Source organism: Alligator mississippiensis, chromosome 3, assembly GCF_030867095.1.
Source record: "Alligator mississippiensis isolate rAllMis1 chromosome 3, rAllMis1, whole genome shotgun sequence".
NCBI classification, from domain to species: Eukaryota; Metazoa; Chordata; order Crocodylia; family Alligatoridae; genus Alligator; species Alligator mississippiensis.
This window is the reverse complement of record NC_081826.1, coordinates 71,507,527-71,611,652: the sequence shown is the minus strand read 5'-3', so window position 1 is coordinate 71,611,652 and position 104,126 is coordinate 71,507,527. Positions and strand designations below refer to the sequence as shown.

Below are 104,126 nucleotides of genomic sequence, written 5' to 3'. Positions count from 1 at the left end.
CCTTTAGTCTTGAAAGTGCTTCTAAAGCAGAGTTACTGTCTGTTTGTTTAGTAATGTTTCCAACAGAGAATTTACACCTTGCTCTACTCTGTGCTGGTCATCAAGTTTATTTCTGGGTATATACAATTAACACATTTAATGCCCTGCTTATGACATGTAACCCTTTGGGAGGTCACAAAACAAAACAAAACAAAAAACACTTAAGATACCAAATTTGTATTTGACAGAGACATGCTATCATACACATTTTTTAAAAGAACAATGTTCTTAAAATCAAACAAGTGTTACCCTGCAGTTATCAGTTTATTTTCCTTCTCGTAAGGAGGTTTCTCTTATAGTAAGGATTCTCCCACACATCCTACAAATGTATTTACTCAAATCTAAGACAAGATTCTCCCTCCCTCAAACAACACAGAAAGAGCATGGGGGGAGAGAGAGAGAAACCCTCTTCCTATGTTCAAGTAATGATCCAGGGCAGACAGCAGCTCAGCTCAGCTGAAGCTTGGGCCCTGGCTTAGGCAGAAGCCAGAGCTGAACTGCTGCCTGGTCAGGGTGGTTCATGCAGTGGTGGAGGCAGCAGGAGGAACACAGGAGAGACCCACAGTGAGGAGGGATTCATGGGGGAGACTCCATGGGGTAGGGAGCACAGGGCAGACCCCACAGCCTGCCCTCCTTTCCTTCCACCCTCCCTGCAAGGAGTCCCCAAGGGCCCCAGCTCCGGCCTAGCCCAGAGCTTCTGCTGCTTCTTCCCCAACTGGGCTGGGGTCCAGGGACAGGGCTTTTGCCATTTCACCTGAAGTCAGAGCTGCTCCAAAGATAAGTAGCAAGGGGTGTGTGTGGAGGGGTAGGCAGCAGGGGGGTGTGCGGGCCGGGAGCGGTCCGTGGCCCGTCTTTGCGCACGCAGGCTGTGGCCAGCAGCCCGGGCACGCAGGGTCGGAGAAGACTGTGGGCGAGCTAGAATTAGTCACGGACGCGTAGTGGTTGATTCAAGATTGTTTACTTACATCAAAGATGGTCGTGGTGTAGGCTGGACAGTTTTCCAGGCACAACTCTGCTTAAATCCTCGTTTGAGGATTACGACAAGTTCGCTCTCTCCCACGGAGTTGTTGAAGCTCCGTGGGTCCGTCTCTTTTTCTCGCAGGAAGGGATGTTGCACAAATGGCTAGTTTCGTGCCCCTGGAGGCTTTTCCAATATACCTCAAGGAGAGAGTCACACACACACTCAGGCTGGATCCATCTCGAGTTTATTTGTTTGCAAACAGATCGACAAGGGAGTTCAATGCTCAAAGCCGAGTCGACCCCTAGCCACGCCCAAAGTTACATTTTTATACCTCTCATAAACAAGATTCCATTGTGGCAATCTGTGATTTGCTACAGTTTTCTGCAAAGTTTTTAGTACATGCGTAGTCCTAAAACAAGCAAGTAACAAGGGTTGCAAAGTTTATGTGCAAAGCAGGCAGTAACTAATCTTTGTGTTCCCACAGGAATCAGCCTTATCGCGAACCGAGCATTTGTTTGGACTGTTCTTTATTATGCTACTGATTATCTAGTGCAGGAAGAAAGAAGAGGAAAAGAAACAATTTGCAGTTCTCAGCTGTGAAGCCTTTTGTGTAGTGAGATCATGAGACATTTTTGCCACAGGGATACGTCTATGAATCTATAGGCGACGGGGAGAGGCCAGAGGCTGGTCAGGCCCCTGTTGCCTTTTAAGAAATGTGTTGGGTCCGTAAGGATCTGCAGCGCTTAGAGATCTTCACACAGCGTGAAGTCTCCTCCTCCTGGTGTTCGTGGAGTCCTCCAACTTGGGCTGAAACCACTCAAGCTCTTTATACGGCTAGCAAGCCAATCGCTAGCCGCCACGTATGCATAATTTAATGTGAACCAATAATGTGGCTTGAATTTCAATACAAATGGCGGGAACTCTTTGCACCGAGCTTTTCCTAGATGCAAAAAGAAATGCACCATGCAAAGAAAGCTACAAATTGGCGGGAATTCTCCTTTGCACCGGGGTTCTCTTCTGCAGCAGAAAACTCCATCGTGCAAAGAAGCTGTAATTTAGCAGGAAAATAATTTAGCAGTGCTGAAGCACACACAAAACACAAAATCACAATTTTGGGTTGTGACAGGGGGCAGACATAAGGCAACAGGGGCAGGCATAGGGGGGCAAGTGTGGGAGAGGCAGGGTGGCAGGTGCCAGTGCATGGGCAGGGGTCTGGCCCCTGGCCCCCTGCCACAGCAGTGGGAAGGACACATTTAAAGCATCCCTCCAATAATTAGATTCTGTCATGGATTATTATAACAAATTTGTATAGCAGCCCACGTAGCAGCATACAGGACCTGTGGACTCATGTTCCCGAAGCTGTCCATCTCCGTGTGTTCTCATTAGGATATACAATTCTCCCAGAAACAAATCTGGCAGAAGGTAGGGCAGGATCATGCCTTAGAGACTAACTTTCAGGGAGGCCCAAGCTTTTGTAGGTGACAGCCAACTTTATCAGATGCTAGACTTGCTCCCGGGGAAGGGTGCATGGCAGCATCTGCAACCACAGGAGCAGGTGGCAGCTTAGAGCCTATCTTCTGCCTGACTTCAGACTAACATAGCTAGTGACCTCTTAAAACAAAATCTAAAGAGGCAAAAGACTCCTTTGGTGCGAAATCATCTCCCTGCTTATTTGGTTCCTTTAACTGAGCAATCCGTAAGGTCTTCTTTTGACGCTCAGAGCGGGTGCTTCCATCTCCCCAGCACATCCCGACAGGGTGCAGCACCGCTGTTGCTCCCCGTTTCAGACCATGCTGCAGGGCTTTAAACAAGTCTGACTCAATCCCTGCTCAACAGCACCTCCCTCCCCTCGCACGGCCCCACCTGCCCTGGGGAGGGCTCCTGCCCCACTCCAGCCAGGCGACGCGACTGCTCCCCGGGAGCTCTCACCTGCCTCCCGCGCAGCAACGCCGGTGCCGGGCTGAGGCGGGCGCGGCCCTGCCCCAGCCCCAATGCAGCCTGTGGGGGCCCGCAGCGCCGCGCGTAGCGCCCTGGACTGGGCGTCTCCACGCTGCAGCGCCCGGGACCCGCCGGCCGGGTTGGGCCGGACCTCGGCGCCGCTCCCGGAGCTGGGCAGCCGCGGGCTCGGAGAAAACCAGGGCAGCCAGAACAATTGAGTGAAACACATGGCGGCGCCGGCTTTGAACCGCGATTGTCCGCTGTGCGAGGCCCCTCTACGCGGCGCTCCTTGGGACGAGCACTGACGAGTCACGGACACAAGAACTCGCGCCTCGTCGGCTCCACGGGCTGCGGCTGAGCCCAGCTCTGCCCCATGAAACGGTGTCTTTAGCAAAGGTGCCGTCTAGCGAGGCACCTGCTCCGTACTTTAAACTTGAGATTCCCCCCGCGTCGTTGTCTGGGGGCGTTAAGGAGCAGGGCTGTTAACAGTATGCCTCATTTCTCACCTGAATTTGCCTCCTGTAAATCCCAGTCACTGGGTCTTATTGTACCTCAGGGTTTAGTAGCAGGTAGTTTACTTTACTGAAGTACAGGCAGTCCTCGGACTTAGGACACAGCCGGTTCCTGAAAACCAGGTCTGAAGTCGAAACGTTGTAAATGGAAACCAATCTTCTCATAAGAAACAATGTTATAAGTGGGGGATTGGTTCCTGAACCAAGGCTGGATACCCTATTTTCACTAAAAATACCCCAGAATTTTGTACTCGATCAATTATAGAGGAGTAATATAGCTACATTGATGTATTTATATTGTAAATAGCAATCGTTGATTTGGAAAGACTTCTTTGAGGTGACTTTGTTGGACTTTTTGAAGGGCTCTTGGCTGGAGTCTTCTCAGGAGTCTTGTCTGCAGGTTTTTCTGGAGTCTTGTCTGCTTTCTTAAAGAAAGTGTCCAAGGAAGTTTGGACAGCTGTTCTCCAAGGAGAGGAGTGACGCAGTGAACTTGTTCACTGGCATGGCGTCGCATCGGATCAAGCATTGTAAAGTCAAAACTGCCATCATAAAGTTGAAACAGGGTGTCAATTTATAAATGCTGTAAGTTTGAAATATTGCAACTTAAAACATATGGTAAAATAATCCACTCACCTCTCCCTCTTTGTGACAGTGCTTTGTCAGCCTCGCTAAGGCATGTTTCTAGGCCACAAATCACTTCGTGGTTCTCCCCCACTTTCTCTGTTTTTTAATACCCCTTTTTAAAAACAGGTTCCACAGACTAATTGCAGTGTTCCAGTATCGGTCTTCCTATTGTTGTAAACAGTGATTTCAAATATTATTATACACCCACACTATACATTATATTATATATTATTATATTTACACACACACACACACTCCCTGGAGGAGAGAGAAAGTCTGTGTTTACATCACCTCTCTACTGTCTGCTTCTACTCACACATCCAAGATGTACATCTTTCCTTCTAGTCCCAGCATTGTGCTGGGACTAAGTTGAGCTGCTTTCTGTCACTACTTTCTGCCAGTCTTAGTTGACTTGCCGAGAACAATCTGGAAGCAAATATAAAATTGAAGACAGTGATTCTCAGCCAGGATGCCCCCTGTAAAGGGTACCCCTGGGGTGTGAGGAGACAGGCTAAACAGTGACAAGGCTGAGTCTATATTTATTTGCTTTATCTCCCACCCCTGCTGGCCAGCCTGCCTCCAAGGATGTAAGTATTGGTGCCACTCAGTCATAGGCAGAGGAAGAAACTATCATTTGGGGGGGGTGAGTGTGTGCACGCTTTCACACGCACGCCCACCCCCAGCAGGTAAATCTATCATGGGGAAGGGGTGTGGGAGGTCAAATCAAGGCCCCCACAGTGAGGGAGGGAGTGGAGCAGCAGCAGGGGCAAATAGAGCCCAGGGCAGGTCATGGGAGAGTCAAAACCTGGGTGACTCATCCAGGGGCACAGAGGGGCTTCCACCACTGCACAAACCCCAGCAGAGGTCTGGGAGGCATGTGCCCCCTGGATCTGTGTGCGAGGCAGAGGCGGCTGCTGCTGCACACTGGGCTCTGTGCCCCACTTTCCAGGAGCAGCTCAACACCATATGCCTGCTGTGCACAGACTGCGCCGCACCCCCTTCCCATCCGGCAGCTGCAGGCACGTGACATTGGGCTGCTCCTGGACAGTGGCAACAGGGTGCAGAGCTTAGTGTGCAGCAGCAGCTGCCTCTGCCTCACACAGATTCAGAGGGCATGTGTCCCTTGGGCCTCTGACACAGTGTGCACAGTAGTGGGAGCCCTCGCCACGCACGCCCCTGGATAAGCCATCTGAGCTTCGACCCTCCCACAACCTGCCCTGGCCTCAGGGCCCCATTTACACCAGCCACTGCCCCTGTCCCACTCCCTCCCTCACCACAGGAGGCCTTGATCTGCCCCACCCCCACACCCTTTCCCCACACCAGACTTACCTGCCGTGGTGGGCATTCCTCTATATGCTCCTGGGCTGCTGCAGCTCCATGTCTGCATCTGTGCACACCCCTCCCCTCCTGCTGCAGCTGGCCACAGCCCAAGCCCAAGCTGCCTTACACCCCTACCCACCGCCTTGCATTTGGGAGGCTACGTAATAGGCCTCAGCTTCCCCATGATCTTCCTGTGCTCTCTAGAGGTCAGCTAGGACATCTTAGGCACACTAGCTTCTTGACTGGTGAGCTCCCTTGGTTTCACCTGCCATATCTTTGTTGTTGTTCACTGTTAGTTTGAGAGGCTGCCCTTATAGTTGCCACAGTTGCACCTTCAATGCTACCCTCTCCCCTTGCTAATCAGCAGGCTGCACCCTTCTTGTCCTCTCAGTGCCTAGAGTTAGTAACCCAGCTAATAGGTGTCTGCTGGCCTCCCAGGTTTGCTATAATCAATTAGTGCCCTGGGTCCTGATTAAGCCCAAACCAGCCTAGGTCCTCCATTAGTTCCAGGGCCCTCCCACACCCTCAAGCAATCCTATCGCCTTAAACATCTGGTCCCAGTTTTAGGAGGCATAATAAGCTCACAAGTAGTTCTGGGGCCTTGTAAATGGGTCACTCACACAGCTTCCTCATCAAGGCCAATCAGCTCCAGTTCAGGTTTCTAATCAGTGTGCTTTGCACAGACAACTTTGTCCAAAGCCTGTGGTTTTTCTTCAGACCAAGAGAAGTGCAGCCCAGGCTTTCTGCTTCTCCCTCAGCACACCAACTTCCTCTCTTCTCTTCCATGTGCCCTGAAACTCTTGACCCTCTCTGTAGCTCCATCTTCATTTACTGTTTGTCAGTTGCAGCTGACACCTAGCCTTCCAGCCAGGCAGACTCCTAAATGCTGACTTCCTGCAGCTGGATCTCAGCCCACTCAGTGCCTTCTTACAGGCCTTAACAAACTGACCCAACAGTCTCAGGGATAGACCACTGTACAATTAAGATGTCACCAGCCTTGACACCCACTTGCCTGGTTACCTTGTAATAACCTCCCCTGCACAGTACATCCGACCATCTCCCTCTCCAGTGATTCAAGGTCCTGGTAACCCAAATTTGTTCTTTCCCACACACAAGACTAGGTGCTCCCAACCCAGTACTGACAAAAGTAATAGCTCCAACCATACAACTTTACTTCACAGTAAAGGGCCTCTTCCTGTAGCTTGCCCCTTTTGCTGCTGGATCTGCACCCTCAGCCTGTTCCCATGGAGCACAGTCCATTGGAAGGACTTCTTTTTGCCTCTGTGGTCTGGCCTAGACTGCCCACTCTGCTTAGGAGTGGGGTTTACATAGCTCTGGGCTTTTACTGCTCCAGGCCATAGAAGTCAAGCTCTTAAAAGAGCCTTTCCACTTCTACTGACCTTTCTTTCCAAGTTGTTACACGTTCCTATTAATTATTTCTCCACTACCTAATTTAAGATCTGTCAGACAATTTTTAAACTATTTAACATGCCTTATTGATATTTACAGGGCTAACTTTTTAATCAGCATATCATCTGATATCAAACAGAATGCCTCACAGATACCTAAACATTATGTAGTTAATCATTTTATCAGTCAAATGTCTCAAAAAGTGCAATCAGACTTGACAAGAATTATGTTCTATATGGCCATATAGGATGATAGGAAAGTGTTTGGTCATGAAATGGAATTCAGGACTAGTGTTAAAGGATTGACATGACAACTCATTCAAGGAATGACAGAAAAACTTTATTTAGTACAAGTATTCACTATTAAATGAGCCTAAAGCAAAACAAAGTCCAGTATTTAGCTGTAAAGTGATAATTTCTCACCAATACAGGCAAAAGAAGTGGTCTATTTCTTGTCGGCTTCTTGAGGTGTGGATCTGGTCACCCGAACATCAGCTGAGTGCAGCAGCAGTTCTTGTCAGAAGGATCTTTCATTCTTGATGCATGCACACAGTTAGCTGTTTCATTCTTCTTTTATCATTCTTCTTTTATACCCTTTAGCTCTTCAAATCTTCAAAGCATTCTTGTAGCTGTATAAATCAAGAAAGTCCCAAGCAGTAATTATCAGGAAAATCCTATCAATCAGATTGTTCATTACTGGTGATCAGAAAATCCACATTTTGATTGAATTACCTTCCTCAGTAACAAGAGATTATCCATTTCTACTAAGTTGGAACATATCAAGAAATTGATTAACAACCAGAAAAAACACAAGGTTTTTGAGCAGTTGTCTGGGGAAGATCAAGGGAACCACTGAGGCCACCCAAACAGGAGGAACACTAATATCTCTGAAAACTCTGATTTAAATGACTTGTCTGCCGTCACAAAGGAACTCTGTGGCCAAACTGGAATAGAATCACATTCCCTAAGGTGATCTATAATTGCATTACATAGAAACCATCCTTTGTCTCTCTGCAGTGCCCTATCTACTTCATTCTGAACTTTCTAACTTCTGAAATAGATAAGATAGGGTTCTATAGAAAAGTCTTCATTATGCAGCCTTGATTTACCCCAGAGTGGCTTCAGAGTGGTACTGAATAAGATAATGGCCCTGTGGGGGGAGGAAGCAATAATATGTAATGATGCAGTTAAAGACTACCATAAAGCATGTCCAAGGAGAGGCTTCATCCTAGCATTCCAGGCTTGACTTTGAAATTTTAGTGCTATATTAGCATTTGTGTGTATGTGTTTCATTCTAAAGGTTAAAAAAGATCTATCACATGATGCACTGGATTTACCAGCAGGGCAGGAACATTTACAACTACTGCACATATTTCTGTCTCTAGCAGAGTACTAATAAAAGTAGTAGATTGTCATTCTTTTTGTTCCAGCATGAGAAAGATGACACACCTTTTGCCAGTGGGTTTTGTAAAGATATGCACCCTTTAAGAGGCTTGTGCAAATGTAATCATGTTGGTTGAATAGAATTGGTTATAAGCTGGGGCTCCAAGCAGTCATACAATTGAGATGTCTCCCAGTTACATCGCTCTCCTTTAGTTTAGTACACTAATAATGTTATTCTATTCCTGAAAGCCTGACTATAGCTCCTCTACTGAACTCATAAATAACACAGATTTCACAGATATTTGCTGATAGCAAAGGAATGGTGAAATGGAGGAATTTGGGGTTCCATTCTAGCTACTGAAGGTGCATGCTTCAAAGATATTATCCCTTCTGTTCTGTCCTGTCTCTTCCTTCCAGGATCTTTATCCTAGTTTCCTCTCCTTGGTCTCCTGTCTGAATCCTTTTCTTCTTACTAGCTCCCAGTACTAGCTTTTTTCATAGAAATCCTAGAAAAGTAGAATTGGAAGGAACTTCCAGAGTTCATCTAATCCAAAACCCTGCCTGAGGATCATCCCTATCCAAACCATCCTACATAAATCTATTGTCCAACATATTAGCAAAACTACAGTCAACCCTGACACAACCACAAGACATAACAACCTAATCTGCCACAGGTAAAGCAGAGAAACCACACAAGCCCTGGTGCTGCAAAGTTTGTTAAAATGTACTCAAGAGATCCAAGGAAGAGGGCCATGCCCCACATTAGAGGAGGGCAAAACCTCCCACAGTCCATACCAACCTAACCATGGGGGTAAAATTATTTCCTGCCCCAAATATGGAGACCCTCTAGCCAGGAATCTCTGGGTTTTACTCATAGCAGGTACATTGGCACACCCCAGTCAAAATTCCCAGGCTTGGCTTCAGCCAACAACCAATGCTTCCGAGGAAGGCAAAAAAAACCCCAAACAAACTCCAACCCCTCCTCCCCCCAAAAAAACACTGACACGTGTAACAACAGGAAGGGGAAAAATCCTTTCTATCCCCATGTGGCAGCCCAGAACCATAGAAAATATTGATAGCATGCCATAGGCATAGTTATTCCTAGATCATCCCTAACCAAGGTTTATCCAACTTCTTGAACACCTCCAGTAATGGGGTTTCCACAATTTCCCTAGGCAGTCTTTTCCGTTGCTTCACCATTCTAACAGTGAAGACATTTTCCCTGATATCCAACCTAAACCTGCTTTCCTATAAATTCTAGCTATGATCTGTCCTACCCTGCAGTAAAAGAGAATAGCATCCAGCATCCAATTCTTCTTTGTGGCAGCCTTCAAGTTTGACGACTGTTATCATGTCCCCTCTTAAGCGCCTTTTCCATAAACTAAACATGCCTATTTTCTTCAACCTCTTCTCATATGACTTGCCTTCCACCCGCTTTTTCATTTTTGTTGCCCACCTCTGGATCCTCTCTAACTTCTCTACATCTTTTTAATATGTGGAGCCCAGAACTTCACACAGTACTTTAGATGAGGCCTACCCAGTGCTAAGTGAAGAGGCACTATCACCTCCCTTGTCTTGTACCTAATGCTTCTACTGATTCATCCCAAAACCACGTTCACCTTTTGTGCATCTGCATCACATTGTAGACTCATACTGAATCTGTGATCTGCTAAATATCCCAGATCTTTCACCATATTGCTGCCATTGAGCTAAAGATACCATTTTATATTTGTATTTTGTATTACTGTTCCTGAGGTATAGCACTTTGCATTTGTCAGCACTGAACTTTATCCCATTAGCTCCAGGCCAGCTTTCTAGTCTGCAGAGTTCCTTCTGAATTGTGCAGTCCTTCCCAGTTTCATGTCATCTACAGATTTACTCAAGCAGCTCTCTATTCTAGCATCCACCTAATTGAAAAATATGCTGAACAGCATAGGGCCCAAGACAAACCTCTCTGGGTCTCCGCTTGAAACAGGGGTGTCCAACCTTTTTGAATGTGGGGCTGGATCATGAACTTTTTATCACCCAGTGGGCCAGCGAGCCATATTCAAAGACCTCACAGGAAGCAGTGAAATTCAGCAGGTGAAATTCTATGGCCTGTGTTACACCAGACATCAGACTGGATGAGACAGAATCTTACAAGGATACCACAGAACTTCCCATCGCTTTCACCTTTAATGGGATCCTTTCGAGTTATAAGAACAAAGCTTCTAATGGATGCACAGGAGGAGCCGGGTGAGGGCCATGATGCTGCAGCCTGCATGTGCCAGGCTCTACAGGTGGAGCAGCCATGGGGCAGGGACCCAAGCCACCCAAGCCCCCGCCCCAGGCTCTGCCATGCATGCCTTGCAAGCCCGCCCAGAGGCTCCCAGCCCAGAGCTAGCAAAAAAAAAAAAAGGGGGCTTCCTCTGCCGGGGAGAGAGGAGGAGGAGGTGGAGGAAGCGGAGGCGGTGCAACAAGCCCAGGCTGGCGCCGTGCGCTCACATGGGGATCTGCGAGCTGGGCACAGGGCAGCGCCCAGGCAGCCCCCAGCTGCAACTTCTCCACCTGCCTCCAGGAAGATGAACCACGCAGGTGAGTGTGGATCAGGGCAGGCGCGGGGGCCCTGGGATGATGCCTCCTTCTCCCCAGCCACAGCCCCAAGGGGCAGAGCCAGGTGCAAGCGGTGATTTAGCGTGGGGGAAGTTGACTGGGGAAGGTTTCGTGCCAGCTCCCCTCACCCTGCATGTGCCTGGCTGGGCTCCGCTCGCCGCCCATGGTGCTGGCCAGTGCAAACTCTGCCCAGGACGGCCCCGCGCTGCACAGATGACCCGCACTTTTGCTACTGGCTACTCCTCTTCCCACACACACCGCGTCGACAATGTCAAGCTGACACAGTGCGGGTGGGAACCTTGTCCCTTCCCCAGCCCTTCAGCAGCCATTAGGAAGCTGCTGAGGGGCTGGGGGAGGGACAAGGGGTGGGAACAAAAGTAAACAACGTTTACTTCCATTTCCTGTTGTAGCACCGCAGGCCACAGAAAATGGCTTGGCGGGCTGCATGGCAGCCCGTGGGCCGCATGTTGGACAAGCCTGGCTTGAAACCTCATGTCAACTTGACATGGATCAATTTATAATTACCCTTCACTTGCAGCTATTGAGTCAGTTGTCTATCCACCTTATAGTAAATTTGTCTAGCCCACATTTCTACAATTGATGAGACGCTCACGTGGAACTTTGTCAAAAGCCTTGCTGAAGTGCAGACACACAATATCCACAACATCCCTTTCATCAACCTGAGTAGTTATTTTGTCAAAAAAAGAAGATCAAGTGTGTCTGGCACCAGCACCTGATCTAATCTTCATCCCACATTACCCATTCGCAGATCCTTGTCACTTAGCTTAGTTCTCTCCTCACATCTCAGCTACCTTCCAGATATGATTGCTCTCAACCGCCTTTCCTTGGTTCCTGCCAATTATAGATCCCAGCTCCAAAATACTGCAGGGAAGAGCAAGACCTAGAGCTATTTAAATAAAAGGGGCATTTATACAAGTGCTCCAGGAGTGGCGGGGGGGGGGGGGGGGCGTGTTTTAATAAGAACAGCTCTGAGAGCCACTCTAATTAAAGCACCTGGAGTGTCTCATGTATTAGCACCGAATGAGCTTCCGTTAAAGCACTCCCGCTGCCCTTTTTCAGTGTGGGAACACTGATACACAAGACTCTGGAGTCTGCTAGAGCATGATAGTTACCATGCTCCAGCAGACTCGACTAATCCAACCCCAGGCCCCACATCTCTGTGGGTAATAAGAACAAAGAAGGAGCCCAGATTCATGGTGAGATTTGAGTGGGGCCTGGGGCAGCACCCAGACTCACTGAGAGCTCTGAGGCAGCACATAGGAGCCAGGAATGGGGCTCCAGGGGGTGAGGCCCTGAGCCTTCAGTGATCTATATAAGAAGCTCCTGGGGTGAAGGAATTGGGGATTGTTGAGGCCCACTGTAGGGCAGGGGATAAGCTTGGGGATACTGAGAAGCCCAGTGTGGAAATGGGGCTTGGAGCCCAGAGTCAGGAACAATGGAGAGTCCAGTGAGAATGCACTGGAACTACGAGCTTCAGTGGGGAGTGAGAGTCCCGTGTGAGACTCTGGAGCTCAGGTCTCAGTGTGTGACACTGGAAGAACATGGATGCTATCTGCAAGGCATAGGACATGGTACAGGGATGGCCGGAGCCATGCGTATAGGCCCTTGGCATCAGGGCAAGTAAATGGGCAACCTCCCACCTGACTGACATCTCTTAATCATTATCATCAAGGCATGGCAGGAAAGGAAGGTGGACAGTTAGCCCAGAGGTAAGTGGGTGGGCCAACTGACTGGCCCTGAGACACCCACTTGTTACTGTAGAGTGCAAGGGATTTCCCAATAACTGGTCCACAAACTTGCAAATTACTGCTCCATCGTTTGTTTGGATGTTTCTGTCAAAATTTACTGGTAGGTGGACACTTAAACAGTTCTCAATGGCATATATGTTTAGATAAGACAGTTTGCCATATTCTTTGAGCTAAACTGCTAGGATTTTAATAAGCAGTTCTTACTAATCAACTCATACCCTAAACTGAAGAACTAATTTAACACACTATTTCCTAGATGGTCACAGGGGTAGATCCAAGGAAGTACTGGGTACAACTGTGCAGTTGTCCCCCTTCCCACCCTCTCCCCTACCCCCAGGTTGTGCAGTGAATGCACAGTGAGCCCTTTGAACTCACCAGTGTGGCTTCTGCCAGAGCCACTGCTTTGGCATGGATCCAGAACCCAGGGAGTAAATGCCATCTCCACTTCCCCCACCCCCTTTTCCTCTACTGCTGAACTGCTACTACTTCCACCCCCACCCTCCCACACACACATCTTTTCCCTCTGCTGAATTCGGGGAAGGGTAAGTGGCAGTATTCGCCACCAAGGGTCCAGATATATTCCATACCTACAGCTCTAACAAAAGCCACACCAAAGAGCTGGTGAGCAAAGAGAGTGCACACCTTTGTGTCACTGCATTGTCGTCCCCCCTCACCCCCTCCCACCTCAACTCCCCTCTTGGCTCTGCCCAGGGATAAGCATGACATGCAAAGCATATGTCTAAACCCTTAAGAACTCTCTTTCAGCTCATAATTTTCCAGCTATGGCTGCTGTAGACTTCTACTCTCAATCCAGTTCTCTGTCTCACATGATATTTCCTTCATACCCATTCCAAATGTACCATCACAATTTCATATTTCCCAGTTGTCCATATAATTATTTTATTTATGAGCACTAATTAATTATCAAATTTCTCATCACTTCTCCCCACCTCCTCAAAATATCCTTTTCCTTCAGCCTCCCCACAAAATACATCTACTTCTCTCATGATTACAGTGAAGTATCTGCTCCCATCCCCTTCCCGTCTTCAAAGTCTCCCTCTGTTGTAGTGGTCTGCAATCATTTCAGGCTGCAGAGTAGGCAGGCCTTAGTTCTCTAGGTTCTCATGGAAGATGTAAGCTGGAGTCCATGAGAGCCATGCCATTTTCAGGTGGGATTGCACTTACTTTATTAACCAAGTACTCTCCACAGTGAAGCAAAAGGTCCACTCATGCCTGTCCTAAGTATCTGAAATGTCTACCAAACATCCCATCTTCTCCTTACCTAGCTGTGAAAACCCAAGCTTCCACACCCATAGGCCTAACATGTAGTTATGAAACACTAACACATAACTAACTAGGGTCATGAACAAGCTCAGATTGGAAATCGCTGAACTCCTAACTGCAGTATACAACCTATCACAAAAAACAGCCTAGTACAAGAAGATTGGATGGTTGCCAGCATGATTCCAACATTTAAAAAGGGCTCTAGAGGGATACAGGGAACTACAGGCTGGTGAGTTAAACTTCTGCTCCTGGAAAACTGGTTGAAACAATAATAAAAAAAAATTGTTCAACATGTGGATGAACGTAACTTGCTGGGGAGAAATCAACATGGCTTTGTCAAAGGGAAATCATGCCTCATCAACCTACTAGAGTTTTCTGAGAGCATCATTAAGGTGGATTAGGGTGATCCAGTTGAAATGGTATATTTGGACTTCCAAAAAACCTTTGAGAAGGTTCCCCATCAGAGGCTGTTAATTAAGTTAGGTAATCATGGGACTACAGGGGATGTCCAGTAGAAACTGGCTTAAAGATAGAAAGCAAAAAGTGAGTATAAATGGTCAGTTTTCAGGATGGAAGGAAATAAAAAGCAAGGTCCCCCAGTGATCTGTGTTGGGACCAGTGCTATTTAATGTATACATTAATGATTTGAAAAAGGGGGTGAATAGCAAGGTGGCCAAATTTGTGGGTGACACTAAATTATCAAAGTGGTGAACTGTGAGGAACTACAGAAGGATTTGGCACTATTGAGCAAATGATATGAAAGTTACTGTTGATAAGTGTAAAGTGATGCACATGAGCAAAAATAACCCTAAATTATACCCACACTATGATGGCCTCTACATTAGCTGTTACTACACAAGAAAGAGTCATTGCATATGGGCAAAGTACTACAGGTACCCATAGGCTTACTTCATCCAGAATTAATACATTTTACCTTTCTTAAAACTGCAGCAAATTTCAGCATAGGTGCTCCATAAATATCTTTTTAAACAGCACCTTTATACCTAATTACGTATGGTACAAATTATGTTTTTTTGTTTTTAAGGAAAACAAATTATGTCCTAGGTCAAATTAGCCAGATTGGGTCCAAATCCATTTGAATCATCCAAGAACCATATGTGGACCTGCTACCGGCAAGCATCCTCCACCGTAGCCTGGGGCTTCAGATACTTCATAGATTTCATAGACATTAGGGCTGGAAGGGACCTTGGAAGATCATCGAGTCCAGCCCCCTGCCCAAAGGGCAGGAAGTCAGCTGGGGTCATAGGATCCCAGCAAGATAAGCATCCAGTTTGCTCTTGAAGGTGTTCAATGAAGGCGCTTGAACTACCTCCGGTGGCAGGCTGTTCCAGACCTTGGGGGCTCGGACAGTAAAGAAATTCTTCCTTATGTCCAGCCTGAAACAGTCTTGTAGCAGTTTATGACCATTCTACCTAGTCGTCATCCCTAGGGGCGCTCTGGTGAACAAACGTTCCCCCAGATACTGGTGGTCACCCCTGATAAACTTATAGGTGGTCATCAGATCACCCCTGAGCCTGTGCTTTTCCAGGCTAAAGAGCCCCAGGGCTCTCAGCCTGTCATCGTAGGGTCTGCTTCCCTGACCTCTGATCATGCGCGTGGCTCTTCTCTGGACTCTCTCAAGTTTCTCCACATCCTTTTTGAATTGTGGAGCCCAAAACTGGACACAGTACTCCAGCTGCGGCCTCACCAAGGCCGAGTACAAGGGGAGAATGACGTCCCGGGATTTGCTTGAGAAGCATCTATGGATGCAAGCCAGCATTTTGGTCGCTTTACTAGCCACAGCATCACATTGCAGGCTCATGTTCATCTTGTGGTCAATGATGACCCCCAAGTCTCTTTCTTGCATAGTGCTAGCCAACATAGCACTGCCGAGCCTATAAGGATGCTGCGGGTTTTTCTTCCCAAGGTGGAGAACCTTGCATTTATCGGCGTTGAACACCATCAGATGCTCGTCCGCCCACTTGCTGAGCCTGTCCAGGTCAGCCTGGATCACCCGCCTGTCTTCTGGTGTGGATGCTTTGCCCCAAAGTTTGGTGTCAAATACTTCCACATTTTTGGCAGGCCTCCTACGTGTAGGCCAAAGTGGCTGGGAAGCAGTAGTGGGCAAGCATCCAGGAGGGAAAGCAGGGAAATCACAGGGGAGTGGTGGTGGTGGCGGGTGTGAACACAGAGCCCAAGCCAGTGTCCTAGGGGGTGGCGGACACCCAGGGTGTAGAGCCTGGATGTGGGGTCTGTGAGCCTCATGCGATGCAGCCAGGCACAGTCATCAAGAGCCACACATGATTGAGCCAGTGGCCCAGCCCGTCTCTCTCTCTCTCTATCCCCCTCCCACCCCACCCACCATAACCCCACACCCTCCAACAGCCCCACCGCAACCACAAGCCCCACACCCATCCACACCCACCATACTCACACCCCACCCCACAACCACAGCCTGCCACATACACCTCCTTACCGCCCACACACAATACAGTATATAGTAGGACTGTATTTTGAACTGTTATGCAATCACCTCTAGATACACTTTCCAAACATATAAATCAGTACAAAAGTTTTAAATAAAATTAAAATAAGTTATGGTAGATGTCTTAATTTTTTTTGCATACAATTTGGAGTTTTTTCCAGTTTCAAGATTGCAGCACCCTCCCTCCCAAAAGGAGTACTTCCAGGGCATGGGGAGGGACCTCCGGTGGCAAAGGTCAGGGGTTAGGCATCTGGTCCCAATATGGTGACTGAGAGCAGGGCAACTATCAAGGGGCGGGGCTAACCATGCAGCCCTTGACAGCTCACCAAAATTTGGTAAGCAGCCTCCCACCCAAAATAATTGCCCACCCCTGAGGTAGAAGGATCTCCAAAGCAATTAGAGTGGTCAGAGATACACTGTCCCACATCCAAGAGAGGGAAACAAACACAGTTATAGCAAACCTAGATTTAGAAAAAGTATGACAGAGTGGATCATGATTATATATTTGAAGTGCTAGGAAAAATGGGGTTCCTAGAGAAATGTATATGTTGGATAAGGTTGGAGGTTGGAGAAGTGGAGAGTCAAGTCCAAATTAATGGGCATCTAAGCGGGGCTTTTGAAATCCATACAGGGTAAGACAGGGGTGCTTCCTGTCACCACTATTGTTTGTGTGTGGCATTGAACCATTAGCACAAAGAATAAGAAATGACAAGGTCATTAGCGAAGTAAAGATAATAGGAGGGGAAGTGGTAAAATGCATATTATACATGGATGATACAAATGTAGTAGTTTGAGACAGACTTTCAATGGAAAGGGTGCTAAAGCATACATCAAGGTAAAAACTAAATAGATCAAAAAGCACCATAATGGGAGTGTTGAAGTGGAGGGACATGAAGAAGTTGGGCTTTCAAATAAGAGAGAGAAATCAGAGTTCTAGGGATCCTATAGATGCCAAAGAGAAAGGTAATATAGCATGAGGAAAGGTGATGGCAAAGCTACAGCAAATACTATAGTTATGGTCCAGAAGGACACTGTCCTTTGCCAGAGAAGTGGCAGTGGTTAAGCCTGTGTTACTGCCAATTATTCTATATATGGGAATTGTATTCCCACCAACATGGTGGCAGATGGCAAAAACACAGAGGTTAATATGTGTGTTCTTCTGGAATGCCAAAAGAGAAAGGTTGGCTATATCTGAACTGTACAAAACAAGAGAGATGCGGTGGATGGGAGCTTCCAGATTTGGGATTATTCGTTTATGCAAAATATGTAAACACATGATGCAAAGTGGTAACAAAGGGAGAGGGGAAAGCTGTGCATATCATCCAATTTCATGTAGCTGCAATTTGGAAGAAAGGTGGGGTATATCAGACCTCTTTGAAGAGTACATGGGCATGGCAACCACTGATTCATTACATCAGGATGGAAGGTTTCACACAGAGGTCTAAAATAGGGAAGGTATGGCTGGGGATCCTTGATGACTGTGAAACTCAAGCTAAGCTGGTCCTACTCACAAAAGTTGAAATACAAAATATTTATGCTAACTGCATAGTGCAAGAGGATGTGAGTTCACAGCTAGGCCATTTGAGAAGAAATAAAGCTCCTGCTTGCACTAAACACCTATGACTTAGTGGGGCTAACGGAAACCTGGTGGGATTCATCCCATGACTGGGCAGTACATATTGAGGGCTATAGATTGTACAGAAAGGACAGGTCGGGGAAGAAAGGGGGGGGGTTGCACTTTATGTCAGTGAGCAATATACATCAACCCTCATCAAGACAGAATCCAAGGTTGAGGAAGTAGAAGGATTGTGGGTTAGGCTACATGGGGGGCAAGGAGAAAGGGATTTGGTGGTAGGGGTCTGCTACAGACCCCCACACCAAGGGGAAGAAATAGATGCGGGGCTCCTGAGGCAACTCTCGGAGACCATAAAAGCTAAAGAGGCGGTAGTCATGGGGGACCTAAACTACCCGGACATCTGCTGGGAGACGCAGACAGCAAGGTTCCATCACTCACGCAGGTTTCTAACTTGTGTACAGGACCGCCACCTGACACAGGAGGTACACGGTCCCACTAGGGGGAATGCCATACTGGATCTAGTATTGGCAACAGGGGATGACATGGTAGGGGACCTCCAGATCGGTAGCCATTTGGGAGACAGTGATCACCTAATGATAGAATTCAACATAAGACGTCAAGTGGGTAAGGTAACTAGTAGGGTGGAAGTGCTAGACTTTAGAAAAGCTGATCTCAGTGAACTCAGGCAATTAGTCAAGGACGCACTGCAGAGTAGGAGTTTTGAAGGGATGGGAGCCCAAGAAGGGTGGCTGTGCCTTAAGGAAACGATCCTTCGGGCACAAAGCAAGACGATCCCCGAGCGAGGCAAAAAAGGGAAAGGGGCCAGGAGGCTTCCATGGCTGACCAGAGAAATCCAGGGCAGCCTAAGGGCCAAAAGGGGAGCACATAAAAAGTGGAAACAAGGTGAGATCACTAAAGATGAATATACCTCCTCTGCTCGTGCTTGTAGGGAGGCAGTTAGACGGGCCAAAGCTACCATGGAGCTGAGGATGGCAACCCAAGTAAAAGACAACAAGAAATTGTTTTTTTAGATATATAGGGAGTAAAAGGAAGGCCCAGGGAGGAATAGGACCCCTGCTAAATGGGCAGAAACATTTGGTGACAGACAGGGGGGACAAGGCTGAACTCCTCAACGAGTTCTTTGCCTCAGCGTTCCTAAGTGAGGGACATGACAAGTCTCTCACTGGGGTTGTAGAGAGGCAGCAGCAAGGTGCCAGACTTCCATACGTAGATCCTGAGATGGTGCAGAGTCACTTGGAAGAACTGGATGCCTTTAAGTCGGCAGGCCTGGATGAGCTCCATCTGAGGGTACTGAAGGCACTGGTCGACATCATTGCAGAGCCACTGGTGGGAATATTCGAACACTCGTGGCGCACGGGCCAAGTCCCGGAGGACTGGAAAAGGGCTAATGTGGTCCCCATTTTCAAAAAGGGGAGGAAGGAGGACCCGGGCAACTATAGGCCAGTCAGTCTCACCTCCATCCTTGGTAAAGTCTTTGAAAAAATTATCAAGGCTCACATTTGTGAGAGCCCAGCAGGACAAATTATGCTGAGGGGAAACCAGCACGGGTTCGTGGCAGGCAGATCGTGCCTGACCAATCTAGTCTCTTTTTATGACCAGGATACAAAATGCCTGGACACAGAAGGAGGGGTGGATGTCGTATACTTAGACTTCAGGAAGGCCTTCGATACGGTATCCCACCCCATACTGGTGAACAAGTTAAGAGGCTGTGACGTGGATGACTACACAGTCCAGTGGGTGGCGAATTGGCTAGAGGGCCGCACCCAGAGAGTCGTGGTGGATGGGTCGGTCTCGACCTGGAAGGGTGTGGGCAGTGGGGTCCCGCAGGGCTCGGTCCTTGGACTGATACTCTTTAATGTCTTCATCAGTGACGTGGACGAGGGAGTCAAATGTACTTTGTCCAAGTTTGCAGATGACACAAAGCTATGGGGAGAAGTGGACATGCCGGAGGGCAGGGAACAGCTGCAGGCAGACCTGGATAGATTGGACAAGTGGGCAGAAAACAACAGGATGCAGTTCAACAAGGAGAAATGCAAAGTGCTGCACCTAGGGAGGAAAAATGTCCAGCACACCTACAGCCTAGGGAATGACCTGCTGGGTGGCACAGAGGTGGAAAGGGATCTTGGAGTCCTAGTGGACTCCAAAATGAACATGAGCCGGCAGTGTGACGAAGCCATCAAAAAAGCCAATGGCACTTTATCGTGCATCAGCAGATGCATGACGAATAGGTCCAAGGAGGTGATACTTCCCCTCTATCGGGCGCTGGTCAGATCTATCGGGCACTGGTCAGACCGCAGTTGGAGTACTGCGTGCAATTCTGGGCGCCACAATTCAAGAGGGATGCGGATAACCTGGAGAGGGTCCAGAGAAGGGCAACTCGTATGGTCAAGGGCCTGCAGACCAAGCCCTACGAGGAGAGACTAGAGAAACTGGACCTTTTCAGCTTCCGCAAGAGAAGGTTGAGAGGCGACCTTGTGGCTGCCTTTAAGTTCATCACGGGGTCACAGAAGGGAATTGGTGAGTATTTTTTCACCAAGGCGCCCCTGGGGGTTACAAGAAACAATGGCCACAAGCTAGCAGAGAGCAGATTTAGATTGGACATTAGGAAGAACTTCTTCACAGTTCGAGTGGCCAAGGTCTGGAACAGGCTCCCAAGGGAGGTGGTGCTCTCCCCTACCCTGGGGGTCTTCAAGAGGAGGTTAGATGAGTATCTAGCTGGGGTCATCTAGACCCAGCACTCTTTCCTGTTTATGCAGGGGGTCGGACTCGATGATCTATTGAGGTCCCTTCCGACCCTAACATCTATGAATGAGGTATCACTTCCAGCTTATCTTACTATATTCATGATGATTTTAAGCAGGCTCCTAGTTGTCTGGTATGTAACTGTGTAAAATGTCTATCCTTGTTTAATTAGTGTGGTAAATATTTCTATTTATGTATTTATGTGCAGGAAGAGTCGTTCTCCGTATGTGATAGGTGTCTCCTGATTTACTCTTGTTTTGCTGCTTCCTCCTGATTTATTTTTGTTTTGCTTTAGTGGTTCCCTTGATCTTCCAAGGACGACTCCTCAAAAACCTTGTGTTTTCCTAGTTGTTGATCACATTCTTGATATGTTCTACACTTAGTAGTAATTCATTCAAATTGGAACTTTCTGATAACCAATAATGATCAGTTTGATTAACAGGATTTTCCTGCCAATTACTGCTTAGGACTCCTTCTTGATTTATGCAATTACAAGAATGTTTTGAAGATGATGAGCTAAAGGGTGTAAGAATAAAACAGCTAACAGTGCATGCTTCAGGAATGAAAGATCCTTCTGATAAGAACTGCTGCAGCACCCAGCTTTTTTCTAGGTAAGAGGATCCACACCTGGAGAAGCTGCCAAGAAAACAGACCACCTCTGTTGTCTGTTTGGTGAGAAATTATCACCTTATAGCTATACACTGGATTTTCCTTTAGCTTGGGCTCATTTAATCTTGAATACTTGTAGTAAATAAAGCCTTTCTGTCATTTATCGAACAAGGTGTCATATCAATCTTTTAATATTAGTCCAGAATCCCATTTTATTACTTAATAGTCCTGAAGGATCTTAAGAAATTGATGAAAGTGGTAAGAGAGAGAAACAGGATGGTGCCGGTGGGAAATTTCACAGAAGGACAAGTGAAGAAAGTGTGGGGAGCGGTGGTGGTTAATGGTTGTAAGAAATATCTTGCCAGAGAGAGATTCAACACAGATGGAGCTTAAGAAGCTCATCAGGGTGCCCAAGGAAGAGATACAAGGAACAAGAAATGGTGGGATATGTGTTTTGGGAGTTCACATATGCAAAGTGTGTGTGGAAAAGGGTCCAGTGCTTTCTGAGTATCAACAAAATAAGCCTGATGTTAGCATGAGAGGTGGAACTATATGGACTCATACCAAAGGACTTTATTAGCATGTGTTAAGACTAGTTTATGGAAAGTAAGAAACCTCTGGGTTTTTAAGGGGGTGGCTTTCACTGAAAGAAAGTGCCTGAAGCTGGGGCTGTATGAACTGAAATACTATATTGATCAGGACAAGGAAGAGATCAGAGAAGAGGAGGAGGAAAAGTAGAGGAAAAAAGAACTGGACACACTTGTTTCACAGAAGCTACAGAGGACTAATGGGAGGGGCAGAAAGATTCAGTTTTTCATGGGGTACTATATGAAGAGAAAGTTCTGTAAGGGGTTTTTGTGGGAGGTTGATGTATGTTGCTATATAAAGGGTTTAACTATATGTAGTTGTATGTTTTTGGATGTGTAGTTGTTTTTGTGATATGAAGTTTTGGTAAAATAAGAATGTTCAATATGTGAAGTGAAGCTTTGTAAATGTAGGGTGGTAAGTGTGCTTTTAATAAAATTTCTAATTAATAAAAAAAGGTCCCATCAGTATGTTTGCCCAATATGGGCCATGTGTTCTATAGCCATCCTCAATGTTGGCTGCATTTAATCAACTTAATAGTTGGATTCCATTAGTGAACACATGCTACTTTTGGCAGCAGTTTAATGATGGACAACATTATTTAATGAGGTTTCCGTGTATGCAAATAGAAGGCAAGGAGCTTTTTCCCCATGCTGAATGGGGGCGGGGGGGACCTTTTCTTAATACAATATTTTCTATAGGGAGTCATCATCACAAAGCTTTAGTTTTTAGCCATGTTCTACTTTCAGATAGGAAAGATATAGCCCATTTCAGGAAAAATGGAGATACAGAAATATTTAAAATAAAGCAACTTACTGAATGTCTGCTTTGTGTATTTTTAATCTCTTTCAAGGGGGAAAATTGCAATTTTTAAAGCAATAAAAGTGAACCTACATATAATTTTAAAATTGTAACTTAATTTTAAATAGTTTTGTAAATGTTTTTGAATAACATATGTAACTTTTTTAATTAAAAAAAAATAGTTGTCTTTCTGATGTTTACCAAATCATTCCAGCAGAGCAGTTAGTATACTTCCAGGTATTTTTTGGTGTCTGTTTCTAAGAGTTTCTATGGCAATCTTTGCCTGTTCAAAAATTAAAACAGAAGGAAAAACAATGATGAGCTAGTTTTAACTTTATATTTTTTTCCAAAGTTTATAAATGTCTGCGGAAAACATTGAGGTTTGGGGACCTTCTCACAAGATCCCACAACATCCACTCTGAGGAACAGTCTGATTTCCAGATGCCAATAATAACCAGACTAAATTGATATATTAGTGAGTAATGTTGAAATGTCAGCTGACTTAAGACTAGTTTCATATTAATTTAAACTTTTGTTCAGATGAATATCTTGATTCATGTGATTGGTTTCATTGGCCATGAGACCACATAGAGGAGTACAATTTTCAACTGATATTTGCAGGTTTAAGCCCTTAAACTAAGTTTGACTTGATATAATTTTACAGTCTTTAAGTCTAAAAACTAAGTCTCCAAAACAAATGTGTCGCAGGGCACCTCGGTGCCTGCTCCTAGGGAGTAGGAACTGCAGGGGAGAGAGAGCCCTGGCAGGACACAAGGAGCCCAGATGAGGGTTGCCAGGGCAATGAGCACAGCGGCAGTTTGCATGGCCAAGCTAAGGAGAGCCAGCTGTCTGTAGGAGGCAGGGCCTGGCCCTTATAAAGCCCAGGGCTAAGGCCAGGCTGGCAGTTCCCTGCCAGCAGCCAGAGGGGCAGGGGCTCGGGCTCCTGGAGCTAGTATGCGAGCATCACAGGAACTGCTCTAGCTGGGTGGAGGATGGCAGCTCGTAGAGGTTGGAGCACCATGGTTTAGCCAGGCGGCTTGGAGTTAAGTTGTTACAGCCAGAGGGCATGTGTTTAAGTTATAGCCAAGAGGCTTGAGTTTGTTTGGCTCTGTTATTACACTGGAGGTTTGGGTGAGGCTGTAGGGGTTGGAGGAGGCCTCATAGGGACCCCAGAGGTGTGGGGGCCCCAGCGCCTGAGTGAGGGTACAGTACCTTAAGGGGGAACCCCAGTGGTATGGGGACCCCGGTGCCAGTGAAGGCGCAGCGCCAGTGAAGGTACAACTTGAGCGCCACTGAAGGCGCAGCTTGTGGCGAGTAGCGCAACCAGTGGGTTGCGGGTGGGGAACATGGACCCCAGGTTGTGTGTGGGGTACGTAGACCCCAGCCCCAGAGAGGGGCAGCTTTGAGACGCCCCAGTGAGGGCACAACGAGCCCCAGAGAGGGGGCGATACTATTGAGGAGCCCAGCGCGGGCATGTAAGGTCCCAGAGAAGGGGGACTATTGAGAAGCCCAAGGTGGGCACAGCGAGCCCCGAAGAGGGAGAGCGCCATATTGAGAAGCCCAAGACGGGCGTAGCGAGCATGGCCGTAGGCTAGTGCGGCAACAGCCCTCAAGCAGAGGCAGAGTGCTGTGGTTGTCCCCGAGGAGAGGGGATAGCAGTGCGGTGAGCCTGGATTAGAGAGGGTAGCCGTGCGGTTGGCCTAAAGGACCGGAGACCCGCTAGAGGGTCCCTGAGCGGGACAACACTTTGAGAGAAGGCCCAGAGTGGGCTTGACGAGAGTCCCAGGGCGGGGCTGGGTATTAGAGAGAGCCCAGAGTGGGCTAGACTACCAGGGAGGCCCAGGGGTGGGCTAGATCATAGAGGAGGCCCGGGAGAACGGGCGTGTTATGTTGACAGTCCAACGTCTGGTACATCAGCGAGGCTTGGGGCGTGGTATTAGGGGTTGGTAGGAGCCACACGTAGCCCATAAGGCTAGGGTGCCTGGGGAGCACCCATCATACCCGGAGACCCCCGGGGGGTCCAGGAACACAGGGGGACAGAGGTCCCAGCTTACCGTGCCCAGGGAGTCGTAAGGCAGCCTCCCAACCTTATCTAACAGCAAAGACATGGTGGGCAAGAATTTGAGGGTGCCCTTGGGCCGACTTGGCACGGTGAGGGGGCCGTAAGGAGATTGCGGCCCTCCTGAAGGACACTGCCTTGACAAAATGCATTATTTGCAGTGCTTACCTCCTTGTACTGGGTCTTGGCAGGGGAGCAGCCAGGCAGGGATGAGTCGGAGCCTGTGTTTATCTACTTATCACCTGTCACTTTGCAGGGATCTTATGGCACCCCAGGGTGCCATGGTGCCTTCGTTGCAAATCACTAACCTAGAACCATCTGTACCTGACTTACCTTCAGAGCAATGACTAACATGGACAAATGAGCCTAATTCCTTTTCTTATAAATAAGAGAAAGAGCTGGTGGCAGGGTGTTCTCTACAAGGGCTCTAGGACTTGCTCCTCATGAGTCCAAGACAGCAAAATTGGTGACCTTCCAGGCTCACTGTGAAAACCAGATTACGCTGGATGGGAATCTTTGGACAGGACTGAAGATCTGCAAAAGATGAAGTTATGAAAAGGAACTCTTTTGAAGGAAACTAGCTGGCCGAGTTCCTCTCTGAATAGTGGCTTTAAGGCTGCTCTGGATTTATTGTAGCAATAACTGTATATTAAGTTACCCAGAGCCCTCCATGATAATTTCTAAATATTGTTGAAACTAAATAAGTAATTAATTATTGTAGATTCTTTAAAACTATTTAACAAGTGAAAACAAGGTTTATAGCTAGCATCAGGTCATTAGTCAGCTCTCCACAGACCAATGGTAAGTGGACCACAGAGCACAGTTTGGAAACAATCAGGTTTTTTTAGGCTGTTCTTAGCCCATCATAAAATAAAAGCCACTGAGGCAGAGGGGCAAGTTGGATTATTATGACATTAAAACCTTTGAGGATTAGAACTGAGAGATTAGAGTGATCATCTTGTGAGAAATGAGCACCCCAGATAATTGGATATTTTTGTCTTTAATTGATTTTTTTGGTGTGCGTTAATTCTGATACATACTTGTTGTTTAGTTTCTCCTATATATTTTCCCATGGTAACAGCATAAGGAGGTAATTGGGTAGCACCTGCAAGGAGTTACATGACCAGAAGGGGGCAGGGTTTGGGATCATATAAACTCAGGGTTGGAGATAGCAAAGCACTTTCTCTCAGGCAACTGTCGGAGAAGGAGCTTTTACATGTGAAAGCTGCCTGAGAACTGGGGCTGCCTACTTTGCAATTCAAGTGCTGCAAGAATCCAGAAGCCTCTCAGGTACCTCAGGCTAGGGGCATTCTGCCTAAAGTTTGGAAGTTTGTTCCCTTAAAGGAACATAGTACTATTGTTATTGATAATGTTTAAGTTATAACCTAGGGTCTTATGCTTGTGTTTTTGTTTACACCAGAGGACCAGGATGAGGCTATAAGGAGAGGTTTGGAGGCTTCATTAATGCCTGGAAGAAAAGGTCCCAGAATTTGGGTAGAGTTAGTGACACACAGTGAGATGCCCTAAGGGTGTGGATACAGGGGTGCAGGGAGCCCTAGCAACAGAGGTGCATGGATACAGGTGTGCAGAGTCTAGCACCAGCAAGGCATAGATACAGGGGCATAAAGCCTTGGGTCAAAAGGGCTCAGAAGTGATAGATGGCAGGAACACCTGCGAGGCTTGGGACAGGATAAAGGAGAGGCTGGAACTGTGTGTAAACCTCAGACAGCGGGATATTAAATGAGCAGCTTCTCACCTAGAAATAGCTTATTCATTACATCAAAGGTGTGTGCCACATGAGATACCTGTCTGGGCAGTTTGCCCACCTGAGCAGGCCATTGTGACGACCTACCTCAAGAAACAAGCAAATTCTCCCTATGCCTGAAGAAGGGTGTTTGTGCCCAAAAGCTTGCAAAAAACATTTTCTCCGACTATTTAGTTGGTCTAATGAAAGATCAGATCTACCCAAAGAACCTTGTCTGCCTATGTCCTCAGACCAACACAGCTACATCCCTTTAATGCCACTGTATTTTCAAGAGCTTCAAATATGCAGCATTTCAGTTGTTTACAGACGTACAGCCTCAACTGCAGCCAAATATACAGCCTCCCTCCTTTGAATCGATTCAAAGAGCTTAGGAGATTCAGGCAGTTCCCGCTTGCTGCCACAGGGAGCTGGACCCAGACTCCACGCTGGTAAGTGGGGGGGGGCCATGAGGGACCCCCACCAGGCCCCATCCCATGCCTGCTCCCCCAGATGCTCTGAGCACCTCCCAAATCCCTGCCCACTCTTCCAGCTCCCCCCCCATGGCTGCCCCACCCGGCCCCAGCTCCTGGCTCTTTTGGGGGGGGGGGGGGGGAAGAATAAGAAAAAAGCCTCCACTCACCAGCTGCTGCAGTGGCCTCAGGGCTTCTGGAGGTTCATGGCAGAGCCCCCCATGCAGCAAAGGGCAGTGGGAGCAGCAGAGATCGCCCCCCACAAAGTTCAGGGCTTTTTTTTTTTTTTTTTTTAACAGCCGGGAGCAGGGGCGTGGCATGAGGGATGGAGAGGCTGCCTCTCTACCTCCAGAGGCAGCATGGAAAATCACTCATTGCAGCCCACCCTACTCTTCCCCCTGCCCACTCAATGGTGAAGCAGGTATGAAGAAGATACAGAGCTGCAGGACCAAGCAGCCTTCAGTAGATTGAAGGTTGTCACCAAGTGCTCTTTTCTGCACTCAGTCCTGGTCTCCCAGGGACTGCTTAGTCCTGTAACTCTGATTTAAAAATTCCAAATTGAAATATTCAAATTTTAAATATTTCAACCCCCATGCCCATTTACAGTAAAAGTAATTTCACCTGTTATCTGAAAAAGTAAGTGATCAACTACTGAGTAGTAGAGTCTGCCTGTTTTGTAGCTACAAGTTATGCACAAAGAGCATATAATCTATGGGAACAGGCTCATGGTCATAAATAATAAGTGCTGGTCCTGCTGGTATTTTTTTTCCATGCCATGAATTTCATAACTGTACTAATGTCATGAGTATAGTCAGTCAGTAATACAGAAGTCCTTCGACTTCAGGAAAGCTGACTTTGACAAGCTAAGGAAGCTTGCCAGAGAGGCCCTAAAAGGCCACAACCCAATGGAGAGGGGAGTTCAGGACAAGTGGTTGCTCCTTAAGGGAGCAATCCTGGATGCGCAAGCGAAGTCCATCCTGTCTCGGAGGAAAGGCAGCACAAGGGCACAGCAGCCTCCTTGGCTCTCCAGGGAACTGGTGGACCTCCTGCATCTTAAAAGGAAGACCTACAAAGGATGGAGGACTGGAACCGCCACCAAGGAGGAATACTCTGCTCTGGTCCAGACTTGCAGAGAGCAAATCAGGAAAGCCAAGGCTGCAATGGAACTCCAGCTAGCTACAAATATCAAGGAAAATAAAAAGTCCTTTTTCAGATATGTGGGGAGCCGAAGTAAAAGCAAGGGCAACATTGGACCCCTGCTAAACCAGATAGGGCAACTGACGCCTAGGAAAAAGCAAACTTGCTAAATGGGTACTTTGTGTCAGTTTTTCACCAGTCCCATGGAATGCCCCTGCCCACTTTGGGTCAGAGAGGCCCAGGTGAGGGAGATTCCTTGCCCTCCATCAAAGCTGGCCTCGTGAAGGAACACCTTGACAGGCTGGATACCTTCAAGTCAGCCAGCCCTAATGGGTTACGCCCAAGGGTACTTGGGGGAGCTGGCGAACATCATAGCTCAGCACCTGGCACGGATCTTTGAGAGCTCTTGGTGCTCTGGTGTAGTGCCCAATGATAGGCACGACATTTTCTTGAAGATTGGAAGAGGGCCAAGGACAAAAGTGGATCCGGCAAACTACAAGTCCATCAACCTGACCTCTCTCCTGGGGAAGGTCTTGGAAAAGATTATCAAGGAGGCCATCCTTAACAGACTAGCTGAAGGCAATATTCTGAGGGATACCCAGCATGGGTTTGTTGCGGGTAGGTCTTGCTTGACCAATCTCATTTCCTTTTATGACTAGGTGACTTATCACCTGGACAAGGGGGAAGAGATCAACGTTATATACCTCAACTTTAAAAAAGCCTTCGATCTGGTATCCCACGATCACCTCTTGGCTAAACTGGCTAATTGTGGCCTTGATGTCACCACGATCTGCTGGCTGGGGAACTGGCTCCACGGTAGGACCCAGAGGGTGGTGGTTGATGGGAGCCAATCACCTTGGTGCGCTGTGACCAATGGGGTCCCACAAGGCTCTGTCCTAGGGCCTATACTATTCAATATCTTCATCAGTTATGTGGACATCGGTGTCAGAAGCAGACTGGCCAAATTTGCCAACAACACCAAACTCTAGGGTAAAGCATCCACACCTGAGGACAGGAGGGTGATCCAGGCAGATCTGGACAGACTCATGAAATGGGCGGATGAGAACCTGATGGTGTTCAACACCAAAAAATGCAAGGTTCTCCAACTTGGGAGGAAAAACCTGCAGCATGCTTATAGGCTCAGTAGTGCTACCCTGGTTAGCACTACAGATGAAAGGGACTTGGGGGTCATGATTGACCACAAGATGAACATGAGCCTTCAGTGTGGTGCTGTGGCTAGTAAAGTGAGCAAAACGCTGGCTTGCATCCAGAGATGCTTCTCAAGCAAATCCCAGGACATCATTCTCCCACTGTACTCGGCCTTGGTGAGGCCACAGCTGGAGCACTGTGTCCAGTTTTGGGCTCCACAATTCAAAAAGGATGTGGAGAAGCTTGAGAGAGTGCAGAGGAGAGCCACACACATGATCAGAGGTCAGGAAAACAGACCTTATGATGAGAGGCTGAGAGCCATGGGGCTATTCAGCTTGGAAAAGCGCAGGCTCGGGGGTGATCTGGTGGCCACCTATAAGTTTATCAGGGGTGCTCATCAGGATCTGGGGGAACGTCTGTTCACCAGAGCCCCGCAAGGGATGACAAGATCGAATGGTCAAACTCCACTGTGACCAATTCAGGCTGGATATAAGTGTCACGGCGGGGTCCTCGCGGAGGGCCATGATCTCCTCGAGGTCCCTCGCTCCGTGTCAGGCCGGCCCAAGGCACCCTCTAGTTCTCGCCCGCCATGTCTTGCTGGAATATGATTGGGAGGCTGCCTATGACTCCCTGGGCACGGCTACTCGGGACCTCTGTCCCTGCGGTTCTTCCGGACCCCCTGGGGGTCTCCCGATATGGTGGGTGTTCCCCGGACACCCTAGCCTTATGGGCTATGCGTGGCTCCTACCAGCCCCTAATACCATGCCCCAAGCCTCGCAGATGTAATGGACGTTGTTAGGTCTGCACGCCCGCTTCCCAGGCCTCCTCTATAGTGTAGCCCACTCTGGGCTCTCTCTCGCACCCAGCCTCTCACTGAGACTCTCGTCCACTCTGGGACTTCCCTGCTGGTGCGGTCCCGCTCAGGGACTCTCTAGTGGGCCTCGGCCCTTCCCTGGCCAACCGCACAGATGCCCTCTCTGACCCCGGCTCACCGCGCTGCTACTCCCTGTCTTCTCGGGGCAACCGCAGCGCCCTGCCTCGGTCTGAGGGGTGTTGCCACACTAGCCTGCGGCCGGGCTCGCTATGCCCGTCTCGGGCTCCTCAATATGGCCCCTCTCGGGCTGCTCAGTAATTGCCCCGCTCTAGGGCTGCTCAGTAATTGCCCCGCTCTAGGGCTGCTAATGTGGCGCTCCCCCTCTTTGGGTCTCGCCGCGCCCATGCTAGGGCTTCTCAATCATGCAGTATGGCGCTCCCCCTCTTTGGGGCTTGCCGTGCCCACCCTGGGCTTCTCAATGAAATCGCCCCTCGCTCTGGGGCCTATGTACCCCACATGCGATCCGGGGACTATGTCCCCCCCGTCTGCAACCTACTGGTTGCGCCCGCGACCCACTGGCCGCGCTCCTCGCCCTCCTGGCACTGTAAAATTAATGCACCCTCTTGGCGCTAGCCTGCACCCTTACTGGCGCTAGGGCACCCCACACTCTCTGGGGCCCCTATGACTGAGGTCAATGCTCCTCTCTGAGCTCAACTGAGCCCACAACTCCGCCCTGTAAATCTCAGGGCCTAGCGTGCCCTCACTGGTGCCAGGGTCTCTCACTCCCCTGTGAGTCCCCGATGAGGCCTCCTCCAACCCCTACAGCCTCACCCAAACCTCCGGGTGTAATAACACAACATCAAACAAACTCAAGCCTCCTGGCTGTAACACAAACCTAAAGCCCCCTGGCTAAACCCTAGTGCCCATCCTCTCAGGGCTATCATGAGCTGTACTTGCAAGTCATGCTCCTTTCCACATCCTCACTCCCAGAGCTCCTGCCTTCCAGGCTGCTGGCAGAGAACTGCTAGCCTGGCTTCGGCCCTGGGCTTTATAAGGGCCAGGCCCTGCCCCCTTCTGGCCAGCTGGCTCCCCTTAGTTGCTCCGGCAACCCGCAGCTGTGCTCACTTGGTTCTGCCAGGGCTCTCTCCCTGGCAGTTTCTCCTCTCTAGGAGCAGGCACTAAGGTGCCCTGCAACAATAAGAAAGAACTTCTTCACTGTCCAAGACTCCAAGGTTTGGAATAGACTGCAGCCGGAGGCAGTTCAAGGACCCACTTTGAATGCCTTCAAGACACATTTGGATGCTTATCTTGCTGGGATCTTCTGATCCCTGCTGACTTCCTGCCCCTGGGCCAGAGGGCTGGACTCAATGATCCTCCCAGGTCCCTTCCAGCCCAAATGTCTATGAAATCGAGTACAAAACATAACAGTTTCAGTATTAACTTTGCACAACTCAGGCTGTGATTTAACAAGCTCCTTATTAAAAGCAGAGAAGATGTTATAGAAGCAACCACAAGGGATTAATTTTAGTATGTCCAATGGGGAGTCAAAAACTATTATAGCAATTTAATCTTAGTTCTGGCAATCCAGTGTGCCTATATTTTAAGGGAAAGAAATTGCAACTTCACATTAACTTTATCATTATACCATAAGTTTGCCAGAGATATTCAATATAGGTGCTATCTTAAGTCATTTTAATCTTATTGTTATGACTTAAAAGGAATACATGTAAAACTTTGTGGTTTTTTAAATGGCATTTAACCAATGGAAAAGTTTACTCTCTTAATTCATGGGGCTTTTGTTTGTTGTATTTAAATAGCTATAAACAACCAATTAAAAGAAGCACCAAATAAGATGAGTTACTCTTATGCTAGTGATATGTGTACCTCTGAATACTAAAAATATTTACAAATTACATAGCAACATGGAAGACTATTTGAATGTTTGTTTGTTTTTAAATTTGACTAAAAAATGTAAAGCCATTTCTCAATGAAGTCTGTTTTAAATTTTAGAATAGTAGCAAAACCGTATAAAATCATCAACCAGAAAAATAATAAAAATAGTGTTTTACATTGTCCACTCTACCAACAGACTCTAATAATTTTACTTGACTTAATACTGACAACAGAAATATTTACAATAAGGATGTCAGGTTATTTCTTCCTTCTTCCACATGGTGGATGATAATTCAAAGAATAGGTATGGAGACCAGAAACATCTGGAAGGCCATAAATTACACTGTAGAACCACAAGAAGATCATTTTGATGACTTTTTTTTTTTTTTCCTCTTGTTGTTTCTCAGGGGTGTATGTCAGGGGTTTTGAACCCAAAAGCTTCCTTAATAATTTTTCAGCTACTTGGGTTGGTCTAATAAAAGATATCAGATTCACCCAAGGAAACTTGTCTGCCTCTTGTTGTTTCTCAGCCACTTTATAAGGCCTGAAAGAGCTAGAATCGGGGAAGTCTGAAACACCGAAGAGGAATTCAGTACCTGTATTATCTAGCCATCGCAAAGCAAAGAATACAAAACTAAGAAAAGGATTAACATCACTCAGGTTCCACTGGCTTTCAAAAACTCGGTGATTTCATTGGTCATGTGTGCTCATGTAAGTGTGATGTAAGCATAAACCAATCAAAATACAGATCAGCCTCAGTCAATTAAAGACAAGATATTAGAAAGAATGCTGTTGCTAGATCAGGCTATAAAATTTCAGTGACTAAGTGTGATACAATCAACAGACCAGATGCTAGTCCTGAAAAGTAAAGTGGACGTGAGTTCACAAGAAAACCACTTAACAAACCAACTCCATCAGAAAGACTTGTGGAATTATTTTCCATTGCCTTCTGCTACACTATCTCACTAGATTTAATATTAAGTGCAGTCAAGAGCAGTTTTATTGTATTGTACCCTTTTTAAAAAAGGCATTAATCTTTGCTCTAAATTGCCCGTAGTATTAACAAAAATCTAACTGCTCCAAATTATCTCTTCTTATTATTATACTTCTTTGGTGCAGTCATAGGATCATAGGAAAGTAGGTCTGGAAGGAACCTCACTAGGTCATGTAGTCTAATCCCCTGACTAAAACTATCCCAGCAACGTGCAGTACCTTTGCATTAGGATGGTTCTTATTGTCAAACTTAGTCCTGGAAAAAAACTTGAGCCTATTCAGACTTAATCCAATACCTCTGAAATCAAATAAGGAATGCCATTTACATTAAATGGGCACTAGATCATTCTGATAGTGGGAAATTTACCTGAGTATACAAGGTCTTCCCTATAGTTAATCCAAGAGTGGAACTAATGTAACATGCTGTAGACCAGGCCATAGTTCATTACCCTGCCTCTTACAGCGAGCAGTAGCATACATTCACAACTCTGCAATGCATCATACTGGGACAAAAAGTTTGTTCTAACCACACAAAATTTGATTTGTGCCCTAAAGCCCAAAAGTTTATGTCCTCAATACATTTTTAACTTAAAATAATCATGTGTATTTACGTTCTAATATAAATGAATAATCCTATTTGTTTCAGCAATATGCTATCAGTTATTTACCTGATATAACAGGACTGGCCCTGATGGCAGCTCTGAGAGACTACCCTAATCCTAAAACACTCCCATTCTTTGGTGAATTCCCCCAATATTTTGTCTGCTGTACCTTGATGTAGGGCATGGGAAGCTACCCCAGGGTCCTAGAGTGAACCTGGTAATAATGACCTTTGCCTAACTGGATTTTTCTTATCTGGACTCCCAGGCTACTAAGACCCCATCTGACTCATTCCCTACAGGCATCTATCTTGCCTTACAGGCTCTGCTCTTGCCTTAAGACACTATTTCCCTTTAGGACCATTAATCATGGCCTCCAGCCTCCACTACCACCATATCCACACCTCACGGGTCTGATTCTAATTCTGTTCCTTCGCTCAGGGATCAGCCCCCTCGGCCTCAGCCCCACCTCTGCCTCCACCCTTTAGGCCCCTGGCCCTTATATGGCTCAAAGCACAGAGTGCCCCTCAGGCACCCCCTGTGGCCTCCACCCTAAAGAGGGCCCCCATAACAATGGCCCAAACCTCCAGTAAAAGAAAACATAAACCTAGACCTGCTGATCTTCACCTTAAACTTACCTTGGGTCTCCAGGCCCCACTCCACTGCTGCCTTCTCAGCCTATAGGGTAGGGGTAGGCAATGCTTTTGGCCAGAGTGCCAAAAAAAATGCAATATCTACCCTGTAAGGTGCCGGCATGCCAGAAAAACAAAACTGGGGTGGGGGGATACATGGCAGGATGCACTGTATATTAATATAGTTAATAATCATAAATGTTGCCTTTTTAATAGTAAATACCAGGTTTTTGAAAAATTCTAAACCTGATGACAATAAATAAAACCTCATATACTACCTTTGTTGTTGTATATTCTTATTTTGTTGAGCATGTTGTGATGAAAGAAAAGAAAGGGAAAAAAGGAGAAAAGAGAGAGAGAGAACCAAACATATACGTACCCATGAGCGCACACAGAGCCACATGCATTCAGAGAACTAGACACACGCAAGCAGACACGCATACAGAACAGACACGTGTGCACCCGTGAAGACATGCACACAGAACCAAACACACACATGCAGACAGAAATGCACAGATGTACATGCACACAAGCAGACGCACCCAACCACAGACACACACAGAACCAGACACAAATACATGTGTGCACATGCATGTGAGTATTTGGATGGTTCATAAGCAGCCTCCTGGGCTGTAGGGCAAAGTCTGACTCCATGATGCCCTGGGACCACCACAGTGCCTGTGCTTCCCCGGGTAGCCAGTCCCTGGGCTGTATCATGGGCTGCCGAGGCCCCAGCCTGGAGCCTGCCCATCAGCCAGCTTCAGGGGCAGTGCTAGGAGGAGCTTGGGGGGCTATAGCCACCCAAAATTTACCTTAGGCTCCCCCCATAGCCACCCTCCCTCCCAGTGCCACTGCTGCCCGACTATCCCATGCAGCTGAGCCTGCAAATGCACAGCACTTCCAGCAGAGGCAGCATCAGTTTCTTGCTGGTAGGCGTCTGGGTCAAGACTGGGCTGGGAGCGAGCAGGAGTGCAGTGAGCTCAGCTGCACAGGGCTGGCAGATGGCAGTGGCAGCCCTGGGAGGAGTGGAGCCTCCCAGCCTGGCCCAGCCCAGCCCTAACCTAGCCCTGTCCCTCTCCCCCACCGCCCCCCGGGAAGTGGCTGGTGCTGCCCCTGCCCTGGAGCCCTGAAATCAGCTCCAGGCTGGCAGGTGCACGCGTGCCTCACAGTGGACAGCAGGGGAAGGGCTGGGGTTGTGCTGCTTCAAGCCACTCCCCTGCTGTCCACTTTGACATGCATGTGCAGCCCCCAGCATCAGGGCCTCCAGCCTCCCAGCCGCCTACTGGGAGCAGCCCAGGCTCTGTGGCTGGCAGCAGCTGCCCAGAGCCCAGGCCAGCAGTGGCATGCCCAACAAAATGGCCTCACATGCCATGCTTTGGCATGCGTGCCAGGAGTTGCTGACCCCAGCCCTAAAGTACCTTCCCAGGCCAGCAGCCTATCCTAAGAGTGCCTCTCTTTCCTGAGGTAAGGGCCAGACTGCCCCCTCTGCCTCAGCAGCCCAGGTTTTTAATCCCCACTTCTTACCATCATGTATTCCTCTGACCAGTCATAGATGTGCTTTGTTCCCTTAGCTTAGTGAACAGCTCACTTCATCTGCTACAGTCTGCCCTTATACTCATCTTGAACTCTACCCTACCATACTATTCTCTTGCAGCTAGCTCCTGAGTAGCTATCTTGTCAGCTCTGTAGGGCTCAGGTAAGGTGTGCGCTCAAGATGAGGGCAGAGAAGGCACTTCAGGGATGTCCTCAAAGCCAACTTAAAAAAATGCAACATCATTGTCAATTCATGGGAGACTATCGCCCAGGACTGCCCCAAATAGAGGAAGAGTCTGCTGCAGGGATCTTAGTACTTTGAATCCTCACAACAACAACAACAAGAGAAGAAAAAGTGTGTGTGAAATAAATGGCATGTCACAGACCAAATAAAAAATCCAATGCCACCCATGCCACACAGAAACACATGTCCAAGCTGCAGCATCTTGATCCGGATAGGCCTCACCAGCCATCTTTGGACACAAAGATGAGACAGTCATGGAAGACAGTCATCCTTGACTGTGAGGGATTAACAAAGGAGACCTTATCAGCTTTTCCCTGGTTGCTTATGCTCCTGCAGCTAGCCCTTGTCTAGCTTCCTCTACCTGTCAGCAGGCTTGGCCTGCAGCACTTGCCTCTTGCAGTAGCAGGAGCCCTTGCTCCCTGGCATACCTGGCGTAATGATACATTACCTGGAGTAATGATACATTGTGTAAAAATAATTCCTTTTAGTTATTTTTTTTAATTAAGAATCTCTCCCTTCTAGCATTATGGGAACAAGCGACTAGGAGAACACAACTTACCTTCTCTATTCTAGTCATTATCGTATACACCTATTTTAGTCATGTCATCCCCTAAGAGTCTCCTTTCTGGACTACAGTCATAATAACCTTTTTAATCTTTCATCCTATAGATATTTTTCCCAGTGTTTCTAATTATCTGCAGTGTCTGTCCTTGGACTTACTGTGATTCTGCTTATATCTGATTTCAGAAGAAGCAGAAACCAGAATTCTTATATAATAAAGGGCTTTGTCTGTCTGTCTGTCTATCTACCTGTAATGCTCTTGGAGCACTCTGATTGGTTTGTGAAACAACCAATCGGAATGCAGAGCGCTGCCATAGTGGCAAGGACGGAGGGAACAGAGAGGGCAGGTGAGGCCAGCAAGGCTGGCTTCACCTCCCCCCCCGCCCTCCCATCTCTGCCATCATGGCAGTGCTCCACTGCCTCACAGGAGCAGGGCTGGGGGGCAGTGGTGCAGGGTGCTGGCGGAGGGATGGAGGAGACAGCTCCTGGGAGACGGGACAGGGTGTTGGCGCTCTGTCCCTGCCCACCTCCCCCCATCATTCTTGACATGCAATTGGCTAGTTTAATATAATATTAAAGAGGAGACCATGCCATCTATTCTATGTTGTGCGTTTTCATTGAACAGTTTACAGCAACACCTAATCTTTTCCCTGGTTGTTGATAATTATTTTAGAAATGGTAGACAGGAGTCATTCAAATCCTTCCTTCCTTTTGCAGGGATTCTCTATACCAGACTCACAGGAGACAGTGCTCCCAAAACTGTAACAATGTGGACAGGAGGGAGAGAAGGTACAAGTAAATGAAGGTGACAAAAGGAGAAGCGGGAGCAGAAAGGATCTGATCAGACAAGTGGATCCTTTGGTTTCATACATTTATAACAAATCTTTATTATTTTTGTACAAATGATAATTTACAAATATCCACTGGTCATTATGCATTTATGAAGTGGCAAACCTTACAGAAACTTTCCCCATGATGGGAGGATGAAATCAAAGAATAAAATAAACTATAAGTTCAGGGATGCTGGGGGGAAAACAAAGATTCTGAAAATAAATGCAATACTAAAGGCAAAATCCCTTATGTTTTTAGTTACAGTAAAAATATTTGTGTGTTTGTTTGTTTGTTTTATTTTCTTGGAACTGGAGACAATACTTTGCTAACAGGAGGAGTACGCCAAATCTCATTAAAAAGCATTCTTTCAGTTATTCATTTCCTGCTTGGCCAAGAACTCCAAAAGACTTCCAATATTACCTGCTGAGGTGTAAGAAGAAGAATCAGTCTTTGAAGTTCTAGGATGTGTATGGGCCTGAAGTGTTTTTAGATTGTTATCATTTCAGTAAACCTTAGTTGATGGATCTTTAATTTATGCAACCCAACTCCTTTCCAATGATGCTAGAATAGGAAAAAAATGTTCTTTGAACCCCTCCCAAAATAAGGCTTTTGGAAAGCAGGATGCTGAGAAAGAAGGAGTTCTGATGTATTCAAGATGGAATTGATAAGCTGCATTCATTCACAGCCAAATTATCACTGAGAAGCATGGCCTAAGTCACTGAGGGTGAACTTTTAGCATTTATATAAAAGAAAGAGAAGATGAAAAGATAATCTAATAAGAGAGCCCAAAGCTCCCAGGAAGAACTCATGTGAAGCTGTTGCTGCTTCAAAGAAAGCAGAAATGTCTCTTTCCTAGAGGTAATTCCAGCAAAGTGTCAGCAGAGGGTGCAGTCAATTCACAGAAATAAATCTTCCAGAGGACTCTGTGTAGCTGTCTTGGAACAATGGGAACACAAAGGACAACGCAGCTGTCATGACAAGAGTAGGAGATGCCTGCATGCAAGATATGCTGTTCCTCAAAGAGGTTCTTATTTTAAAAGGGAACTACAGGAATTTAAAGATAATGGGAAAAGAGACGCATTAAACAAGACGACAAAATAAAACATGTAATACTGCATCAGATTTTAAATACATTAGGAAATAGCTAACAGCACCTTTTCCTGTCAGAAAATTTGTTGAAATTTGAAAAATCCATGGGAAACTATAAAATAAAGAAGATGGAAGTTTGCCTGGTTTCCACCTAAAAATATTGTGGTCTTCCACTTCAAAAAGAAATAAAAGTTTATTGGGGGGGGGGGTGGCGCCTAGGGTTTTCTTTTGTTTCAAATTGGGATAAAAAGTTTTTCTAAATTCAAAATATTTCTCTCAGACATGGAAGTCCATTTCCTGGATGGCTCTAATAAAAATTAGAGAATGTGTGTGTCACTGTAAATCTTCAAAATCTATAGAATTAGAAGAACGGTGACTATCAAGGATATGACAGAAATCATTTTAATAGAAATGCAATCTTCTAATAAAAAATGTAGTCCTCATATGTAAGCAATACATGGAGAAGATATGCTAAGGAAATGCCAAACACAAATCTAAGCTGATAACAAACAATTAGAGTAATAAGTGAGCTTTCAATTATGTAATTTTAGAGTGTACTTGCATCTACCAGCTATTTAGTTGCGGATTTAGGATCTTAAATATTTCTTTGTTGTTAAAGACATGTGCTTTAATCTGAAAGAGCGCTCATGTTTCAAAATATCTTTTAAAGCATAAATTCAAATAGGAAATAAATTAAAAATGGCAATAAGACTTTCCTATCAGTTGGTAAAAATCTAAATTACAAATTAATTCTTGTGCGACTCATATCTCAAATCCATTTAAGATTGTTGGGCAATTCATTATTGAGACCAGAACAGTCAGCACTTGGTAAAAGAGATATCCTGAGGGTGACCTTGTGGTTGATGCACAAGTTTCAGACACACACTGCGTCTGGGTGGACCTAGGTAGATACAAGATGTCTTAACAATCTATTAAGCAAAGGTCTTACATTAGATCTTTGGTGAATCTCCAGATCTACATATTACTCAGATCTAGGACTGATCAAAAAATCTGGAGGTAAACTTGTTGCAGTCGTAGTTGGCTTCAGTGGACTCAGTTCATTGCACAACTTACCCTAATTTTCAAATTTGTTTAGATGAAAAGTGATTGACTCGAAAGGAGGATGTCCAAAATTTGTTGACTGAATCAACTTGTATTAACCAATTTTTCCAAATATGGAAACAGCTAGATACCAAGCCTTCTGAAAAAGCCTACAACTAATGCCAGACATCAGTGGTTGGTAACCTATGACCACAGGCTCAATCTAGCCCAGAGAACTGTTGAAACGGGCCAATGGAGCCATTTGGTGGATTCGGAGGAGTAGGGAGGCCTTCGGAAACTTGTTGCAGTAGGGGCCTTTGTCCACCCTATGCTGCACTGCACCATGCAACAGCCAGGTAGACAGGCACTTGGCGCATGCCACACCATGGATGAGTGGTAAAAAAAAAACATTAGTGGCAGCAGCAGCAGTGGGTGGGTTTTAGCACCAGTCCACCTTTGACCCAAGCTGGGTCATCTGGCCTTTCACTGGAAAATGTTGCTGACCCCTGCCATATTGTGAGTGGACATCCCTGAATTGATCAAAAGACAACACACTTTGGCTTGGCTTCCTGCCCCTGTGTTTGTTGTCGCCTGCCATGACTTGATGGGAGTTAGAATTAGGACTCACAGGTGGGTAGCTTCTGATCTTAATTAGTGCCAAAAACATGATGCTCCCCTTTGGCTTAGCCAGTCCCTCAGCTGCCAGGACACTAACTCTCCCACTGAGACAACACACTGGTGTAACCAGAGCAAACCTTCTGGGGTTGGGGTTCTCACTCCACAGATCTCCCCTCCTTCCACAAAAAGGAGAAACTGAAAATTGGATCACTAATTGCTGGGTACCATAGCTTTTAATTTACTCCTTTTTTCCCCATCAGATCTTTAAGACTGACTAAATTACTTATACAGTCCAAAATGTCCTATCCTGATGTTTATCATCAAAAAGTCTCTAACCAATATTGGGTATCTATCCCAGAGAGTTTCCAGCAGGCTTCACTCACAGTGTTCCAGGCTGAACCACCCTCTGCTTCTCTTGGGAGATGCTGCCCCCTTTCACTCCCGTGCCTCCACACAGGAATCTGCTCCATTGCTCGAGCTTCCTCTTTGCCACGGTTCCTTTCCCCTGCTGGGGGAAGAAAATAATCATGTCCAGCTTCTCTTATACAAGTTCCTTAATTAGCAATTTACAAGTTTTCCACTCTCCAACTTGGTGAGCGCTCCCAGCACCAGCAGAATGACATCATCTCTTCGGGTAGTCCCACCGCCCATCTGGTAAGTTTCTCGCTCTCCGTCCTCCTCCGTAACAGGGCCGCCAGCTCCTTGTTACACATATATTTCTTAAACCCTGGAAGCTGATGAACGGCTGAAAAGAATGAACTGTATATAGGTAGTACTGTTCTCCCTCTCAAAATTTTAAATGTTTTCTGTGGCTCAGGTAGATGACCACACACAAACAGACATCTTGTAGGTCAAGTGCAGTATATCAGTTGTTCAGCTATAATGACAATAATAGAGATACAGGATTCCACCCTGGACTTTCTGGTGAAAGTCTTCAATTTTCAGGCAGGGCCTGAGACCACCATCTCATTTGAGAAAGAGAAAGTAATGACTATCCTTTTCCTGTGTAATAGAAGGATTTCTTGATTGCTGTGAAATCAGGCATGTATGGAACAGATTTTAATCCCACCCATAGTAATTTGTGGTAAATGATACAATATTTGGCACAGGTTGTCCAGTGACAAAGATGAACTGTGACTTGGAATATGTTGCTCATCCTTCTGCAACATGTCGCCTGACTTAGCCACAGTGATGAGAGGTTGAATCATTTGGGGAAGGACCTAGAATAACCTTTTTGCGAGACTGAGAATATGGAGGCTAAGAATACAGGCATAAACAGTTTTATGGAGCATGGGATTCATCAAGTACCTAAGCCTGTGGGGAACCCAGATCCATGGTCCAGGCTGTAACAAAGGGGCCAAAACTGTATAGTTAGAGTCATACCTCTAATTCAATGGTACTCAACCTTTTGGCCCCATGGGCCAGACAAGTGGTGCACGGCCAGTCTGGGACTGGGTTAAGCCCTGTGCTGCCTCTACCCAGACTTGCATGCCTGGATCTAGTCCCATGTGCTAAGAACAAACCTTAAAGCCTCATGCAACCTGTGCCCAGCAGGACTGGGCCCTGTACCATCCCATTCCCTATGTGCTGTGATCAGGCCCTGCTCTGCCCCCAGGCACTGGGATTGGGCCCCATGATGCCCTGCATGCCTGATCTAGCACATAGGGCACAATGTCCACACAGGGCTCCCCATGGGTTTGAAAATTTGGCAGTAAGGGAATGGCTACTGCCTCCCCCGCTTCCAAAATTTTGGGCCCATAGGGAATCCCTCGAGCCAGACCTGGCCCAGGGGCTGGGGGTTGAGCGTGCCTGGTTTAATCCAAAAAAATATCCCTGTTTGTAGTCCAGGTCAGAAGGAAGGTCATTCAGACACCTCTGGTGGTCAGACCATTGCCTTCAAAAGGTTAAGATCTTTATTTTTCTAATGTCCCGTTTGGGGTGATGGACCAGCCAAACTAGCCCAACCCTAAAGCCTCACAGAACTAGCAAGATTCTAAAACTTTCTGAGGGGCATTTCCATGACCCTCCTTAAAAGACTATGGCATAGTAGAGATGGCAGCGGACTAGCTTCTCCATTGCCATTGCCAGTCAAGGGCCATTACTGGTGAGAGTTGTCAACGCTTCCCTTTCTGATGGCCAGGTCCTGGATGTCCTTAATTTTGTGATTGTCCAGCCTACTCAGTAAGCCATTACTTTATGCTGACTCTCCAGCCAGCTATCATCGTGTCTCCAAGCTCCCTTTTTGAGGGAAGGTCATTGAATGGGTGGTTGCCCAACAGCTCCAGATACATGTAGATGTGATCATATCCCTGGATATAGCACAGAGACTGTGCTTTTGGCCTTGGCTGATGATCTTTGCCTGGTGATCAAGTGGGAAATTATGCCTTGCTGATCTTGCTTGATCTTTCAGTAGCCCTTCAGTTGGCCACAACATGCTCATCAAGCATTTATATGATCTGCTAGATATTCACAAAGCCAGTCTTAATTGGTTCTACTCTATCCTAGTACGTGATCCCAGAGGGTGGTGAACTCATTGTCCCTGCTGGAGTCCTGTTGCCACTCCCCATCAACACATATATGAAGCTACTAGGTGAGATCATGCAGACATTAGGAGTTAGGAGCCATCAGTATGCTAATGACCCCCAGCTCTATTTTTCTTATCTAACCTAGGGCTTTGCAGTCTCTGTCCTTTCCCAGTGCCTGGCTGCAATTGAGATTAGATGCGAGTAAACCAATTGAAGCTGGATCCAGACAAGACAGAGGTGATTGTGGTGGACAGGTTGCATGACCTGTGGGGAGGACTAGGATACCTAACATTGTGAGGGTTCAGCCCCCCATGTCACTCAGGTTTATAGCCTAGGGGTATTTTTTGATCTTCGTCTGTGCTTTTATCTCCAAGTGGCAGCAGTGGCTAGGAGTGCCTTCTACCAACTCCATCTGGTAGGAAAGTTGTAAATCTTTTATTTCAGTTTCAGATCTGGCTAAAATCATTGATTCCTTCAAAACCTAGAGGCTAGACTACTGCAATGCACTGTATGGGGGGCTAATCTTTATGATGATCTGCGAGCTGCTACTGGTGCAGAACATGGTGGCCCACTTTCTGAAAGGGGTTGGGTCACCAGGAGCATATAACTCCAGGACTCCAGAGTCTGCAGTGGCTCCCAATAGCTTTTCAGGTACAATTCAACATGCTAATTTTAACTTAAATGGCTTGGGACCTGCATACCTAAAGGACTGCCTTCTGTATGCTGCATCATGATTCCTATGGTTAACCATGAGCCTCCACGTTTATTTGACAAAAACATGTGGGAAGTCATTCTCTGCCATTGCTCCTCAGCTCTGGAATTCCCCCTTGAGTCCTGCCAGAGCCCAAGCCTGGACATCTTTTGGAATTGCTGTAAGATTTGCTCCTATTTGAGCAGGTGTTTGGCAGACAAGGCTAAGCTGGGATATTGTTTAGGGGATGTTTTCTCTAGAGGTTATTTTAATACTCCATTGCAGGAATAGGCAACCTTTTCTTGAAGACCCACATCTACTGGCCAGATCCAGTGGTTTCATGAGCCAGATCCAGTGGTTTCATGAGCCAGATCTGGTCCACAGACGATAAGTTTCTGACCCCTGGTCAATTGGTATTTTGTTATTTTGTTTCTCCGGTTTTGTTCTCTCATTCATTTTTTATAAGTTATCTTGCCCTCTTGTGTAAACTGTCCTGAGCCTTTGTCAGGAAGGGTGGCATATAATCTAATAATTAAATAAACTAAATAATAAATAAAATAAATGTTTAGAGTCACCATTTTGAAGTCATTTTAGAAGCCAAAATTCTACCTGAAATTATTGAAAATAGTGTATGAGAAGGTATATACCAATTCTGTTCATTGTATCTCTCTTCCACTCCACTAATTTTCATTCCTGTTTTCCTCCAAATTATCCAGCTCTCCCTCCCTCCCGTAATTGTTTCCTGATATATTCATGGCTACAGAGTAGTAAAGTCCCAGGCGTGGGGGAATTTCTGGCTGATGGCAGCAAAAGTCCAGAGAAATGATGGTGAAAACCTAACTGCAGCTGGAACTTTGTCTTGTTTATATACTGAACTCACATGATGCTGTTCAGTTTGCCACAAGAGTACCCAGGGACTTGGCTACAGAATACATACATACTGCCTGTGACTGACAATTGCTAAAAACCAGAAGAAGCTATAACATGTTAGTATTTAGAAACCTGTTTAGAAGACTAGAAAAAGAAGGGAAAACAAATATGGGTACATTTATTTTACCTGAGATAGAAATGATAGACAGGTTTGCAGCGCTGCACACTAACTTGTTTAGAGAGACATACTTAAGTCCAGGCAAGCCAACTTCCTCTCTATAATCAAAGTCAGGAGTTTTAGATGTTTTCTTAGCAATCTGTTTCTAGGGGCAACCAACATGGGTTCATCAGAGGCAGGTCCTGTCAGACCAACCTGGTGGCCTTCTATGACCAGGTCACAAAATCCTTAGATGCAGGTGTCATGGTGGACATAGTCTTTCTGGATTTAGGAAGGCCTTCGACACTGTCTCTCACCCCATTGTCATTAAAAAACTAGGAGACTGTGGCGTCAATACCTACACAGTCAGATGGGCACTAACTGGCTGGAGGGCCACACCCAGAGAGTGGTAGTGGATGGGTCTTATTTGACCTGGAGGGATGTGGGCAGTGGGGTTCCCCAGGGCTTGGTCCTCGGGCCTGCACTGTTCAACATCTTCATCAGCGACTTGGACGAGGGGGTAAAAAGCACCCTGTTCAAATTCGCAAATGACACTAAGATGTGGGGGGAAGTGGGCATGCTAGAAGGGAGGAATAGGCTGCAATTGGACCTAGACAGGTTACAGGGGTGGGCAGATGAGAACAGGATGGGTTTCAACACTGACAAGTGCAAGGTACTGCACCTGGGGAGGAAGAACCAGCAGCATACCTACAGGCTGGGGAACTCCCTTCTCATCAGTGCAGAGGCAGAAAAGGATCTTGGAGTCATTATTGATGCCAAAATGAACATGGGCTGACAGTGTGGGGATGCAGTCAGGAAGACCAACCATACCTTGTCATGCATCCACACCATTATACTGTCATCTGTTTTCCTTCCACTTTTTGCTTACAACTAGGTAAAAACAGACACACCTGTATAACTGTAGCTGCTAAGGAACTTTTTTACCAAGCTGAATGGGAGGAAATTAAAATGTAGGGCTGCCTATAAACATGCTTGTTCACATTCTAATTAGAATGCATTAAAGCAGACTTGATTAACTGAGTCTGCTTTGTGTTCTAATTAGAGTGCTCCACTGTTGCCTCACCGCCACATGTATTAAACTTGCCTCCATGTTTCAAAATGCCCGCGTGGGCACTTTAACTAAACCTCGTTGAATGAGCTTTGGTTAAAGCACCCCCACAGCCATTTTGAAATGTGGAGAGGCTTAATACATGTGACAGTGAGCCCTTTAAAATTATGTGACAGTGAGCCCTTTAAATTAGAGCAGCTGCAGGGAAACCACTCTAATTAATTCCCCTTCCCCCCCCCCCCCCCCCCCCCCCACCTCCAAGCATATATACAGGCAGCCTAGAAGGCTGTCAGCTCCGGTTCTTACTTGGGCTGACCCAATGTTGACATGTCAAGGCCTAGTCTTCACTCAAGAGTAACAGTGAAATGGAAAGACTTCCACTGAACTTCAAAATCTGGAAATGTTCTTCTCTTCTACCATGCATCACACCATATACATCTAAACTCAGCCTAATACCAGTAAGAAATATACCCACATTTCCTTAGAATGGAACGTTAAAACATCTTGTATTACAAACAGTGGCTACATTTTATGCGATACAGACAGGCCTGCATGAAAAAACTGAGTCCCAAACCACAATTTGTAAGAGATTTTCCTCTAAAAGCATTAGTCCAGTCTTTCACCCAAATTTTTGTGTGAGCCTTTTATTAAAGTTACAATGTTACAATGTTTGATTAAAGGTTAATTGCTGATTGTCACTGAAGATAGCAAGACAAATAAAAAACCAGTCTGTGAAACAGAAAAATGCTTGCTTAATCTCAAGGAGATAGAATTATAGAAAATTATGGGTTGGAAGGGACCTCAGGACCAAAGTAGGATCATCCCCACCCAGATCAACCCAGCCAATGCTTTGGCGAGCCAGGTCTAAAAATCTCCAAGGATGGTGAGTCCACCACCTCTCTAGGTAACCCATTCCAGTGCTTCACTACCCTCCTAGTGGGAAAGCTTTTCCTAATATCCAACCTAAACCTCCTGTGCTGCAACTTGAAGCCATGGCTCCTTGTCCTGTCATCTGCCACCACTAAGAATAGGTTAGCTCCATCCTCTTTCGAACCTCCCTTCAGGTAGTTGAAGGCTGCTATCAAATCCCCCCTCAGTCTTCTTTCTGAAGACTAAATAAACCCAGTTCCCTCAGCCTCTCTTTGGAAGCCATGTGCCCCAGCCCCTGAACCATTTTCATCTCTGCTGGACTCTCCAACTTGTCCGCATCCTTTCTGTAGTGAGGGACCCAAAACTGGACACAGATGTTGCTCTTTCGTACATGAATGACCTCGTGTACATGAATGAGCAATGGGCTCAAGTTGCACGAAGGGAGGTCTAAGTTGGATATTAGAAGTTTTTTTTCTTTTTAGGAGGCTGTTGAAGCACTGGAGCAGGTTACCCAGGGAGGTGGTGGAATCTCCATCCTCGGAGCTTTTTAAGGCCCGGCTTGACGAAGCCCTGGCTGGCATAATCTAGTTAAGGATGGTCCTGCCTTGAGGAGGGGGTTGGACTAGATGTGACATCCTGAGGTCCCTTCCAACCCTCGCTTTCTATGATACTATGGCCAACCATGAGTGACTTTTGAGATATTTCACTTATAACTGCTGTTGTTTTTACGTGGGAAGGCAGATGACCTAAGGACCCGTCAGTGGTTGCATTTGCACATAAGCGTAAGTAGTTTATCGTGCTGAGGTTATTAGAATAATTCAGCATTTAGTTCAAAACGGTGAAAAAACCCATGGAAGAGGTTCTGGGGGCGCTGGCAGCCGTGCTGGTCTGAGGACATGGGCAGACAAGGTTCTTCGGGCCAATCCGATAATTTTTATTAAACCAACTAAAATGGTTGGAGAAATTCTTCTTTGCTAGCTTTCTTTTTTTGACACCCGAAAGCTTGCACATAAGACTTCTTTCCCAACTGTTTTACTTGGTCTAATACAAGATACCAGATTAAACCCAAGAACCTTGTCTGCCCATGAAACTGGTTCAGTGTTGATTAATTTACGGAAGTTTGTTAATCATTCCCAAACGATGCCATGAGGTGCTGACCTAAAGCGAGGACGTCGCTTCTCCTTCTCCGCCAGCGGCCCCCGGGGCTGCGGTGACCCCCGTACGCGCCTAGCGGAGCCGGCGGACCGCCGAGACCCACCAACCGCTTCGAGGCAGGCGCATGCGCACCACAAGACCGCACCGCAGAAAGAGGCCGGGCAGTATTGAGCGGGGCGCGCCGTGATCACTTCCGGCGGAAGGAACGCGTGCGACGCGCGTGCGGTGGGGGCAGAGCGGCGCGGGGACAGTGTGAGCGCCGCGCTGCTCGCGCGCGACATGCGGAGCCTGGTGGTGGCCGAGCTGGTGCTGCAGGCGGGGGCGGGGGACTGCATCCTGTGCCGGTGCTCGCGGGCCTTCGTCGAGTGAGTATGGCCCCTGCCGGGCCTGGCGCCAGGCGGCCCCGTCGTTTCACAGCGGGTAGCGCTGCTCTCCCCGGTCTCTGCGCCGGGCCCAGGGGCGGAGGCGGCGGGTGTTTGTCCACGGCCGCCGGGTGCCCGGGACAGGGGTCTGTGAGCCAAGGGGGCCCCCGGAGCCGAGGCTGCCTCAGTGCCGCGCTGGGGAGCACCGAGGCTCTCGGAGAGCGATGCTGCAGTAGCCGCCCTGGGAGTGCGTGCATATGTCCACGGGGTCCCCCACAGTGCAACTGGGTTTTGTGCATCCTGTGCAGTGCACAGCCCAATTCTGGGCATGCACTGGGCACGAGCACTTTGCCCGCCCTGTTGTGAGGCTCCACCAAGTCCCGGGACCTCCTGGTTAGCCTCCTTCTGGCCCTAGCCAAGCTGGCAATATGCCTCCCCAGGAAGGAGACTGCCACCAGGGAAACCCCCAGGGACTTCCTGGCCGCTTTCCTGTCCTGTCCCTGTTCTAGTCATGTCTCTGGATAGAGTCTCACTAGACAGTGTCCTCTGGCTCCTTGGATTCGTTTGAGGGCCAGTGGGTGCTGTCCGGTGCTCGGCTCGGTGTCCCCCCTTGGTGCACTTGGTTTGAACCTGTGACCCCTACTCCTGCCCCTGTTTTGTCTTTCAGTTGTCCCAAGCAATCAGGGATGTGCCCTTAGTGCCCCTGCTCACCAAGGGGGCTTATAGCTGTACTTGATGGGCTCTGGTGCATGTGCTACAGTGGTATATCAGAAGGGGCTAACAAGTGTTTCAGTACAGGATCAAAAAAGTTCACTGTGCTGAGCAGGAGCCTGTGCAAGCTGGTCAGTAGGGAAACACTGAGGGCAGGGCATGTCCTGAAGCCTGCCCCTTTCTGGAACAGGTGTCTCCTCCCACTCTGGATTTGCAGCCCAGAAGCTATGGGGTTAGGTGCTGATGCCTCTTCTCAAGAATGGCTTTGGTGTCTCATTTAAAAAAGAGCAGGAAGAGATGGTGCTGTACCCCCTTTTATATGATGACTCAGTGGTTAGAACATGCTCCCCGGGTCTGGGAGACCCAGGATTCATTTCCTTCCCTTCTAGGGATATGTTTGATTCCGTTAAAGCTGAATGTCCATCTTGTAGACCAGGTTTTCTGTCTCTTTTTGGCCATGTACCTTTTTACCTGCAGAATATTTCTGCTCCTGTCCCCAGCGTCAGCATGTGGCAGTGCTCTTATTCACCATGCATTGGCCAGTCAGAAGCTTATTCAAATTCAGCCATATGTCCCCTAGCAAAGTGCTGCATATCCTATTTTGAAAACTGCTATGTTAGTCCATAGGCATTTCTGTGCCTGGAAACTTCTCAACCCTTCTGGTTGAAGCTCCTTTCACACTGTACTAAGAATGAAAGGCCTCTGGTTGCGAAGGAGAGAGCATTTCTGGCCAAGAGTTTGCTCACTCATGTGGAAGAGAGGCATCCTGGGTTCCAGTCTGCTGCATGGATTGCTCATCTGAGGCACCACTGACTTAATGCATTTTTATCTAACTCATCCAGCCCCATAGGCCAGTTCCTGAGTGTGGGGCCAGCTTGCAGGTCATATCCAGAGCATGTAGATGTCATCTGTCTCATGGGGCGGGAATTTGGCAGTGGCAGTATTAATTGCTGAAACTTCTGGAGTTACGACAGCCACCACTCTTCCTGCTGCTAAATTTTTGCCTCTGTAAGCAGTCCTGTGGACCAGATGATATAGCTGCATACTTCAGATTCAGCCTACACTGTTCTCCAGGGGTCTGGAAATTTGTCAGCAAGACGAGCAGCAGCAACATTAATTGTTGTAGCACTGGGAGCTGTAGCAGTTGATGCTGCCACCACTCTAATTTGGGCTGGAAGGCCACTTAGGGAGTTTTGGTGAGGTGTCCCAGGCTGGGCGGGGAGGGCGGGGTGTGCTAACCTGGTGCAGCGTGGGGAACACCCCACGGGCAGGTCACAAGTATGGATGGGATGGGGCCTCAGGCAGGCAGGGAGCAACATCCAGGAGCAGAATGGCGGGCAGGGCCAGGGCCATGATCACAGGGCTGTGACACTGTAGGGCGAGGGCCTGGGCCCAGGGGAGATCTGCAATCTGCTCCCCACATGTCTTTGCCTGTGGAACTGCCACCTGTTGCAGGGACATGTGGGGAGTGGTTTGTGGCTCTGCCCCAGGCCCTGGCCCCCTGCTGTCACCATCCTGCAATCCCAGCTCTGGCCCTTCCTGCCTGCTCCGCTCCTGAACACTGCTCCCTGTCCACCTGCAGGCCCATCCCATCTACCTACCCTGCTCTTGGGGTCTTGGGACATTCTCCTTGGAGACTTCGCTTACCTGCTCTGTCCAGCAGCCCCAGCAGTTGGTGCAGGCTAGACAGGCAGGGGTGCACAAGCCACAGGACCTGGTCTGGTGTCAACAGGGATACTGGCAGCAACCACCAGATGGGCCTGCTGCACACCTGGGGCAGAACCAGCCAAATGCACCATCACCTGGGCTGCCCCCTGCGTCTGGGCTGGGTAGGACTGAGGGACCTGCCACAGGCTGGATAAAATCCTTTGGTGGTCTGTATCTAGCCCATGAGCCATTTTTTGCCCACCCTTGCTCTAAACACCCACATTTCTGGATCTGTGGGGAGCCCTATGGGCCACATAACACAGTTGTGCAGGCCAGATCCAGCCTGCGGGTCCTAATTTGGTTGCCCCCGGGATAAGGTCTGGAACCTAAGTTCCCCTCACTTTGGTAAGTGCCCTACTTTCTACAGAGTTCTGCTCCATGTTGTGCTCTCTCTTTCTTCTGGCTAAGTACATTTTTAAGTCACTTAGAGGCAGTAGAACAGCTTCAGCTTTGAAGACTGAGACTTTCCCTGTTCAAAGTACTCTACTAGTCACAGAACACCTCCTAGGATGTGTTGGCTTGTTCTTTCCTTTGAGAACTGAACCTGGGTCTCACACATCTTGGGTGAGTGCTGTGACCACTGAGTTATCATCTAACTGGAAGGTTACAGCTGCAATCAATGCAGTTATGCCTTCTGTTTTATACAGGGCCCAATCCAGTGTATATGGCCTAGAAGTGCCTAGCAGGTGAAGGTGACAGGCAAAGGAATGTATAGTTTGTAGATCTCAGTTGTAGATGCTTAGCCTATTAGCTGTGTCATCACTGAGGCACTTTAGGACATGTGTACAAACACAGCTTTTGGCCTTTTTGGTAGAATAAAAACAGTGGTGACTTGCAGGGTCTTGGCACCTGTAAAGTTAAGTAGTACCTGAATAGTATTCAGGATATATAAAGCACCACATTTTAGCTCTTCATACAACTTGTATTTTCTGCTCATCTTCTTCATACAGGTATATTCTGTTATTCATCAGTCTCTGGTATGTTGCTTTCTCTTTTTGTTTTCTTGTTTTTCTATTTGTGTGTGTGTGTGTATTATGTATTTATTGATAACAATGTGCTTCAGTGCTTCCATTTTTTCCATTTGTTTTACAGGGATCGAAAACTATATAAACTAGGATTAAAGGGATTTTATGTCAAAGATGTCAATGACAGTACAGGTAAGGTTTAACTCGTAGTTAGACAATTTAGGGATAGATCTTATTTTGGCTACTTGAATTGGTTGATAATATTTGCATAATTACAATTACATTGGTCATTCAGGATCTGGGTGTGCTGAATAACACTAGTCCATAATTGAATCCTTATTTCTGATTTAAGATTCCTTATTTTTTTCTAAAAGTAGCTGATTTTCTTTTTCTATGATTTTACATTGAAATAATTATACTGTATGTTTTGACTATTTCAGCCTCCCCTCCCCCTGCTGCTTGACTCCTCTCATTTGAATTCCTAATCAGGCAGATTCCATCCAGCTCAAGGAGTTAATAGGCATGGTGGGTGTCATGGGAGGATAGATTAAAAAATAAAGGCACTAAGGAGGGCTGTGAGCTTCTAAAGAGCACAGTATTGAAGGCGTAACAAGAAACTGTCCAAATACAATAGAAGCACAAGAATGGTAAGAGACCAATATGGCTGCACAAGGAGCTTCTAAAATGCCTCAGATGCAAACAGAAAACATACGGGCAATGGGAGAGTGCTCAGGTCACCAAAGAAGCATACCAGGAAATAACAAGAACCTGCAGGGACAAAATCTGGAAGGCAAAGATAAATAATAAGATGCAACTGGCATAGGAGGTTAAGGACAACAAGAAGATGTTCTAGAAATATGCTGGCCAGAAAAGGAGGACCAAGGAAGTTGTGGGTCCTCTTAACAAGCTAGGGGGGACTCCTAACTGAAGATGCAAAGAAGGAAGATCTATTTAACACTATTTTGCTTCAGTCTTCACAAAAAAAAAAAAAATAAAGCTGCAGCCAGACACCTAATAGGGATCATCTGGATAAGGAGGGGACAAGATGAGGGAGGAGATAAAAGAGACGGTCAAAGAGCTTTTGTTTGGCCTGGAAGAATTCAAGTCAGCAGGGCTGGATGAACTTCATCCCAGTGTCCTGAAGGAACTGACAGAGATCATGGAGCCTGTGGCAGTGATCTTCAAGAAGTCATGGCAAATGGGCCAGGTACCAGAGGACTGAAAAAGGCAAAAAGAAGGTTCCCGGGAACTACAGAGCCTCATCTCAATACCCAGGAAGTTATTGGAGCATATCCTAAGGAAGGCCATTTGCAAGCATCTGGAGGATGACAAGCTGATCACACGCAGCCAGCATGGATTTATAGAAAACAAATTGCCAAGCAAACCTGATCTCCTCTTAGAAAGTAACTACTTGAGTAGATGAAGGGATTGCAGTGGATGTAGTGTATCTGGACTTCAGCAAGGCTTTAGACAAAGTCCCGCACAACCCTCTCATGAACTAATTGAAGAAATGTGGGCTGGATAAAAGTACTACAGGATGGAAAGATAACTGGATCAATAGCCATAAGCAAAGGGTAATTATTAATGGGTTCATGTCAGAGCAGAGTAGCAGGAGGTTTCGAGTAGAATATCATAGGGGTCTGTCCTGGACCAGTGCTGCTCATTGTGTTTATTAACAACTTGAATTCTGGAATTGAGAGCTTCTTGAGCAAGTTTGCAGATAATGTGAAACTGAGGAGGATTGCAAACGGTGGAGAATGCGAGGACTGTTCAGAAGGATCCTGACAGGTTGGAAAGTTGAGCTAGAGCTAACAGATGAAGTTGAACACAGACAAATGCAAGGTGTTACACTTTGAGAGGAATAATCAAAAACAAATATAAAATGGATGACACTTGGTTGGATGGCAGCACTGTAAGAACGGATTTGTGAGTCATGGTAGATTATAAACTAAGTATGAGTCTTGTGATGCAGCTGCACAAAAGGTGAATGCAGTTTTGTCCTGCATCAATAGAAACATCAATTGACATTAGAGGTGATCGTGCCTTTTTACTTGGCACTGGTTTGGCCTCATCTGGAGTGCTGCATGTGGTTCTGGGCTCCACATTTTAAAAAGGATGTGGAAAAGTTAGAGTCCAGAGGCGGGTGACAAAGATGATAAAAGGGCTTGGAAAGCAAGTCATAAAGAGAGGCTGAAGGAGCTGGGCATGTTCAGCTTGCAGAAAAGGAGCTTAAGAGTGGACATAATAGCAGTGTTCAAATACCTGAAGGGCTACCATGAAAAAGAGGGAAAGCACCTTGTCTCCCTTGTTGCAGTGAGGCAGGTGTGGACCACTGGCTTGAAGTTACAGCAAAGTAAATTTAGTTTTGATATCCGGAAACACTTCTTTGGTAAAGAGACGGCCTAGGGAAGTTGTAGACTCTCCATCACTGGAGGCGTTCAAGAAGAGGTTGGACAGCCACTGGTCAGGAATGATCTAGGCTTAGTTATGCCTGTGTTCTGTTTCCCATGTGTCTGGGCTTTGCTTGTTTCCCCCTCCTCTCCTCCCCGTTCTGCTACATGTCAGGATGTTTTTAAACCTTCCTCAGAGGCATTGGGTGTTGGCTACAGCCAAGGCTGGGGACTTTGACTGGGGTGTGTCAGTGCTTCTGGTGGGACATGAGCTGGAGCTTCCTGATAAGATAGTCTTGCCCCTTTGTTCAGGGTCAGACTGATCACCATATTTGGGGTCAAGAAGGAATTTGACCTCATGGTTAGATTGGTACCAGCTATTGGCGGGGGGGGTTGCCTTCTGGTAGGGGAGGGTTGGGGTTAGGGTTTCATAGAAGCAGGATGTTGGCTGCTGTGGTTCCTCTGGTTTACTTGTGGCAGGTTGAGGTGTTCGGTCTGTGGTGTGTCAGGGTTGATGGTAGTCTTATGTAATGAGTTTAGATTATGGGAAGTATAGGATAGTTGGGATAGGGATGATCCTGCCTTAAATGGGGGGTTGGACTAGGTGACCTCTAGAGGTCCCTTTCAGCTTTACTTCTCTCTGACTTTATGCCCCCGTTAATGAGTCCCTTGAAATTAAGCCTTCCATACAGGCTGAAGGCAGGACGGGTTGGCAACATAAAGATTAACTGGTTTAGGAAATCATGAGTTCTTGTAGGCAACTACTCCAGCGGCTAGGCTGAGAAAGAGAGGAGGAGCAAGAAAATGTTATGAAAAGGCTTGTGAGATAAGATGATAAGGCAGAATGGTAAAAGTGTCAGAAATTGAGATGCCCATTTTTGTTTTATGCACATAACTATGTTTCGGTATACTCACTAATTAATACCTAGAAAGCACATTTTAGTAAAAGACTTGGTGTTCCTTGTTAACTCCGTTATAAATATATCCTGAGCTACATATGCTTTATTAAATATCCATGAACCAGTTTTCTCTACAGAATCACAAATTCAGTATTTAATAAACCATACTAATATGGAGTGCCACTTTGCTCAATTATTTTTGTAACATTATGCATATCTGTAATTGTCAACCTTTTAAATAAATAAGGAGTGAGAGAAAAACAAACGATGACTTGGGTACTAAGCAAGACTTGTTAGATTATTTATTGGCATTTTCGGTATACTGTGTCTTGTAATATTATATGAGCTTTGTTGACCCTCTCATAATACACTGATAAAGCAACTAGCCCTTTCCCCTGAATTTTAGTGTTATATTTGCATGTCATAAGAAGTCCTATGAAGCATTTTCTTCCTTTGCTGTCTCTCTTAATATTTTGTTTACACATTTGCACGGGTTTTATTTCATAACTTAATATAACTTGTTACTTTTTCCTCTCCTATTAGCTGAGGAAGAAAAAGGGGAGGAGGATAATCATCCCAGTGTGACAGAAGGTTCAAATAGCAATCATGCCTTGGGCCCAGATGAGGCTGAACTCGACTCAGAGGCTGAACTAATGAGGCGTATGGGGCTACCACTTCAGTTTGGTGGACAGTCAGCTCTCAAGGAATTTGTGGTAAAACCCATTTTACTTCTGTTTCTTGGTATTTCAACCTGAGCTTTGTGTCTGCCGTGTAGATATGCCATAAACCTAATTTAATCCTGTGTGGTTTGTCTCCTCACAGGTAAAGGGAGGGTCAGTATAGAGCAACTTGCAGGATCAGGTCCTGATTCATTTATCAAATGAACCAGATTGTGAATAAATAGAACAAAAGCCATGTGTTTTAAAAACCATGCTGCACACATGACCACACAAACAAGTGGCTTCAAGCCCAAAGAGCATCCTAGCTTTGAATTAAACTGTACATGGTATTGCAAAAGTACTTGGATGCAAAACAAACTACATTTTTAAACAGGGCAGTGATAAGAGTAAGCGGTGCTTTACATGTTAATACAAAGTCTCGTAGGACAGCTGTAAGAGAAGTATTATGATTGAAAGATTGGCACTGATTGTGACAACAAATTTTTTGGTCCAGCTTGTGTTTCTGAAGTGGCTGCAAGTAATGTGAAGAAATAGGTTTGATTAAAAGCTGTCGCATGTATTGGGATTTGGGGTTGGGTTTTTTTCCCCAGACTTGTGATAGAAAAGTTTGGATCATAAATATAAGTAATTCCTGAGATGTTTCCAAAAATAGAAGCTCAGTTAGGTAACAGTTGGATGTTAAGAAAATATAAATAAGCCTTTGTACAAACATTCATTATCTCCTGGGACAGTTGCTGCTCTCCTAGGAGAAACATCACACGTACAAATGTTCAGGCTTTTTCTCCCAGAGTAAAAATAACTGTACCAGGAGAAAAATAACCTGGGAGCAACCAAGGTTAAATCATTCCCAAGAGAGTTGCTCATAGGAGAGCGAATGTCTATACAAATGGCTACTGCCAGAAGAGAGCATAGTCCTTCAGCACCTTCCCCACTCCTCCTCCACCCCCGGAGTCAGTGTGTTGGTTACTGGATCTGCTGCTCCAGCAGGGAGCAGAACACCCCCTTCACAATCCCCATCTTGTGCTGCAGGGAAACGCAGGATGACCTTGAGCAGTCCAAGACGGCCAATCAGGGCCCTATATACTGCTGCCATCTATCTCCAGGCAGGCTAAGGGAGCTTGTACACCACGCTGAGATGGGTGGGGGAGACGTCTGTGCACCTCACCCGCACAATTTCAGCACGACAAACTCCCCATTCTTCAGGGCCTTGTCATTCAAATGTCTACACACAGCTCTGGGTAAGTTTCTCTACCAGGAGAATAAATCTGGAAGAATTCTTCCAGATCATTTGAATGTGTGTACACAGCCTTGCAAGCTTTCTTTAGCAGTGTTTGGATGACGGCATTATAATTCAAGCCATTTCTAGCTGAACTTCTCATTTAAAAACTTGAACATCAATTGTCCCAATCATCTTGAAAGTTCAATCATAAATTCAAGTGAATTTTGAAGCTCCTTTTTCAACATAAGGAAACTTAACATCTGCAGCTGACAAGTGTTTCTGAGAATGAATTTAATAAAGGAATGTAATGATGCTTAATTTTTCATTGGTGTAGTGTTTGATCATGGTAAGCTGTGCTTAGCATAACACAAGCTTGTTCTGTTTACCCTTTACTGACAAGTTTTAGTAGTTTGGCAGATTTAGATCAGGTAACTCGCCACTGGGACAAGAGGGAGAAGGTCGACATTGTATACCTAGACTTTTAAAAAGCCTTTGATCTGGTATCTCAAGATGTTCTCACGGGGAAAATTGAAGGATTGTGGGCTTAAATGCTTGACAGTCAGGTGGATAGGAAGCTGGCTGCAGGGTAGGACCCAGAGAGTTCTCATGAATGGAACTGTCATCCTGGTGAGAAGTGGCCAATGGTGTCCTTCAGCGGACCAGTGCTTGGTCCAGTGCTTTTCAACATCTTTATCAATGATTTGGATGTGAGGGTAAAGATCTCACTGGCCAAATTCTCAGACAACACCAAGTTAGGGAGAACGTGGTCTCACTTGAAGATAGGCTGCAGATGCAGGCGGACCTAGACAAGTTAAGAAGTTGGGCAGATTGGAACCAGATGAAGTTCAACATTGAGAAGTGTCAAGTGCCCCATCTGAGGACAAACAGTCCCCAGCATACTTACACACTCGGTGGTGGCAAACTGACTAGCACCGTGACTGAAAGGAATCTAGGGGTAATAACAGAACATGGTCTAGGGGTAATAACAGAACATGAGCTGCCAGTGCAGTACTGTAGCCAGCAGGGCAAACGGTACTCTGGTGTGCATCGACCGATGCGTCTCAAGCAAAACCAAGGAAGTGATTCTACCACTTTACTAGGCATTGGTGAGACTGCAGCTGGAGTATGACATCCAGTTCTGGGTGCTGCACTTCAACAAGGCATGGAGAAGCTTGAGAGAGTCCAGAGAAGGCCACACCTGTATAATCAGAGATTTGCAAGGCAAGCCATACCAGGAAAAGCTGAGGGACTTGGGACTCTTCAGCCTAAAAAAGAGAAGACTGACAGGGGAGTTGGTAGCAGCTTCCCACTACATCAGGGGAATACATCAAGGGCTCAGCAAACAACTGTTCACCAAGGCACTCTTGGGGAAAAACCAGGAGTAATAGCCACAAGCTCCTGGAAGACTGTTTCAGGCTTAACGTTAGGAAAAACTTCAGTCAGAGTGCCCAGACTATGGAATAAACTTCCTCCAGAGGTGGTGCAACAGCCTACCCTGGATATCTTCAAGAGGAGACTGGATAGTCACCTAGCTGGGATCACCTGACCCCAGTTGTCTTTCCTGCCTCATGCAGCGGGGCTGGACCCAATGATCTTGCGAGGTCCCTTCCAGCCCCTTACAATCTATGAATCTAGACCAAGACTTGCTGTCGGATATTAACAAAATGGATATTTCATCTCTTATGATTCTTAAGATAGAAGGCAGGGTAGATACCTTTATAGACTAACTGAATGATATATAGAGAGAGAGAGAGCGAGCGAGCGAACACAAGCTTTCTTTCACAAACCCAAATTCACTTCATCAGATGCTGTGAAAGGACGGTATAGAGCAGAGTATGAAATGGAATGATTAATTAGAATACAATAGGTGGGAAAGCAGCACGGAGGGGAAGGGGCAAGGGGAGGAGTGAGGGGGATTGCTGAGGGAGGCGTACAAAGAACCCATAGGAACAAAGGGTTCACAAAAGCCAATCCAGGTAATGAGAACTGTAGTCCCTGCATAAACCATACTTAGCAGTCCAGTTTGTAGATAATTTCTTGTTCTGTAGCTCCTTGTTCAAACTATTTTTCAAAATGTTTCTGCCTGAGAACAGCAATCCCAAGGTCAGCAATGGCCTGTCTAGGGAGGTTGAAGTGTTCTCCTACAAGCCTTTGTCTTTCTGCAACTGATGTCAGGTTGTTATTCATTCATTCTTAAATGTAGAGAGCACCCTGTCTATCTGATGTACAGTCTTATTCGATAGCAGACAGGCATTTTAAGCAGGTGATGGCATATATGGCAGGGGAAAGCACCTTGGATCTTGTGCTCCTTGTTATTTAGTCCAGCAATGTGGCCTGTATTGAGGTAGTGGATTGGGTCCATTGCATAACCTGGTGCCTCTGTGAGGATGGCAGTTAGTCTGTTGCTTGAGAGGTGCCATTTGATGCTCAGGGTGCTATCTGTAAGACAGGGTTGGCTTCAATGGCTAGCGTGATGTAGCCATCCTTTTCCAGGTGGAATTGGAGGTAATTCATGATCTGCCTAAGGTGTTCATGCTGGAGGGAAATGGGTAACAACCAGAAGGATCCTGTTGTCATTATCCCTTGTGACAGGATCTGCCTGTGGCACATAGTTGTGGCCACTCCAACCCTGTCCTGGCCCACTGATCTCTTGGCCCACTGTCCTATGCTCTCCTGTCATGCCTTGATGTCTAAATAATAAATATGGGACGCTGTCCTCAGATACCAGAGTAAGTTTTGAGTCCTTTATTCTGCCTTCTTCATCCCTGAGAAGCCATGTTCCGGCCCCAATCCATGCCTGAGCAAAGCGTTATTCCTTTGTCCTTCTTCTTGGCTCTGGGTCCTCCTCACTATCCTTCTTCTCTCTAGGTCTGCCAACCCTGTCTCAGTGTCACAGGTCCTGAACCCTTGCGCTATGCCTAGCAGGCATCACTTGTGCCCTGCTAGCATCAGTGGCCCTCTTGTCCCTAATCTTGTCTCTACAATCCCTAATCATTTTAGGTGCTGTGATTGTGGCTTCCAGACTCCCTCACAACCATACCCATGCCTCACTCATCCTTATCAACAAACTACCTTGGGGCTTCCAGCCCCATCTGAGCCAATCAGCCCATGTCTGCCTCTTTACAACCTACACTTGCTACCTGTCTCTCCTGGCAAGAGACTTACAGCTTTGCAGCTAGCCTCTCTGTAGCACTGCACCCACCCACTTCTAATAGCAGGGGTAGAGGTCCTCTGCTATACCAGGGTTGATATTGTAGCAGGTCAAAGTATGGTCTGAGTCTGGCTTTGTTGATTTTGAGTGGCTACAGTTTTGGCCTTGTATTGTAACTGTAGGAGTCTGCTCCAGATCCTTGAGGTGTTCATCGAGTTCAGAGCAGATTCTGTCGTGCCTTAGAGCTTGGCTGTAGACAATGGATCTAGTGGTAAGCGTGGGATGAAAACTGGTGGTGTGAAGGCAGCTGTGGTGGTTGGTTTCTGATACTAAGTGTTGGGGATATGGCCACTGCAAACCTTCACTGTAGTGTCTAGGAAATGAATCTGTTGCGTTATGTATCCCAAAGTTGGTTAGATGGAGGGGTGTGAGTTGTTAAAGTTTCCTTCCCATGTGTCCATATCATCGATGTACCTGAGGTATACCAGGGGGATGAGGGCAACTGTAGAGGAAACTAACTTCTTGGTCTGTCATAAATATGTTGGCATATTGGGGAATTGTATGTGTGCCTATGGCAGTGCCATTCAGTTATAGGTGTAGGGAGGCCACAAACCTGAAATCGTAGTTTGCGTGTTCAAGACTAGCTGAACTGAATGGAGCTGCATTTGTTTACTCCAGTTTCAAGTTTTGCAGTCCCATTACTCTACTCTATTTCTATCACCCTTCCCCATATTAATTGGTTCCTTGTACTGTCTTCTCGATTAAATAATTCTAGTAAAGTGGGTGTGGGTGCATGTGTGGAACTGTCTGCCAGCCAGCCAGCCAGCCAGCAGTGAGTACATATTTGCCAGGAGGTGATTTCTTTCCTTGCCCTCCCCCTTCAGCTTCAGGTTGTGTGTCATAAAGAAGAAATATATTTATTAGGTCTGTCAGAAAAGATTATGGGGTTAGTGTAGTAACAGAAATGGTCTTGAAGGCATTCCTGAATTTTTAATTTATAATATGATATTTTTTCTTTTAAATTTGAGGGTACAGAAAATTGCAGAAAGAGAAGCAAGATGAAGAAGAAGAAAATGTCAAAGAAACAATTACATCAAAAACACTTGTATGAAATCATGCAGGAAACTTGGGCAGAAGATTGTGAAGACCTTAACCAGTCTGTTTCAGATGATCCAGCTTTAGCCACAGAGCAAACTGAGGAGATAAACAAGCGCAAGATTCTGACTGAAGAAAACTGTAAAACCACAGGTTCCCCTGATAGTGATGCTTCAGCCAGTGAACTTAAAGAGAAATGGGAAAAGTACTGGAGTGAGTATGGAGAAGGCCTTTTGTGGCAAAGTTGGCTAGAGAAGCACAAAGAACTAGAGTTGTTAGATGCTACACCTGTAGCTGAGCCTTGGAACTCTCCTGACACAAAGGAAAAGTGGGAGCAGCATTATACGGAACAATACTGGTATTACGGGGAACAGTTTAATTACTGGACAAGTCAAGGCTGGAGTGTTGACAGGTCATGTACTGATGGCACAGAAACTCGTGTGGAAATAGATCCACAAGAAGCAGTGGACTTTGTTAGCACAGATGCTGAATGCAGTCAAGTTCTAGACTCGTCTCTTCCCTCTGATCCTCCCTGCAAGCTTAACTGTGAAGAAAACCCTAGTTCATGTAACGAGTCCCATAATGAAATACTTTCTGGGATAAATAAAATAAATCTAAATTCAGAAGTGAAGCAAAGCAAATCAGTAATTTACAATGGCCATCAAAATCTGAATTCAGCTAGCAATGAAAAGCAGTGTCCTTGTGGTTCCAGCCAGAGAGAACCGAGTGATGGAGGAACCAAGAAAAGAAGTGCATCTTCTGAAAATAAAAGTACAAACCAGTCAGGTCAGTATAGATTGATTTTAGTAATATTCCTCTAAACGGATGTATATAACACAAGAGCTGACCTTGGCTCTGTCTTCATTACTCAGTTTATGAATGGAGAATGATATTTTGTAGAATAATTGACTACTTACCAGTAATTCTTTTTTCTTTTCCCCTTATTTAATTAACTAGGAGCCTCATATCATTCCTCTTAGATCTTTATACTGAAAGTGTCAGTTCTTAGGGTAAAAGGCATATCTTCGTAACTCTCCTGAATGAACTAGAAAAATGGTGATATAGTGGTGAAATAATAACATTATTTTATTTCTTTAATAAATAATAACATTATTTTATTTCTTTGATATAAATGAAAGGAATAAGTGAAAGAATTTTCAGGGTGATTTTTATTGGACCAACTGCATGGTTGGGATTAAGTTAGACAAGTTTTGAATGTGTGGCATTCTTCATTAGGCCTCAGGGAAGAAGCAGGCATTTACAGATGTTTTCTTTCTGATCAAAAAAAAAAGTTATACCTGAAAATCTAATTTTTACAAAAGTAATAACACCTGCCTGCCTTTTAGTTTCTGCCTGATAAGCTGTTTATTAATCATAAATTATTAAGTAGAGCTTGTAGTGTTGTGCAAGCCACAGTTAATGACTAGGATAAGTACCAATTTATTCTTAAATATTGTCAAGGACAAAGACACTATTTATCCCTGTAAATACTAGGAGTGTTTGCTTGCTACCCTCTTCTACTTTTTGCAGCTCACCCTTAGTTTCTGCACTAGAGTCATGCTGGGGGTAGAAGAGGGCAAGGAATAACACTACTTTTAGAAGGTGTGATTGTCTTGCATTGCTTCAAGTTCTGCAACCTGCATCCCTGCATTGCCAGTGCAGGCTTGCTATCTGTCATTAAGAGGAAGCAGAGTATTACAATCCTAACTAACTTGCAGATAAAAAGGAAGGGAAAGCAATTTGTACTATATAGAAACTTTTCATTTTCAGGGACAGTTTGGACACACCAAAATTACTGTTGTCCATCATAGTAAAGACCCTATACAACAAAGCAGCAATGCTGAAAATTTGTATTAATATATTTGTGACTCAGGATGAATAGAAGTAAAGCTGTATGTGCTTGGTTCTAGAGTATTATTTGTCAGAATAACACTGGAAAAATGAAAGGAAAAATGAAACATAAAGATCCCAAAACATTTTTGAAAACTAGACACGAGACTGTTAGATAAGCAAAAACAATGCAGTCTGTATGCATCTTTAGATTCACAGGACTCGCTTAGACCAAATTCTAGTAATGAAGGACATTTTCACAAGAGTCATGAGAATGAAGATGATGAAGAGGAAGAAGAGCCTCCTGAACATAAACATGCCAAAGTCAAAAGGAGGTAAGTAATACTTTAGATGGCTTTTTTTTTTTTTTTTTTTAAACTTCTGAAACCTGTTTCCATGTTGTCTTTGTATTTGAACATCTCCTAGGAAAGTGAGACCCTGAATCTCACTGGGGCTTCTGGGGATTATGTAAGTCTGGTTGCTTCCTTTAATGCCATACTAGGCAGGTTGGAGCTTCTGTCTCGGGTGGAAGTTTCTTCTCTACCTTATTCCATAAAAAATATTACATTGGGGCTATTATATTGAATGGAACATACTTGTTTGTGTAAATGCAGTTGACATAAAAATCTGTAACTTTATTGGCCTGGAATAAGGGATGGGAACGATATTACATAATCTGTTACTTGTTTAGTTGCTGAACCTGGATTGGTAAATAACCTTTTAGGAACTATTTGTCTTGAATTATCTGTGTTTCAATACCAGCAACATGCATAGCACTTTACAAAGCCTGTAATAGGCAGTTCTTCTTAAATTCCTCAAAAGCTGAAAGATTTTGTGAAGCCAGAGCCAGAATTTAACTTGCCCTGCTGGTAATTGAATTAGTTTTGCCAAATTTATAAAGTTTGTTTGCAACAAAGTAATGAAAAATGGGCAAAGGCAGTAGTTGGAGAAATGTCTCACATTTCCAATATGTCCGTTTTGGATGAGATCTTCGTATGTTGAGCTGCTCTGGGAAGTTATTCTAAGAGGGCATGCTGATCATCCCTGTGGCACAGGAATGAAAAGTGCTTGCACTGTTTGGTAGGAAAAACTAGTTTTCCCAATTTGTGTGAATTGGTCATGTTTATTTTGTGATTGGCATAATTATGTATATGGGAATGCCATTGTATATGTAGTCTATGGCTGGGTATATTAAACTATCTTAATTGTTTGGGTTTCTTACTGACACGGTCGTAAAAATTTTTGTAAGAGTGAAGGCTATGAAATCTGCCAGTGCTAATTAGAACTTTTCATTCTTAGGAAAGAAGAGAGAGTGCTTTTCTTTCTGATATTGTCCACGTTTCTTATAGCCATGAATTGGATGCAGACGAAAACCCTGTGGCCGATCCTGAGGAAACATGTTATCTGCTAGGACTCAAACATGGTACCGGAGAAAAGTACGTCTTACAAACAAATTCATTATTAACAAAAAATTCACATCTTCACAGAAAATTGGCTCCTTTTTACATGTTAGCTGCCTTGGCTGAGGCACTTTAACTAAAGATCATTAAATAAACTTTAGTTAAAGCGCCCTGTGGCCATTGGTAAACATGCAGTGGCTTAATACACATGACGCTGTGGTTTTTTAATTAGAGTGGCTCTCCAGGGAATGCCTAATTAAAATGCCCCCAACCCCAAGCATGTGTGTAGGCAGCCTTTATTTTCAATTATATGGATTATAACTTTGGCAGTGCATGGTATTGATTAGGTTTCACCTAGTGTAGAGTTGATTGTAAGTTGCTCCAAGAATTCTGTAAGGTATCACTAATGTACATTGAAACACACATTTGTGTTATTACTGAGTAAGGCTCTGCCATTTACTAGTTGCTCAAATACATACAACCCTGAATATAAGGCAGTCCCCACCCCCCACATTAATTAGATTCTGTATATGGAAAATGTATAAATTAGTTATCATGTTCTAAGTATCTAATTATTGGAGGTTTGCCTTGTCGCCCCTCCCACTGCTATACCAGGGAAAATAAATCTGGGGGGTCAGCCCTTTGTTGTCTGCCTCCCCCCAAACTTCTTCCCTTTGTTTCCCCCATCTCCTTACTGTCAGACACTGCTCTCCCTGAGCACATGGAAGTGAGGGACAAATATGAAAACACTGACTTTGAAATAAACATACCTGTAGTAATTTACATGTAGTACCTATCTATCTAGTTCATCCAGAAATGATGCATTTTACCTTTTTGAAACTGCTGCAAGTTTTAGCACAGGTACTCCATAAACACACTTTTTAAGAAGCACGCTTTTAAATCTGCTGGGGCTCAGCTCAATGAACTGTATGGTAAATCAAGAGCCTTTTGGCTTCGGATTAATACATGCATAGTTTGTGATATATATAACTGGGCCTCAGCAGATTCAACATCATTTCAAGCCATGGCAGCCCCACAGGTCAACACTGCTCAGTGTGTGTGTGTACTCCAGATACCCCCAACAAAGAATTGGCATGCTAATTACCACCCCCCCCCCCCAGCCATAACTAAAACATGGTGTTCTTGTCATGAGTTCTGGGATCCTTCAAAAATGTATATATAGATGAGGCACAGGCCCCCTGATCTAGCTCCACGTCAGGGAGGTTGGGGCCACACTAATAATATGTGATAAGCTGAGAGAGGGGGTGACAGGGATTCTGGGTGAACTATTTAGGAAAGTTAAAATGTATTCTCTGTAGTAGCTCACCATGACTTGGAAAAGAATCAGTGCTGAGGAGGACTATGTTGAATTGGCATTAACTTATATCTTATTCACAGGGGCTACATTAACCTGTCCTTGTGGTAGGTCCCCATCAGTGTTTCAAATATTACATGCAAAGGAATGATGAGGAGGAAGATGAGAGTAAAAGGAAGGAGATGTGGTGGAAAGATAAATGGAAATATGTATTCAGTTGAGTAGTACCTGATATGGTGGCGTGAGAGAGGGGAAGATAGGAATAGTTGTGGGATGAGATAATGTTGTTGTTGTAAACTGTTAACAGGCAAGAAGGAGTTAATGTTATGAGGCTTTGTAGAATAATATAATGTTTCACATCTGTAAATATGTGTAAGAGGTTTTAGTTTTTTTTAATAAAATGTTGAGGGGGGGGGCGAGGAAAGCTTCCCATCAGTATGCTTCCTTGCCCAACATAGGCCATGTGTTTTATAGTCCAGGCTTAGTGTTGGCTGCATGTAATCAACTTCATAGTTGGTTTCCATAACTGAGCACATGTTTTCCTTTTTTTTGGCAGCAGTTTAATGATAGTTTTTAACTTCCTTACTGGCCGCCCAGCATGTTGAGCAACTCCTGCTGGGGGAGCAGGTGGAAAGCAGCTGGAGCTGGATCTCCACGCTCTGAGCAAAAGCTGCCTGGTTAAAGCTACCCCCTTCCCCCCCGCCACTACTGGGAGTGCCACAGCAGGACAGGAGTGGGAGGGAGAGGAGCAGTAGCTGCTGGAGGCGAGGGGAAGGTGCATGCTGGCTGGGCTCAGCAGAGCTGTTCTGCTTCCCTCACTCCAGCTGCGGCTCCTGCTTCTCCCACAGCACGCACCTCTGGGTGAGTGGGTGGAAGCTTTAGCCTGGCAGCTTCTGTCCAGTCCCTGCAGGTGTGGCTCCAGCTCTGGCTGTTTTCCACCTACCAGGCATAATGAGCAGCCCCTGCAGGGGGGCAGTGGGGGGTGGAAAGCAGCCAGAGCTCCATGCAGCTCCATGGGCAGAAGCTGTGGGGCTAAAGCTTCTACCTACCCACCCAGAGCTGTCTAGCAGCAGTGGCAACAGCTGAGGACAAGAGAGGCAGAAGAGCCACCGGCTCTAGCCAGTGTACAGCCTGTGGTGCGGCTGCAGCCAGCAAGTGCTGCATAGGACAGGGGTGCGGTGGGGACTGCAAAGCCCCTGTGGCAGGCGGCTGCTGGGCTCTAGGCCTGCCAGTGCCTCCAAGCCAGCCCAAGCAGCACGTTGCTCAGCCAGCTGGGGTCCCCATGTCCAAGAGGGGAGGCAGGAGTTTAATCCCCCTCTGCCCCCTTTCAGCAGTGGGGTACAAGCCTAGCAAGGCTTCTTCCCCCACCCCCCCTGCATAGCCTGGCTGGGGTCCATGCAGGCCAGGGCAGGGTTTTAAATCTCTCCACAATCAAACTTAGCAGCCTGCCAGTGCCTGGCCATGCCCCCAGGTCACCTTTTCTCCTGCCTTGCAGCTGCTGAGCAAGAGAAGGGAGGGTTCGCTCTAGTGCCCCCCAGCTTCTAGCCTGAGCCACTGCAGACATGTGCCTGCATTTCCGGAATTAAAAATGGATGTTTGTTCACTTGCAAATCAGTTCAATCTATGCAGGTTAGACGAACCTGCAAATATTGAATCAATTCAGGCTCGGGTTTTTTGAATGTCTGTCCCTAGCTCTCCGTATGCTGCTGTTAACAAGGATGTCATCTCTCGAGACACAAATCCACAGTCTGAGAACTGAAACTAATTATCACAGAGATGCTTAATGGGATCATCTAGACTGAGCCCTAAGTCCCATTGAGTAGAGTGGTTTTCTTTACTAATCTATAGAGGAGCCTCTAGGAACCCATAAGATTGGGCCCACAATATAGTCCATGGCCTGCTGTGACCTATTTATAAAACTTTTCTAAAAAGGTGACATGAATAGATTGTCTCAAATAGTATATAATTAGAAGTTGTAATCCCTATTCCATGATGATATCTTTGAGCTTTAACTTATCTTAAATTAAAACTATCTTTATATAGGTTTGTTTCATTAAAAAAGCATCTTAAAAAAATCTGATTCAAATAAAAACATCTGATTTTATTTTTACTTTTTTAAATTGTTGATTTTTATCCACCCTGCTGCTCATATATTAATACCAGTTCTGCGTCTTGTTGTCTTTCTCCAGAAATTTGCACTATAATTAAATCTTTCCCTATACAAAATAAGCCATGTTGAAGTTAAACAATGGCTCACTTAATCAATTTGTTTGAACTGCAGGTATGGGGGAATTGAAGACTTTAACCACAGAAAGGTGCGGTACCTGGAAAAAAATGCAAAACTCAAATCCAGGTTCTTGGACATGCGCAAACCCATCAGGAGCAAGAACACGCACATCTTCTTTACACAGGAATCTGAAATGTTGCCTTACCAAAAAAATAAAACGTTGAAGAAGGTATAAATGTTACAGATTTAATTTTTAGCATCAATATGTCAAATATATCTATGGAAATTAGATTAATTTGTTCTGGCATTGTTGAACTATAAAAACAAACTTTCTGGCCAGAATAGATCGTATGAACTCATGTGGCTAAGTGTCAGCCTTTCTCTAAAGTAGGGGTGGTCAGTATACGGCCTGTGGGCTGGATTGGGCCTGACAACTGGCTAGAGCCAGCCCACAGCTGCCCATTGGCCCTTTGCGTGGGGCCAAGCCCCACCCGCTCCTGCTGGAGCAACCCGTGCCGCACTTCCACCCACACCTGCCAGTCCAGGCCCCACCCAGCTCACACAGCTTCTGACAGGGCTGTTCTCAGTACTGCTCTACTTCTCTTGCCTCCAGCATGAGTCAACCAACCTGTTGCCCACCTATTCAGAGTGGTGCGCCAGGGGTGGGAGGAGGAGACACTGCTGGAGGTGAGGGGAGTAAAGCAACACGTGGCCAGCTGCAGCTGCATTGGGAACAAGTCAGGGCCTGGGCCAGTGGAGCTGTTCTGTTCCCCTCGCCTCCAGCTGTGGCCCCTGCTCTTGCCTCTGTGGGGCTGTTCTGCTCCAAGCTGGGGGGAGCTTCAGTCCCTAGCGTGCAGGGCTTCGGCACCAGCTCCCAACTGCCTTCCACCCGCTCCACTCACCCAGCATGATTAGCAGCCACTTGTGGGTGGGCAGAGCAGGTGGAAGGCGACTGGGAGCTAGAGCCGGAGCCCCATGCATTGGGGCAGGAGCCATCTGGCTGAAGCTTCCCCCTCGCCTGAGCAATGCAGCAGGGACAGGAGGAGGAGCCACAGCTGGAAGTGAGCGGAGCAGAACACCCCTGCCGACCTGGGCCCTAACAAGTATGCACAGCTTCCAACAGGGCTGTTCCCAGTGTGGCTGCAGCCAGCTGGGTATTACTCTGCTCCCTTCACCTCCAGCAGTGGCTCCTCCCACTCCCACCCTTGCTGTGCCACTCCGGGTGGGCAGGCTTGGGGGGGAAGTTTCAGCTGGACAGCTCCTGCTAGAGGCAAGGGAGAGCGGAGCAGCACCCAGCTGGCTGCAGCTGCAGCAGGAACTGCCCTGCCAGCAGCTGTGTGCAATGGAGCTTGCTCAGTCTGCAGCTGCTCCTATGGCTTGGCCCCACACAGAGCACTGTGAGGGCAGCCATGGGCCAAGTGGGCCTCATCCTCCCTCCCCTCCCACTCCTTACACACCTCCATAAATCACCACCACCACCACTGCAGGGCTAGGTATGCAGGGAGCAGATCATGGCCATCCCACTCTTGAATACTGCTCCCTCCCCACCCAAAACCCTATAAGTGGTTTTGGTGAGTTGTTGCATTGGGAGGAGGGAAGGGATGCTGACCTGGCCCGCAATCACTCACCAAAACTCCCTTTGTGGCCCTTAGGCTCAAATAATTGTCAACCCCTGCTCTAAAGCTTAATTAAGAGTACTTCTCTTAAGAAGGTGGTTAAAGACGGTACTACAATCTTCAGCATTTTGTTTCTTTACTTTTTTTTATTAAAAACACCTGTTTAACAGCTAATTTCTATAAAAGGCATTATATCTCTATAGGTTCCTCACTTGTTTAGTAGTGTACTTCACTGCCCCATGCAAATCCAGGGGCACATGCCCCACCCATGCTCTCCCAGATGAGCGGCGGGAGCAGTGGCAGGAGCTGCCAGATGAGTGGTCAAGTGCTGGACCAGCAGCTCCTGGATGAGTGGCTTGCAGTGGCGGGAGCCACACCCCCTGGACAAGCCACAGCTTCACCCTGCGCCCAGCCCACCCTGGATGGGTAGCAGTTGCCTGCCCCAGTCCCACTTCTTCCTCACCACGGGGGGCCCCCCACACCCCTTCTGTCCCCCCCTCCCCTTCCACCACAACAAACTTACCAGCTTCACACAGCTCTCTAAGGTGCCTAGCTGGTATTGTAAATCGGATCAGTATCAGCCGATATGCCTCCTTAAAAATTGACTGTTGGTATCGGCCCCAAAAATCTCTATTGGTGCACCCCTAATGGTGTATTGTTTTGATAATTTCAGTGTTTTTCACGTGTATTTATCCTTGAGTTATTTACACATACTATATACTGTGCCTCTGCCCTAACAATGGGGAGAAAATAACTTGTTTACAAGTGATTTGTTTTTTTTCCTTAGTTGAACCTGTCCTTTTAAAATCTGGTGCCTCACTTTCAGCTAGAGCTGAGAAGTATTTCCAGCTTGCCAGTTGCAAAATAGTGTTTTCTAGCATCAACAGGCTTTGTGGTATTTTGAACCTTAACCCTGTCACTGATTCTGGGCTTGTACATGGTCCATCCTACACCTGAGGTCAGTTTAATTCAGAAGTGAATACTGTTTTGGGGAATTAAGAAATGTGGTGGTTATTTGAAAATACCTGTACACTTCCTGAAGCTTTCTAGGGGAGAGCTTTTTCTTGCTGACCTACACCTAATCCCACAACAGCAGTTATAGTAATATTCGCAGAAGCATGCATGTAACTCTTTGAAGAATCAGGGAGCTATTGTTGACTTTGGATAGAGTATTTTGCTGTTTTTAACCGAAGTTCCACTTCGAAGATTTTTTTTTTTTTTTTTTTCTTTTCTAAGCATGTGCCTCAGGTACATTCCAGGAACTTAACATATGATACTAATTTACCTATACTCTTTAGGTGCAGATCAGAAAATGAAGCGCTAATTAAAAAGTTACCTATGTATGTGAACAAGTTTTACATAAACAAAAAGAAATATAATGAATTACACAAGTTTGCCTTAAATGTGCTACTTAGGCATGTCTTTATACACGTAGATTGTGTTTCAGATTGTTAAGAAATCTGTGCCGTTGTATTGCATATCAAAGAGGTGGTTAACTGCATTAGTCTAAAGGTAGGCTTGAAGGTATGGCAGAGTGGTAGATTTAAATACTAGCTGCTTCAGAGAGCCATGCCTCTGACTATGAGCCATGCTTCAGTCAGTGCAGATGTAATTAGGGATCTTCTGGAAGGGCTAGACATTTTTAAATCTGCAGGTCCAAATGCTCTCCACCCAAGGGTGTTGAGGGAGCTGGCAGGGGTCGTTGCGGAGCCTTTGGCCTGGCTGTATGAGCATTCGTGGTCATCTGGCCAGGTGCCGGGGGATTGGAAACTGGCTAATGTGGTCCCTATTTTTAAGAAGGGGAGGAAGGAGGACCCAAGTAATTATAGGCCTGTAAGCCTCACCTCGGTGCTCGGGAAGCTTTTGGAGAGGATCATCAAGGAGCGCATCTGTGGGGGGCCTGCAGGGGAGATCATGCTCGGGGGCAATCAGCATGGGTTCACCAAAGGCAGGTCCTGCCAGACCAATCTGATTGCCTTTTTACGACCAAGTAACTAAATCCATGGATGATGGTGTCGCTGTGGACATAGTCTTTCTAGACTTTAAGGCGACCTTTGACACTGTCTCTCACCCCATCCTCATCAATAAATTAAGTGACTGTGGCATTGATGCCTACACAGTTGGATGGGTAAAAAATTGGCTGATGGGGCGCACCCAGAATGTAGTGGTGGATGGGTTGTACTCAGCCTGGCGAGATGTGAGCGGTGGGGTCCCCCAGGGCTCACCCCGGGGCTGCGGGCTCGGGCCCGCACTGTTTAACATCTTCATCGGCGACTTGGATGAGGGGGTGGAAAGCACGTTGTCCAAGTTTGCTGATGGCACTAAGATGTGGGGCGAGGTGGACACAGTTCAAGGGAGAGAGAGGCTGCAACTAGATTTAGACAGACTACAAAAGTGGGCAGACGAGAATAGGATGGAGTTCAACGTAGACAAATGCAGGGTGCTGCACCTTGGGAGAAGGAATCTACAGCATACATGCAGGCTGGGGAGTTCCCTTCTTGAAAGCACAGAGGTGGAATGGGATCTCGAAGTCATTATTGACTCCAAGATGAACATGAGCCGCCAATGCCAGACCGCAGCCAGCAAGGCCAGCCATACCTTGTCATGCATCCAAAGGTGCATCTGTAGCCGGTCCAGAGAGGTGATACTCCCCCTCTTTTCGACTTTGGTCAGGCCACAGTTGGAGTACTGCGTCCAGTACTGGGCGCTGCACTTCAAAAGGGATGTGGCCAGCCTGCAGAGGGTTCAGAGGAGGGCCACCCACAGGCCCTATGAGTAGAGATTGAAGGACCTGAACCTGTTCAGCCTCAGCAAGAGGAGGCTGAGGGGGGACCTGGTGGCTGCCTACAAGCTCATCGGGGGGATCAACAGCAAATAGGCAAAGCTCTTTTCTCCCCAGCACCACCTGGGGTGACAAGGAACAATGGTCATAAGCTGATGGAGAATAGGTTTAGGTTGGAGATCAGAAGGCAATATTTTACAGTTAGGGTGGCCAAAATCTGGAACCAACTTCCCAGGGAGGTGATCCTTGCCCCTACCTTGGGCAAATTCAAGAGAAGGTTGGATGATCACCTGCCTGGGGCCTTGTGAACCCAGCATTCATTCCTGCCTGTGGCAGGGGGTCAGGCTAGATGATCTGTTCAGGTCCCCTCCTGACCCTAGCTACTATGAAACTATAAGTAGGTTGCTGTCTACAAACTCATGCCTCTCTGAACCTGTTAGTTTCCTAAGGCAGGGCTGTCCAACTGGTGGCCTGCAGGATGCGACCCATGAGCAGTTAATGTGTGGCCCTTGGGCTCCTGCTTGCTGCCACTTCTCCCCTCATCACTTCAGGTGCTGCAGGAGCCAGGGGGGCTCCCCCTACCCACAGAATGGTGCAAGGTGGTACACCACAGCCTTCAGTGCCCAGAGAGCCCATAGGTGTAGAAGTGAGGGGTGCCATGGTGGGAGGACCCTTTTCTGCGTGAATGATGCCATGGTGGGGGGACCTGCCTGCCCACCTACATGGTGAGGGAAGACTGTGGTCTCCTGCTGGCATGGCTCCCATGGTGTGCCATCCCCTGTGGTGTGGCCCCAATCCACAGAAGTTGGACAGTCCTGCTTTTGCAGCTTTTTCCAAACAGCATTTATCAAAATAATCCATGCTCAGTAAGGTTGCACATGCACTCGTGAGGGCTTTGTCTGTGACCAAATTAATAGTCTCAGGGAGATTTTTGGTGGTTTTTGTTACACAATGTAGTATGTATATGTGGCCTTTTGGTAGATCAATGATGGATGCATTGCAGCTTTGTTGTTTGCACCATCCTAAAGTACAAAATCCTAAAGTACAAAAATACAAAAGTACCATCCTAAAGTACAAAAATACAATCTAATTATTTATGGTATTTGACAATTCCAGGTAGAGAAGTTCCTAAAGCAGGCTAGTGAACCTGTGGGGGAGATGACATCCCAGGCATCCTTTCCTCAGGATAAATTGCAGGGATCCTCTACAAGCAGTGACTCAGAGGGACAGGGAAGTATTACCTCACAAAAATATCATCTGAATGCTAAAGAGTGTGACCTGCTATCTTCCGGCATTGTTAGTTGTGAACTTGAGGCAAACAGTCTTGAAGAGGAAAGGGAAGAAGCATCAGCAAATATCTCTAATTCTCAAAGCTTGGGAAAACAGGAATGCAATTCTGGAAGACAGATCATTGCTCTGGATATTCCAGACTATCTTCGGGTAGAAACAGAAGAGGTGAACCAAGGTGCATACAGTTCTTAATTGCTGGAAATAAGCTGATGATACACTGCCTTGTAAAGTTTGTTTGCTATTTTGTAGTTATTTAATACAGCTTAATATTTATGTGGTCTTCAGTCAGACTCACACAAATAGAGATCTAGTTGCTGCTAATGGAGGTAAAAGTGGCTTTGGCTCATTCTTCATAAATTCTGACTCTTGTTTCTTTGTACTAACTAGCAGTTTGTCTATTTTAGATACGCCCAAGGAACCCCCTCCTTTTAACTGCATTATTTCTGTAGCGAAGGGAGGCTCTAGTAGCAACTGATTCAATTCAAACAAATGTTTGGACTGTCAGAACTTTGGTCCTTGGATATATGTTTTTATCAATGGTTTGAATTTCAAGGAACATAAAATATGTTAAAAGTAAAATTACTTAATATGCTAGGGGGGAAGATCTTGTATACATGTCTCATAAATCTCATGTGAAATATAAAACACATGCATACACACGCGTGTGTGTGTGTGTGCGAATGCATATAGTAGTTAAGTTGTTTTTTTTATTTAATATTTGCTGTACTCTAAAGGGAGATAATTATTGAGGCTTTCCTATGCAACACATTATATAATTCATGGCAGTTTAACTTATTCTAATATAAGATTTGTATTGCAAAGTTTATTCCGTGTAGTTATGAGGGGTGGCTTGAGTCTAAAGAGGTTAGAACTGCTGGCTTGAACATTGAGATTTGAATGTGATGCGAACAACATGAGATACTGAGCTGGGGCTCAACACAGATCTCTGCATTCCAGGCTCATTTTTGGAGAGGGAACAGTGAATTGAAGTAGACCCAGGTAGTCTCCAGAACCACTGTAGTTGCATACACTTAATCACTTGTCTGTGTAATTTTAGGATTCTCCTCTCTAATCTTTTAAAATTACCTACTTGTGAAGCCCCGGTAATAGCCCCATGTTGGAAATGAATACTGTTGCCTAGTTGCAGCATTTTTGATTTTGAGCCTACCTTTTGCAGTACCAGCCCTTGAGAACCAAGAATCTCTGTAATGTTACTAATGTTGTGACACATTCTTTTCAGCTCCAACTGAAACAAATACCAAAAAGAAGAAAAATAAGAGAAAGAACAGAATTGTACCATTGTCTTTACCTACTGAGATTGCTGCTGATCCTGAGCTGGCAAAATACTGGGCACAGCGCTACAGACTGTTCTCTCGGTTTGATGATGGGATCAAATTAGACAGAGGTATGTCATTAGCTGGAATGTGCACTTTTAACTCTATAATAAGATTATACAAATATACATGCTTGCTTTCTTACTGGCTGGGAAATGACGTAAATAATAGTTTACCTTATAAATTGTTGCTCATGAGAATTAATTCTTATGAATCGGCAACATAAAGATGCAGCCAGCTGACCAGGACATACAGGATGCAGGAATTCCCAGTTGCCACCACAATCCTGATTGTGGTGACATGGCTACTGACAGCAGCTGCTTTTTTTTCACTCAACCCTAGTTACCACTACCATGAATGAGTGAATTGGGTGCAATTCAGCATAGCTCTTACGGCATTTATATGTGCGCGGAGGGGAGAGAGGGTGGCGGGTGCTTTAGAGCAGCTTCAAGACCCACTCTAATTAAAGCTCCTGGAGTATCTTATGTATCAGCGTCCCCATGCTGAAAAAATGAGCTGTAGTTAAAACACCCCTGCTGATTTTTTTTTTTTTTTTTTTTTTTTTCAGTGCAGGGACGCTAATACACAAGATACTGGAGTCTGCTGGAGCACGGTAATTACCATGTTCCAGCAGATTCAAATAAGTCTTCTCTGATGCGCTGTAATTACAGCATGTTGGAGCAGCCTTGTTGCATGTGTATTGGCTCCCTCTGATTTTAATAGAGTTAAATTGAACTTTGACACCTGAAACCCTGCCCCATTGATGTCAGGCATGATCATTGCAGAAAATTGTGCTGCCTAACAATAGAGTGCACTCTACTGGTCCATGTTTTCAACAATTAGATTTCATCTCTTGGAGATGAAATTTCTAAAAAATATAAATACATTTAAAAAGGAAGGAAAAAAACGAAGAATTGGGGGGGTTATATTTTGAAATCTGAGTAATATGTGAAGAAGACATTTTAAATGATGTTTCAAATTGTCTAAATCTAGTCAATTGCTAAATTACACTTTGCACAGCTTTACAGTGGTTTCCCACATGAAGAGATCAGACATTTATAGAAAATTAACTGTACTGGGACTCCTTTTGTTCCTGTTCTGTTTTTTTCCCCCCAAGCCTTTCATTTTGAGCACTCCTCATGTCAGCATAGGAAATATGGGCTTAAAGCCACTTCATTGCAAAGACCATGCGTTTGTCAAGTCTGTCTAATTATTTTTGTTTCATTTAAATTTAAGGTTCTAGATCTGTTCTGTATCTGCTTGCAACTGACATATAAGTCATTTTCTCTTCATTATGGTCTTTACTGGCCATCATCTGGCATAGCTGCAAAGCGCTCTAGCACAGTTTAATGAAGAACGTGATTCGCTGTAAACATATTGATTTCAGTGGAACCACTTCCAGGCTCAAAGGAATTGTTGTATTGACCCAGAGTTCAGCACCTTGCAGGATCGAATTCATCTTGCCCCAGTAAAATGTATTGATTTGCTGTCTTCAATATTTGAATTCGATTTAGTTCTTTCGAATAACTGAATTTGGAAACAAGTGACAAAAAGAAATGCTTTTTCTCCCCCAGAGGGTTGGTTCTCTGTTACACCTGAGAAAATAGCAGAGCATATTGCACATCGAGTCCAACAGTCATTCAGCTGTGACATTATAGTGGATGCATTTTGTGGAGTTGGAGGAAATGCTATTCAGTTTGCCTTGGCATCAAAAAGAGGTAATTGGCTGTTTTGTTTACATGAAGCTTTGCCTTTCCCCTATATGAGAGTTTGATGTTTTCTTCACTGATTAATTTTACCTTGCTTTTGTTCTACTGAAGTAAACATTACTAATATACTTGCTCCAGTGTCAGAATAATGGCAGGCAATAGCTCTACATTTTTAGAAAGAATACATTATTTTAATTAGTTTCTTTTAGCCAAAGTGTGTTACTTGCTGCAGTAGTCAATTGTTTTTTCACATCTCAATGAAATAGTTAGACTAGGGGTGCTTAACTGGTGGCCTGCAGGCCAGATCTAGCCTGCAGCAAATGGTCATCCGGCCTATGGGACTCTCCACAGGACTGGAAATGTGGTGGTGCTGCTCCCCTGCTGCCAAATCTTCAGACCTGTGGAGAGCCCTTGGCCCTGAACGCTGGATCTGGTGCCCGATCCCAGCACCCGGGGCCACGTGGGGGCAGTGTCAGACCCTTGGGACCCAATCCCATCATCCAGAGGGCAGGAGGGGATGGTGCCAGACCCCAGGGCCTAATCTAGCCCACAAATGGGCCCTGCACCGTTCATGTGGCCTGTGGAGCCAAAAGGCTGAGCACTACTGAACTAGAGCAATCGTGCATCAGAGCAGCAGGAGCAAGCTGATGTCCACAGTGTTAAGCTATTCATAAGCATATTGCATATGAAGTAGAAGTACATATGCTGTCAATACTTGCACTACAATACATATTAAGGCAATAGAGCCAGCTGTGGCAAACTCATGTGAAATTACATTTAGGGTATGTTTGCTTGGTGAAAAGCAGAATTTCAATAAATCAGTTAAAATCAAGTATAGACAGACATTGATATTCTTTTAAATTAAATTTATCACTGAAAACTTACTTGTACAAGTTGCTTTTGTATTCTGCTGCTGAAATTACCCTAAGTAAGGCAGATAATGCTGTAGCCTTCACAGAGTTTGTCAGGCTGTGTTCAGTTTTGTAAATACCATATTTACTTCAATCTAAGATCATAGAAAATTAGGGTTGAGAGGAACCTCAGGAGGTTATCTAGTCCAACCCCTGTTCAAAGCAATATTATCCCCAATTATATCATTCCAACCAAAGCTTTGTCTTCCCGGGTCTTAAAAACCTCTAAGGATGGAGATTCCACAACTTCTCTGGGTAATCTGTTTCAGTGCTTTACTACCCTCCTAGCACGAGAGTTTTTCCAGCTATCCAACCTAAACTTCCCTTGCTGCAACTTGAGACCATTGCTCCTTGTTCTGTCATCCACAACCACAGAGAGCACTCTGGCTGGGTCCTGGATCCAGAACCTGGGCTGGAGCTGCTACCAGCACCACCTCTGTAACTGGGCCGGGTTGGGGCTAGAGCAGCTGCATGCTTCATGCCCTGGGCTAAAGTAGGGCTGGAGCCGGAGGGTAAGCAGTTCAGGCACAGACTGTGGTGGAGGGGGGGACAAAGGGGCGGAGTCAGCTGGGAGTGGGCAGGTGAATCTGGGGTTACAGGCATGGGGGGCAAATATCAGGGCCCTGGGTGCCTAGGGAGCAGGCACACGTGGTGGCAGACAGTTGGGAGGGCAAGATAGGGAGAGAGAGAGAGGGGCTGGGGTCTTGCTGCTTGACTCCCTCCCCCTGCCTGTTCCTCTGCTACTGCTCTCCCTGCTGTGGTGGGGGGTGGCTGCGAATAAGATGACCCTCCAATATACACTGGAAAATTATAACTTACTTATACATTTTCCATATATAGAATCTAATTCGTGGAGGGTCATCTTGGATTCAAGTACATACGGTACTTTTCCGACTAACCTTAGTCACTTCTTTGCCAGTTGTGACAGAGGCTGTGGACAGGTGCTGCATCCAAAGTGCTCCAAATTCCACTCCAATTTGAAGTGTTTCCATGCCATACTCCCATGTAGCCATCCCCCATGCCTCTCTTGCCTCCCTTGGTGGGACACTTAAAAATTGTGTCATTTCATGCAGCAGCTATGCTCTCTAGCTGGGGGAACAATAAGAGGAATTTGGAATCTCTGTTCCTGCAGTCCAGAGAAAAGTTGCCCTTTGAAGAAATCCAGTTTCCTGCACTTAAACACAAGTTTGAAATAATCTTAGCTATTACTATATGACACAATATATTTGTAGAAGTCTCTATTAGGAGTAGAAATAACAGGATTATAAATCTGATTTCTACCGAAGAGCTGTGATTGAGAACCTTGATCACAGGAAGATTTTGTTTTGGCAATCAATATAAATATCTACTTTTTTTTAAGAAATATATTCCAACAGGTATATGTTTTAATGAATGTTAATTGCATTTGTTTCCTTTCACCTTATTTTCAGTGATTGCCATTGATATTGACCCTGTTAAGATCAGCCTTGCCCGCAACAATGCTGAAGTATATGGAGTGGCAGATCGGATAGAGTTCATATGTGGAGACTTCATGATCCTGGTTTCTAATTTAAAAGCAGATGTTGTGTTTCTCAGCCCTCCTTGGGGAGGCCCAGACTATGCCACTGCAGAAATCTTTGACATTAGGACAATGATTTGTCCTGATGGATATCCTTTCAAAGTTACATTATCATAGCCATGACTCAGACATTTATAATATTTACCTTTTTCTTGCAGGATGTCTTGATTTGTTTCACATTCTGTTAGCTTATATAGATGCCTGTTAACTTTATTAGGAATTGCAGATGAACAGCACTGCTGAAAATCAGGATATATCTATGTGAAGTAGAAACCCCAAGACCTGAGGCATTCAACATTAGTGGCATACTTATAACCTTCGATCTAAGTGATTTGTGGATTATCCCACAGAAACTAGTGGTAGAAATTGGGCTTAGAATTCATGACTGCTTTAATTGCAAGACCTGCACTCAGTTTGTTAGACTCCATGCCACCTAAAGTTATCAGATAATTCTGTTGATCACTTCCAGATTCTTCTTCTCTCATTAAAAAATATTGTCAAATATACTTGTATTAAAGCTGGATCATTTTAGGATTATTTGTATTGTACCCACTATTGCTTTTTTGAAGTCTTAGTCCTGTGCAACATATTGATTAACTACAAACCAGTTAATTTTTAAGATTACAGAACATTTGCACAAATGGAAGGTTACAAAACAGCTGTTCTTTTTATAGGGAATTTGGCCATATGAGTTTAAAGCAGAAGTGTCAAATATATAGTGGGTCATCCAGCCAGTTGCTCACCCCTCTCCACCCCTGCTTCCCCCTTACCTACTGCGGAAAATCAGTTTTTAGTCGCTCCTGGTAACTAAAATAGCAAGGGGAAGAGTCAGGGAGGGTCGAGTGGCTGGGGGGCATTCATTCCCTGGGTTCAGGGACTGTGCTAAAACAGCAGCTCTGGCAACCCATAGGGATTAATGCTTCCACTCTTGTTCATGAAGCATCTAGCCTACGGGAAGCCTCATGGTTCAGATTCAGCCTGCAAGGCCAAACAAGTTTGATACCCCAGAGTTAAGGATGGATAAACACAGGGGAAAGGTATATGAAAAGGCCTAAGCAACAACTTTATTTTGTACAAATATCTTCGGCAATTGCTTGCAGTCAGGGATGAGTGCCGAATATACTTGATTACTGAAAACAAAAAGGCATTTGTTATGATGACAATAAACCAATTTAGTACTGTGCTTAGATTTGATGTCAGACTGGGAATTGAAATATGCTGTAGCAGCTGGTCAGTTTTGGTAGCTTTCTGACAAATGCACACATGCTAATGCATTAAACATATGATAAAGTTTACCTGTGGGTTAGAAATTCATCCACTTCTCAATCTTGCAGAAACACCATGATATCCTCATTATCTATGTGGATATTCAGTGATTGTATTACATTTTTCAAAAGCACAATCTTCACTTATAAACTATATATATCTTATTTTGATTGAAACTGAAAAACCCTTGTTCTTTAAAGTGGAAGACGCATCTTTTCTGTATTAAGAAACAGAATTTTTACCAGTTTTTCTCACTTACAAAAACATCCATCCTTTATTGAGCTCCTTTACAATATTTTAATATAAATAGCAATAATAAAATAGACTTCCCATAACTCAAGAATATTAGCTGCAAAAAACACATGAGCTGGGTTTCAGAGTTATTTGCTTTTCTAACTGATGTTAGGAAAAGTAAATCCTCTGTAGAACATTTCCAGACTGACTGTCTATATCAGTGGTGCTCAACCTTCTGGCCTACAGGCCATATGAGTGGTGCAGGGTCAGGTCATGGACCAGATCCCATGGGTTCAGTTAATCTGTGGGTAGGATCCAACATGAGATTGGCACATGGAGTCATTTCCCCCATGTGACTTTGTGTGCTGGCCCAATGTTGTCCAGTCCTTGGGGCTCTCCTAGGGTCCAGAAATTTGATGGTGGGGGACCAATGGCAGCGTTAATTGTCATGGTTCTGGAGACTGCGGCACTTAACACTACCACCACTCCCAAACCGCCAAATTTCTGGACTCATAGGGAGCTGAAGGATACAGCTGAATAACGCAACTTGATGGGCCAGAAGTTGACTGCCACTGGTCTGTATTATATATAACATACCGTTATCCTAGGAGACCAAAGACGAATACATGCACTCTTATAGAAATCTCAATCCTCTGCTATTTAGCAGATCACTTACATATTGGTGGCCTGTCATTAGCTGAATAATGAGCTGTATCCCTTTAACAAGTTTTTTTTTTTTTTTTTTTGAAGGGAATCTCAGTTGTCTGTTCTGAACAAGATAACAGGTTTCTAGCTAGCAAATGAATGTATCTCTATAGCTAATTAGCTAAAACTCCTCAGAAAAGGGGTTAGAAAGGAGCCAGCAAATGAAAAACGTGTTGTTGTTGTCATAGTTTTTAGCTCTGTTAAGAAAAAAATGAAATGAAAAATATAGTACTTTTTCATAACTTTTGGAGAAATGTGTGAAATGAATTCCTTCATTTGGCCAGCATCCACTCTTGCATTTCAAAACAATATCCAATTAATAGCAATAGCAGATTAATCAGAAGTATATAATTTTTAATTGCTGGACTGGGGAGACTCTCTGAAAACAAAGCAATATATGTCAGCCTTTTTTCCTTTACTGGTTTCTACATTTGAAATTTTCAGGTTGTCCCAAAAGATCACAAAGAACATTGTGTATTTTCTACCACGTAATGCTGACATTGACCAGGTAAGTTATTGTTTAAAAGGTGGCTTTAAATCATTAATAAAAACTTTGCTGCTGTAAATTGCGCTTTTAATCTAGTTCAAATGAAAATGTGTTTATAGTTTAGGACTATACTTGCTAGTACTTTTGCATTGTATCTTACAAGATATCTTGCAACTTTGATAAATAACTCCTATGAGTGTAATGTGGTGTTCCCTGCTCTGTGCTGTAGAACAAATGATTGGTTCTTATATCAGCTTGTCCAAACCTCTGTATGCTTCTGGTAGAATATTAGATTGATACATCTTGGTATAAATAAAACCAATTTTCTTGCATGTCTTGAGTTATATTGAGTTGTTTAACAGTAAAGGTTCATTCAGGTTGTCAGTTCCTGAAGACAGCTGCAGGCCATCATATATGGAATATCATCTTAAATAGTAGCTCAGATTAATTTACAAAGATATGTTTTGGGTTAAAAATATCTGTACTGCAAGAAGCAGTTTTTTATGTATACAATTGTTTGTTTATATGTGGTCAGCTGACATGAAAAAGTGACTAGGTGAACTAGTGGTATTGAGGATTATAAGTACAGCACTTATTTTGTCAGTATACATTAATTTTAAGGATTTACACCATTAAAACATATCTTGTATAACGCTGAAACTCACTGTCTTCAAGCCTAATAAAGTGGCTGCAGAGTTTGTCAATTAAGGTCAGTGTGAAATAATCTTCTATGGGTTGAGAATATATATTTTTTTTAATAGGCAAAAGTGGTCATACTTCACTTTTCTGCTAAGTTCTGTGCTTTATTTTCTCCTGATTTACCTTGTATATTAATTTGAGCAGTATTTATAGCTTTCTTTTATGACCAGAATGGACCATCATAATATAGCCTGATAGCTTGCATAACATTGACTATAGGATTTCCTGTTTCATATTCCCATTAGCTGTACTTGAACTGAAACATATCTTTGGGTGTATTTTCTAAATCTTAATTTAAAAATGCTCAGTGATGAAGAATCCACTATAAATTTTAGCAGTATTTTCCTAATGTTTAATTACCCTCACCATTAAAAATCATGCCCTGGATTTATCTAGTTTCAGTTTCCAGCCATTGAACTTAAACATTTGTCTGCTGTGCTGCTGTGCTGAAGAGGCCTCTTACCAAATTTCTATTTCCCATATAGGTACCTTGCATTAGAACAATAAGAGGACTTTGGCCCCCGACAGACATTCATTTGAAGGAGCAATGGGATCTGATCCTTGATCCCAGTAATCTTTCTTCCTACCGTGCCACACGTACATGGCAGGAAGCATGACTGTGGGATCAGATCCCAGTTGTGCCATATTGCCGGTGCAGGAGGAGCCTGGAATCACAATCATCAGCTGGCTATGGAGGATCCGCAGGGGCAGTTTAAGCCCCCATGTGGTCCCCAAAGCTGTCCAAAGATTAGCTGATTGTCAGCAGGATTGGAAGTGTCTCTGAGTTCAAGCGTTGTGGCCATTCTGATCTGCTGGCAGAGACTGCCTGAGATTCGAGCCCCTGGGGCAGTCTCTGCCAGTCAACAATCAGATCAGGACTTGCTCAGGGGCTTGAGCCCTGTGGTGGTTCCTGCCATATGTTCAATTTAAAGTGCAATGGAAACTAGCCACAAAATTATCACACGTTTTTGTAATACCTTTGTGGCTGGTTTCCTGTTTAATTGCATTGACAATCTCCTGAACGTGTGTCTGGCTTATACTTTAAGATGCAATAAACTGATTTAATTGTCTTAAGTGTAATATCTGCCTGAGACATTAGTCACTTAAGGATAAATCTTATTTCACCTTTATATTCCTAAGTATTTATTAGAAACAAAGTACTAGTTTTGTACTAATGCACAGTTGGTATTCAGTTTTCACCTGCAGCATAGGTATAAATGCACCTGCTAAAAGTAAAATGGAGGACCCCTTCTGTCTTTAGCACAGTAGTCCAGTGCAGGGCTGGCATAGAATCATGGAAAGTTAGGGTTGAAAGGGACCTCAGGAGATCATCTAATCCCATCCCCCTGCTCAAAGCAGGACCATCCCCAACTAGATCATCCTAGCCAAAGCTTTGTCTAGCCAGGTTTTGAAAACCTCCAAGGATGGAGAGTCCACAACCTCTCTGGGTAACCTGTTCCAGTGTTTTACTAGCCTCCTAGCGAGAAAATTCTTTCTAATGTGTAACCTAAACTTCCCTTGCTGCAACTTGAGACCATTGCTCCTTGTTGTGTCATTTGCCACCTCTGAGAACAATTGAGCTCCATCCTCTTTCGAATCCCCCCTTCAGGTTGTTGAAAGCTGCTATTAAACCCCTTTTCAGTCTTCTCTTCTCTAAACTAAGTAAACCTGGTTCTCTCGGTCTTTCCTCATAAGCCATGTCCCCTAGCTCCCTCACTGTTTTTGTTGCCCTCCTCTGGACTCTCTCCAATTTGTCCACGTGCTTTCTGTAGTGGGGGACCCAAAACTGAACACAGTACTCCAGATGTGTCCTCACCAGTGCTGAATAGAAGGGAATAATCACTTCCTTTGACCTACTGGCACCATACTTACCAGTGCAGCCCAGTATGCTATTAACCTTCTTGGCAATGAGGGCATACTGTTGGCACATATTCAGCTTACTGTCCATTGTAACCTCCAGGTCCTTTTCTGCAGAGCTGCTGCCTAGCCAGTCAGCCCCCAGCCTGTACCAGTGCATGGGATTGTTCTGTCCTAAGTGCAAGAAAGACTTTGCACTTGTCCTTGTTGAACCTCATGAGACTTCTTTTGGCCCAATCCTCCAATTTGTCTAGGTCACTCTAAATCCTAGCCCTACTGTCCAGCATATCTACTACTCCCCCCATCCTAGCAGGGACCTTACCTTTCTTAGAATAAAAAGTATGACATCATGGTAGGAAGACGCTCTCTCTTTTTCCCAAATACAGAATGGAATATCCATTGAATCAGTTGAATCTTTTTGCCTTTTCTGCATTATAAATGACAGTTCTACAACTCAATTTAGAAATGGCCCACTTCCATTGTTAAGATTCCTTTTGCTCCTTATAGTACAGCTCATGTTGACAAATTGTACTTACCTGTTCTGGCTGCAGCTGTTTTTTCCCCTGTTAGTTTACCACAGTTCCTATCTTCTGATTAACAGTATTTCTGTGAACATATTCTTTTTCTTTTCTTTTCATAATTACTTTCTCTTCACCTGTATTCCAGGCTGTGATACTGTTTTTGACTGTGGCCTTGTGGTTTTCTAGTAAAATGTTCTTGAATAGTTCCCAGTTTTCACATTTGTTTTTGTTTTGTCTCTGCTCTTTTGACTCACTTTTTGCTCTGTGAAATTGGCTCTTCTAAAGCACCATAATACATGCTTTGATCGTGCATGATGGGTATAATCAAATCGCAATTCCTTGTATGTAAATAACAATTAACGTTTTAGGTGTGAGATCAGTTCCTTTATCGAGATAAGCTTTCCTGTATATTTCTCCCATATTCCTGTCCTAATCCCCAATTTGTTATCAAATAGAGATTGGCTTTACTTTTTGCTTTAATTAAATCAAGCTAGAAAAAGGAGAAGGATGATAGGGGGACACATTTGTTTTATGGAGAGCTGATAGCATTATGAATCCAAAAAGCAACTCACAGCTCCTGAACATGAAGTGCTCAGATACTGTGGTGACAGGAATGGTGTGAGGAGAAAGAACACAGCATTCAACTCTGAACAACTACAGCTTTCTTCACCATATTGACAACTTGCACTACAGGATGCAAGATTTGTTGCAGTGTTTGCGCATCAGCAGACACATAGAGTATGCAGTTTCAGCAAAAAATGCATTAACAGGGACCTAAATTTCAGCACAATGAGCTCTTTGGCATATATATTTTTTAGGATACAGAATGTGATTCGGGTGTGTTAGCTAGGAGAGGCATATAAATTCAGGAGGTTCTAAGAAAAAGCTTAGAATTCCAAACGTAGTAAGGTATATGTAGACTAATGAATCAGATAAAACTACTAACAGCTGTATAATTTTAGTCCCATTATTCATGGACTAAATTATAATTCACTCTGATCCTTCTGTTTGCTAGGCTAAACCAACCAAACGTGTCTTTTGTTTTGTTTTTTGTTTGTGCGTTTTCTTTTTGGTTTTGGTTTTTTAAATCTCCTTCTATGTAATTTGTTCTCCATTTTTCACAATCACCCTAGGAGTTGATCCTCTGCAATTTTTTCACTTTGAATTCATCTTTATTAAATAAGAGCAACCAGGGTCCTACACGGTGTTCTCAATGAGGTCTCACTAGTGCTCTGACCAATGGCAATGAATCTTCCCTATCTCTGCTGGTAATACCATCTTGGATCACGTTTACCTTTTTCACAGCTGCATCACATTACAGTATGACTATAAACTGCTAATTAACTACTATGTTTAGAACTCCTCATTCTATCTGGTTTTTAACTAATAAGCCCACAGTTTATGGAAGAAATTCTTGAATCCCCAAGCACATGACTTCAGTTTCTACTATCACATTTCATGCTGTTTCTATGAGTCCAGTCCTCCGGTACTTTTTAATGCTAATCCAATTATCCCTTGTGTTGATGCTGCCTCCAGTTATGTCCTCTGAAAGTACCATTATCAAACCCACTAGCCCAGATTGTTAATGAAATACAGTATTGAACAAAATCGCTCCCAATAACAGTGCTTGAGAAACTTCACTAGTACTCCGCCTCCAGCCTGATAATTTCCTACATAGTACTATATCAAATGCTTTATAGAAGTTTAGATAGGTTAGATCCACCACATTTCCTTTTATCTAGAAAATCTGTTATCTTGTTTTAAAAAAAAAAAAAAAAAAAATCAGGTTGGTCTGGTACTTTCTGCCTTTAGTAAACTCGTATTTCATTTTATCTTGTTTTTCCATATAAATCTCTGTCTGCTTAGTTTTTCCTTCAAAATTTGTTCAAAGCTTTGGATTTTGAGGCCAAATCACCGTTTTTCTTCTTCCTAAATATAGTTATTATGTTTGCTATTTTCCTTTCCTGTGGCAAATCTACCTCATAGATTTATTAGAAATTCTAGCTACTGGACTGTATGATTTTATTTTGTGGGATGAAGATTATCCAGTCCCTCCACTTTAAAGCCTTGAAGTCTTTTGAACTATGCATACCATATTGACAACTTCCATTTCTATTCCTCATTCCCTGCTTTTACCCCTCTGTTTGATATACTCATGCTTACTGAAAAGTGAGGTGAGTATTTATTGTTGGGGTGATACTTAACACTGTCTTTAAATTCATTGCATATTATTCTCATTGCATAGTGCCCTCTATTTTGTTTCCTTGATCTCTGTTGATGCATCTTGCCCTTTGTTTCTATGTCCTTTAAAAGATCTAACTAGCTAGTTCCGGAGAGGTTGGTTTTGGGTTTTTTTACGCCTTTGACTTACAAAATCTGTAAGATTGCTTCTCATTGAAGTCCCTAACTTCTTTGGTTTAGTTGACTTCAATAACTATTTCCATTATTTTTTTTTTTTATTTATTTTTTTTTTTACAGTTTTCTCTTTTGAAATTGAGAACCACAGTTTAAAATAGAATCAATTCCTGATTGATCATCAGCCATTCCAAGGTTATTTTCAGTGCCCAGCTTTTCTGTGATATCCTCCTTACTTGCCAAGCTAAGTCTAAAATAGTAGAACATCATGTTGGTTTAGTCACTACTTGGCGAAGGTAAGATGGCTTCTGGAATTGTCTTACTGTAACAGGAATCTTGCAACATTTTGCCCTGATGTGAAGGATAGTCAGTAGCTTTTCCTTTTCCTTGTTCCCATCAAGATCCTTTTCTAATGCAGGTGCATATCTTGTACTACTGCTCCTGAGAGCCAAGCACAATCTTCTGCTCTCCACAGCTGCTTTGATAAACAGACATCTTGATTCTTCTTAAGGAGTCTGAAGTCACAAAGGCCCCTGTTTCAATTTTTGGTATAAATATCAAGTCATCTCCTTTCTGTTCCTGCTTCTGTCTGCAAATTATTCTGTTATCTGTTACTCGGTCTCATGCATCATCTTTGTTCCTCCTCATGCTTTAGTTCCCTGTCTATCTCGGTTGCCTCTTCCTAGAACCCAGCTGTCCTTCATGTTACTGTTGTAACCGCAAAAGAACATGTGAAGTCATCTTTTCTCTGCTTTGTTCATTGTGTTACGCATACAGTAAATGAGGACTGGTGTCCTGTAGAACACACATGATGTGATGAAGTTTTAGAAGTCCTCATGTGCAGTGGCTGAAAACTATTTCTGCTCGCAAGCATGAATATTTCTACATGCGTAAAGTGTTTGGCAGAATTTTTTTGGTAACTAAATATTCTTTATAAAAAAATATCACTGCTGGCTTTGCTAATAAAATTAAAGGGTTTGGTAAGTATTAAAGCCAGTTGGCTTTTTTCTGAGAAATTAAGCCTATATCTCTAATAATATTTTTTATCTTCATTTTACAAATTTTTACTTTTTTCAGAATATTTCGTAGGAGGAGTATGTTTTTTGAGGGGAAGAAGGATAGAGAGTGTGCGCACATTTTATTTCCCTTCCCTCACTATTCCTAAGTAGTAATACTTTGTGTATGGTATTAGAAAGTATAATGATATTTAGCAGGTGGCAAAAAAGCAATGTAAGGGTGCTCTGAACCCAAAGAAATTTAAATTAGAGTCTGATAGGATCATGGCAGTGGTGTCAAATCTGGTATTTTGTCTCCAGCAAGATGTTTCCTTTTAATTGCATAATATTGTGGCTCATGGTAGAAGTATTACAAGATTTGATTACCTCTGTTTTAGCATGAGCAACTAAAAAGCATTGTTGTTGGGCTTACCACTACCAATCTCCTATTTCTGCCACTTCTGTTAGTAATTTTATTATGGGATGCATTATGCATTAAATTAGTTTGTGTTTAGTTCTTGTTTGAACATTTGTTTTATGTTGCAGCTGCTGTTAGGACTTACTCTCTCCTTCAATGATCTGTAGCAAAAAATGTTGCTGCCCCCCAAAAAGAGGGCAAAATAAATATACCTCCTTGCCTTCTTTAGGAATAGATTATTTATGCTATCCCTGTAGAAATGGAGAAGGCTTCATACGTGTGTACAGTTATCAATGCTTATTGAGTTTTCTTCATGTGCTGCCAAAGTAGTAACAGTTTTGCTGCTGCATGAGGTGGCAGGCAGATGCTTGCCAGAAATACTAAACAAGTTCAAAGGGAATGTTCACACGTGATTACTCCTTATCTAGTGGTTCATTCTTCAAACTGGCTCTGCTTCACTGATGGCACCTGCCATATCTTACCTGTGTGTGTGATTGTAAACACAAAACTTCAGAGGCCTGAAACAGATGGATTAATGAAATAACAGGGCAAATGGTTTTGAAGGAAAAAATTAGAACAATTAATGGGAAAATTCACACTTCATTTAAACAATATTTAATGAATGGGTTGTCTGACTTTGCAAAGAAAATTCTAGGAAACCAAAATTGATTCAAGCAAGCTTTGGCTCAGGCAATTTTTAAGGTTTGCATTTTACCCATGGGGAGTTGCCTCCACTGAAAGTGTGTGTGTGTACACTCTGATTTTGTATATCACTTATGCACATGTCTATGTTACAGGCTCTGGTTCAACTTAGAAAATTAAAAACAAAACAAATCCTTTGCTTCGTGTACAAACCAGATGCATTGGTTAAATTAAAACTGACTTCAAACTGATCTCTGTCTGAACACATTTGTGCTGGTTGAAAGCTGGGTATGTCAATGTAGCTCACAACTCTAAATTTTTTGATGCAAGCCATACCGTGTAAATAGAATTAAATGTCCAGCAGAGTTTGCACCATTATAACTACAGTTTTCTCTCGCTTCATGTGGGTTCTGTATGTGCGAATTTGCTCTTATGCAATGACCCTTTTTAAACCAAAAAATCATTTTATGCAAGAGAAATTCACTTATGCGATCAGTGTGGTGGAAGCCCTCAATCAGCTGCTCTGTGCAGTGCATTGTAGGAGTGATGCACACCAAAATAGTCTTCTGTGTGGATTTGTGCTCCTTGCTCATTGTCTGCAACACACATTTCTGTAGTTGGCATCCCTATTATGGCTTATCTCCTACCCCTCTCCCTGGTCCATCAATGAAGCCTTCACTACCCTCTCTTCACACCGACTAAACATTCACCACCACTCTGTGCTTGCGTGTACTGTCTGCTGTTGGTGAGTACCAAAATTGTCTTGTAAAAGTGACAGAAATGGGTCTGGGGGTCAGTATAGTTGAGGTCTTGGAATGTATCACTGTTTATTACATTGTAAAGTGTGTTCCCTTTATGCAAATTTGAGTTATGCACCGTTTTCCAGGAATGCATGTAAAGCAAACTGAGGGAAACCTGTACGTTGATTTAAATCCCGTCTTAGTGGTACAGCTTTGACCATGGCTACACTAGTAAAAGAAGTGTTTCTTTTTACAGCTAGAAAGCTAATACAATGTAGCTGTCCAGCTGCAAATCCAAGTAGAAGCAAAACAAGTGGCAGTTTTAACTTGTTCATGCATGACCTAGAATAGCGGTTTTCAACCAATTGCACTGTTCGAGATATCTTTTGATTCATCTATTTGAAGTGCAAACAAATGGTTGGGCAGTGAGTTGAAGTCCCACCTACACTAACTTCAAGTCCCACCAATGGGACGTGGTTGAGAAACACTGACCTAAAAGGTGGTCACTAAGGTTCACCGTTACTGATTACATTTGGGTAAAATTGATACTTGTTTGGGCCTCATCCTCTGTCTGTAAAAACCACACTTAGTGTGAAACCCTAGCTTTCTAGTCTAAGGAATGCCATGCTAGTAAACTATTTTGTCTTAAATTTGGTAAACTGAAAAGTATACATTTCTTTCTCTTCAATTCATTCTTTTGCTGGTAGAGGGAGCAAGTGGACCAATTAAAACTTGAAAAAGTGCTAAATGGGTAAAATGCAAACCTTAAAAATTCCCTGAGCCAAAGCTTGCTTGAATCAATTTTGGTTTCCTTTTTCTTTGCAAAGTCAAACAATCCATTCATTAAATATTGTTTAAATGAAGTGTGAATTTTCCCATTAGTAGTTTTTTTTTCTAATTTTTTCCTTCAAAAACATTTGCCCTTTTTTTTTTCCCCATTAATCCGTTTCAGGCCTCTAAATTTTTGTGTTTACAATCACACACACAGGAAACTTATTTGTTGCATCTTTTTGTTTTGTTTTTTTTTACAGTGGGTTTTTTTCTTATATATGTAGCATGTTTAGATAAAATTGAAGAGGAATTGGCCCAATAAGATTGCAGATCTGCTTTTTAACTATTCTAAGGAAGTTTCTTTCTATTCAAAATAATTATGCATCTTAATTTTGGGTCTATTAGGCAATTCTTTCTATCCATAATTAGTATATAGTGCTTAATCTCTTTTCATCAAGGCTTAGAGCAACTATAACAATTGCTTGAGTAATTCTACTTACAGCAACTTTAAAAAGTAATGGTAACAAATTTAATAGAGCTTGAAATTTTTTAATTGGCTGTCAGTTATACTTAACTACTACATACAAGAATTGACCTAGAGATTCTCCTTTAGAGAGTGGTTTCAAAAAAGACTATTAGAGAGCCCATATTCAAAAGGGCTTCTCTGCTTTTCTAAGGTATTTGGAAATTTTTGGTTTTTTTTTTTTAGTTTTCGGAATTCAAAATCTGTAAATATTAAGATGGTTGAAGAACCTTACCACTTTTATAAATGAACAAGTCAGAAAATTACATTTTCAAGTTAATAAATTATATTAATAATGGATATACCAAATATATCAAATTAATAATGGATATACGTGTATTTGCAAAGGCTTTTGTGAAAATTCTTTTCCTCTCTTTCTCTTCAGTTGATCATAACAGCAGCATGGTAGGGGCAATGGCCTCAAACTGCATCAAAGGAAATTTAGGTTGGAGATTAGAAAGAACTTTCTTTCTCACTATGAAGGTGATTAAACATTGTAGCAGGCTACCTATAGAGGTTATAATGGAGCTGTCTCTCAGACAGGCATAATGATTGCCCACTTTGCTAAGGGAAATCTCCTTTCCATCCCAGAAGTTAATTGACAGATGGAACATTTGTCCATTTAGAACCTAGATGTCCTTCCAAGGTAAGTCCATGAGGTCAGCCTCTGGTCCTGGAGCACCAGGTTCTAAGGGCTGCAGAACCTCAGAGGTGTCAGTTCCCTATCAAGGCCACATGGCACCACACGACAGAATCCACCTTGAATGTATGCAGGCAGAACTACAGATAGTTTGTTCTCCTATGACATCTGTTTGGCCTGGTGGAAGGACAGCCAATGAATGCTTGAGGGTGACGGTTTTCCCTTTCTAGCTACTGGTGACTGTTTTGATGAATGATTCTCTGCACAGGAGAGGAGTGCATATCAATGACCAATGAGTTTATATCAAGTGTACGGTCTCTGGTCTTCCAAGAAGGTGAATCTGTACATCAGTGTCCTGGAGCTCATCTAATTATATAGAGTCTGTAAGGTGTTAGTGCATCCATGTCCAGCACATGATAAACAGTACAGCTGCAACATTCTTTATCAGCAAACAACGAGGTGCAAAATTTTCTGTCTCTATACAGGATGGTGGTAAGCAGTGCATCCGTTGGAGCTCAAATTGAAGCTCAACCCTGGCTCATTGTCCAATGCCTTTCTTATCTCATGGTTGGGGAATTCCTGTATGCCTTTTTACTCAGATCTCTAGTTCTACAAGATGAGGAATTCTCTATAATTGATCTTGATGTTCCTCATCTGGCTAAGATTCTTCTGGTTTCAAGGCCACCTTCAAATATTGGTGAAGGTTCCCAGGTCATTCCCAGACCTATTTACCCAAAAGAAAGGAGGATACTCCACCCAGATCTATACACTTTGCAGCAGGGGTGCTTGATGAGTATCAGTGGTAGAGCAGCCTTGCTTGTCCCCTGTGAGATGTCTCTCCTGCTGTGGCTGATGATACATGACTAGATGGACATAATTTAACAGATTAGGTTCTTGGCTGGATTTCTTGTGATATCACCCTTCCCTTATGAGGCTTCGGTATCAGCTATCCTTACCCTCAAAACCTGAAAAGTGGGGACTACTTACTCCTCAGCTCTTTTAAAGCACACCTGGATGCCATCTCAGATCTGCTTTCTACCCAGAAGTCCCCAAAGTCTCTCAAGGCCCTATCCAAGGTGTTCTCTTGAAAAATCCTATTTGCTAGTGAGATATGTGACACCCTAGCATCACACCTCCGATAGATCTGCCATTTGAACCCATGTAGCTTTCTTGGTTGCCATCATCAGTTGTGGTGACAAAGGCAGGTGAGATCCAGGTATCAGACATAACTTGGCTTTGAGTGTAATGCTCTGACTGCACAGATGGTCCAGTGCTAGCAAAGTGATAATAAGATTTAGCATAGTAAACACGGTTGCCTACACTTAAGTATTGAAGTATAGGTTCTCATTTGGTCTTAAGTGGTCCATGAAATGCAGTTTTATGCTGTGTAGTGACTGATGCCATATGTGAGATGAAATGTTGAAGCTGGTGGAATGAAATATCCTTCATTTAAGGTAGCTGTAAGGAAAGAGTTAAACCTCTTTATGAATTGATGATTGTCTTCAAAATATAGACACTTGTCACTGCCCAAAACAAAGACATATGCAAATGTGCTCAAGAGTTTGGATGATGCGAGTAAAGATTCTGCTGGGGAATTGTTTTCAGGAACGATGTGTGCAGAGGATGTGGGAAGAAAGCTGAAGCATATCTGAGACGCACTACAGATGCAGCTTCAACAATCTGCCCTGAGGGAAGCAGAGAGAGAGGTCTTTTAGGTCTGGTGCTAGCTGAGTAGGATTTAGCATCTGTGAGTAAGGAAATAGGCTCCTGATTCCTCGTGTGCTCTGGGAAACAAGACTGTATCTGCTCTTTGTAAATAAATAGGAGTACATCAAAGATTCCTCTATCCATCACCATTGTTGTTTCCAAACTGGAATAACCTATAAGACACTGCACTTTTGGCTATTCTTTCCGGTCAAAAGGGATAACAGTTTTCATTAAAATGTTTGTAGAGATCTCGGTGTATCCAGCTGTAACTTAATGGGCTTATGATTTTGTTTAAAAAGCATGAGAAGATAGCTTGTTAATGATGAAAGAAGATGGTCCTCAGAACAAATTTTCAGATGAGACCACCTTTACAACCCATCAAATAGTATTGATCACCATCTTTTCTCTCCTGTTTTGAGGTTGGACAATATATGTTATAGTTAACTTGCATTAATTCTACAAATTGTAAAAGTTAGCTTGTGTTAATTCTACAAATAAAATGTTTTTAATATTATCCAGGCAAAAGGAAAACAAAAAAAAGTGAAAATCTAAGTAGCTGCCTGACGGTGACACATTTTTATGTAGATTAAGTGATTTTCGTTTATCTTTATATATTCTCTCTCTCTCTCTCTCTCTCTGAAACTAAAGTCTTCAGCGTTTCTGAAACGTTATCATTGGGCTTATGATTCATGTTGCCCACAAGAGAACTTTTGGTGTTTGTTAACTTGCTGTTCACTTCTACGCATTAAGGTTTTTGCACCAGCAATTTATTGGTGATTGAGAGCGAGAGGAAAACTTGGTAAATAATGGTGTGACACAAAATGGTGTAAAAATAATGCATCAAAGAGGGAAGGCCTTCTAAGTGTGAAGAAGTTCTGTTTTAAGTTTTACACTGTTTTACAATCCATTTTACTACATTTATGGCTTCCATGAACTGAAACTGCTTTTTTGAGGGGGAAAAAATAATTTTCCTGTTGAAGTTGTCACAAAAAATATTTATTGAAATTTCCTCTTTTCAGTGGACTATTTTTGTACAGTATGTTACTTTAACATAACAGAGGAAAAGGAGCAGTATTACTTCCTCTTTTTGGAAACATATTTATAATCACAATTTTACTTGTGATTTAGCTTTTAGCCCCTTTTTAAGAAAAACGTCTCTTTCACGTTTTGTTAAAATATAAAGTTTTACGTGCAGTTTGAGGTGAAGAAAATCTAAACACTAGATCTACTACTAGGGAACTGTTAATTATTTTTTTTCATGAATCAATTATTATAAAGCTGACAGTCAGTAAATACTAACGTGTGGAATAATCCACAGCAGTGCATCAGAAATTGTCAGGCTGATGTCTTAGTGTCAGCAGCAATTATATAAGTATATTTATGTAGTAAATGTATGCAAGCTGCAGAATGGTGTCTGCTTAAGTCTGTACAAAGCAAACCCCACCTCTGTTTCATTTTATTTATGATCGTTAGATTTTTTTTTTTCTTTTTTTTTTGTAGGCCTAAAGCAGACAGCACTTCAAACCATGTTATATATGGCAAATGAAGTATGAAACAGGAAGTTCCAACAGTGTAGCTTCTAAAATTTGCTAAATGGTAGGGGCCTCCTGAGACTATTATCCCATACTAAAGATTAAGCCAGTGGGAATTTTCTCTACAAGTGCTGCTACAGTTTCTTCCAGAAGATGCTCTGTGCAGCAGCAGTTTAGAAAGGGGTGGGATAATAAACTTCATGGCTTCAGAACTTTGGATCCCTTAGCTAGGTGCTAGATTTTCATTAATATTTTCAAGTGCTTTGTATTTACACAGTCATTTTTTGTTCTGAGATCATATTTCTTCATACAGTATGAGGTGTCATAGTGTTGTTTTTCTCCCATGAATTCACAAATAGGAGAATTGATTGATTAATCTCTAGGTAGGGCAATAAAGTAGAACTGGAGAAAAACAGGTTAACATATCCCAAATTGAAGAGCAAGAAAAAATATCAACAGGCTTCAGTCTTATTATTCCACCAGCCAGCGCCTGATAAAGATCAGTAATATTTCTGTGATAAGCAGTGTGAGACCATATAAGATGACATAGTTCCTGTATGGAATTATTTTACAAATTTAGTTAAGACAGGCTGCAGAAAGTGAATAAAAATAAGAAGGAAGGGGAAGTGAAGGTGCAGATAATAGCAATAAGATTATAATAATTATGCACTTAAATGTCCTACTTGTTCACAATGGGGAATACTCAAGCTGTGGTGTTTTACTTTTCACTTTTCCCCTCCTCTTTCCTCTTCCTGTTTAAAATTTTTAATTTTGCTGTTTTTTATATATTTAATCCTTAGCCATTAAAAATTGCAAAGATTGGAACCTCCTCCTGTTCTCAATGTTAATTATATTTAAGTCAATTAATTGCATCATTCGTAGTGCAACTTTTATCACCATGAACATTTTAACAGTCTTAGATATCTTGTCTAATCTCTGTTTCCTTATCCTCTAATCTGAAGTGCTTTTTATTTCCTCATCACCAGACCAGGACCACTTAGAAAGTCTCACGGATCCCAAATTTAACTTCTACACATGTAGAATATCAAAATGCTTTTACCTTAATGGTCATGAGATGGTGGATATTGAAATCACATTAATTTTGACTATCTTTTATTAACTTCTGTTCCAACATCATCTTAATAGCCTATCTTGAGATAACCTTGCTAGGCTTTCTACAAGCCTAGAACTTGAGTTTTAAGATTTATAATGTGTTTGAATTCTTATCTGTTTGTAAAACAGCAACTTCTATAATTTCAATAAAAAATGAAGAGTATGTATGTAAACAGGATGCCAGTATAGAACTTTTCTAAATTCTATCTTATGTTCTGCATGACACAGAACAAATGTTATATAGCCTTACATTGCATGCATGTGTTCACTTAGATTCTACAACTGTCTTTTTGGTCTAACTATTTTTTAGAAAAGGTTCATTACTGAAACATAATAAAACCTGATTCTGAGCAACGTAATACTTTTCTGGAATTTCCATTTTGAATGGGCAAGGCAATGTATAAAGTACAATGAGATCATCTTATGCTAATTTGAGTATATTTCTAAGGTATCTAGGTATCACAGTCACTATTGAGGTAAAGGACTCTAGATTGATAGACTTTGGCAGTTAAAAGAATCTTTTAGTTATCTTTTTCTTCTTTAAAAATGTACTTGTAACTTGAAGTGGACATGAATATTCTTTTAATGCATTAAACTTTTAAACAACTCATCATTAACTTAGCCCTTCTGCTATCTAGAACTGATTCTGTGCTTTTAAACTTTGTAACATTCAGAGAGCTTGCATTATGGGTGTTATTTGGTTCACTTCAGGGTTTTTTTAAAACTCCAGAATATTGAGGTGTCACCATAATGTTGTGTACTGTTAGAGTTACCTGAAAAACCTGCCTACAAGATTGACTAGTGATGACTACATTGTATTTAGTATAAAGCACAAAATCCCAAAAGAATTTTCTTTCCTTTTAACAGGTCAAGATGTTTTTGCTAGCCTTTAGGTTGTTAGTATTTTTCTTGTGTGTTGTGTAAAGTGACATACATGTACTAGCATTAATATATGATTGGTAATTTAAAGTAAACAAATCATTTTGACTCCCAGTCAAAGAAGTTGGGGATTTTAAGGGAGTCTCCCCAAAAAGAGCCCAATAAGTGGATGAAACTACATAGATTAATTTTTTGGAGGAAATTGGATCTGACAATAGAAGTACACCAAAAAAAGGAGAGAAACATTCCATGTTGAATATGTACTATTAGTATATAAGTTACTCTTACTATATATGTATGTGCTTTTAGTATATATGTTAAAATTACGGCTCCTTGCATTAATTATAGAAAATGGATACCTATTTTTATGTTTCCATGCAAAGTTATTAAACTGAAGAGCTATGCTCAAAGCAAATAATAGGTAAGAGATTAGCAGAAGCTGCTTTCTCCACTGGGAAGGGATTTAGAGTAGAAATTTAATAAATACAAAACAAGGAAGATAAGATTTTGGGGACAATCAGGCTCACAAATGGAAGCAACAATCACTTCCCTTGTGGCAGGAAGGAGGACCTAATTTAGTTGTGGGTCCATGGTCAGAGAAGGCAAACTGTGTTAGAAAGACTCCAGTTCAGAAGACAAATCACAAGTTACTCCAAAAGAACCAAAACCATTCTTTTTGCAACCAAAAAGAATGCTTGTCATCTCAAAGGACTGGATAACTGCTCAAAGAATGATCTTAAGTAGTGAGGAAACTGAGAAGGAAATGTGTTCCTATTTTTGTCTAGGTCTCTAATTTAAATACTAATTACTAAGAGCAGTGGCCTTAAAATCCTGTGCAAAATCATACATGTGTGAACGCACGCACTGCGTGTGTGGTTCCACTGTCACGTGTTCCAGAAGGGTTTTTCAGTAGTATGAGAACACAGCTGGAGTTTGGGGAAAGGTCTGTATAAGCCAGTGGAGAGTATGATGCGACTGTACTAGGCTGGAGAAAAGAGAGAGGGACACTGGCAGTTGTACCACAGGTGCCAACAGCTTTCAGAGCAGGATGCTGGACAGATGGTGTGCCAAGAGAGACCCAAGCCAGAGGTAGCGTCTAGATTTTGTTCAGACTCAGAGGGTTAAAGCATCTAGGACCCAGTGGATGGGACTCAAAACCATTTGATGTTTGCCTAGACATAAAGTGCTTGACCAGATCTGTGTTCTTAACATAGAAAGATGAGGTTTAAGGTAAAATAAAATAGCTTCCATTTCCCTATGGAATAATGGGTAATGAAAGAACAGCATGTTTTAAGAAAACAAAAGGTGAGGGTGGAATAAGGATTAAGGAAAGCAGTGATTCCTCCTTTTAAAAAACATTTTTGAGTTGGTACACATCTGAAGTCTTGTGTACTTCAGTTTTTCCCCCTTTAACTGTTAATCAAACTGAAGAGAATTTTCAGCAAGTAGATTGTATGTAACCAAATCGCCAACCTCCATTAATTTGGCACATAAATATTGTTCAAAAATGTTCTTAGTTTTTCCTGTACGTAGGTTATTCAATAAGAATGGGCAGAACCTTACTGAATTCTATTTGTTCTATGGATCTCTTGTTACTAAGTGACTAAGAAACTGAGAGTGAGATTTGAGCAGAAGATTGTATAATTCATGGAGTTCTGGAACCTTAAACTTTTTTTCTTCCCTCTCTGATTTATGCTTATGCATTTACATTATTTTCAGAGGGTCTTGTCAAGCTTTTAAAAGTATTATTAGTGATATTGTAACCTCAGTCATCATGGATCCAATAGTTGAAACTGGACATCAGTAGCTTCCTAAATATAACTCCATCAATGCCATCTTCCTTCATTTTGAGACTAACATATAATTTTTATCTGTGCTGTTGATGGAGAATTTTTTTATGGGGTATAAATAACTACTGTCATACTGAATAGACTCTTCCAAAATAGTGATTCTTTTTCTTTCAGTTAAGCAGCTTTAATAATAAACTATAAGGATTTGAGTACTTTTTTCTGATGGGCAATTACAGCTTTTTCTTAAGAGCAGCACACAACTAATGAATGGCCTTAAAGAAATCTGTTTTGCCCCTGGGTATTAACAAGTTTGTTTCAAGTTTCAAAAAAATAAATCGGCAAATTAACATTCCTATTCATTTGCTATATTCAGATGCATGTGCTATTCATAAATATTTTGGTCAGCTTCTGCTTTTTTGCTTAAGTGTTAGGTTTCTTTTAGACAAGAACTTTTTTTTCCACAGGAACATTAAGCTGAGAAGCTATAAGTGCTTGTTTTTGTCTGCTAGTGTAAAACAATTGTCTGTCTGACATGAAAGTATGATAGTTATTGATTTTGCCCAGATAAATGTTCAAAGTATAATTTAGATTAATCTGTCATTTCCTCTGTTACAGTGGCTGGTTTTTTTTACTAACAGTAAAATAGAGGAAGTTCAGCATGTTTATATTAAGACAAATACTTTATAGTGTAAGTTTTGAAGAGGTAGCAGTGTATAATGAACTTCACATTTTAGCGGTTCTTACCATGGCTTTTTGGTGTAAAGATCAGTTAAAAACTGCTGCAGGCCTGCAGGTCATGACCTTACCATTTTAGTCAGCATAGAATATGTTGTACTTTTGCTTCTGAAGCAAAAACAACTGTTGGTTCTTTTGTATAATACGGGACTTGAGGGGGTGTACACATTGTTTAAGCAAAACTGAAAGGGGAAAAAATGCATTTTAGACAAGAATTACGACACAACAGAATTGGGGACAAAGGAAATTGATGGTTCAATTAAGAAATCGGATGTATATATAATTTCATATGTGATGTATGAGTCCGATATACATGTCTGATTTCTTAGTTGTATCATCATTTTCCTTTGTCCCTAATTCTTTTGTGTTCTTGGCTTCTCTAAAATGCTTTTTCCTTTCAGGTTTGCTTAAACAATAGATTTTTATCCTATTTATTTCAAGTGTCAGCAATATATAACATCATTCAAGCAAACTGCAGCGTGTGTGTGTGTGTGTGTGTGTGTGTGTGTGTGTGTGTGTGTGTGTGTGTGTGTACATCCATGTATATGTACATATATAAACAAAGTATGATCCAGAATGTGGTCCACTTGGGACCACATTGAAATCAGGGGGGTTCTGCCTTGGCACAACTGACTTCCCATGGACCACATTATGTGATTGAGGTCTTGGATTGTATTGTCTTTCCCCCTTTTAAATAAAAGTAGAATTTCAGTGCCCTTTCCTATTGTCGTTTTCATCCCTTCAGTTCGGTTGTCTACCCCAGTACAGTTGTAGTAAATAAGTGTTCCATATTATTCTCACCTGCCACAGGTCTTAAATATGAAGTGGGAAGAATGCAGTTACTGCATGCTGTCACCACAGAAAGAGAGAACCTAATATAATAAGTTCTCTTTGCTATTGCCCATTGAAATATTAAAGAAGTTTACCAGGCTTAGACAACTGAATGAGAGGTCAAAATCCAGGCAGTGTAATTTTTTTTGTTTTCTCAATGACAAAAATCTTACTGACTTAGCCTAGAATTTCACTGGTAATCCTTTCTATTGGGATCATTCCACAGCATCCAGTAAATTGCTTGTAATTTTATCCTAAACGCTGAGATACTTAAAGTTACAAATTAGCGGGAAGTGTGTTCAAGGAGAATGAAACTGGATGCAGGTTTTGATTAATTTGTTCCTCCCATAGTAGGCTATACAAAAGAAGACTACCAAAGCCATCCCTTGGGTAGAGCGAATCAGGGTGACTGCCCCGGGCCCTGTGCTTTGGGGGCCCCTGCAGAGCCAGGCAGAGCGGCTGCAGCCCCTCTTGCGGGGCCTGCCTGGAGCTGGCAGCTCAGCCCCACACACTCCCCGCACGCTGCTGGCTTTGCATTCGCTGAATAGCGGCTCATCCAGGGTATGCAGGATCTGCTTGGCCCTGGGCACCAAATTTCATTGCTACAGCACTGCTGTGCCCTGGCTTTGCGGGGGTCCACAGCCCCACACAGTGTTAAAGGGGCCCCACACAGGCTGATTTGCCCCAGGCCCCGCACCCTCCTAGGGTCAGCTCTGCCTACTATAGTTAACGTACTTTTTCTTAATTTTGTTCATATATGCCCACAAAATCTGGCATGTTGGCACCTTTCTAGTATGTTTTGCCAAGTGTCTTAGATTTAACATGTCTTGTAATCAGGTTTAAATAACACTAAACATTGGCGTGTATTTATTCAAGCGTGACGTCTTATTATTTTAATAGTCTTTAAGAAGGATTTTTTTTTCAAAGACAAAGGACAGTTAGATGCATAACTTTCAAAAATAGATGGGAAGGGGGCATCTTGGATACTCTGAAATTTTAACAGTGGCACAAAAAACCTCTGGGTGATCTGAATGCAAGCAATATTTTCAAATATTTGTTTTTGTGTATTACTTGATTGGGTTTTTTTATTTGTTTTAGGTTGCTTCCTTAGCTGGGCCAGGAGGACAAGTTGAAATAGAACAAAACTTTCTCAATAACAAATTGAAGACAATAACTGCTTACTTTGGTGACCTAATCAGATGTGACACATCTTGAGCTTAACAAGTATATACCCAAATAAATGGATCATAGTGTATGATTTCCTAATTATATAGTTGACTTCCTTTTGTCCTTAATCCTTTTACGTTCTTGGCTTGTCTAAAATGTTCTTTTTCTTCCTTTCAGTTTTTCTTAGTATTATTTTTCAAGTGTCAATAAATGCTTTTTTATAAAAAAAAAAGACTTTTGAAATATTCATTTTTTATAAAGTGACATAATTTTGGTTGATGTAAGACCTTATGGTAAAGCTAAGAGGAACTGTCCGTAAAATGAAACATCACAGCTTTTAATTTCTGCTAATATAAGACATGTTGAAAACCTTTACCCTATTTTTCCAGCCCTGTTTCTATTCACTTGTGGGGAGGGGAAGGTTTGTATGTGTGTGTGTTTTGTATTTTCTTCATAACATTAGTTTAATAAAAAAAAAAATGTTTAAGTTTGTGCGCAACAGTTATTTAAGAGCTTCTGTTCATTTATACTCAACAAATTAAAAAGTAATAAGAAAGGAATCCAAAACCTACCTGTCAAATGTATCAAAAACTAAAACAAGGCTGTTTTAAGCCATTTCCATCATTGTTCTAATATGCTAGGCTTCACAGATCCGCTTCAATGGCTACTTCAGCGTGGCAGCGACTTGTGAATCATTGACAGCAGAATGGTGGTGCTGCAGTTCCTGGAATACCTTCAGGTTTTATTTGCCTTGCCAGCAGCTCCAATAGACTCATTGCTGCAGAGGCTTTCTGAGAAGTTCAAACTGTGTTAGAAATTTCTAAGAGTGTATGTCATCACTGTTCCTACCTAATCCTCAGTGGTGTGCCAGGGTCACATTTATATGCCTTTTGGGGAAATTGTCCCATTAGCTTCCATTCCTCCTCTGAGACACATGTACCAGCTCATGCCCTCCAGGCTTCAGGGAGCAAACTCTAGGTCAAGCAAGTCAGAAACCACCCTCTCGACTGTGAATGGAAGACTGTCACTCTCTCAGACTGCAGATTGAAAGACACTGAATGCATCTTGCCACTGCCAATGCTGAGAGTTGGGTAAGGAGTCTTTGAGCCAAACGTTCTCCCCTCTACTTCTATATCTGATTTCAAAGGGTCCCTCTAGTGATATCAAGCTGGGGCCTCAGAGTGGAAATTCAGATCCATTAGTGAGGAAATGAAGGTTTTCTAGGACAGCCCGGAAAAGAATTTGAACTTTTCCAGAGAAAAGTTCAATTTGAACTTTTGATACTTTCCCTGAGAACCAAAACAAGACACCATTAAGAAGATAAGACAACATATCTAGTTTTCTTGAAGGCTTGGAGATTGCTATATGTACATTTTTGGGGCAGGGTCCAAAGCTAATTCTTCTGCTTGTGAGGTAGGGGCATGGGAACAAATTCTTGAAGGAATAAATCAGTGCTGGTTTCTTTATTCACTCCATGGAGGGAAGAGGATTAGGGGGTATGGTGGATTATGAGTAATTGGCTCTTCTATTTACCTTATAGTGCAGCATGGCAGATTTATGCAGGGAAGACTAAGCTACAGATCTAAGCCAATTCCTCTGTGCAAAGAAAAAAAAAGTAAAATAAAGGGAACTCTTCCCTGAAGGAAGGAAATCCAACTTGTAAGGATTTGGAGTTAAAGGATCAAATAATTGTTTGATTATTGTTGCATACTTTTTAAAATATATTCCAGGAATGGTCAATCTGTGTGGTATTCAGCGGATCAGGAAAGAGGCAGGCAGCACAGTGGCAGATAGGGCAGAAAGCAAGGCAGCTGATTGGGGAGGGAGCAGAGAAAAGGAGCAGACAGCAAAGCAACAGGTCAGGCAGGGAATAGAGAGCAAACTGGCAGATGAGGCAGGGGAAGGGGATTGGAGTGGCACTTGGAATGATGGAGGGTTTGATTTGTGGTACTCCTGTCAGAAAAAGGTTTGCCCCCACCGCTGTATACAATCAGACAGACTTTCAGAGTTCTGAGGACAGTGAAACCATGCTTAGCTATGCAGCTGCCCTGCAGGTCCCTTTTTGTGTTCTTTAGATCAGTGGTTCTCAACTTTTTACATCTTGCATCCCACCAGCCATTGGTCCCACCTTGATAAATGACGAGCAGCCCCAGTGGGCGGCTGATGAGAAAATCCTCCTCCGCTCCATGCAACACCTCGGAGAACAGCGCCGCAGGGAACTGCAAGGAACAGCTGCTGCCAGCTCCGCTGCCCTGCAACCCCGTGCTGCAGGGAGCGGAGGAGTCACGCGGGCCTCCTCTCGCCGCCACTTACCCTGCACTGCCCTGGGGAAGCGCCTCTTGCGCACAGGGCTGCTGCACCCCTCAAAGAGTGGCAGGGTGAGCAGCTGCCGTTCCCTGCCCCTTTGCTTCGCTCCCCAGGTACCTGTACAGCCCAGCAGGCATGATCTTCCCAGCTGCACCAGATAATGCCCACCAGGCTGCAGAGGCACCTGGGGGAGGAAAGCAAAGTGGCAGGGAAGGGTGGCTGCTCACCGCTCCTTGCTCTGCCCTGCTTCCCTGCCCCAGGTGCCTCTGCAGCCCAGCAGGCATAACCTGGCGCAGCAGGCAGCACCAGGGCCACATGGGGATCTCCATGCTGCTGCTGCTGCAAGCTCTGCGCTGCCCTGGCAACACGCCTCCTTCATGTGGAGCTGCAGGGAGGGCAACAACACTTTAGCTCGCAGCCTGCTCCTGCACCAGGTACATCTCTGGGGGGCATGGGTCCCTGCTGCCCCTTATAAATGTGCGTGGCAGTGGGGAGCTGGCCCTCCCCCGGTGAGCCACCCAAGGCTCTGTCCTGCTCCCTGCTGGAGCCCTGCAGCCACATACTGCAGCCCGGGCCCCAAGCACCCCCAACCCTAGCCAGTGGCAATGTGTAGGGGGTGCACAGAGGTGCACATGCATCCCCTGAGAGCGCCAGCTGGGGAGTGTGG

The 104,126-nt window shown here is 44.2% G+C and overlaps 1 protein-coding gene and 1 long non-coding RNA gene across 2 annotated transcripts; one reads left to right on the top strand and one right to left on the bottom strand.

The window, feature by feature from the left end:
- Window positions 1–7,121: 7,121 nt before the first annotated feature.
- LOC109285954 (uncharacterized) lies at window positions 7,122–31,034 on the bottom strand. The gene is made up of 2 exons (XR_009460730.1): window positions 30,919–31,034; window positions 7,122–7,432 (listed from the first exon to the last, which is right to left on the bottom strand). It is a non-coding gene; the product is annotated as an uncharacterized LOC109285954 (long non-coding RNA).
- A 16,536-nt stretch (window positions 31,035–47,570) lies between these two features.
- TGS1 (trimethylguanosine synthase 1) lies at window positions 47,571–101,639 on the top strand. The gene is made up of 13 exons (XM_059724086.1): window positions 47,571–47,759; window positions 51,267–51,331; window positions 54,972–55,141; window positions 60,507–61,359; window positions 62,615–62,738; window positions 63,753–63,839; window positions 67,400–67,574; window positions 72,860–73,208; window positions 74,274–74,438; window positions 75,942–76,085; window positions 78,418–78,636; window positions 81,182–81,258; window positions 101,084–101,639. Exons 1-13 carry the CDS (start codon window positions 47,674–47,676, stop codon window positions 101,198–101,200), a joined length of 2,631 nt encoding a protein of 876 aa, XP_059580069.1. The 5' UTR covers window positions 47,571–47,673; the 3' UTR covers window positions 101,201–101,639.
- The last annotated feature ends 2,487 nt before the right edge of the window (window positions 101,640–104,126 follow it).

Bases quoted from the DNA above. Each gene is read 5' to 3' on its own strand.
- TGS1 (XM_059724086.1), top strand. From the start codon at position 47,674: ATGCGGAGCCTGGTGGTGGCCGAGCTGGTGCTGCAGGCGGGGGCGGGG. The intron at 55,142-60,506 runs GTAAAACCCATT...TTTAAATTTGAG, and splicing joins CAGCTCTCAAGGAATTTGTG to GGTACAGAAAATTGCAGAAA. The intron at 74,439-75,941 runs GTATGTCATTAG...TTTCTCCCCCAG, and splicing joins TGGGATCAAATTAGACAGAG to AGGGTTGGTTCTCTGTTACA.